The sequence below is a fragment of the Pistacia vera genome, unplaced genomic scaffold, assembly GCF_008641045.1.
Source record: "Pistacia vera cultivar Batoury unplaced genomic scaffold, PisVer_v2 Contig483, whole genome shotgun sequence".
Classification (NCBI taxonomy): Eukaryota; Viridiplantae; Streptophyta; class Magnoliopsida; order Sapindales; family Anacardiaceae; genus Pistacia; species Pistacia vera.
In genome coordinates, this window is record NW_022196316.1 from 830,776 (window position 1) to 951,625 (window position 120,850).

At 35.9% G+C, this 120,850-nt stretch overlaps 20 protein-coding genes and 2 pseudogenes across 29 annotated transcripts; 7 read left to right on the top strand and 15 right to left on the bottom strand.

Moving 5' to 3' along the window:
* The first annotated feature begins 4,445 nt into the window (after nt 1–4,445).
* Nucleotides 4,446–5,376, top strand: LOC116146862 (annotated as a pseudogene).
* Nucleotides 5,377–5,756: 380 nt separating this feature from the next.
* LOC116146733 (fumarate hydratase 1, mitochondrial) lies at nt 5,757–11,313 on the bottom strand. Its single transcript, XM_031432156.1, has 18 exons — nt 11,054–11,313; nt 10,789–10,964; nt 10,528–10,645; nt 10,154–10,303; nt 9,702–9,812; nt 9,428–9,511; nt 8,672–8,770; nt 8,490–8,540; nt 8,341–8,390; nt 7,894–7,975; nt 7,667–7,761; nt 7,528–7,594; nt 7,377–7,427; nt 7,057–7,152; nt 6,543–6,641; nt 6,431–6,460; nt 6,274–6,339; nt 5,757–6,155 (listed from the first exon to the last, which is right to left on the bottom strand). Exons 2-18 carry the CDS (start codon nt 10,944–10,946, stop codon nt 6,069–6,071), a joined length of 1,494 nt encoding a protein of 497 aa, XP_031288016.1. The 5' UTR covers nt 10,947–10,964; nt 11,054–11,313; the 3' UTR covers nt 5,757–6,068.
* Nucleotides 11,314–13,011: 1,698 nt separating this feature from the next.
* Nucleotides 13,012–16,628, top strand: LOC116146732 (probable polygalacturonase). Of its 4 annotated transcripts, none has more exons than XM_031432152.1 (7): nt 13,012–13,029; nt 13,244–13,404; nt 14,301–14,618; nt 14,823–14,943; nt 15,058–15,232; nt 15,373–15,443; nt 15,544–16,282. In XM_031432152.1, exons 2-7 carry the CDS (start codon nt 13,393–13,395, stop codon nt 16,215–16,217), a joined length of 1,371 nt encoding a protein of 456 aa, XP_031288012.1. In that variant the 5' UTR covers nt 13,012–13,029; nt 13,244–13,392; the 3' UTR covers nt 16,218–16,282. The 4 variants fall into 4 exon arrangements, with proteins under 4 accessions (XP_031288012.1, XP_031288011.1, XP_031288013.1 ...); XM_031432151.1 differs by lacking the exon at nt 13,012–13,029 and adding an exon at nt 16,432–16,628 and having other exon boundaries at nt 13,120–13,404; nt 15,544–16,244; XM_031432153.1 differs by lacking the exon at nt 13,012–13,029 and adding an exon at nt 13,530–13,739 and having other exon boundaries at nt 13,120–13,408.
* Nucleotides 16,629–17,194: 566 nt separating this feature from the next.
* On the bottom strand, nt 17,195–20,664 carry LOC116146734 (programmed cell death protein 2). Its single transcript, XM_031432157.1, has 10 exons — nt 20,294–20,664; nt 20,113–20,196; nt 19,833–19,966; nt 19,597–19,694; nt 19,098–19,186; nt 18,892–18,997; nt 18,301–18,455; nt 18,153–18,223; nt 17,753–17,867; nt 17,195–17,486 (listed from the first exon to the last, which is right to left on the bottom strand). The coding sequence occupies exons 1-10, from the start codon at nt 20,537–20,539 to the stop codon at nt 17,319–17,321; spliced, it is 1,266 nt and encodes a 421-aa protein (XP_031288017.1). The 5' UTR covers nt 20,540–20,664; the 3' UTR covers nt 17,195–17,318.
* Nucleotides 20,665–21,651: 987 nt separating this feature from the next.
* LOC116146728 lies at nt 21,652–22,585 on the bottom strand (annotated as a pseudogene).
* Nucleotides 22,586–23,551: 966 nt separating this feature from the next.
* Nucleotides 23,552–26,894, bottom strand: LOC116146727 (kinesin-like protein KIN-14I). Its single transcript, XM_031432149.1, has 11 exons — nt 26,808–26,894; nt 26,569–26,664; nt 26,304–26,477; nt 26,099–26,205; nt 25,816–25,994; nt 25,483–25,644; nt 25,147–25,400; nt 24,882–25,045; nt 24,610–24,789; nt 23,802–24,283; nt 23,552–23,724 (listed from the first exon to the last, which is right to left on the bottom strand). Exons 1-11 carry the CDS (start codon nt 26,851–26,853, stop codon nt 23,595–23,597), a joined length of 1,974 nt encoding a protein of 657 aa, XP_031288009.1. The 5' UTR covers nt 26,854–26,894; the 3' UTR covers nt 23,552–23,594.
* Nucleotides 26,895–26,924: 30 nt separating this feature from the next.
* On the bottom strand, nt 26,925–32,815 carry LOC116146729 (kinesin-like protein KIN-14I). Its single transcript, XM_031432150.1, has 19 exons — nt 32,532–32,815; nt 31,699–31,865; nt 31,468–31,608; nt 31,143–31,379; nt 30,969–31,040; nt 30,767–30,835; nt 30,592–30,663; nt 30,343–30,474; nt 30,149–30,230; nt 29,910–30,005; nt 29,645–29,818; nt 29,440–29,546; nt 29,157–29,335; nt 28,824–28,985; nt 28,488–28,741; nt 28,223–28,386; nt 27,951–28,130; nt 27,143–27,624; nt 26,925–27,065 (listed from the first exon to the last, which is right to left on the bottom strand). The coding sequence occupies exons 2-19, from the start codon at nt 31,768–31,770 to the stop codon at nt 26,936–26,938; spliced, it is 2,805 nt and encodes a 934-aa protein (XP_031288010.1). The 5' UTR covers nt 31,771–31,865; nt 32,532–32,815; the 3' UTR covers nt 26,925–26,935.
* Nucleotides 32,816–38,191: 5,376 nt separating this feature from the next.
* LOC116146754 (nicotinamide adenine dinucleotide transporter 1, chloroplastic) lies at nt 38,192–41,828 on the bottom strand. Of its 2 annotated transcripts, XM_031432189.1 has the most exons (10): nt 41,452–41,828; nt 41,178–41,273; nt 40,878–40,984; nt 40,424–40,472; nt 40,206–40,315; nt 39,546–39,640; nt 39,360–39,448; nt 39,189–39,283; nt 38,694–38,748; nt 38,192–38,611 (listed from the first exon to the last, which is right to left on the bottom strand). In XM_031432189.1, the coding sequence occupies exons 1-10, from the start codon at nt 41,519–41,521 to the stop codon at nt 38,568–38,570; spliced, it is 810 nt and encodes a 269-aa protein (XP_031288049.1). In that variant the 5' UTR covers nt 41,522–41,828; the 3' UTR covers nt 38,192–38,567. The 2 variants fall into 2 exon arrangements, with proteins under 2 accessions (XP_031288049.1, XP_031288048.1); XM_031432188.1 differs by having other exon boundaries at nt 38,192–38,748; nt 41,452–41,827.
* A 3,744-nt stretch (nt 41,829–45,572) lies between these two features.
* On the top strand, nt 45,573–50,263 carry LOC116146722. The gene is made up of 6 exons (XM_031432143.1): nt 45,573–46,177; nt 46,828–47,024; nt 48,322–48,607; nt 48,741–48,826; nt 48,937–49,028; nt 49,118–50,263. Exons 1-6 carry the CDS (start codon nt 45,848–45,850, stop codon nt 49,369–49,371), a joined length of 1,245 nt encoding a protein of 414 aa, XP_031288003.1. The 5' UTR covers nt 45,573–45,847; the 3' UTR covers nt 49,372–50,263.
* Nucleotides 50,264–51,534: 1,271 nt separating this feature from the next.
* LOC116146737 (L10-interacting MYB domain-containing protein) lies at nt 51,535–54,427 on the top strand. The gene is made up of 5 exons (XM_031432161.1): nt 51,535–51,687; nt 52,186–52,525; nt 52,612–52,705; nt 52,787–53,289; nt 53,804–54,427. Exons 2-5 carry the CDS (start codon nt 52,190–52,192, stop codon nt 54,380–54,382), a joined length of 1,512 nt encoding a protein of 503 aa, XP_031288021.1. The 5' UTR covers nt 51,535–51,687; nt 52,186–52,189; the 3' UTR covers nt 54,383–54,427.
* Nucleotides 54,428–54,718: 291 nt separating this feature from the next.
* On the bottom strand, nt 54,719–58,063 carry LOC116146739 (protein DEHYDRATION-INDUCED 19 homolog 4-like). Of its 2 annotated transcripts, none has more exons than XM_031432163.1 (5): nt 57,753–58,063; nt 57,514–57,674; nt 56,477–56,557; nt 55,985–56,244; nt 54,719–55,023 (listed from the first exon to the last, which is right to left on the bottom strand). In XM_031432163.1, exons 1-5 carry the CDS (start codon nt 57,823–57,825, stop codon nt 54,915–54,917), a joined length of 684 nt encoding a protein of 227 aa, XP_031288023.1. In that variant the 5' UTR covers nt 57,826–58,063; the 3' UTR covers nt 54,719–54,914. The 2 variants fall into 2 exon arrangements, with proteins under 2 accessions (XP_031288023.1, XP_031288024.1); XM_031432164.1 differs by having other exon boundaries at nt 57,514–57,659; nt 57,753–58,062.
* Nucleotides 58,064–59,128: 1,065 nt separating this feature from the next.
* Nucleotides 59,129–61,884, top strand: LOC116146756 (syntaxin-42). Of its 2 annotated transcripts, none has more exons than XM_031432191.1 (8): nt 59,129–59,316; nt 59,935–60,211; nt 60,385–60,474; nt 60,711–60,788; nt 61,081–61,158; nt 61,227–61,292; nt 61,375–61,455; nt 61,752–61,884. In XM_031432191.1, the coding sequence occupies exons 1-8, from the start codon at nt 59,129–59,131 to the stop codon at nt 61,857–61,859; spliced, it is 966 nt and encodes a 321-aa protein (XP_031288051.1). In that variant the 3' UTR covers nt 61,860–61,884. The 2 variants fall into 2 exon arrangements, with proteins under 2 accessions (XP_031288051.1, XP_031288052.1); XM_031432192.1 differs by having other exon boundaries at nt 59,938–60,211; nt 61,752–61,859.
* A 1,208-nt stretch (nt 61,885–63,092) lies between these two features.
* Nucleotides 63,093–65,570, top strand: LOC116146863 (two-component response regulator ARR2-like). The gene is made up of 5 exons (XM_031432309.1): nt 63,093–63,279; nt 63,799–63,954; nt 64,046–64,426; nt 64,902–64,987; nt 65,070–65,570. The coding sequence occupies exons 1-5, from the start codon at nt 63,093–63,095 to the stop codon at nt 65,568–65,570; spliced, it is 1,311 nt and encodes a 436-aa protein (XP_031288169.1).
* Nucleotides 65,571–66,157: 587 nt separating this feature from the next.
* Nucleotides 66,158–68,931, bottom strand: LOC116146832 (COBRA-like protein 7). The gene is made up of 2 exons (XM_031432287.1): nt 68,796–68,931; nt 66,158–67,777 (listed from the first exon to the last, which is right to left on the bottom strand). The coding sequence occupies exons 1-2, from the start codon at nt 68,914–68,916 to the stop codon at nt 66,363–66,365; spliced, it is 1,536 nt and encodes a 511-aa protein (XP_031288147.1). The 5' UTR covers nt 68,917–68,931; the 3' UTR covers nt 66,158–66,362.
* Nucleotides 68,932–72,214: 3,283 nt separating this feature from the next.
* On the top strand, nt 72,215–76,746 carry LOC116146822 (cellulose synthase-like protein D5). The gene is made up of 3 exons (XM_031432274.1): nt 72,215–73,369; nt 73,891–74,695; nt 74,782–76,746. Exons 1-3 carry the CDS (start codon nt 72,444–72,446, stop codon nt 76,561–76,563), a joined length of 3,513 nt encoding a protein of 1,170 aa, XP_031288134.1. The 5' UTR covers nt 72,215–72,443; the 3' UTR covers nt 76,564–76,746.
* A 2,282-nt stretch (nt 76,747–79,028) lies between these two features.
* LOC116146823 (probable galacturonosyltransferase-like 7) lies at nt 79,029–82,686 on the bottom strand. 3 transcript variants are annotated; one of them, XM_031432275.1, is made up of 2 exons: nt 81,000–82,686; nt 79,029–79,432 (listed from the first exon to the last, which is right to left on the bottom strand). In XM_031432275.1, exon 1 carries the CDS (start codon nt 82,105–82,107, stop codon nt 81,034–81,036), a length of 1,074 nt encoding a protein of 357 aa, XP_031288135.1. In that variant the 5' UTR covers nt 82,108–82,686; the 3' UTR covers nt 79,029–79,432; nt 81,000–81,033. The 3 variants fall into 3 exon arrangements, with proteins under 3 accessions (XP_031288135.1, XP_031288136.1, XP_031288137.1); XM_031432276.1 differs by having other exon boundaries at nt 79,029–79,437; XM_031432277.1 differs by lacking the exon at nt 79,029–79,432 and adding an exon at nt 79,518–80,356.
* Nucleotides 82,687–90,338: 7,652 nt separating this feature from the next.
* Nucleotides 90,339–91,665, bottom strand: LOC116146795. Its single transcript, XM_031432240.1, has one exon. It carries the CDS (start codon nt 91,617–91,619, stop codon nt 91,182–91,184), a length of 438 nt encoding a protein of 145 aa, XP_031288100.1. The 5' UTR covers nt 91,620–91,665; the 3' UTR covers nt 90,339–91,181.
* An 11,361-nt stretch (nt 91,666–103,026) lies between these two features.
* Nucleotides 103,027–103,380, bottom strand: LOC116146864 (sulfated surface glycoprotein 185-like). The gene has a single exon (XM_031432310.1). The coding sequence runs from the start codon at nt 103,378–103,380 to the stop codon at nt 103,027–103,029; it is 354 nt and encodes a 117-aa protein (XP_031288170.1).
* Nucleotides 103,381–104,555: 1,175 nt separating this feature from the next.
* On the bottom strand, nt 104,556–105,768 carry LOC116146820. 2 transcript variants are annotated; one of them, XM_031432271.1, is made up of 2 exons: nt 105,502–105,768; nt 104,556–105,373 (listed from the first exon to the last, which is right to left on the bottom strand). In XM_031432271.1, exons 1-2 carry the CDS (start codon nt 105,682–105,684, stop codon nt 104,795–104,797), a joined length of 762 nt encoding a protein of 253 aa, XP_031288131.1. In that variant the 5' UTR covers nt 105,685–105,768; the 3' UTR covers nt 104,556–104,794. The 2 variants fall into 2 exon arrangements, with proteins under 2 accessions (XP_031288131.1, XP_031288130.1); XM_031432270.1 differs by having other exon boundaries at nt 104,556–105,376.
* A 1,370-nt stretch (nt 105,769–107,138) lies between these two features.
* Nucleotides 107,139–108,114, bottom strand: LOC116146723 (GATA transcription factor 15-like). Its single transcript, XM_031432145.1, has 3 exons — nt 107,847–108,114; nt 107,621–107,743; nt 107,139–107,516 (listed from the first exon to the last, which is right to left on the bottom strand). Exons 1-3 carry the CDS (start codon nt 107,862–107,864, stop codon nt 107,265–107,267), a joined length of 393 nt encoding a protein of 130 aa, XP_031288005.1. The 5' UTR covers nt 107,865–108,114; the 3' UTR covers nt 107,139–107,264.
* A 1,891-nt stretch (nt 108,115–110,005) lies between these two features.
* On the bottom strand, nt 110,006–112,206 carry LOC116146824. Its single transcript, XM_031432278.1, has 4 exons — nt 112,158–112,206; nt 111,622–112,122; nt 111,155–111,532; nt 110,006–110,514 (listed from the first exon to the last, which is right to left on the bottom strand). Exons 2-4 carry the CDS (start codon nt 112,025–112,027, stop codon nt 110,150–110,152), a joined length of 1,149 nt encoding a protein of 382 aa, XP_031288138.1. The 5' UTR covers nt 112,028–112,122; nt 112,158–112,206; the 3' UTR covers nt 110,006–110,149.
* A 769-nt stretch (nt 112,207–112,975) lies between these two features.
* Nucleotides 112,976–120,323, bottom strand: LOC116146830 (importin subunit alpha-like). Its single transcript, XM_031432285.1, has 12 exons — nt 119,912–120,323; nt 119,340–119,436; nt 119,147–119,238; nt 118,903–119,034; nt 118,608–118,793; nt 118,354–118,517; nt 118,160–118,238; nt 117,445–117,573; nt 117,124–117,186; nt 114,492–114,556; nt 114,023–114,400; nt 112,976–113,549 (listed from the first exon to the last, which is right to left on the bottom strand). Exons 1-11 carry the CDS (start codon nt 120,125–120,127, stop codon nt 114,025–114,027), a joined length of 1,599 nt encoding a protein of 532 aa, XP_031288145.1. The 5' UTR covers nt 120,128–120,323; the 3' UTR covers nt 112,976–113,549; nt 114,023–114,024.
* Between the last annotated feature and the right edge of the window lie 527 nt (nt 120,324–120,850).

The following is a 120,850-nucleotide window of genomic DNA, read 5'->3' on the forward strand; positions in this document are numbered from 1 at the left end:
GAGTAAGTTACGCGATTTGGAGCAGGGATTGGACACGTGGGATCACCACAGCTTCTGGCTGGTCTGGCGCGCACCTACTATTCTGACAGAAGTAGGTTGCCCCTTCCCTCACGTGACTCGGTAGTGGGTGTACCCATGCTCTGACTTTTGCACACTGACTGGACCTTACATCAGCCCTATATTTTTGGGGCATAACACACACACACACACACACACACACACACACACACATATATATATATATATATATATAAGGATGAATGAAAGAAGTAGACTTTTGATTTTACTCTACAATATTTTATAAGCTATCCACATCTCCTTGAGAGCTTCTCACCGTCGGCAAGCATTCCACGAGGGGGCAGAGCCCGAGCAAGAACTTGACTACTTCGGGCACACAACACCTTTATTTAGGATTGTCTTTTTGTTAATAGTCCTCCTGTTGTGCTTCGTATGAATACTACATTTCTTTACTAAAGACAATTTGGGTGTCAACAATAAAGCCAAACTAAAGGATAGGGCTTCAGCAACCTAGCTCAAACCCTACCATCCCATGTGCATTCTAATTAGTGGAAACTAAAATCTTCACACGCCATTTCCTAAGTGTATGTCAGCTTTTTTAATTATATATACATAGTACAATGGAACTGAACTCATTGGAGTAGAAGTTATTATTGTTGAGTATTTAGTGGGATATACAAACAACGACGGGCCAGAATTTTGTTTAATGATGGTAAGAAAAATACTAAAACTTTAAAAGATTGTAAATTAAAAACACAAGAATTTTACCATATTTATTAAAAATGGGCATTGATTAGACTATTATTTTTAAAACTTTAATAGACACATTAGACATATGTATATCCATTTAATTATTATATAGTATTTATATCCATTTAATCATATGATAAAGATATATTTACATGGTAGACTTACTTAACTGGATGTATTTAAATTCAACATATGTATTTATTCTATATATCTGATAACTTTTGTAATCGTTGTATTATACTGAAATGCACATATGAATACAAAATATTACTTCCTCTTTAAATTTTGAGGAATATACAACCTTGCTTCTTATTTATTTACTGGTATCAGTGCTATCTGACCAAAATAAAAGGAAAAAAAAAAATCTCAGACAAGTTATCTACTTTCACCAATTCTAGTATCTGTTCTCCGCCTATTTTGGTTCCTACCACTTCAATCACAACATTTCAGTCAAGCTACAACACCATGGCAATTTTAATCTTTTGAAATCCTTAGTTGAACCAATCATCAAAGGTCACAACCTGCAGAAATATATTTCAGGAAAAACACCTCCACCACAAAGTGTCTCAAGGAAAAGAGTGCTCAAACGATATCAACCTTTAATAATAATAATTAAACTACCAAATAAATACTTATTACCGTTTCATTTCACACTATCCAGCAGTTTTTTTTATCTCTTCAATCCTTGTAATTATTTTTTAACATATGTCTTTTCGTTTTCTATTCATTCAATTTGTATTGCCATTAAAACCGACTCTTGATATTTTTTAAGAAAATTTGTATTCGTAATGCATTCACAAAGTACTGAATTTTTATTGATGCTTTTTGCTTCTACTATGTATTTCGCAATGCTAGACAAAAAATCAGATCTGAAGAACTTTGAAAGTGGTACCAGACATTTTACTCATTTTGTTATATTTTTTTATGTACATAAACTCTATAATTATTTGGTTTTCATAAACTAACAATTTTTTTTTCATTTTTTCAATAGTTGAATCAGCAATACTTAAGAGACAGTGCAAATTGAGACAGATTATAGAAAATGTTGGCACCAACTAGAGAATATAAATACCGAAAGACAGAAAGCGAAACATATCATTGATAGGTTGGTGGATATCATGCATTCAACAATCATTATTATTTCTAATCTCATGACATTGGAGTTACCGATTACTGCAAAAGAAATGGAACTGGCAAATCATCAGGATAAGAAATGAAGAATGCCAATGTACACATTTCTTTTATAATTAATATATAATAAATAAATTAACAATATATTGAATTCCAAAGTACAAGAGCAACAGTTTTTGTTTCTCATTAACTTACAATATTCATATTTTCCAACATCATCTTAAGTTTTTTATTCTTTTTTGTTAACAACCCATATTCCGAACAATAATATTTTACAAATATGTCATACAATAATTTTAGCAACACGTTAAATATATCCAACTCCTTTTGTGAGATAGTTGAATTTTTTGGTTTGCAACCATGCTTTTTCCTCGGTTTTGATTGACAAGGTATATCTGCTACCTTTTCAGCAAATTTTGAAACATTTGAACTCAAAAACATATCCTTTCATTTCTCCACAGATTCAGAATATGATTCAACATGTTTCTCATGCTAAAATAAAATCAAATATTTGTAAGTTATTTATCAAAAAATATAAAAAAAAAAATTATTAGAATAAAATACTTCTATAATATAAACAAACACATATATGTTATGCAAAAGAACATATATTTAAAACACCTTCCAAACAACACTAATTAAAAAACATGAATCCTGAATAAAAACAATTCAATAAATCAGACAAATTTAAAAGCCATAACAAACATACCACTTCAAGTTCACCAAGCAAATTGTCTAGCTTTAAAGCAAGTTTAGGGTTCTCCTGAGTTAAAATTTCAATCTGTTTAACAAAACAACACCAACAAAAAATAAAATAAAATAAAATCAATACAATAATTAAAATCAATATAAAAAAGAATACTTTTACAACTATGCTAATAATACCTTTTTCTGCGAACTAAAATATAAACTTCTGTATTTGAATTGACAGGTACAAGAATTATCATGAGAAGTAAACTTGCTTTGTTTACTTTCTATTAGTTCAATCAAGTTATCAATTTTCTATTCCAGAGTTTTGTTTTTTCTATTGGATTGAGAGCTCTCCGTAATCACATATCCTGGTCGTTGATCTTCTTCTTCACTTTCACTATAAACAACAGAATCAATCAAGCGCTGAATATCTTCATTTTGCTTTTCAAGATCTGTTTCTTGAAAACAAACAGAGCATCTATCATTAACATTAACAGAGCGCTTTCCTTTCTTCAACGCTGGATTTGAGGTTGACATGCTATCAACAATACCAGGACAAAAACAAAAGCCAAATATATATCACAATCAAATTTGAAAAAAAAAAACACTTACAAAAAAATAAATAAAGAAATAAAGAAAATTAAAAAAAAAAAAACATACCTTTGCCCTCACTTCATAGAAAAAAACATAAAATAAAATCAATCTTGCAAAACTATAAAAGCCCAAACACATACTTAATCATCAATCTCATTATCCAATGCATATCAAACAGAGCTTCACAATATAATATAAACAACAGTGTAATAACTCAAACAATAAAAAAAAAAACAATTAAAGCTTCACTTTCTTCAACCCTTTATTTCAGTTTTCCATGCTACAATCAAATTTCAAAAATCAATCTTGCAAAACTATAAAAGCCCAAACACATACTTAATTCTCACTGTCATCATCCGACGTATATCAAACAAAGCTACACAATATAATATAAACTACAGATAAACAAATCAAACAATAAAAAATCAAAAACAAAGGCTTGCAAACAAAAAAAGAAAAAGGGACGAAATAAATATTACTTACATTCTTACAAAATATTATTTAGATACTGCAGAAACTTTAAACAAACCAAAAGCAATAGTCGAAGAAACTGGAAACCGCGAGGTAGAGACGATGACCGTGTACTGAAAAAATACCCTAATTAAATAGTAAACAAATTTGAAATAAAATCCAGCCAAACAATTCGTACAGCAGTAACCAATTTGAAATAAAACCCGGCCAAAAAATTGATAGAGCATTAACTATCCGGTCCAAAAAAATAACAAGTTAAAATTAATGCAAAAGTGTCCAACTCAAGAAACACTATAATTAATATCAACATTTTGAATTAAATATATTTGACAATATATATCCACTTTAGCAAATTGGATTAAATAATATATGTAAATGTGTAATAATGAAAAAAATTACTATTATTAATTCTTTTATCCAGTATATCAAAATATACATGCAATAAAATATTGCTTTTTCACATAAAATTTATATGCAATTAAAATAAAATAGTATTCATTAATGGAATATTAAATTCTCAAAAAATACCTGCAATAAAATATTGTTTTTTTCACATAAAATCAATATGCAATTAATGTTAAATATTATTCATTAATGGAACATTAAATAATTTCAAAATGAAATTCATAACTAAATAAACAAGATCCAAAAGATAAATAATATGTCCAAATCCAATTTCAAAAGCAACCCGGCTTAAACTAGTACAGTGTATATAAACGAGGGATGGCAAAAAATTAGCATAATTTGTCAAAACCGTCATCCATGATATATGCATTTATATATCTTCGGAAATGGTAAGATCTTTGTCAATAGCTTGTATTGTATTCTCACGTCGGCAAGTCAATAAAAACAGGGAAAATATGGCGTGCAATGCAAGGACTCGCGAATGAAATGTCATCTCACAGTTGCTGATGGAAAGAAGGATGGAGACTCTTGTCTTAATTAAACAAATCATCCTCAATAATGATATTTAGTTCAATACTATTGATTAGGATAGAACCTCCATAAACAATTTCTTCTCTTCAATCAGTAGTTCCCCTTCTCCCCTCCAAGGACCAACAGTTTGAACATGGTGGAAAACGATCTCTTCATACAAGGAGAAGGCTGGGAACCCAGTTCCCGCCACTGTTAGGCTTGTGAAACAACTTGGTGACATATATACTCTTTAGGAAAGAACCTCAAGCGTATACAAATAGCTAACTATGTCAAAAACAAGATAGCCAGCAAGTCATTACCATTAGATTCGAGTGGTGTATACTTGGTTCTGACTGCGAAAGATGTGAGTGCATGTAGAGCGATTTTGCATGGGGGCGTGTGGTTTTCATGATAGCATCATAGTGCCTGCAAAGGGTATAATAGTTTATGCACATGTAGCAGACCCCTCGGTGCAGTGTCCTGGTCTTTGTGCATGGGCTTATGTTGGCAGGCCCTTGTGGCACCTAATGGTGTTGGGGCCGATGGGATGATTATAACATCGCCACTATTCTTGCAGGAGCTGCTACTAATCCTTTCAAGACAGGTTAATTTCAAGGAGATGCATTGGCACCTCGGGAGGCTGTTACAGCATGTCCAGGGATATTTGGTGGTGGAGCTTATCCAGGGTATCCCGGAAACCTGAAAGTGGATAAAATGAGTAAAGCACGTTTTAACGCTTATGGTCAAACAATTGGCAGCAAATTTATATGGGATCCAGTCAGCTTCAACTGTAAAGTTATTGCTTGAATTTTAAAATCCGCGGTACAACGCTGTAGTGTACCCCGAAACCGAAAGTTTACATATACATAAGCAGCTTCTCCTCATTAAAAATTGCAAAACTTAATAACCGCGTGCTGTATTAGTATCATTTTTCTTCTCGACAAAATATATAAATAGTGCATTGATGCAACACATTAAAGTCAAGAAAGTAATAAAAAAAGATCTTGTATTTGAGTGATTGTCGTTGGCTAAAGCTATCTCACTTGGGTAATCTTAATTTAATTCAAGCAGAATCTGGTATACAAAATTACAAACTAACAATACATTAGCATAAAAATAGGATATACAAAATGCCATTAATAATGTCATCAATTGCTCGACAGAACTTGTAAATTGCTTTCATCATATTATAATCAAAATTAGTCGGATTAATTCTCTTGTATGTAACTTTCTTTAGTACACCTCAACGGCTCAACACAAAGTGAGGGTGGCTTTCCCCTTATTTGCCAACTATTTCCTACATTGTCACGAAGTAAATATCAAAAATAGACACGAGGCTATTGGAAAGCCAAAGGAACATTGTTTTTAATTAATAAAAATGAAATCATCGTTGGATTTCTAACAATTGACTCGATTAGAAGGGAGGCAAATGGTGCAAAAATAGAACATCTTCAAAACCGATGTTAAAGCCAGAACCAAAATTCTCACGAGCTTGTCAGTCAGTCAGATGGGCCAATCATTTTCTCGGGCACCACAAGATTATCAAATTCTTCACACGTGAGTACTCCAAGTTTCAAGGCAGCATCCTGCAAAATTTGATTTGTTTTATTTCGATAGTTTAAAATAAGGATTGGTGCACATTACAGGAGTCTACAAAAATAAAAATGAAAACGCTCAAAGACACAAAAACAAGATGATTATCACCTTCAGTGTAGTTCCCTCCTTGTGGGCCTTCTTGGCAACTGCAGCAGCATTGTCATAACCAATTTTCTGGAGAGAATTAACAAAAATAAGTAACTTATAATTCAAAGTAAAGGAAACCGGAGAGAATGAAGATATGAAAACAGGTTTAACAACTTACAGGATTCAAGGATGTGACGAGCATCAATGACTGCATAAGAAAATTTGATCAGGGATCTATAATATGGCATAACAAAGTTTATAGATGCTGAATGTGGATTTAACTGACTGACCTCATGAAGTAATTTTGCTATCCTTTCCCTATTAGCTTGAATTCCTCTTACACAGTTCTTCTCAAAGGAAGCAGATGCGTCGCCCAGCAATCTCACTGACTGTTAGGAACAAACCAAAAATGTTAGTTCGGTGAAGAAGTACATGCCTTCTAAAATATGGAAGACCCACACAACATCATAATATCAGATGTTCTTGTACATTCCAATTGGCACCCTCCTACCATAAGATTTTAACATTACATTGCACACATCTGAGGATGCCAGTTGAGAAGGAAGTCACAACATATCATAACTTCCCACAATTTTCAAACAGAATATTTAAGTGGATTTGTCACTAAAATTTGATTTAGTTCAAATTCCTGAATTTCTATGAAATTTTGTCAACAAACAAGTTAGATTTTTTTTTTTTTATCAGTTTATGTAATTTTCTTCAAATTCTACAAATCTTATAAACAAATTTTCTCCATTTCATTTTTTGAAAGAATATTAGCAATACAACAACAAAAGAACATACATGTAGGAGACCACTAGCAATCATTGGCTTGAATACATTTAGCTCAAAGTGGCCATTCGATCCACCCACTGTGATGCCCACATGGTTCCCCATAACCTGCAAGATGAGAAAAAGATATTGACTGATAGTAAATAAAGGTTCAAAAAGGATACCTATTGTATCATATCAATTAAAGACTATTCCATACATAATCTCATGACTAGATAGTAGAGTAAGAAATTTAAATATTGATACTCAAGTATGTAAGTAACTGCCAGAAACTATACATTACAGTTGATCATATCATTTAAATGAATCAAAATCAGATGCAGACAGTTTACCTGAGCGCAGACCATTGTGAGTGCTTCACATTGAGTCGGATTGACTTTTCCCTGAAACAAAAGTTTAGTCCAATCAAATTTTGATAGACTAAGCTACTGCACATGAAAAAAATTTGGTCACAAAAAAGTTGTATGGAGAATGAGGATTTACAGGCATGATACTGCTGCCTGGCTCATTTTCAAGAAGAATGAGTTCACCAAGGCCGCAACGGGGACCACTGAAACCAGTTAGAAAACCATTAAAATCAAGCAAATAAACCGACAAAAAAATTTCCAAATGCTACACAAACCTTCCTAATAAGCGTATGTCATTGGCGATTTTCATTAGAGAAGTAGCAATTGTGTTGAGGGCTCCACTGGTTTCAACAAAAGCATCGTGTGCAGCCTAGACGTTTTGACATATTTAAGAATGTGAAACTGCTTTGGTAGATATACTATATATGGCAAGAAATAAGCTAACAATTCAACCCGAAAAGAAAGAGAAGAAAAAGCATAGTTAAAGGAATTACAAACTTACCAAAGCTTCAAACTTGTTTTCTGCTGTGACAAAAGGCAAGTCTGTTTCCTCAGCTACTGCAGCAGCAATCTTTACATCAAACCTATAACAATATTTAAAAGATTGAGCAATGCTGAAGTAAGCAATAAGCAAACAACAGCAACACAAGAAGTTGACAAGGGCAACAGTCAGTTGAGGTCATGAACTTTTCATGTAGACCAGACTACATTGCATCTACCTGAAGCAGGCCTCTATCTGACCATGCTCCCTGACTCTACTCAGAAATCAGCACTACAATTGTTCATGCAGCAATTAATTGATGCTTATTAAGTTTTCCAGGAGGCATGTGACATCAATCTTATCCAGACAATACCATCAAACTTATAACAATAAATTTGTTCACAGATATAAATGAAGGAACATATCTTGTCTAATCATATCACAAACATTCAAAGAAGCAATCCATACCCTTTCTTTGTGTTCAATCCAGTTCCTACAGCAGTGCCACCCTGTGCAAGCTGCTCATATGAAATCTCAACTCTGTCAGAACTTGAAAGTAGAAGGGGTGGCAGGAGTTCAAGAGAGAGGATGCTTTTATTAAAAGATATTTTGCCTACCTGATACATGCGAGGCAGAGTGCACATGACTCGGTCAATGCCATACTTCACCTGAATACAAGTCAGAAACAAATCATAGTTTAGCTCCTGCAATAATGTCAAGCTTGTCCTATACTCATTTCAATCAAGATAAATGAACCTCATTAGTAAATCAAAACAAGTGCAGCGGGAAGAATGAATACTTGTGTAGTATAGCCACTAAATTCTTGCCCAAGAGTCAAAGGTGTTGCATCTTGAGTGTGAGTGCGCCCAATTTTGACAATATCCTTAAATTCAACGGACTGATAAATTACCAAAAAAAAAAAAAAAATTAATTAATAATTAGCAACAGCAGTACTACTATATATGTAAAGGCATGGACATGTGATCCAAACACCAAATACAATGTAGAAGTTATGACATGAAACATTAAAGCATGACATATGAACAAACAAGCAAAACACAACACACAGAGCTGCCACGTGGACAAACTGAAGAATCACAAGGCTTCTCAAAGCAAACACTTGATGATAGAGGCAATGGGAATCAAAAGTGAGTTGCTGTAAATAAATCAAAGAAATGCGTGCCAAAGAAGGCTCAGACCTGCATAAACCAAAGTTGTTATTGAACAACTAACTTAAGATATTACAAAAGTAAAAGTAGATCAGCAAGCATATAACAGAACCAAGACAGAATCCATCCTTCACATAGCACCCAGACGGTTTAAGACCTCCTAAACTTGCCAAGCTCGATAAGCATATTACATCTAAATGCAACAAGGACATGCAGGTCGCATGCAATACATGTATCTCAAAAAGCTTGATTTACATGTGCAACATAGCATAAAGGGGCTTCAAATAAGACAGTTAATATACATACATGACATATTGCAACAGCAAAAATGGAATTAAGCCATCATGCAACTGTTTGCTCTTAAAAGATGGAAGAAAAAACCAAACCTTTGAATGCAGTGAATTATGCAAGGTACTCAAATTTGGAATTAGTCTTGAATTTATTTCCATTGCCGCTGCAATATGCATTACCTGAGAAAAAAAAGCTTCCAAAAAACTAATTAAAAGAACCATAAGCAACCAGTTTTTTCAACAAAGAAAATGGGCATAACAAGAGAACAATTCAAGCAAATGGCTAGCTAGGAATTACAGCAGTTGCCAAGTCAAATAGAAGAAATGAATGAATGCAATGTAAATTGCTGGAAGTTGAAATGTAACTTACAGTTGGGAATGTGTCATTAGAAGACTGAGATCTGTTAACATGGTCATTTGGGTGCACAAACTTTTCACCACGCTTATGCCCAAGGATTTCAGCTGCTCTATTAGCAATAACCTGGAAGAAAATTCAGACTTTTATCACAATCAAACAGTAGAAGTCATACACTTTATCTCTCAATATTTCAGTAAGCAATAGAAAGCATAATCATTAAAAAAAAATAGTGAAGTATATACGGTCACCACCATTAGTTGGCACACAAGCTTTCAAGAGGACAAGTTCAATTAGGACTGCAATTTTATTGATATATAACACCTCACAAGTTGCTTCAAACATTTGAATCATGAAAGAGTGAGTCAACATTTATGAAATACAGAAACAGATGCTACAGTACACAAACGAAAGCAAGACTCCAAAACCAAATAAAGAACATGTGAGCCCACAAAACAGGAACTGACCTCATTGGCATTCATGTTACTTTGAGTGCCACTACCAGTTTGCCATACGACAAGTGGAAAATGATCAGTTAACTTCCCCTCAGCTACTTCTTGTGCGGCTTGCATGATTGCTTTTCCTATCGCCGGCTCAAGACCATACTCCATATTTACCTGCAACATAATACATAATGTACTTATTACCGAGGCCAAGAATAACAACTCAACAAATTCTCTTACAGAAATAAACATAAAAGATAATTATAATACATCAAAATTAAACTGTCCACCATCTAACCCAAGTTTCAAGTCTGTTACATCACCCGTAAATATTAAATAAACCCAAATCTTTTTTATTAAAACCAAATATATATGTATAAGTAACTAAAATATCCTACCTTGGCAGCACATTTCTTGAGGATGCCAAAGGCACGAACAATAGGTTCGGGCATTCGCTCACGCGGGCCGCCAATATCAAAATTCTGCAATGACCTTTGAGTTTGTGCCCCCCAAAGCCTGAAACATAAAACACGAAACAATAAATATATTTTTATTGCAAAATACAAAAAGCTTTGCTTTCCAGAACTGAAAAGTATGCCAAATAAGTTATAAAGAAAAGACATAAAGGATAATAATAGCTTTAGAACAAAAAGACGAACTTATCGGAGGGAACTAAGATAGGGCCAAAAGTGTCCCTTTCTTCCCTAAACGCGGTCGAATAAGATCTCCAACAACTGCCATAACGCAACGCCCCTACCAATTGCGAAGTCGTTAATCCGCCACCAGAGACTCGCCGCGATATAATATAAAGTGCCATATCTTGCTCTACTTAGTACTGCCCAAACCAGAATACCACAATTCAGAACCGTAACGCACAACACGTAATAAAGTACACAATGACGCAGACAAAGAGAGAGATCAAACCGAAGAAGTGAGTGAGGTGAAATGAATTGCAGGAGATGGTGTAAATCCAGTAACCGAGGAGGTTGGTTAAGAAAATATGGATGCAGGGGATAGGATAGGATGTGCGCGCGAGGGTCAGAAAAGAAAAGTTAGGTCATCGATTTGGAATATTGAATTGAATAATATTTTGAGGGTTGGCTGATGGCTAGTGGTCTGCACATGACGCCATAATAGTGGGATGATTTTGGCTTTTTTATCTGGGTATTTAACAAAATCGGCCTCTGCCTGGCTGCGCTATGCTCAATGGTAAGTAGAGAGTCTAGAGAGTAGTCGTCATTCTTGTTACTTACTTTCAATACCCTCGTATTCAATTTTGTAATAAATAAAAAATAATATATTTTTATTCAATAGTTAATTTTGTAAGATCATTTCAACCGACATGTCGTTTAATCACTGTTTATCATATCCTTCGTGGGACTCCACCTCTTTGTCAGCGTTGAGGGCCATTACGAAGAACTTTGGGTAGCCCAACAAGTTACAACTAAGATATTGATTCGTACCCACCTCAAAGTACATGAATCAATATCTTAATCGGAACATGTTGGGCTATCCACGGTTCATGATAATGGGCCTCTAGTTTACAAAGTGATGGAAGCCAACAAATTTCATTTTTTCCAAGTCTGATCCACATGCAAAGCTATGATTGTTAAACAAATTTTGATGGGATTGGTTTATGGTTACGTCAGATTATTGATCGAGCTAATATCTTTCTTCTCATGATAAGTTTATTTCATATATACAACTCAATTTTAATTTATAGGTTTGTTGTTTTTAACATTGTCTTAAATACTTAAAATAGGTGTGTTAAGACCACTAAAAAAATGAAAAAAAAAATAATTTTTAAATATTTTATTTACAACAAATATATTAGTATTTGGTTACTCTTCCGAGCATTTACTAAATTTTGACATGCTATAAGTTCAATATTTATATGAACTAATATGACGTGTCTTAAATATTTATATAATTTAACTTTGTAAGCAAGTGTAGATATCAAACATAATAAGAAACTAAAATTATGAAAAATAAGTAAGAAAATAGCCGATTCAGTCTAAGGCTTTCTTTAAGGAGTAATGCTAACTCTAAGTCCTTCATAGCTGCCAGTAGCATGTGACAATCAGCGTACTAGTGTAATACATGTTCATCTCAACCGGATCCAGCCAACATGGTCCACCCTCAAATTTTTTTTTTTTAAATACTAATATATATAATTTTTAGATTTTGATCCACTCTAACAAAAATATTAATATATAATTAGTTTTAATTTTAACTCACCCTAAAAAAAAAATTATAATCCGCTATGAATTCTCAACCGTTCACATATTGCCAATATACACGTTACACATAAAGTTTGGCCATTTGTGTGCCCAGTCGTTTTAAATGGATTTGTCAGTCCACACATGGAGCAGCACTCGTTTCCGTTAACTGCTAAAATATTATTATGTATGACAGCTGGCCTTTGCTTCCTCATGTGCGGTGCGGCGGGGGCTGGTTCTTGTTATTATCATCTTATAATGAAGGTTTTTTCGTCATTAACCGATGTCATCAGAGCAACTGCTGATCAATATGGAAAGACTGTACACTAGAAAAGGGTAGAATTGTCAATCTAGCATAGCCCCGTACTGATACAGAATAGATCCATTAAAGAATGACTCGTAAAGAAGAGGTGAGTGGGTCCAACAAAGAGGCCAAGAAAGAGAAGAGTTATGATCTGGCAAAGTAAGTGACGCCAGCCTGGCAATATTTTAGCATAATTCATCATGGGTCCCAAGACCCCACATGCACCCCAACTTGCTACTCCTGCGGTCCGGCCACACATGATCTCTTCACCTTCCATGCTTTAAATTCTTTGTTTTTGCACACATTAATTCTTCATTACAAACTCAAAGCTATTTCATATTGCCCTTTTTGAGCTAATCATATGTCGGCACGACAAGGTTCAGATTTGATATTTGTAATTATTTTTAAATGGTTATTTAAGGCTCTGCTTAATGTAATAATAACATAATACATCACCACTTTCCAACTTGAAGTGGTGCGGTGTGGTACTGTGATTTTATATATATGGCATAAGCAAAGAATTAGCTTTTCTTTTTTTTTTTGGCTGTTGTTTTCACTTGCCATCTCGTTTGTTTTCTTGTGTTATGTTAGCTTGTTGGCACTATACACACAAAGCTTCTTTCACCTTGGTCTTCTTGACTTCTTCTCTCATTCTTCTTCAGTTCATACTACTGTTCATTTCCTAAACTAAGTTTCGTATCTGATCCTTTCGCTGCCGTTGGAGGAAGTTGTAGAGACTCATGAAGACGCTAGTAAGTACGTTGGTTTATTTTTTAACGTTTGATTCATTAGTTTTCATAAATGAAACGGGTTTTCAATTTTCCCGATTAATTCTCCAAATTTTTGAGGTGAGTTTTTTTTTTTTTTAAAATAAAAGGAACCAGTAGAGTGGAGATTTCGTGTAAGCAGTGATCTTGTTGAAGTCATGTTTGATATCCAAGGAATCTGAAGCGCTTTGGATACTCTGCTTCTAAGTTGAGTTTTGAAGTGGAGTCTCCAGTTCTGTTGGTTAGCTGCCAGTTTTTGTTGTTGGTATCGGATTTATGGTCCAGTCGCTAACATTTGTTTCGTCAAATTCAGATTTATGGTATCAGTTTTTGTTCATTTGTTGTTGTTGTTTATCCACTTGTTTCCATTAAAGCATGTTATGTAATATCCCGCTTCTTCTAACACTATGAAAATATGCAATGTCATTGAAATTCAAGAAGTTTGGTTTGATCTCTTATAGTTTCTTCCGTCTTTTTTTTCTTAGCATTTCTTTCGGCATCGCTTGCGCTTCATTGAGCCTGTATAACACTCCTTTCACTTTTTTATTTCTCATTCACTTTGTTGGAATTCCCTCAAGTTTTAGCTTAATAGCACACATTTTGGGTTGTGTCCATTAGAATAACATGGTTATGGTGCCGAATAAAATTTTCTTTAACAGAGCAATCGTTTTTCCCTTTGTTTTCAATTTTCAAATCAAAAGACTCTTTTGAGTTAATTCATTCCGGTTATCTCTGCACTGGCTTTTCAACAGAGTACTGCAACTGAATTCAATGCTTTTATTCTTTCTTGTTCACACGATCTTTTTCTTTTTGTATTCTTGAATGTAGGTTTTGCAATTTGTAATGCACTTTTTTTTTTTTTTTGACCTTTTTCTTTTCAGGTGGTTTTGCTTTTGCTTCTAGCATTCAATGGGGCTGCGGAACAGAATGTGAAAGAAAGTGATGGACATTGTAAATATGCTAGGTCTTTGGAACCCAGACCACACAGTGTATCTATTTTAGAATTTGGTGCAGTGGGTGATGGCAAAACACTAAACACTGTTGCTTTCCAAAATGCAATCTTTTATCTCAAGTCTTTTGCCGATAAGGGTGGTGCTCAGCTGTATGTTCCATCGGGCAAGTGGCTTACTGGCAGCTTTAACCTTACTAGCTGCCTTACACTCTTCCTCGAAAGAGGTGCTGTTATTCTTGGATCCGAGGTGCGTACTTTCATTGTAACATTTTGTACTAAAGTTGGAAATATCCGGAAAAGAATTTAAGCTTAAAATATAATGTGGTCATAATAGAGACAATATGACGCATTCCATTTGCGGTGATTCTTGTTTTGTAACGAAGTTCCTTTTTGGACACATAAGGGACTTGAATTTTTGGACTTTCATGCTTAGCTTTTATAGCTTTAACAGGATTACTCGCACTGGGAAGTAGTTGAACCTCTCCCATCATATGGTCGAGGAATTGATCTGCCAGGTGGAAGATACCGTAGCTTGATCAATGGAAACAATTTAATTGACGTGGTGATAACAGGCATGGATATTTCAACTTTCGAGTTTCCTGATAATTTTGTCTTCTTTGTAGGCTTTTAATTAAAGTTCTGACATTGACATTTACATATATCCTACTTACAATCAACTGCACCAGGTGATAATGGAACTATTGATGGGCAGGGCTCTGTCTGGTGGGAGCTGTTCAATTCCGGTGAATTAAAACACAGCCGGCCGCATCTTGTGGAATTTATAGGTTCTAAGGATGTCACTGTTTCAAACTTAACTTTCTTGAACTCCCCTGCCTGGAACATTCATCCCGTATATTGCAGGTACTATTATCTTGTAAGTTCTCTTCGAGTTGGCTCATTTGTTCCACTTCAATTATTTCCAAATTATATCTAGTCTAATCTATGCAAGGTAGGGTTTGATTTCACGAATTGAAAATATACCTTGTGTGTACCTTATACAGTAATGTGCAAGTTCAAAACATAACAGCTTATGCCCCACCAGACTCCCCTTACACTTGTGGTGTAGTTCCAGGTTTGGTCAAAATGTCAATATCTTTTGAGTGAATTCACTGGTTATATAGTCTGTACCATGTCTATCACTTAAAAATTAGCAATTAAAAACCATTTTTCAGATTCGTCTGAGTATGTTTGCATTGAGAAGAGCAACATTAGCATGAGTTATGATGCAATAGCTCTGAAAAGTGGTTGGGATGAGTATGGAATTTCCTATGGCAAAGCTACCACAAAAGTCCACATCAGGGAAGTTCAGCTTCAGTCTTCTTCAGGTTCTTCCTTAGCATTTGGCAGTCAGATGTCCGGTGGCATCTCTGACATACTCGCGGAGAACATTCACTCACGTAACTCAGTTGTTGGCATCAATCTCAAGACAACTAGAGGCAGAGGTGGTTACATGAAAGACATTACTGTCTCCAATGTCGAAATGGAGAGTGTCCATATGGCACTTCGTTTTACAAGTGACTTCGGCTTGCATCCAGATGACAAATTTGATCCAAAAGCACTGCCAGTTGTTACTAGGATCACATTTAAGAATATGGTTGGCGCGAATATAGATGTTGCTGGGAATTTTTCGGGTATAGATGAATCTCATCTCACATCAATCTGTCTCTCAAATATTACTCTTTCTATCACTTCCAAATCTTCTGCCTCCTGGTATTGTTCCAATGTGATAGTTTCCTCAGAGGCAGTGTCTCCTGAACCATGTTCCAATCTTCATACTTCTTTTTCAAATTCATCCTCCGATTGCTTCGTTCAATTATACCCATTTACTCATGGTACATCTTTATGAGATCGCAATTATTTCATTCCTTTGTACATGGGAGAGTTAAAAGTTTTTCTTTAGTTACTCCAATTCACAATTTTTGTTTGTTTAAATAATTATATTTCTAGTCTTTCATCTTCAATTTCTTATTTCATTTTAATCATTCTCAATCTCCCCAAGCAATTCTTCCAAAGCGGTGCCACATCTATGATCATATGCTCGTGTANTCATTCCTTTGTACATGGGAGAGTTAAAAGTTTTTCTTTAGTTACTCCAATTCACAATTTTTGTTTGTTTAAATAATTATATATCTAGTCTTTCATCTTCAATTTCTTATTTCATTTTAATCATTCTCAATCTCCCCAAGCAATTCTTCCAAAGCGGTGCCACATCTATGATCATATGCTCGTGTACAGCTTCAATTGCTTGTTCAGTACAGCTCAGAATCATAATGCTTTCATTTTTTGGTCAATAAAAGTTCTGGTCTTATTATTTCACAATGTAAACTTGTGCAATAGATTGCTACCTGAGTTGGTCTACAATGTTTTGGCTTAGTCTTGTTAAAATAAAGAGATGCCTTTCCAAACACATAATAACTTTAAAACTTATGAGCCCTGCGGCACTAAAGAAAAAGGATGTAAAAAGAACAATCATCAGTCCCCTTTTTGTTTAATTCACAGAAATAGATTTTGACTCATTGTAATATCAGCTTTTTCTTTCGTTATGTTCCGTTTTAACTTGGTTATAACACTATTGATCATACTGAATCAGTCCCTTTCTGTTTGAGATTATTACCATAAGCCTCCTGTGTTTAATTTTATTTGAATACATGTTAAACAAAATTAAATGATCCTTCGGAGTCCATGACGATACCTTCCAGTTTGGGTCAACGAAAAAAGGAATTTTGGTTCTGACTTGCATTGCATACTGATGGCTATGCAAATATATACGTGTCAGGAGACAGGGTATATATGTCAGAAAGAAAGATAACTCCATAGGAAATATTTGCCTAACCTTGAACAAATAAAAATTGTTGGTGAAGGTCTGCCATGTCTGAAAGTGACAGACAAGCTACGTACAAAATTTTTCTCGATGCCTTAAACCAAGGACAGAGCAAACGATAAGCTATCAAGGTACATTAATTGACTGTGAAGAGTGTTGAACCCAAACAAATTCCTCAACGTAATTTATACTTGTCTCACACGAGCCTTCACATGTGTACACAACTACAGTTGTCCAATCAAGAGAATCCACATCATTCTTTACATCGAAGTAATAAAGTAGCTGCGGCAAGATCTGAGACCACCAAACAAACATTAATATTTACCTATCACTTTTACAAATTTGAAATTTGAATTCCATAAAGGAATGGAACATAACATGAAAATGATAAGCCCAAAAATAGAAATGATAAAGGAATACTATATACTCTTTAAGTAACTGTCATATCAAAAAACCTTTATTTCCTCTCTGTTTTGTTTTGTTTTGTTTTTTCTTTCACATTGCAAGGATCTATGAGCTTTAATTCGAACAAAAGAAGGCTAGAGTACACAATAGCACACCTGGAATTCAAAACACCGAGGACCACCACAGTAACTGCAATTCGGAATATCTCCCTTTGATGGCCGGCCACTTGACATGGGCCATAGGGCTTGAGCACTGGCATTCCTACAATACCTGTTATTTTGAGGGGGAAAATGAAAAACAAAGAAAGAAAAAATTAAATAAGGTGAAGGATGTGTAAGCTTCAGAATCATCAGCAAGCGGGTATACGCTTATACACTCAAATCTAGAACATCCAAGACTGATGGCATATACGCAAATCAACCAATAGTATTGAAATAAATTATGCAGGAAAAAAGTAATCACAATTCTTAGATTTAACTTGGCCAACAACGACAAAAGGTTATATATTATTTATCTATAAACATGCCATTTTGAAAATCATAAGTATCTCATTACCTTAAAACTTGTTCAGGGGCTTTGGCTATACGCTCTTGGAAAGAGGCCCAACTCTTTCGGTCACCATCTCCCTAATCAACATCCAAGATTGTATGAGATTTATGCAAGAACTCATAATTTCTGATTATGATATAAATGCAGTCAATACCTCAAAATCGTTCATCAATGACTTCATTGTATCATCCATTCCTGCCTTAGATATCAATGAACCAGCATGTCCATCATCTTCAGACATTTCCATGTCATATTCACTTTCATCCTCATTTACAATCTCATACTCTGGCCATAGACTGTTGCTCGCAACTGTTTGCAAATCAAAATCATAATCAGAAATTATATCTAGTAAAACCATTAAGATAGATAAACTTCTTAGGGCTAAAGCAGATGTCAACTTCAGATTGCCTGGGCTGTTCATATAAAGGGCATGCAAATATAAAATCTAGAGTAAGAGATTTCATGCCACTAATTAGCAAGACTGAGCCTGACTCGTATATGAACTCATTCTAACCACCACTAAGCTCAGGCCGGTAAGAATAGTACCATCTATAATTGAGCACATTCTAGAAAAGCAAAGTTTCAGGTATGACATGAGACCTCATGATTATCTGATATATAAACAGTTAATCATCTAAGGTACTTATATTTAGGTTATCTTATCAACAACCAGGTGTATCATGTATCTCTTGGTAGTATAAATATAACTAGGTATATAAGTATTCCATCCAAATAATTTACTAGCCTATTTGTCTCTCTGCTGAAGTGGTTCCACCATTTGCAAAATTGGAGTGAGAAGAAAGGTTCAGCTGCTGACATTCAATTTTATGACCTGATCGCCAGTGCATGACCTTCAAGATCGAGAAAAAAAAGAGGGGGAAGGGTGTAATCATTATCGGCATGGATAAAGAATGTCCATAAAGGGAACAAAATCATTCTAAAACTAATTACCTGGTGCTTCTGTGAGCAATAATTAACTCTTCTGCAACTACTACAGACTTTATCTCCTTTCCAGGTACCACACCAATTACAGAGTGCAACTAAACAAACAAATGAAAACAATTAGCAAATGCAATGAAAAATAAATATGTATGTTCTAAAAAATATGTACTCAAACAAGTTTCTAGGCCATAGTAGTGTTCTGACACATACAAGTACCAAAATGCTGATTTAGATCTCTCAATAGTGTATAATTGTTGAGAGGTCAAAACTTGATATGGAGGCAAAAGAGAATATTGTTTAAAGATGTGGACACCAGCTCCAAACGGTGAATTATTGTTCACAAATTTTTGGATTTAAACTCCATAAGTTCCATGTATCAAAGATGACCAAATGTGATCTAGATGGTATATTATACAGAAGCATATCCAAGCCATAAGTATAGTTGACTGAAAAAAAACTCCAAGAAACAAAATAAAATTAATAACGATAAATTTAGACTAGAAGCTACCTCCAGGTGCGGTAGGTTTGTCAGTACTGTTGTATTTTGGAGGCTCACTTGAGTAAAAAGGATTAATGCGAGGCAATTGGCAACGGAAGACTTTCACACTTTACAAACCATAACAAAATCATAGAATAGAAGATAAGAAAACAGAATAAGAAAATGAAATTCAACTCACAGTCATTTTCTCATAATATACCCAAATAAAAGAATAAAAACAAAAGAGTTAAATTTTGAAGCAATACCTTCGAAATGGCTTCTCTGGTGGACGTTTCCATTGTTCATGTTGATCTCTAAGAAGACATGACATTGATGGACACATGAACAAAAATAACGTACGGTGAAATGTAAAATCCTTCTCCATAATTGGTGCATAAACCTAGGTATTCAAGAGAAACAAAAAGAATTTGCTGATATTCATGTAATTTGTTACATTGATTAGCATCTAAGAAATTTATCAAAAAATGAAATTAAACCTGAAGCACAAACTGTAACGGTTCTCCACATATGTCACAGAGACAGGACCTTCCTGACAAACTGTAACGGTTCTCCACATATGTCACAGAGACAGGACCTTCCTGATGGCAAATTAACGGGATCCAACCACGCCTAAAAGAAACGAAAAAAAAAAAACCACATATTTCAGAACAGAACCTCAATATAAAATAACTCAATTTGAATAATTCAAAAAATATATAGGTATTACAGGTGCTCCTCCAGCTTTGCTAGGAAATAAGTGGCGAAGAAGAGACCAGTGATTTTTCGGCTTCTCTACGAAACCTAATGTGACTGGCTCTTGTTCTTCGTCTTCTTCATCATCGTCTTCATCAACATCATCGTATTCATCGGCAACAATATCTTGTTCTTGTTCATCGTCATCGTTATCGTCAAGAGAGGTGATTTGGAGTCCCTTCAATTTCTCTAAAGAATCTCCCTTGGCGCCACTTTCCATTTTCTTAGGCTTGTTAAGTTAGTTTACGAGTTCAAAGTTTTACAATTTTTGTAAAATTGATGGACAATTGAACTATACCTATATAAGTGAGCTCTTCTTCTCATGACAGCGGGACAAACGGTTAGGGTTTTGCAAAACCATAAGAAGCGAAATTAGAAAGACAGGGGTTAATGATGGGCTTGACGTGAATTGGGCCTGTGGCTGGGCTTGAAATGGTGCTTTTCAAAAAAGAGCGGTAAAAGTAATAACATTGGGAAACCGTTAAAATTTCAAGTTGGTTGGTTACCACTGCTGCGCACGATGCATGCGAGTGATGTGACTACCGCAAAGGCGCAAATATATATCATCTAAGTAGATCAAATTTAAGACTTTTAAAATAATATATTCAAAAATTTTAATTAACCGTTGGATCATCCAATGGTGATTAACATATAAAATTTCGACATCATTTATTTATATATATAAAATAAAATAAATATGTTAATATAATTAAATACTATATTTTAAAGTTCCTAAAGATTTATGTTAATAAATCTCTTTTTAATTTAGTATCGTGAGTTAACCTAATAAATTTTGTTTCATCCACATGAACTCAACTAGCTTGTAAATGTGAGATACCAATCTTGAAGTTGCAGGCGCAAGCATCAAGCAATTAAACCACGAGGTTTTGATATAAATGAGCACTGTATATATTCTAGAGACTACCAAAACATTGGAGTGACAATCTGAGAGCTTATAGAAACCACTAATTAAGGTAATGGGGGACCATATATAACCAGATGAAATTGTTTTCCACTCAACATTAATTTCATAAAGACAGATTTGAGGATTCCAGACAGAGGGGGCAGTTGGCAAAGTTACGAGTTAAAGAGTATGGGTTTTTCACGTGGTTTGTCTTAAAGAGACAAACATTTGAAGCAAGTTAAAGAAATTTTATTACCCATTCCATCTTTTCAATCTATATACATTATGCAACTAGTGTTACTAATATGACTGGTTTGATTGTTATTGTGACTGTAAAATTATTTGAAAGGGAATCTGCAGATGGACTACTTAAATTTATTTTCAGTTCACTTAGCATTGGCAATAATTTAAAAGTAATATTGCCACAGCCTTTCTAACAGAAATCAAATTAATGATACAAGGAATTAAGATTTAAGCTTCAAAATTCAGCTGACACGAATTTTCTTCCTAGCAGCTTGAGAACTATTTCAGTCATTCTGAAATTTGATTCTTTCCTTCTCCCCCATCATGTCCATTAATAATCCTTGAAGATCTCTCAAACTACATCCCTTTTAATAAAACAAAATCCTAAAATGTCAGATTCCAAATATCTGCAGCAAGGACCATGTCACATATTATGTAGAATAAATCGCAACATGATTAGCGATATCATTACTGTTTGCTTATGTTAATTAAATATATACCTATGGGTTCACACTTTTCATCATCAAAGCCATTTCTTGTATGAAATCACGAAAACCCTGTTTCCCATGATTCCACAGCATCCAATAACCATCACAATAAGGAACTTAATTAATTGAAAAATGAATTATGCAATAAATGAAACTCACTTCATCCTCATCATCAGCGAGGAGACTCAATAATCCAGCATCGTACACTCTTCTCTTTCCTTTATCTGATAAAACTGAAATGATACACCAACACACTTAGCCGTCAGCTGCAATCTCTCAAACTCAAATCTAAACAAATTTATCAGTTGTTTTTTCTTATAAATATAGCTGCATAAGCCTCTTGTATTCGCTGAAATCTCCGTTTCGCTTCTGCAGCAACCAATGGGTCTTTCATCCATCTATCCGGATGCCATTTCTTAAAATCCACGTAAATATATATAAAAATAAAATAATTAATAGCTCAAAGCACATCATGAATTATATGTGTATACATTAAATTAACGAAGAAGAAATATAATAATCAATGTCTTACCAGAGCAAGCTTCCGGTAAGCGTCACGGATCTCAGAAGCAGAAGCTTGTTTACGTAAGCCTAACACGGAGTAATAACAAGTTTTGGTGTTAGACATTTGTATAGAGCCAATGATAGAAAGCGTGCAACAGAAGAAAGAATTAATGTAGGAGGAGTTTTTGACTTGAAAATTTTATCGACTACTTTAGTTGGTTTGTGGGCTTAACAGAATGCCTTTCTCATTATAAAATTATATAAACATAAATTTCTGACTTCGTTTTGTATCTGAAAAATAAAAGCAGGTGTGATAGAAGGTTCCAGAGGTTTCCGTTTTAACATTAATTTGCATTGTAGTCCACAAATTGCGAGAACATTTGCTTGTTGGGAACATCAGCTTCAGAAAATGTGGTGGTCCGTGGCAGTAATTGGTTTGTAGCCTACATTAATCGACTCTTGATGGGTACTTAATTATGTATTCTGTTGAGGAAAGGGAAGGTTAATCTTTTATTTATTCAATCGGATTAAATAGGATCACGGCATGATCTTGTCCCTCTCCCAATGCTTCATTACACCGTAATGCCCAGGCAAAAAAAGGTGACTTGTTTCCTCCTTTGTCGAAATTTTTATAGATAATTTTCTCAATTTCAGGTTATTTAGCCATAGGTTTCCCAATCACATTATCAAATAATGTTAATGAAACAATTCTAACAATTGGAGAAGAGTAATAACCCGTAAAATGCTTGAACAAAGATAAAGAAAGTAAAAAATTGAAAAATAGAGAGATAAAAAGCTGAAACCAAAGTCCAAAGTTCGGGGAAATCCAAATCATTACAATAAGCCCCATTTTGGTGTTTCATTCAGTTAAAAATAGTGGAATATAAACAAAAACTGTCACCAAAATCAAGCGCAGTCAGGATACATTACAATTGCTTAAGTCTCGCCACTACACATAACATATCAAGAGCAACTGGATTTATTGCTGCATTTTTACTATAATATTATAGAACAAAAAAAAATGAACAAAATAACGAACCTTTCGCTTTCTCTCTCTCTCTAAAGAATTGAAGAAAATCAAAGATTAAAAAAAAAAAAAAAAAAAAATCACCCTGTGAACATGGCTAACAACACTGCTATTTTCTATTTCCAGTTTTCCGTTTTCCATCAGCAGAAGCAGGCTGCCTCCCACCTCGGTGTAAAGGAACACCAACCCCGTTTGCTAGTTTTCTTGAAGGTGAAGCGCCTAGCATAGGATTTAGGTTCCTGCAAGAAAGTGATCAAAGTTAGGTTTTAACCTGTGAGTTCGCCAAATATAACAACTGCACTGGTACTATAATTACCTTATTTCTAGGTTCTTTGCTGATTTTAAATTTTGCTTTTTGGTCTTTGACTCCATGCCATTGGTTATGCTTGTAAATTTGGACTGATTAAATTGCCAAAGCAAATCAGGTTCAGATGAATCACTGGTAGCAGCATCAATATCATCTAGATCATCTGAAGTAGCAACACTGAACTGGTTGCTTCCCATGAAGAGTTGTTCCGGATAAATTTTGGAAGAATCTTGGAGATATTTCTGGTAAAAGACATCAGGCGAATGCCCATTATCTGCTTCCCAACATCCAAGAGAGTTTTCAACTCTATTTACAATATCTTGTTTGTTAACCATGACTTTATCTACCCATTCACCTGAGCCTATTTCTTTCTCATCCTCCCCATAATTTTGAGCCGGACTAACAACCGGAGGCCATGGTGGCGAATTCGCCAATAGCTCATCAAGATCAAAGCTTTGCCTCTTTTGCCTTAACACAGAGTTGGTTTGAACCTACAAAATCGGATTAAGAGATCAAAAACAAAATAATGTGAACAATATTACTGAAATAAATTAAATTGCATACGATTGTAAAACTAATCTTTTACAGATCACTGTCTCTTGTAAACACTCGGATGATCAAATGCAGTTAACAGATATTTCCCTAAATAACACTAAGTCAAATGGTAGGAGCTGCCCACAGTAAAAGATTAGTCATGGACATAAAACCATTTACACTCTAATGTTAGAAAAAACTTGAATATTATTTTTCATCATTAATATGCAAGAATAAAGAAACTCAAAATTTTCATCCACTGAGGATAGGAAAATGGAAGTACCTCTACATCACCCATGGCTTGCCGATAGCTGTTTTGGTCACCCAAAATATCTCCAACCCGTTGGTTAGAAATAAAAGGTGATAACTCGCTAGTTTTTGTTCTATATCTTTCAGAGCTGCCAGCCATTGAATGTTCTTGATCTCCTTCTTTCCTTGCTAATGCAGCCTTAAGGCTGGCAATCTGAAAGATAATTAAGATGTTTTAACACAAAGAACTTAAATTATCTTAATAGTATCAAGAAGGAGATAAAAGGTATCTGAGAGAGCAAAAACCTGTTCTTTCAACTCTTTAACATCTGAACTATCTTTGTTCACTCGAGCAGCACCAAGTTCAACAGTGGCAACCCTCTCTGCAAATTTAAGTGTACTTATTGTTTCACCAACGGCATCAGGTTCAGGGCTTATGTGAACAAACATTAGTGTCTTGGCTTGCCCCCCTGAAAATGGAACCCCAAAAGAGGAGTAATTATAATGTCAAGAAAAGAAAAAAGGAACATAGTTCTTTCCACAATGAAAATATCTGTTTCCATTAACTTACCAAGTGAATCTTGGAGCAATTGTGTGAGTTTGCTGTTTCTGTATGGGACATGTGGGTTCTTTTGCGCAAGAGAAGAGATAACATCTCCTAACGCTGACAGAGATTTGTTAATGTGCTGTGCCTCTTTCAGTCTATCTCCAGTGACCTCGGATTTGTTTACCCTCTCACTTCCTGCCAGATCAACCAGATGCATGCATCCACGATATAACATTCCAGAAGTCAAGTCTCTTCCGTGAACATGCACAGTCAAGCAACTGCAAAAAGATAACATAAAAATGAGTCTAGAGCAAAAGATAATGCTAAATTAATCATGCAAAGAGAGAAATAAAATATTACCTATGAGAACGACTACTACGATCATTCAGGGCTGTTGCACCGACTGCACGGTTCTTTTGTCCAAGGTTCATTAGATCAATAACATCAACTGTTGATGAAACAGGAATAAGGCTTGCATCCGGAACATTAAGACCAGTTTGAGAACTGTTGCGAATTTCTAATGTGGCAATAGATTAAGGACAAAACCTAGGGTATGAAAAAAATTTGCAGAGAACCTATGTAGAATCAAGAAACCACACACATTTTGTCTAAGCTGTAAATTGCTACAAAAACTGTAACTTATGAGAAGATTTTCAAAACGACATGGGAAGCAAAATCAAATATAAAGGATATCTTTTGTTACATCCATCAGTAACAAGCAGGTCCCTGACTTGCTCATTATAAATCTCCAACATCTGAACAGCAATGTTATAGCGGAACATATCCTTTCTCTGGTCTGCTAGAAGAAACAAATCACCTAATGCTCTGTAATTAACACCTTGACTTTTCTCAGTGAGCTCCCTGGGACCACTCTAAAAATGCAAACAGGAAGTAAAAAAAAATTTCAGAATTTTATCAAACACCATTAGAGGTATGTTATCATATTTTTATTAAACATGTCTCAAGTAAATCTTACCATAGTAAAAGTTTTTCCAGATCCCGTTTGGCCATATGCAAATATACAGACATTGTATCCGTCAAGAACTGATCGGATCAGTGGCTGCATATCAGAGAACACCTCCGCTGGAATACAATATTACAGCAATCTGTAAGTAATGTTCAGAATATAGCCAATCTGGGAAGGAAAATATTGAAGGAGAAAGAACCCTATATGTACTAACCCTGTGTTGCAGATGGCCCGAAAACTTTGTTAAAGCTGAAGGACTTGTGTCCTTTACCATACTTAGATGGGGTGTTAATTGTGATATTCCCCTCTTCTATATGATCAACCGAGCTCAAGTAATTTGACTGTCCAGATAAGAATGGTCTCACTCGACAGTAGACACGGATACTTCCTAGGAAAACAATATAAAACCAATTAATCCATTAAAGTTGTTAAATACAATACGAACACAAACACAAAGCTTTATGCAACCTGTTTCTTACCCTTGAGGTCCTGCACCTGATTGTATAGCTTGCGATTTTCCTCCAGAACTCTGTGATAACCAGACGCAGCATGAGCTAGACCATGAACGTGCATACCTATAAACAAAGACAAAGATTTGATAACCATGAGACAATTAGTCCTTTTGTCTTTAATTAACTGCACAGCTCACTCTCTCCACAAACACCAATACTCTTAAATAGGAAAAAGAAATTAATAAATTATATATATGAACCCCTACCTAGATTGTTGAACTCCTCATGAAATTTCATTCGCATAAACTGCATACCAGCTTTTGTAGTATGAATGGTATGCTTTAGTTCCTGAAAAAAAGAATTGTCCCTCAGTGCATCGTGGCTAACAACACTGCTATTTTCTATTTCCAGTTTTCCGTTTTCCATCAGCAGAAGCAGGCTGCCTCCCACCTCGGTGTAAAGGAACACCAACCCCGTTTGCTAGTTTTCTTGAAGGTGAAGCGCCTAGCATAGGATTTAGGTTCCTGCAAGAAAGTGATCAAAGTTAGGTTTTAACCTGTGAGTTCGCCAAATATAACAACTGCACTGGTACTATAATTACCTTATTTCTAGGTTCTTTGCTGATTTTAAATTTTGCTTTTTGGTCTTTGACTCCATGCCATTGGTTATGCTTGTAAATTTGGACTGATTAAATTGCCAAAGCAAATCAGGTTCAGATGAATCACTGGTAGCAGCATCAATATCATCTAGATCATCTGAAGTAGCAACACTGAACTGGTTGCTTCCCATGAAGAGTTGTTCCGGATAAATTTTGGAAGAATCTTGGAGATATTTCTGGTAAAAGACATCAGGCGAATGCCCATTATCTGCTTCCCAACATCCAAGAGAGTTTTCAACTCTATTTACAATATCTTGTTTGTTAACCATGACTTTATCTACCCATTCACCTGAGCCTATTTCTTTCTCATCCTCCCCATAATTTTGAGCCGGACTAACAACCGGAGGCCATGGTGGCGAATTCGCCAATAGCTCATCAAGATCAAAGCTTTGCCTCTTTTGCCTTAACACAGAGTTGGTTTGAACCTACAAAATCGGATTAAGAGATCAAAAACAAAATAATGTGAACAATATTACTGAAATAAATTAAATTGCATACGATTGTAAAACTAATCTTTTACAGATCACTGTCTCTTGTAAACACTCGGATGATCAAATGCAGTTAACAGATATTTCCCTAAATAACACTAAGTCAAATGGTAGGAGCTGCCCACAGTAAAAGATTAGTCATGGACATAAAACCATTTACACTCTAATGTTAGAAAAAACTTGAATATTATTTTTCATCATTAATATGCAAGAATAAAGAAACTCAAAATTTTCATCCACTGAGGATAGGAAAATGGAAGTACCTCTACATCACCCATGGCTTGCCGATAGCTGTTTTGGTCACCCAAAATATCTCCAACCCGTTGGTTAGAAATAAAAGGTGATAACTCGCTAGTTTTTGTTCTATATCTTTCAGAGCTGCCAGCCATTGAATGTTCTTGATCTCCTTCTTTCCTTGCTAATGCAGCCTTAAGGCTGGCAATCTGAAAGATAATTAAGATGTTTTAACACAAAGAACTTAAATTATCTTAATAGTATCAAGAAGGAGATAAAAGGTATCTGAGAGAGCAAAAACCTGTTCTTTCAACTCTTTAACATCTGAACTATCTTTGTTCACTCGAGCAGCACCAAGTTCAACAGTGGCAACCCTCTCTGCAAATTTAAGTGTACTTATTGTTTCACCAACGGCATCAGGTTCAGGGCTTATGTGAACAAACATTAGTGTCTTGGCTTGCCCCCCTGAAAATGGAACCCCAAAAGAGGAGTAATTATAATGTCAAGAAAAGAAAAAAGGAACATAGTTCTTTCCACAATGAAAATATCTGTTTCCATTAACTTACCAAGTGAATCTTGGAGCAATTGTGTGAGTTTGCTGTTTCTGTATGGGACATGTGGGTTCTTTTGCGCAAGAGAAGAGATAACATCTCCTAACGCTGACAGAGATTTGTTAATGTGCTGTGCCTCTTTCAGTCTATCTCCAGTGACCTCGGATTTGTTTACCCTCTCACTTCCTGCCAGATCAACCAGATGCATGCATCCACGATATAACATTCCAGAAGTCAAGTCTCTTCCGTGAACATGCACAGTCAAGCAACTGCAAAAAGATAACATAAAAATGAGTCTAGAGCAAAAGATAATGCTAAATTAATCATGCAAAGAGAGAAATAAAATATTACCTATGAGAACGACTACTACGATCATTCAGGGCTGTTGCACCGACTGCACGGTTCTTTTGTCCAAGGTTCATTAGATCAATAACATCAACTGTTGATGAAACAGGAATAAGGCTTGCATCCGGAACATTAAGACCAGTTTGAGAACTGTTGCGAATTTCTAATGTGGCAATAGATTAAGGACAAAACCTAGGGTATGAAAAAAATTTGCAGAGAACCTATGTAGAATCAAGAAACCACACACATTTTGTCTAAGCTGTAAATTGCTACAAAAACTGTAACTTATGAGAAGATTTTCAAAACGACATGGGAAGCAAAATCAAATATAAAGGATATCTTTTGTTACATCCATCAGTAACAAGCAGGTCCCTGACTTGCTCATTATAAATCTCCAACATCTGAACAGCAATGTTATAGCGGAACATATCCTTTCTCTGGTCTGCTAGAAGAAACAAATCACCTAATGCTCTGTAATTAACACCTTGACTTTTCTCAGTGAGCTCCCTGGGACCACTCTAAAAATGCAAACAGGAAGTAAAAAAAAATTTCAGAATTTTATCAAACACCATTAGAGGTATGTTATCATATTTTTATTAAACATGTCTCAAGTAAATCTTACCATAGTAAAAGTTTTTCCAGATCCCGTTTGGCCATATGCAAATATACAGACATTGTATCCGTCAAGAACTGATCGGATCAGTGGCTGCATATCAGAGAACACCTCCGCTGGAATACAATATTACAGCAATCTGTAAGTAATGTTCAGAATATAGCCAATCTGGGAAGGAAAATATTGAAGGAGAAAGAACCCTATATGTACTAACCCTGTGTTGCAGATGGCCCGAAAACTTTGTTAAAGCTGAAGGACTTGTGTCCTTTACCATACTTAGATGGGGTGTTAATTGTGATATTCCCCTCTTCTATATGATCAACCGAGCTCAAGTAATTTGACTGTCCAGATAAGAATGGTCTCACTCGACAGTAGACACGGATACTTCCTAGGAAAACAATATAAAACCAATTAATCCATTAAAGTTGTTAAATACAATACGAACACAAACACAAAGCTTTATGCAACCTGTTTCTTACCCTTGAGGTCCTGCACCTGATTGTATAGCTTGCGATTTTCCTCCAGAACTCTGTGATAACCAGACGCAGCATGAGCTAGACCATGAACGTGCATACCTATAAACAAAGACAAAGATTTGATAACCATGAGACAATTAGTCCTTTTGTCTTTAATTAACTGCACAGCTCACTCTCTCCACAAACACCAATACTCTTAAATAGGAAAAAGAAATTAATAAATTATATATATGAACCCCTACCTAGATTGTTGAACTCCTCATGAAATTTCATTCGCATAAACTGCATACCAGCTTTTGTAGTATGAATGGTATGCTTTAGTTCCTGAAAAAAAGAAAAAAAAAAAAAAAAAGATAATCATAAATTCTCTAATTGATTAAGGAAACATATCAAGGAAAATAGAAGGAGATAGAGATCCATCTAAACTTGATTCTACCTGAATGTCTCTTTGTTGCTGATCAAAGATCATTTGCTGTTTTAGAGACCGACTTTTTAGTTCCTCTTCAGGAATGTAATTTTTATGAAAGCATTCCTCCTTCTTTGTCACTTTGTAGTTTTTGCCTTCTGGCTGAATCATCATAGAAACAGACAAAAACGCATTAGAAGTTTGAGTTACATGTTTATTGATGATAGTAACCTATAGGACCTGTCGACCTGATCACAAGGTAAAAGATCAACAAATCACCTTTTTATCGACAACAGCAGATTTCAGCAGAAACTCGCCATGAGCAGCAGCTATATCTTTTGGAGCTGTTTTCTGCTTCCAATTAAAAAAAAAAAAAAATGATAATTAGTAATACGAATCTATATGACTATATTCTAGAATGAATTCATTGATAAAAAATAAAAAACTTATATACTTGTTCATATTGGCTTGCAATGCGATGCTCAAACTCCTCCACTAGCTTGCTTAGCACCGATTCTACCAACTATTCAAGCAGAAGATGACATGAATAAGTAGCAGATACAACAGCAATAAAGTATAAGCAATTATAGTAGCAGAGCGGTAAATGATGTGGTTCAATGGAACAAACACTTAACAAACACATTATAAAACCTTACTGTTGGAACTTCTTCAGGCTTCTTATCTAAAAGAACCGCACGAACAAGCATACTCAATGAACCAGAACTTGACTGCAAAGAATTGTATGAAAAAAGTTATAATAAGTTATTCCTCCCCCACCCTATTATAGACTGAACTACTAATATAAATTTAACACAACTAAGCTTACCAACCATTTTATTAGAGTCAAGGTCAGAAGAGTGAGGATTTAAAGCCTTTTCATTCATTGATGAGGTTCTCGACAAGGAATTCATGAATGGCTCTGAATTTTTTCTGACAAAAGTTTTCCCCAGTGTAGTAGATTTTACATTTCCACCAAATTTCCATATTCCATGACCACCGGTCTGTTTCCACTCGCAGTAGGATTTAAGTGCTAGCACAGAATTCACAACCCTTCCAGACGTTCCAACCTGAAAATTTGGTGAAGGATGAGAAACAAAAGACCCTTTCTAGATTACAATAGCATTTTCTGTTCTTTCCTTCAACTATAAGACATACTTGTTCAAGATCAGAAGCCTCAAAAGTAGGAAGCCCCAACTCTTGCACCGCCACAAGGAAATTTCTCACATTTTCAAAGTACTGAAATGCTGACAACGCAGCTCCATCAGGAATGGGAACAGCCTCGGGACTTACGACTACCTAAACACAAATATAAAAATTAAATGTTCAAGTAAAAATATAGATTAATTATTAAACAAAAGAGAGATGGGGAGAGAGATTAAGTTTCACCTTAGGCACAGCTCCAGGTTGAATTTTGTTTAGGGCATTGCAAAGGATAATCCCACTTCTCAATCCAAGCATGAACTCTTCCTCTGAAGGCTCAGCTGGCAAATCTTTAGCCGCGACAACTCCTACCGTTTTTCTTAGCCACCCAGCGGCTTCATACCTTCTTGACGCTGTGAAAGAAAGATCCTTTCTATAATAAGTAGAAAAACTATGAATTTATCAAAGTCTTCAAATTTGAAATCCATCGACATGTATCCTTGTAGACGATTGTAAAACAGAGAAGGATAACTCAAAGATGTATTACTACATAGATATAGCAGAATTGAAGATGGGTTCCCACATTGTTTCAGCGCGCCCCTTAGAGAACGCAATGAAGAAAATAATTTTATTAAAGTAAAGACAAATGAAGTTCTGATGATTATTTAAAAAAAAAAAAATGAAATCCGAAATAGAAATTAGCCCCTGCTTGGTTGTGGAGAAACATGAGGCAAAAAAAAATGCGAATAAAGTTTTTATTTATTTGATAACGAAAGCCACCGCAGCTCAGCCGCATAATAAAAATCAACTCAATAAGTAGTATGATTTAATACCTCAAGACCCAATTTTTTTTTTCTTTCTGGTAATAAAAAAAAAAAAAAACTGAGAATTGAAAAAAAAAAATGTTGAATCAACTACTTTCTTGGACATTTAAAGCAATTGTGTTAGCATTAGAACTACCAATTGAAAAAACATCAGAAACCGCACAGAAGATAAAATTTCACACACAAATTCAAAACGAAAGTTAAAATTACAATAATGAGACAAAACGAAGAAAAAAAGAAATCAAAAGAGAGTACCGGCTTCCTCACCTTTCTAGACTCCAAATCAAGATCCCTCAATCTATGCCGTGTTGTTGCAGTACATCCTCCACTACTGAGGCGAGGAAAACGATAAGGTTCCTTCTCCCGCCATTTCGCAACGGTTTCAATTCTTCCACTCAAAATTCGACCATGAAATCGAAAGGAACAGGCAGATCGGAGAAGAGAGAGAGAAAGTGTAAGAGGAGAGGAGGAGTTGATATCTTAGTGGCGTTTGTTGCGATTGATAGTAATTCACTTACTCATAATCACATCTTCATGACCTTTTGCTTTTTCTCAATACAAAGTAGAAAGCTATCTCTGCTTTATACTCTCCCTCTCTAATATCTGTAATCCGAACCTCTCTCCGAACCTACTGCCTTCAAAACTCCCCTCTCAAGACTCTCAACAACAATAAAATTTAATTTTTTACCCAGGTCCAACCGCCTTCACCCACGTGGTAAAAAAGTTTCTCAAATGTCACTTAATTTTTCAATTATTATATATATATAACTTCACTTAATAATAAATCCATTGAGTATTGCCGCTCCCAATTAATTTGTTATGTGGATACGTAAGTCAGGTCATTCTGGCTTTTAAAAACTATAGTATGCGTTTGGTTTATATTTTATCCCTATTCTGGATCCTATTTTTCAAATCGCGTTTGGTACAATATTCTCAAATATTACCCTATTTTTTTAATTACATTTTAACCCCATAAGGTTATTAATTTCACTAAATACCCCCTGAAAAAAGTTTAAATTAACAAAAACACCCCCATCAACCCAACTTGTCAGATTCCGGCAACCACCGTCGGTGATAGCCGAATCTGTACAACGCCAAACTTCCGACCAGAATGGCCGGAAGTTCACCGCTGTGGCCTTTTCCGGCCAGATCCACCACGATACTGGCCGGAAAAGGCCAGATCTGGCCGCCAGCGACGGCCAAAGAAATGGCCGTCGTTGACGGTCAACGACGGCCAAATCTTGGCCGTCGTCGACCGAAAACGACGGCCACATCTTTGCCGTCGCTGACGCCAAAGATGGCCGTCGTTTGGCCTTTCCGGCCGTCGACGGCCAAAACAAACCATAGATCTGGCCTTTTCCGGCCAGATCTACCAGGATCTAGCCGGAAAAGGCCATAACGATGTGTTACGGCACAGATCCGACAAGTCTGTGCCGTAACGAATTTTCCGGTCAGATTCCGGCGGTGGTGGCCGGAATCTGACACTGCAGTGGGGGTGTTTTTGTCATTTTACATGTTAGGGTCTTTAGTTAAATTAGTAAACCTAAGGGCTTTTTTATAAATTTTTAAAATTTACCTCGTAATACTCCCATATCCAATAACCCATACTACCCCTAAAATCCTATCCAAAATACTAAACCAAACGCCCCATAAATATCCCTCCACTGAGTGTTCAAATTAAAAAAAAAAAAAAAAAAATGTCAAAGCATTTGTTGGTTCTATTTGTCCATTTCCTCCATGCTTGATTTTGCATAAATTCAAATATTTGGTTTGTAGGTCCTCTTAATGTCACAATTTTAAAAAATATGTCTGTTTTTAACACTGATTCAGGTAATAGAATTGAAAAATACTACATCCACAATCTATTTTCGCAACTTTCTCTTACATCCCAATGATAGCTTGTAATTGTACTAACCAACTTATTTGTCAAATCGAAATTGTGAGAGAAAGTTTGTGAAAAGAGTTGTGACATACATTACTCGAATAGAATTTGACATTCATTACAAGTAAACTAAGTTTGCTTTTGATTGATACTAGAATCATGACTCACCACCCACTAGATTCTCTATTCTTAGATTCACCAATGTATTTATGGGAAGTAGTTAACGTTAATGGTTTAAGATTTGGAAAAAAAAAAAAGTAAAACATTATCTTGATATGGGTCAAAATTGAAGAGTTGTAGCAATTGGTAATGGTTAAGTTTTAAAGCCAATAATTGAATAGCAATTTTTAACATTATTTTGTTGCAATATGCACTTTCAAGAAGTGGAAATGTTTGGTGAAAACGGTTACCAACCTTGCTATCTTGGCCCATAATCATTCATTTATTTAACCATATCTCATAAACAGATCATGACCTTACAATCTAAGTATATATCTTTTTCTGTTTTTACCAACTACGTATCTGATTTTACATCTCCTCTCTATTTAAATATTCATCCTACATTTTGATTTATATGATATATTTTGGTATTTCAAATTTCTTAATAAACATGGTTTACAATTGTAAAAGTGCCATATTTACTTAATCATGAGTCCAAAACTCTAGGCTGTAAGTCAATGAAGATTCCAGAGTCAGAGAAACCCCAACCAATGATATGACCTTCAAATTGGAGGAGGGAGGCCACATGTTACCATTCAGATACTGCCTGTAGCTTCAACGTTCGAAAAATTCAAATCTACGCTTTGGTGCCAAACCTAATAGGTTCGGCAACCATCAGCCCCACGTAGCGCGGCTTTTTGGGACCCACTCAGGGGCTTCGGCAGGCTTTTAAGTTTTAATATACATATTATTCTTTCCTCTAAGTTTTTGTTACGTTACAGCTTTTTCAGATAGTTTTAAAACAAGCCACTTAACAGTAGCCACGTAGCTTGTGGAACGCCAGTTGTCTTGTAAGTGTTGATCTCTGAAGTCACCGTTCATATGATAAATAAAAGGGAAATTAAAGAAGAATCTATTTTGGATAATAATGTGGACGTTGCTTATTTTAAGGAAGTCGTGGATGTTATCATGTCATTAATTAAAATACCAAATAAATTACATAGGATTAATGACGTGGATTTGTAATCAACAATTTAAGTAATTCAATAATGATTTCCCAAATAAAGGGAGAAATTAATTAACTTAAGAAATAAATAATTGCCAAGTTAAAATCAAAAGGTAGTTAATTAATGAACTATAATTGCCCAAAATGGAGTGTGATAATGGTTGGAAATATTAGATTAATGGTTGCTTCTTCATCAATCATCACCTTCACATGTTAAGTGAACCCACAGCTAATGCTAATGCTAATGCTAATGGCCGGGTCTTAAAATGATTATATTGATGAAGTAAAATGTAAGTGCACATCACTTTCTGGAGCAGGAATGGGAATGTGCAGTGCAGATGAAGGTGGCAAGCCACATCAATCACAGGCGTCATCTTATCCGCACAATTTGTTGTTGCGCTGTAAATTCTTACTTTTAACCCCTTTTGGTTGGGTGTTAGCCTGTTAGGTAAGGAAATATTTGCCCAAAAGATTATGTAAAATGTAATTTATGAGTGTTCTACGATACAACAAGGTGGTTTGTAAACAAAGTAAAAACAATTTCAGTGCCATTCTATTCAGGTATTATTAACAAACACATCTCCCAAGAATTTGATTATAAATTTTGACAAAATAACTTAAGAAAAAGATACTTTTGATAAATTACACTGTACCCCATACGTAATTCATTTGTTTTTAGCACCATAACAACAGTTGTTTAGTGGTGGTGTCTCTTCAATCAACTGTGGCCCAAAACCAACCAAAAGGATTGAAAGATTGCCATTTACTAGACACAGTATAAAGGGGTTAACTTTAGGGTTCCAGGTTGAAGATGACAAAACCCACCTAGTAAAAGAATCAATACTTCCCCCATGTTATAGGCAAAAGTTAAAGCACCCATAATCATTATAATGATTAATGTTAGCTGGCTGGAATGTAAAAAGTTTAATGAAGGAAAATTTATTTGCTTGGATCAATCCAATCTGGAAAGCAAACTCCACAGCAAATCTAACTTAAGGTAGGTGTATAAAAAAGTCTAAGCCTTAATTTTAAAGAATACACAGTTTGTTCAGGAACCAACAACGCCAGTAGGTAGTTAATTTTTAGGTTTTTTTTTTTTGAGGAGTATGAGTATCCAAAGAAGTGCTGGTTGCTACTTGTTTAGTTTTTATCTTAATTAAAGTAGTGTGTGTCCATAGAAAAAATAAGAGCACAAAGATCATCATAGGTGGTTCGTCCTTTATAATTTAGAAGTGGGGCTTACCGACTGCTAGCATTCCCAAAAATCATGAAAACCTTGCACTCCTATTTCTTTTAATGCCTCTCTGCCTGTAATCTATTAAGTGGAACCGACCAAACTATGATGGAAGTTGAAAGGGCAGCCTTTTGCTCCTCACTCTCCCCTGTAATTATTCTCAGCTTCATTTTGTTTCTGATATTTCAGCATCACCCACTAAAATATCTACTAACAAAACCCAGTTGATGAGAGAAGGCTTCGAGTATTAACTCACACTAAACGGGCCTCTTTAACATGTCTAAATCTTACAATGAGAAGATGAGTGAAGTTCAAAGGAACAACTTTCTTAGCTCATGAGTTGTCAAATACTCGAATTATGGGGATTTCCCCTTTATTAGTACTCTTATTACTGGCAATGGGATGTAAAGAGACAGACGATTATTCTAATTAAAGTCCATATGTTTTAGCCCCGAAGCTTTTGAGTGGGGTATGTCATTAAAGGGCACATAATTCAATTCTATTATGGGATAAGAGTTCCCATAGCAACATGAATAATATAGCAAAACTTGTTGGAGAAAATCCTCTAAATTGTCCATATTATCAAGCAAAAAAAATTGCATGATAGGACAAGTTGTTTGGTAATTCAACGTCTTTCGAATTGGACAACTTAACATGCTAAAGCCAAAGGTGGTGGAGAAAAAAGTAAGAGAATTTCTCTCTCTACCACAAATCACTGATACTTGTCCATGTCTAAGTTTTTATTCCTCCCACAACGAACATTTGAACATGGCTGATGTGTATACACATCTTTATCATGAATGACTGAGCTAACCCGAGCTTAGATTCATACAGCTAAAGCTATCCATCAACAACTTCTTTGTTTTTCAAACAATAAGCCCTCTCCTCCTCCCCAAAGAATGAATGGTCTTCCCGGTTAGCACGAACATAATCCAAAACCCTTTTGGACTTAAACTTCCATCCTGAACTAAAGAAAATATACAAATATCATCTACTAAAAGCCTTCCTGATGCAAAAGAAAACATACAAATATATAATCGTCCACTCACATTTCAAGAAAATGGACGGGCTGCGATTGGATTTATCATTTTACCTTTTTAGCTTAAATCTTTTAGTGGAGAGAAAGCTCAGAATCATGCATGAAGCCTTGATCTAACGCATCTTTTCGCTTGATCTAATGCCTACCTGGTTTCCCCAACCCCAAGGTCACCCATCGTTAAGGGACTTGGGCACTCCTCCATTAGGTCTCAGATTGATAGCGTCGATTAACTTTATTCATCATTTAAGCATTTAAGGTCAGTATTTTCTCATGTTTTGCAAATTGCTACAGGCATCATCAACAATATTCCTTGTAACTGACTGTAGAAAGTATTTTCTTAACTTTTATTAGCAAGCTGTGACTTGAGCCACCGTTAATATAATTTGCTTTTGCACAAAGTTCCCCTGTGGGTGACGACTGGCGAAATATAATTGCACTGAAGAGGGAAGGTGAAACCGTGAACGCCCACACGGCCGAACATAATACACAAAGCGTCCCAAGTTTTCGAGCCAGCCCAATTTTGGTAGTACCCAATAAACCTAAAACTAACATGAAAGTACAGGTACAGCCACTTTCCTAATTTTAACACCGAACGCAAAGAAAACAAGGAGAACCGCAATCAAGATTTATTCAACAATCCTTAGAAAAAAATGTTGTAATCTTAAACGTCTAAATTGTACCTTATCGTCATTATCACTGTTGGTATACATAATTGTCACGCTACCTCGGATGAAGGAGTAGTGACTAGAATATCTGAGAATGTTGTTAAAACCTACCAGGCACAGTTATTATACGCCAATAATATAGAAACTATAGTCATCACCAAACAATTTACAGCTGGTCAGATTAACCTTCTCATGTCAGAGGATGCATAATACCAAATGCTATATCTTCTTAGCGTATGGTTTATCTTCATAATGTGTGAGGCTGCTGTGAATCAGGAGGATAAAGAGATACAAGAAATCGGTGAATCATCTCAAAGCTGGTAAATGTAATAACAGCAGCTGGCGTTGTCCTGATAAGATTGGTTGCACACCCACGATAAAAACCTGGGACACCTTCTTGATGAAACACTTTCTTAATACAATCAACCATACCTGAGTATCGCTTCTCAGAGTGGTGGCCTTGTTCTTGAAGCCTTGAGCGTACCACCTATACCATTTCAAAATTAAACATTTTATCATTGTCTTATTCAAACTGCTGTGAAACTAAATCATTAACATGAAATGGTGAAGAACCAATCACCCAAAATTGCAATGATTTATCTAGCCTAGGCTATACAGAGTGTCTTAACGTAAGATTCCCATTGCAACAACAACTAAGGAGACAGTTTGTGAATAATTAATAAAAAGTCCCAAGATGATATGAAGGTTTAAAAGAAACATCGTTTTAGGAATATATGGAAAATGTAAGCCTCTTTTTATCTTAGACAAGTTAAAAGGTCTGAAATGAGGCTCAAGGAGATGGAGTGTAATGGCCATTGGACAAACTACTTTTGGATTGGGGGGTTTCAAGTCAAAATTTTCTAAAATAACAACAATATGAGAAAGTATGAGAAATTCCCAAATTATGAAAAAGAAAGGTCAGCATACCTCATGTGGATAAGTCAATGTGGATGCAAATATTTTAGAGACAGATGAAGCAACCGCAACATCACGTGCGCCCAGTTTATCCATTGTAGTGTTATCTGATACGAACGGATTCAATAAAACACAAAATCTTCTTTGATAATTTTACAACCAAAATCCAGCAAGAAAAATTACCTTTGCTGGCCAAATACATTTTGATTTTCTCATATGTTGGAAACTGAATGGCAACATGACTTATACCAGCCAAGGCAGGCACAAGACCACTGTTCATCACACAGAATACAACAGACATCAGTAAACTTAATTCTGAGAAATAAGATTATGATCGTGGTTTAATATTAACGAATGGTGATACAGAACCTGTACAACCCACGAATACCCTCCTCAAGAGCTATTCTTCTTAAAGCAGACAGTGTACTCTGATATGGTACCACACCTGCTCTCATTCCTTGGGTCTGCAGGAAAAAGAGACAAATGTGATTGCTCAAAGCTTCAATTCTTCTAGAAGCTAATACCATATATAGATAATGAAATCCAATAAACTAAAGTAAAAACAATGCTAGCTTGTATCATCATCATCATCATTGCTAAGATAAGATGTTCAAGGATTCATGCATGTCATGACTTTAACATATACCATTTGTGACACCAAGTTACAGATAGCAATTGAAAAGATGTTTCATCTAAACTTCCATTTCTTCCAATAATTCTTCCTCCCATACCGTTTTCCACAAAACAAGGTTGTTAGTTATGACCAGCATAAGCCTTTCTTTTGGGAGTGTAACGGTGTTTATCTTGTACAAATGCATATAGTTTTAATGTCAAGAAACCAAGCCATTTATGATGGCACACAATTTTCTTAAAAGAGAGAGAACTAAAGGCAACTTAACGAGAGCAACAAACCATAAGTCAATTGCAAGAGAATTGGACTTCCATTACGCTACTACCATTGCGTCTCTATCAGTTTTCATATAATGTTCTTACATAGACTAAATAAAGATAGGAAACTGATCTATGCACCTGAAGTCTTGTCTTCACAACCCAAAGAGGATTTGTAGTAATGGTCGTTGCAGCTCCAGCACCAGAAGCAGCAATCATGTTAGCACCTATAGAAAGATGATGATTCTCATCTACACATGCAACCACAAGAAGCTATTGTTACAAATGTTCAGAGCAGAAACCAAATAACAGAGACATTGATCAAGCTCCATGATGAAGGCAATAAGTCAAGCACTAACCATCAGTGTTAAGAAAGCTTTTGAGCTGCTCATAAATTGTAAAATAAACCTGCAAAGGTTATGACCAATCAAGTGTTAACAAAACTAAAAAGTTCTGTACTCTCCCAAAAAGACAAAAGATATGAGCGTTAAAGAAATAATTTAATACCTATGTAAAGTAAGGATTCAGAACTAAACAAGTGACACACCAGCTTCTTTGTATTCTAGACTAAAGGACAACAGTCATGAAAAGCCTCATAACTCAAACCAGAATGTCTCCAAGATGATGTATCATTATTATTATTAATTTCAAGAAGGAACCATAGAACAATATAACGCATAGATAGAATTAAAACAAAGAGTTGTAATAGGAAATTGAAATAGATGCACCAAATTTATTATTGACATACCCATTAAATCATTAACAAGTAATAAACACAGGTTAGAATCTAGATGATGGAAAGCCATTACTCACCGCCCAGTTAGGAAGTAATGCCAGCACCGTGGGAGAGAGCCCACGGTACATACCACGTAATCCCTCCTTGTGAAATATTTGTTCCAAACTACCAACTATAAGACTACCTGATCAAACCAGAAACTTTCAAATTATAGCACAAACAACCATAAAAAACAAATAAAATCCTTGAGCAACAACAAGCACTATGCAACTGCCAAGATATAGTTAGAATTTGGCATAAACCGACAAAATAAAACACCAAAAGTAAATTTTTGCCATTTACAAAGCAAAAGGCAATACGTATACGCATTGACATACCTTTAATATTTTCGTTACGGAGCTTTGGAAGCCCATGAACCTGAAACCTAGTTTTTATAACATCTAATGGACAGACAAACGTAGCAGCAATAACTCCTGCACAAGATTTTCCAAACAATTTTAAAAGTAACCATAATTATTAATCAGATCATTAAGCAAATCCAAAAACAGGTAAAATATTATTAGATACTTAAGCATAGAAAAAACAAAGCGCAGATAAAAAAAAAAATAATTGTCGATATATATAAAAAAAAATTAAAAAAAATCTACATACCGGCAGCGGCACCGGAGGCAGCATTACAGAGAACGCCCCTTGAATTAGAGGCATGAGAATCCGCGGACATTTGAAGAAAGCGAAGAAATGCAAAGAATCAGAGAGGAGGCGGGGAGTTGAGCCAAAAAATTGAAGGAGTCCTCTCTGGAGAGGGAGATCGCGGTGAACCAGAGTGGCATGGCCAGCTGGTAAAGCTGTGTGTGTGTATGTAAGTGAGTAGAATGGTGGAGTTAGGGCTGGGTTTAGTTTTAAAGAGACGTGATTGAGTCAAAGCAGAATGTCGATGAGATTGAGGCGAGGCAAAGGGGTCGATTATAAGTCGCCATGAAATTTGGGAGAAGGATATTCACTTTTCTTTTCTTTTTTATAAAGATGAGGCTTTCGTTTCATCACCCCTGTACTCTACCGATCGGTCGATTCGCCACAAATGGGCCCCAAAAATCATATATTATTAATAATATACTTGTTATAATCAATTTCCATTTTCTGGGCTCCGTTTCTGTTACTGTTAGTTTTGGTTTCGATTTTTAAAATTTTACACGTAATTAATTGATACATTTAACAATTAATTACATTAATTAAGGAGAGAGTTTTCTTCTTTTTATATTTAAAAAAAGAAAAAAGCTTCGATGTGCCGTTAGCGTAAGCTAGTAAACGTTAAGCATTGCGTCCACGACGGCGGCCCATAAGGACTATGTCATAGAAACATAGACTGATTGGTTGGATTTTGCAGGCACGTGATGAGTATTAATGTTATTATAATTTAATTAGCAGCAAAGCTTATCATAATTTGTCACTGATTTGAAAAAGTAATCATCTAAATGACACAATTGATGACGCTGTCCAATGTCCATATCTTTGAATTGGAGATACAGTCAATTGGTTTATGGAAACAAAGTTTTAACCAATAATAGACTAGAAAGCCAATAATTAATATATTTTTATACTTTCTAACAACTCTGCCTATTCCACACTTGCTAAATTTGCTACTACTCCATCTTCTTTCAGTTGGTGCAAACATAGCTCAATATTTTATTTGATAAATGATATAATAATCTCACTTTACTTAAGTAATATGATAATTAACTTGTGATAAAAAAAATTACAGTATTAACAAAGGTTTTAGTGTTACTGGCAAAAATTGTTAACCATCTCATGAATCTCTAATTTTGTCAAGACAATGTGAAATTGAGACTTTGATTTACTAAAAGATTACCTTAAAAGACTAAAATGGCATCAAACATTCAAACCTCAAAAAAACAAAACTGATTTTAGCAGAAAGTTTGATGGGTATCAAGTATCAAATGGGTGTAGTTGTGATCTTACCTTACCTCCTCCAAAAGTTTGAAACAGAAAGGGACAAATGTAGGCCCAAAACTTAATACAACCAACGCCAAATAACCCTGAGGTGGTTGCGACTCTTTACCTGTTTTAAAGCTCTGGCATACTGAAACTTATAGCTATTTCTGAAGAGGCTCTTCAACAACTTCAATGTCCCATGCACAAACACTTGTTCTCAATTTCAACCACATGATTGTCCTATGGGTCAATGGCTCTCTATATCACCAAGCTGAAAGCCTGAAACCGCTTTTCTTCTTGACATGTAAGCCAATCCGAACCATCGAACTTGGGTTTCCAAATTCCAACTCATATAATGAAGCAGAAAATGACTACTGACCAGTGACTACCTCACTAGTTATAGTCTTATAAAGGTGGTTCGGGTACTGCGTCGTAACTCGTACGTAGTGAGCTGAAAACTCTGTTCAATTCAATCTATCATAAGTCCATCAAGCAATTGGGTTGCGAATACAACTGAGGATGATGGATGACGTAATAGCTGTAAATTTGGTTTATTATGCTGTTAGAGCATCTCTAATAGTGCTCTTTATTTTTAAAAGCATCCTTCATATAAATAAAAAACATCTTCATTAATTTTAAAATATAAAAACACAATTTTTATTCAAATCCAATATTCTTTAAATTTAATGAAGATGTTTTTTATTTTTAATAAAGAGACTTAATGGGAGAGATAATTAATAAATAAAATGCATAGAAACTTGGCTTCGTTTGGTTCACAATTGGGTGTTTTTGGTAAAAGTTTTTGAAAAAAGTTAAAAAAAAGTTGAATCGGGCAAGTATTACGATGTAGGATTTATAAATTAATAAAATACCCTCTATGTTTGTTTATTTACAAAACACCCCCTATAATAAAACATTAAAAGTTAACAAAAACACCCCCAATCCAATCTCAAATACGGACAGCCCGCCACCATTGCCGGAGGGTGGCCGGGTTCACCGTATTGGGGCATGACCGGCTGGATCTTGCCTGTAGTGCACCGATATGGCCTTTGCCGGCCAGATCTGGCCGTATTTGCTCGTCAACAACAACCAACAAACGGTCGTCGTTGATGGTCAACGACGACCGTTTGTTGGCCGTCGTTATCGACTGTTACGGCCAAAGACGGCCAGATCTTTGGCCTTAGATCTGGCCTTTTCCAGCCAGATCCACCGTGGATCTGACCGGAAAAGGCTAGATCGGCGCACTACCAGCTGGTAGTGCACCATCCTAATAGATTTCGGCCATTTTTCGACAGTGGTGGCCGGAATCTGGTAAATGTGGATTACTGGGGTGTTTTTGTAATTTTTTAAAAAATATTTAAGGGTATTTAATTAAATTATCAAATTTAAGGGGTTTAAAAAAAGTTGAATAATATTGAGAGTAGTATTCCCAAAAATCAGAGTTTTTGGGTATTTTACTGTTTAACTTTTTTTGGAATACTAAAAGTAGTATTCTGAAAATTGAAACAAACGAAGCCCTTGTAATTTATTAATTAAAATTAGGATAGAGAATGAAATTTAACTCTCTAAATGTGAAGAGTCATACTCACTCTCTAATTTATATTTTAAAGATAAAGAGTATGTTGGACTCTTGTTTTTATGGATAAACTCTTTATAATAAAGAGTTTGGATCATATAAAGAGTTATTTGGATATACTCTTATATTATTAAGTTTAAACCAGTCTATCTCTATTAGCTGGAGAAACAAAAATGATATGCCATTTTTTTGGAAACACTTTGATTGATAAAAATGACTATATAAAGTAACCTAGTGATTGAAATAATGGACCCCTTCATAAATCAATGGGTCTATAATTTACATGGCATACCAAACCTACTGTCCTTTATTTTATTTATTCCCTTTTTAATATTTTTCATGTCTTATGAAAAATCAGATATAAATAGAAAAAATATTATTGCAATTGTGAATAACTATTTAGAAGTCTGTCACTGTCATTCTCTTCTGCCAGAGATATTGCTTAATTCAGCGCCACTAATCTGTCTCTTCTTCTTGGACTGGCCCTTTGACGTTTACCGTCCTCGTCATATGTAGTTCATCTACGTAGACTATCCAACGACAGATAATTTGAAAGACAGTTATGACCCTAATAAATCAATTGCTCAATATACATTATTAATCTATTTATAAAAAAGCACATGGGTATTCTGGTCAAAAGATAAACACCATGGATAGTGGATTTAGCTGGTTGTCCTAGTTAGCGAGACAACCCGCCTGCTGGCACTGAGAAACACGCTATTTCTCATTTGACCAACTACTCTGCTTTTACCAAACTATTCTCCTCTTCTCATGCCATCTTCCAATTTACAAACCTTTTCGTAAATTCCACACCAAAATATACATTAAACAAAAATAAGTTATTTAATTTAAATAATTTAAAAACATGATTTGATTTCCTACCATTTACTTTATGTTTTATTAAATTAAACTCAATTATAAATAAATACAAACAAAATTAAAATTAAAACGCGTGTTTTAATTAAAAGTAAACTCTCAAGGAAACTTTTCTTCCAAAATTTTTAAAAATAAAACCTTGTGGTTTTTGGTTTAAAATTTGTATAACATTCTGTCAAGGACATAAATGTACAACAAGCTAACTACAAATAACTAAAATTGTTTTGAATTAGGTGGAGGTCAACAGAGTGTAAGGCCACATGCGTCAATTCAAGTCATGAGGCCAATATGGCCATTTTAGTGTCTACAGTGGTTGTTCAAAGACAAAGCCCAGGAGATGAATTGGTCACAAAATTTTGTCAAAACAAAACCCAGAAAAGTAAAAGCCGATTTCATTGTCATATTCATCACCTCTCTCCTCTCATTCCAAAAACTGTTATCTAAATTTACAAATCACAAATAAAATCCCAAAACACACACTCATGCCTTTCCACTCTAATTGCTCAAATTCAATTACCTCTTAAAACCCCTCCAAAACCCCTAAATACCAACTCTATCCCCAATTTCCTTTTTCTTATTTTACATTTCTCCGTTTCTACCAAACTCTCATTTCTTGATCCTTAGAATTTCTACTAAATTACCAATATGTCCAATTCAGGCGGCTTTGCTGTGACTCGTACTCACTCGGGAGACCGATTCTACAACCCGCCGGCGATGAGACGGCATCAGCAGTTGCTCTTGCAGCAGCAGCAGTTGCAGCTGCAGAGGCAGTCACAGAGGCCGTTACAGAAGGAGACTCGAGTTGACTCGGTCGAGGCAGAGACTCGGACTGAATCGGACGAGTCCACATTGTCCAGGCCTAACTCGGTCTGCTCACCGTCGGCGGGTTCTTCACCAAGAAATGCCGACATGACTAATTTGGATCGGCTCATGGAATCCGTCACTCCTTATGTTACGGTTCAGTACTTCTCCGAGGTCGGTGCAAAACTTTTCCCCTGTTTTTCTTGAGAAACTGTAAAATAGAAGAAAGTTGGAGTCTTGTTAATTTGATTTTAATCTCATTCTTTTATCATACATATTCTAAAGCATTTAATTTTGAGTGATATTGTTTATGTGGTTGTTGCTTTGAAAATGAAATTTGAGCTCTATTAAATGTTTCTTGGATGGGTTTAGTGGGGGTTTTTTGGTTTTATCAGTTTAAGGAATAAATTTACAATAAAAATTGTTAGCATCTTTTTTCACTCATATATTTTCTCTTTAACCAAACAGATGATAGTGGATATTTCATACTAATGTTTGGATCACGAATATCAATGAACGTGATGGATTGTAAACTATCTTTGTGTATTTCTTTCACTTCTTAATTAATGAACTCCCCTCATTAATTTATCACAGTGAATTATATGGAATGGAGTAAAACTTCAATCACTGGGTAAAACGGTTAAATTGAACTTAATGTTCAACTTAGTTTTTTTCTTTTTATTTTTGTTCCTTAAGTCTGTGTAATGGAGAATTAAGGATTCATTTATATTTAGAATTTCCATATGTTGTTTATTTTTTGAGCGTTCCAATAAAACTATAATATTTTTTTTTAAATTATTGATCGGTGGCTTTTGGGTCCACAGGGGAGAACGAGGGGATGGAGAAATCGTGAAGCTGATATTCAACCAGTCTTCAGTCTTGGGGATCTGTGGGAATCATTCAATGAATGGAGTGTGTATGGAGTAGAAGTGCCACTATTGTTGAATGGAAGCGACTCTGTTAAACAGTATTATGTTCCATCCTTATCAGGCATTCAATTGTATACAGACCCACGGCTGAGGTGAGCCTATTGTGTTATATCTCCTTATTTGAGTTGCCCTCTTGTAAAATTTGTATCTCTTTATAGTCATTGCTGCACTCTTGCAATGAGTTATTTGTTTAATAAATCTTTTTCCGACTGCTGCTCTTTGAATGCTTCCCTTAAGTTTTGTGTCTACTTTTATGTTGATCATCTTTTGTTGAGACATTCTTTCAGATCCCCAAACTGTTTTGTATGCTATGCATTCTTCTATAGCTAAATGGTAATTTGACTTTAGATGATATATGTTCACCATTATATTTATGTGGTGTTTAACCCTATGTGGATACATGATCCTCTTCCAATCATTTAACCAGCTACTGATTACTAATGTAGTTAATGGCCATGCTTGAACTTTGCAATTTTGTTATCTCTTTTGGAACCTTCCTTCAAGTATTTAACCATTTTTTTCCTTTATTCAGTGAAGAAAGTCAGAAACATCAGTTCATTTAGCCCTTCCTGAATTTGGCACATGTTCATGCAAGCAATTATTTAATAGTATTTTTCCCTGTTTAAATAGCAGAGCAGCTTTTCTTCCTGAGGTTTTGTTGAATTGAGTTGCTGAAACTCATTCTTGTAATGATGAACAACTAATTCCAGTAGTTGTTTTGAATTTTGTACTTTGCTTTGTTTACTTATGCACTGAAATTGTTATTTAATACTAGGTACTATTTTTGCTGCCTAATTTGAACTCGTTACTTTTTAAGTTAGCATACTCTTGTCAGCTATATACCTAGAACATGGTTAGTTTGCATGGATATCTTTGGAGGAGTAACTGATCTTTGTTAATGATGCTTTCTTCAAGTTTTCTAGGGATGAAATTGTTCATGCTGCAATTTATTGATGTTTACTATGAAATATTACTATCTGTCTCAAAACTGTTGATATATTACGATTCAAAAAGGTTGGTAAAATGAGACATTTATTATAGAGAGCTCAGCATGGTGCTCATTGGCCTCGCTAGAATAGGAGGTTGAGTTTAAGCACCTACTCTATTGTGTCCAACTTGTGCCATGTGCAGAAAACGAATGTTCTAATCAATCCCTATATTCTACTTCTTTTTCAAAGTGGGGACTTATTTACTTTTCAGTTGTCTTCTGATCTTTTAATTGACCTTCATTAAATATTGAGTCTATATGGAAACATTTTTTGTTTTAATTTTGGCCTATGAGGACTTATTATTCATTTCCTGTACTTATATGTTCCATGGATATTATCTGCATAAAGATGTAGATGACTAATGCCTTTTTTTTTTTTAAATTATTCTAATATTCCATAGAAGGCCTGGTGAAGATAGTGATGCTGAGTCTTCTAGGGAGACGAGTAGTGCTGGAAGTAGCGACTGTGAAGCAGAAAGGCGTGCCAAAGGGATTGTTGATGGAACCTGGGGCCAACACAATCTCGTGAACTTGAATTTCCAGAGATTGAACAGACTTACATTGAGAGATAAGCCTCCTATGAATTCGTCTAGTGATGAAACTGAGGTTTGCAACTCACCTGGGTCACTTGTATTTGAATATTTGGAACAAGAACAACCACACCATCGACAACCTTTATATGATAAGGCAAGTCTGTGTATATAAAGATTATTATATTTGCTTTGTCTTCATGAATATTACTTGTCCGGAGTCCATATCTTACTTTATATGAGAAGGCAAGTCCATGTTGAGTTTGCTTGACCCCTAACTGTATGCCCAGGTTTCAAGTCTTGCATCTCAGAATCCAGAGATCAGGATGTACAGGAGCTGTGATCTATTGCCTACAAGTTGGATTTCTGTGGCATGGTAAGATACCAATTGATGTTCAGCTGCTTATTCTCTCTTTCTTAATTTATTTTTTATATTTTATATTTACTATGCTATGCATATATGATAAGTTGAAACTCGGGGTCCAGGTATCCAATTTACAGAATACCTGTGGGCCCAACCTTACAAAGTCTGGATGCATCTTTTTTAACCTTTCATTCTTTATCGACACAAGCTAGAAGTATGTATCACTCATTCTCACTTCTTAATTGTTAAACACAATGTGCCTTTTTCTAAGTCATGATTACTTTTATTTTGTGAACGATTCAGGGAAAAATCAGCCACAGTTTAATGCTTATGGTGACAGGAAGGTCTATGGTGTAGATGCTTCACCGAAGATTCCCTTACCTGCTTTCGGTCTTGCTTCCTATAAATTGAGAGGTTCAATTTTGACTCCCAATGGACACAATGAATGGCAGCAAGCAAACTCTCTGTTGCAAGCTGCTGACAACTGGCTCAGGCGTTTGCATGTTAATCTTCCTGATTTCCAGTTCTTTGCTTCACATAATTCACAGTGGAGATGATAGGGGCATTAACTTCCCATGGAAATGCTATTCCAAATAGCCATGATGTTGAACGTGCCAGTTTTATGGAATGATATATGTTCAAAGATGAGATGCCATTTACTTAGAAACCCTCCTAACAGCTTCATTTTCAGCCTTCTCATCCTTAAAGTCATGTATGTGTTTTTTCGTAAAAGCAGCAGTGTTCACAAGTAAAAAACCGCATGTGGTTTTCGTCTGGTGCAGTGTGTATAAGTTCTGTAAAATTGCCAGTGCATGGAGGGATGGTAAGCTCAAGGTCAGCTGTTTTCTCAATTTCAGGCAGGGGTAAACTGTGGTCACCATATGAGAGCACAGATAATCTCTCACGCATCAGAATTGAATTTTTATGACGCAAATATATTGGTGAATCACTGGCCGTGTCTTCTTGTCTGTGTCTATGTGATTCTTTCATGTTCTTTTTGATGATGACGAAAATTTGAAACATATGTAATTGTATTTGCACATATAAACCTATATCTGCGGCTGCAATTTTTTAAATAGGCAATACATACAATCCCATTCCGATAATCGGGGGTTTCTAATTTTTGTTTTGGTGGGCATCGTACAGTTGCTGCTTATGTTTGGAACGTCAACTGAGATGTCAAAACTCGACTCTGCAGACAATGTAGCCTTAGTCAGGGGCTGAAATGACCTGGACTGGAGAACCTAGCCTTTTACAAAAGTTATTTTTGTCAAAAGATGTGCTCAAGTAGTACAAGGAGAAGCCCTAAGCGGTGCTGCGGTGGTTTTCAATCGGAATTAAAGGTTGGATTTTAAGATAACGGACGCTGTTCTTAATTCATCGAATTAAAATAAACAGGTTAACTATAAAGTTTATGGCATAGCAAAAATAATAGGGGATATGGTTTAGAATTTAATAATGGTTTTTGTTGATGCTTAATTTTGACATCAGCAATTTTACACGTGTAAAGTGCTAAGAAATCACATGTGAGTAGATTAGAGTGAGTGGGTGAGATATTGTGATAACAGTAGCATACAAATACGTAAAGTAAAGTAAAGTTGATAAAAAGATTTTTATAGTGGTTAAGATGCTTAAAGAGAATCTTACATCTATTGTGATTGTTTATATAAGTATTTCTTTCTGATCGCTACATAAGTTTACAAGAGGTCGCGAGCTGTGATATGTGGTTGTAAGTATTTGTGATCCACGAGAATATTATGTCAGTCTCTTTTTAGTAGTGTGTTTTTTATATTTTCTTTGTAAAAATTTGTATGTGCCTAACTTCTCTTTGGTGAGAGGGAGCTGTCTATTTATACTTGTTTTGCTCAATGTAATGATTACATTTTGCAAGTGGTCTGATGTCCTGAAGGTCCTTCTTGCCTTCTCATTCGTTGAGAACTCCTAAATATATTCTTAAATTAAATAGGCCTTGAACAAGTGTGCGAACCAAATTCACTCGAGCACAAACTTTTGAGATGGTTTGGGTTTTGACAACTATATTCCTTTTGCCTTTGAATATGTGTCAATTTTTGGACGATAGAATGGTTTGTTGAATTCTCATTGGTGGAGATAACATCAGCACATGTCAGTCCTTATTTTTTTGCATAATAGTGTTTTAAATTTTGGATAGGATATAAGCCCTTGGATTCCTTATAAGAAATAGGAATAATGCTGTTCATTATAAATCACTTATTAAGATAATTCTCAAAATATCATAAAACATAATTCTTTTCTAGATATTTTTAATATTAATATCAAATTATCGATATTTAAAATTGAATAACATATTCACTTATCAACACACACAATTTATATAATATTTTAATCGAAACATAGATTTCATGACACAAATTTACAATCAATGACTCAATATAACTAAGGATTTGAATGATGAGTTAGAATTAATTAATTTTTTAATATTAATTAAGAAATTTTTAAGACATTGGATTATTATAAATCAAGGGTTATAAAACTGTGTTAATAATTTATGTCGTAATCTTGAGTTATAATAACCTAAACTTATCAGGATTTAGTAATGCAAGAGGCTTATTAAAACCTGACGCAGATTTATAAGGAGGAGATTTTTTTTTTTTTTTTTAAGTAAAAAGGCGGTTTTAGACATATTACTCCGAAGACGGACAGCTCTATCCATATCCGGGTAACTCTTATCAAGGGGATAACTCTTATCAAAGGTTTAGCCTTGTCACGCTCGGGGATAGGGTTGTACTTTACTCCTGCGACGAAGTAGTTACAACCCTATTCGGCAAAACCTTATTCCCGAATTGGCAGAAACTCAAACCTGCCTGTCCTAGATCTTGCCAACCAATTCCAAGGTACTTTTCAGCTTTAATAATTAATTGTTCTCCATGTTCTCTCTGTATAATATCTATCAATTATCAATATCGACTTTTTTCTATCTATCGCCGTGGAATTGATAAATTATTTTGTTCTCTGTTTGAACAATCAATATAATTGTCCGAGAATTCGTTTTATCGCGTTATTAAATGAATTTCGACTTGAATGCTATATGAAAACAGATTAATTTTAATATGTTACGCGCTGCATGAGTGTATAAGATAAGTATGCAACCTGCTTCAATTGCAATGCCAGATTAGTAAAGATTATTACTTCATTACTGCTCCGTAAAACATCAATTAGAACTTTGAAGAATCTCACTTTTTTAGAGTAACAGTTTTCTATTACCTTGTGGATTGGTAAATGTAATGGGAAAGATCAGTTGGTTAATGACTGATTCTTATTGTTTTTGTTTTTCTGAATGTCAGGAAACTTGTAATTAATAGCTTTTTTTTTTTTTTTTTTTGAAATTGTAGACGGATGAGTGTCCGTGCCCAAAATGGTGGTGACCGAATGAGGACAGTTTGGACTCCTGAAATGGATCAATATTTCATCGACCTGATGTTGGAGCAGCTCAGCAAAGGAAACAGGTTTGATGATCCTTTGTTTAGTAAACGAGCATGGAAACAGATGACATCATTGTTTAGTGCTAAATTCAAATTTCAGTACCGTAAAGATGTTCTGAAAAATCGCTACAAAACCCTTAGAAGTCTTTACAAGGCTATAAAGAGTCTCCTTGAACAGAAGGGTTTTAGCTGGGATGAAATGAGACAAATGGTGACAGCCGATAATAATGTTTGGGAGGAGTATATTAAGGTAGAATGCTTAGTGTTTGAATAACTTAAAGAGTTACTGTTTTAGATATATTATTTTCTTAAGAGTATTAACAGTTTCACTTGTAGGTACACCCAGATGCACGCACATACAGAATAAAGACAGTCCCTTATTATAATGATCTGTGTTTGATATACGGCAATAAAACTATTGAACAGAAAGGTAACAATCTAGCGTTAATCTCGTCTTTGGCAAATATGTATGTATAATTGTTTAATTGGAAGGCTTTAATGGGATAAGCAGGTGATAACTTGCCAGATTCATCATCACATTTGAGTGAGAAGGAAATAGTTATGGTTACTCCACTAAGTAGTGCTGTTGAAGATGTGAATGCTATTGATGAAATTATGCTAAATGAAGATAACAAGATCTCTATGCCAAAAGGAGTTGTGGATGATACACCACAGGCCAAGCCAAATGTAACAGGAACCACAGTGGGAAGTCGTTCTAGGACTTATTGGCAACCACCGATGGACCGTTACTTCATTGATCTTATGCTAGACCAAGTGCAAAAAGGGAACCGGATTGATGGTGTTTTTCGCAAGGAAGCATGGATTGAGATGATTGCATCATTCAATGCTAAGTTTGGTTTCAGCTACGACATGGAAATTCTAAAGAATCGCTATAAAACACTGAGAAGGCAGTATAATGTTATAAAGAATCTTCTAGACCTGAATGGGTTTGTCTGGGATGATGCTCGTCAAATGGTCACTGCTGATGATTATGTGTGGCAAGACTATGTCAAGGTATGTATTCATATATAAATAATTTGTTTGAAACTTATGTGACGCCAAAATCATTCTTTCTTGCATTCTGTCAGATCTAGAAATCTATAATCAATTTGGTGATGCTTATTTTATTTAAGATGAATCTGGTAGAATTGAAATTTTCTGTATATGCAACATTTTCAATGAGTTTTTTTTGGTTTCTCTTCAAAATATATCGATCTTTAATAGATCTATATATATATAGTTCTATCTTTTGTTTTTGAAGACTTGACACAGGCATAATTCTCTTCTTTTACTAAACATGGAAGTTGACTTTGCTCTTGTTGCTTTGAAAAAGTGCACCCAGTATTTATTTGTTTATTCTTAAAGTGGATTTGTGGAACTATGTTTTGTATGAATTTGAACCCGCAAATGCAGCAGTTGGCAAGTGAAAGGATTTTAGTACCGTCTACGTAGTTTTGATGTGGCACTGTCTTTTGGTATCATTTCATTGCTTAGTGTCTCTGAAAGCTTTTTATATGATTAAATGCAGACACATACAGATGCGCGACAATTTATGACCCGACCTGTTCCCTACTTTAAAGATCTCTGTGTGATATGTGGTGACTCAAGTCTTGATGAAAGTGATTGCTTCTCCATTCAAGAGATAGAGATGCAAAAAGAAGTTCACGAGGTGAAGTTTCTTGGAGGACCAAATGACTCCCAATCTCCCGTGGCATCAAATTCTTGTGAAGATGAAGTTGGTTATTTTCTAGAGTCAGCCCATGCCGGTTCAAAATCTGTTGTATCTAGTAGTAAGAAGAAACGCCAATTTGAGAACTGGTCAAACTCTGCATGTATTAAAAAATTAAGATGCAAACATGAGGGCATGTGTGATACTCCACATGAGATAGTTTCTTTATCGGATAGTAAGAATGGTGATGAGAATTCAAACATCGTACCCATAGAGAATGTTATTGCAGCCGTCCAGGCATTACCAGACATGGATGAAGACCTTGTATTAGATGCCTGTGATTTCCTTGAGGATGAAGTGAAAGCCAAAACATTTATGGCCCTGGATGTTAAATTCCGAAAGAAATGGTTGCTAAGGAAGCTTCGTCCTCAGTTATAGGTTTGTCTAGTTTTTAATTTTTTTTTTTTTTTTTGTGTAGATTTACAATATACTGGACAGGTTTAGTTCCTTAACATGTAAATTTCAATTGAATGAGCAATTGCAAGTATTGTGCATGGTCTTTGTTGGCTACTGATGGGAAGATGCTCAAGACTACTGGGACGTTATACAGCAGCAACTGAAATCTGAACATCATATCCTTCTCAGTGGCCGAGTAAACTGTAGATGGAATTAATTGCAGGCTAACAGTTAAATTCTACAAAATACATTATCTTTGAATCTAGTTTTAGTCAAGGGTTCATTCGGTTGCAGAAAATATGACATTAAAGAAAACAATAGTGGAATAATGATCTTTGCATTCTTCTTAAAGCTTTAAATGATAGGGTATATAAGAAAGTGATTCTTGTCCCAATTTGACTACATTAATTTGTTCATCATTGCATCAAATTCCTACATCTAACCTAGCTTTCTCTATCGCGGTATCAAAACATTGGTCTGTGAACTTGTCCTCAGATCAGACAATGTGTCTCATTCACAAGTCATCATTGAAGATGGTGGATAACATCAGTCCCTGTACAAATTCGCACCTCTTTGCCTTCTCCGCATGGTCCTTGTCTGATAAGGAAGATTGAATGACATTTCTGCAACCATCAAAAGACAATCAAATTCAATTACAAGAAGGGGTCTATGGCTCCTTGGTCTTAAAGACAAAGCAACTTTGCAAACAGCAAGGCAATGTGAGAGTCCTGGGTTCTACAAAGGGCTCTCGGTTGTGAGGGAGTCTATTTTGTACTTGAGGGAAAGGATCATGGAAAAAAGTATGCTAAAAGATTTCTATATAAAATGATATTAGCCATCCCAGCTTAAATGTGACCCTATACTAATAGCAGTAATAATATAACTAACATGTCAAATGAATGCACAGCTCATCCATATGCACTTAAATTCTGCCTCTAAACCATGTAGTAAGCATAGAGTAATACATGAGTCGCATTCTTCACCAGTTTGCCAGTTTACACTTCTCCCTTCATACTTGCCAATCACATTTTATAATTCAGATATTAAATAACTGTATATATCAAAGAGGTGGATAACATCAATTCATATTTGAACACAACTACTTAGAACCCTTTCAAGTTCTATTGTTTTAACTGATTCCTAGTCCACCCCTGATATCATCACTAGTGCATAAAATCAACACATTTTAACCACAATTCTTCAGTAGCACCTTTTAAAGCAGCACTTAGCTTAAGGAGCACATATTTTGGTTATTTCCGGTCTTCACATTTAACATCCAAAACCATCATAATGGCCAAGTTTATTTCATTGAACTGTTAATTGATTACAAATATAATATCCTGCTTTCATCACTTGTATGCCAACCACATAACTTGTCCACATGTATTCTACTCCCCTTAAATCTATTTCCAATTTTGATGATCCCATTCCCTTTTGTCAAATATTCTCCTTTCATACTCTGTATAATATCTTACAGATATTTTTGAGCACTTGATCTTTGTTTAATGAATTCTTCAAGTAAATAAATAAAAACACATCAAAAAGAAGAAAGGAAACTTTATAGCATGTAATTAGACAACTTACGTCTCTAATGTTTTCTCGAATGAGATTTTCTCTTCTGCATTTTCTCCAGTTGATGAATCAACCTGTACACTTTCAGACATATCAACAGCAGGCGTGTTGTAAACAAATGATAGCAATGGATCAAGAGTCATTCTGGAGGAGGAAACTGAGGATGGTGACCTAGCAAGAAGAGATTGAAAATGCCCATTTTGCAATTCCTTCCTTAAAGTCAATAAAGTTGAATGAGACTCGCCTTTGTTAAGTTTCAACTTGTGCCAACTGTAATCTTAGTCAAGGAATCCAGAGCATGGTTTTAACTTATAATCAGAGCCATATTATAAGACAAGAGACATTGTTACTGAGAAACGTATGATGAATTGGGAGGCAGTAAGAAAACTTTTAGTACAATTAACTAAAATCAGTTAAAGAAAGAAAAGAAATTCTAAAAGTAAAAAGAGCAGCAAGAAAGGTACAAATTTTACATATCTAATAAGGGAAAAGAAGAAAGGATATCTTATTAGAAATGTTTCCATGATGTGTAGCAATATGTCCAACAATATTCATCCCCACTCTCAGAAAGCAAACAGGACATACCTGCAAACAAAACAAAAATTTAGGTCACAAAATCAAAGAAGAGTTTATAAGTAAAAATATGAACAGATTGTAACCTGGGTACAACTAGGTGTACAATGGGCTAACAATGAACGCCAGATTGCCATAAAATACCTAAGGATGATTTCATCCAGAACCTAAAATCATCATCCATGATGGGTAGGTAGAAGAGACAATAAGCCATTTTGTTTAAGAGAGATGAGGTGAAAAAGAAAAAATTTAATGTTGAACACAGTGGGTGGTGAAACAAGGACTGAAGGAGAAACAAAGGTTGTTCGTTTATTGTTTAGATAACTCACAAGAGCTAAGAAAAACTTTGAAAGAGAGAAGGAAGAAAAATGAAGAAGTAATTTTTATCCAAGAACAAACAAGTTCAAATGGGAACAAGCCAACAACCAAGATAAAATATTCTCAAGAACCCTAGATTTAAATCTCAGATGCATTTGTCAATCTAAAACCTATGCTAGTCACCCTGTCCCTCCAAATATGCCACAAAGCAACTAAGCAAACACAATCTATGCTGTGCAGCTTCCAGCACTAACGCTCTTTAAACACCCAAAAAGAATGCTTGTCTAAAGTGGTTCTATGGTTAAATAAGAATCGGAAGAACTAAAACGGAAAAGAAGAATTAAGTTGTTGTATTTAATATAATGGAGATTTAAGGCTTTGTCTAGTTTAATAAAGTAATAAGTAGCTGGTCCTCAGAGGTTATCATATATCTCTAACATTATTCATCATGAACAAAACAAAACCCATCCAAGAGCAACTAAAACCATAAACTCAGTACTAAATATTAGTATTAAAGAAGCCATTAGAGTTTAGGAAATAGTAATTATCATACTCAGTGAAAAAATTCCAGTAGCTCTAGCAACCAACATAGACGACTAAAATATAAGTTGAGAAAAAAAAAAAAATTAAAAGGATAACTCATTAAATACCCCAGAATCTACTTCTGATGGATGGTCCTCATCAATATGGCAGCACAATCCAAGCAAATCAAAATCCTCCGAACAAAATGAGCAAGGATACTCCCCCTTCATTTCCTCATCATCTTCTTCTATCTCATCCAAATCAATGCAAAAATCTGCTTCAATAACACCTAAACATTCAGCACAAATAAATCACAAAAAGAAAATAAAAATTATAATAGAATAGAAATGAAGATTTTGAGACAAACCAAATTGAGACTTGATAGTAGACTGATAGTTCTTTGAAGAAGTAGATAAACCAAAGTATCTATCAAAATCCATTGAAGCTTGCGTTAATTAAATTCCCAATTCAGATGCCTAAACCCCCCAACTTTCTTTTTTGATACTAAAGCTACTGGTATCTCAAAATCTGTCTTTATAAGCACATAAATAACGTGAAGTTGCACAGAGAGAGAAGCGAAGGAACCGAGCCCGAGTGATATTCCAAGAGGAAACGTGAAACCTTTTTGTGGGTTACATGTGGATATGAATCCTTCCTGGACAAGGTTTCTCCACCCAAAATGACAATCAACTCCCGCCTTTTAACGTAAACCACTGTCAACTACCAAAGAGAGACCCACCACTTTTATTTATTTATTAATAACCCGAGCTTACTTAAACTAATATAGAGCCTTAAGTTTCATTCAGATACGCGTGTTGTTGTCTTTTAGCTTTTCTGTTTACTCGGTTTTTTATTTTATTTTCTGGAAAGTACTGGCGGCTAGCATTTCATTTCCATAGTCCACTACTGAAATGCAACTTCAACTTCATTAAAGTTATAACTTAACAAAAGCTAATTTCTGAATAAATTATCATATACGCAATCAAAGGTTCTCAGGACGGTTAGATGATTGTTCACCCACCAAAATTCAAACCATAAGACAAAAAGTAAACAGAAGCCCTACTTTCTGGGCTCAGTATATTAGATTTGGGCCNTAAACTACTGTCAACTACCAAAGAGCGACCCACCACTTTTATTTATTTATTAATAACCCGAGCTTACTTAAACTAATATAGAGCCTTAAGTTTCATTCAGATACGCGTGTTGTTGTCTTTTAGCTTTTCTGTTTACTCGGCTTTTTATTTTATTTTCTGGAAAGTACTGGCGGCTAGCATTTCATTTCCATAGTCCACTATTGAAATGCAACTTCAACTTCATTAAAGTTTTAACTTAACAAAAGCTAATTTCTGAATAAATTATCATATACGCAATCAAAGATCTCAGGAAGGTTAGATGATTGTGCACCCACCGAAATTCAAACCATAAGACAAAAAGTAAACAGAAGCCCTACTTTCTGGGCTCAGTATATTAGATTTGGGCCTTTGTTTCTCATAAGTCAGAGCCATAGAAACCCAGTTAGACCCATAAAAAAAAGGCGCAAATTAGCGTTTGGTTTCAAAGTAAGCTTGTGATTCATTCCTAAGATTCCTTCAATTTCAACTTCTTCCAAAACCCTTATATTTTAATTTCAACTATAAAAAAACAATTTCTTCATTCTGCAATTTTACACCAAATTCAAATTCAAATTACGATCGGAGAATTCTTGACCTTGGATTTCGTTTTCGTTTTCGTTTCCGTTTTCCAATGGCAACGAGAAACCGGACGGCACTGTACAAAAAGAAAAGAGATGCATTAAAGAGCGTGCGTGCTCCACTCTCTTCATCGGCGTCCGGTTCGACCGGTCCCGTTATTGAAATGGTGAGTGGTTCGTTTCTTCGCTCCAATCGCTCTTCTTATACTCCTCTCAGCACTGAAGATCCTAGCCCTTCTAGGTATGTTTTTAATTTCTTTTAATTGTTGTTACAATTATTTAAAAGCAAATTTCGTTTGTTTGGATGTTCGAAATACGAAGGAAAGAAAGAGAAAACTAAAGGAAGTTTTGAGTTCTATCTAATTGGTAACTAACTGTAAGCTAAGTCCAAAAATTCTCTTATGTTTGGGAATTTATATTTTATATATGTCTGAATACTAGGCATGCGTGTGTGAGCTTTTTTCTTCTACAGTTTAGGTTGTCCTTAAACGGCATTGTAGTTGCTTGTTTATTATTGTTTAATCTAAGGACTTGTCAAACACCTAATCAACTTCAGATTGTTCGAGAACACTGTTAGATTATGAAAATCAACTCCAAACAGAGCCTTACTGCTACTTTTGAAAAATTAAGCGAAATTTTTGATAGAGTGGGTGGGGTCTAGAGTGATTGGAAAGAGCCTTACAGGATGCTGCGGATATCCATCATTCCATGACACAAGTGAAGTGAATGTACATTTGTTAGCTATTCAGGCATCAGATTTTGATATGACATTTTGTTTTTGAAGCCATATGTATTTTTCAAGTGTGCATATTAAAATTTGTGAGATTCTCCTATGTGAAAAATTGTATCCTTGGTGTAGTAGGGATGCATTTACAGTAGGTCTACCACCAGCATGGGTGGATGACTCTGAAGAAATAGCGGTGAATATACAACGTGCTCGGCTTAAGATGGCAGAATTAACCAAGGCTCATGCCAAGGCTTTAATGCCATCCTTTGGAGATGGCAAAGAAGATCAATGTACAATCGAAGTTCTTACACATGAGATTACAGATCTATTAAGGAGGTCAGAGAAGAGATTACAGAAACTTCCTGTGACTGGCTCTTCAGAGGACTCAAATATTAGAAAAAATGTACAGGTATAATTCTGATAATTGCTATATTCACTGTTTGGAGTAAAGTTATGTATTGGCTAAGATCAAAATGTTCTTAGTATTTATTATCTTGAAATTCTTATTACATATAAATATACATGTTTTTATAATGTTCAACATTATTCTATTTTACTCTATTTATTTATTTTTGTGGGCAGCGTTCTCTTGCAACAGATCTTCAGAACCTTTCAATGGACCTCCGGAGAAAACAATCAACATATTTGAAACGCTTGCAGCAGCAAAAAGAGGTCAGAATAGTTAATCTGGCTGCTGGAAACATTAAGCATACGTGGCCATCCTGATCTTCCTCCTATAACCATGCAAAGCCTTTTCATTTTTTCCCATGATTATATATATTTGATTAGTACATATTAAATTATTCACCCACTTAATGGTCTGCAGCTATTTGCTCTAAGTTTATTTTTGTCATTATGATTATAGTATATATAATTATTTATCTATAAAGATTTGTTTTGTTTTCCAGGGACATGATGGTGTTGACTTGGAGATGAACTTTAATGAGAAAAAATCTAGATTGGAAGATGATGGATTTAGTGATGTGGTATGCTGGTTTCCTCTTTAGTGTTACCTTTGATATGATCTATTTGGATGCATGAAATTAGATATTTAGTATCTATCCTGATGTGAATTATGAGTGGTCATGCTCTAGGAATAAACCTCAGAAGATTTCAAGACTGGATCTGAACCTATGACTTAAGTGAAGCAGATTTTGTGATATCAATTTAGATTGGAACAAAAATAAATGCTAGACTCAGGAACATCATTTATGGACTTGACATTGATTTTAAGATGCTTTTGAGCCTTTTTGATAATATAATGCTTGATCAATCCAGGGTTTTGATGAGCATCAGATGATGAAGTTAAAAAGGAGTGAGCGATTCAGTGAGGAAAGAGAGAGAGAGATCAAACAGGTATCTGGAGGCACCATTTAATATCAACTTCCCAGTTCCTGTTTAATTGATACAAAATTTCTCTGTAGGTTGTGGAATCTGTAAATGAGCTTGCTCAATTCATGAAAGACCTATCAGTTATTGTGATAGACCAGGTTTGTGTTACATCTTTGTATAATGTCATTCAGGAAGATTCAGCAAAGCCAGGCCACTAATGTAGTTTAAGTCTTATACCAGGGTACAATTGTTGATAGGATAGATCACAACATTCAGAATGTTGCTACCTCGGTTGAGGAGGGCTATAAACAGCTGCAGAAGGTTCGCTCTCCCCAACGCTCTCTTTTAGTCAGATACTCCCACAACCATATGCTTGTACTCCCTGACAGATTTACTCATTTCATGCACACACCCATTCTTTCACTCATTTTAGAATAGGTTTTGGTAGGTCAATTGGCAGCTAACCCTGTCAATTGATCTCACGGTTTTATGGTTTTGGCAAAAGCTTGTATCTTTTTATGGTTTTGGAGAAAGTTTTGACTTCTGTATAATTGGTTGCTATGGTCAACATTATGTTTATGGGGAACACTTTTCTGATTGGTGTCTTGCTGTTGCAGGCAGAGAGAACACAAAAGAAGGGAGGAATGGTCATGTGTGCAACAGTGCTTGTTATCATGTGCCTCATCATGCTAGTCCTCTTGATCCTCAAAGAGTTATTCTTGTAAATCATGATCGTATTACTGTTTGTTACTGAGAGTTACTGCCGCATGTTTCGTCTTGAAGATGCAATGATCTGCTAATCTACTGGGATAAATTTTGAATATAGCCTGAGATATCTGTGATCCTCATTGATTGAGGTTGGAGCATATTTTCTCAATTCACCATTACCCATCACTAAGAAAGTTTGAACAAGAGGAACGAGCTCATCTTTTATAGGCTTCTCATCTCCTCTTGTAGATATATCTGTTTATAACATAATTCTTTCCTGCAAATATGATTTTAGTGAAAATTAAAAGTAAGAATGCAATTCAGTTTTGGTATTGAAGAAGTGTATGAGCTCCAGCTTTATTGATGCTATGGCCGATGTTGTAAAGCCAGGAGGATGCTAATATATGGGCAACTTCTGTCCGTTTAGATGAGGGATTATGGTGAATGATGCTCTCAGAATGGATTGTATTAACATTCTTTCCTAATGTTTGAATCCAGTAATTTATATATATGCTGTGGTTCAATTGAACAGAGACGTTATTGATGTGTACATATTATATTGCTTATTGAGAACATTATTATATATGTAAAGAAAAGCAATAGCGCTGGATGTTTGAATCAAGCGTTTTGTTTTGTATCCTTTGTTACCTGATTAATTTTAATTGAACTCGCTGACCCGAAATTAAAATATAATTTGTAATTTTTTAAGAAAAGAGAAGAAGAGGCAGTAATGATTAAGACAGGTTAAATGAACAGTCATAAATAATGAAAGATGATAAGTATTGAACCAGCACTCAATTATGGAAGAAAGCGCTTTGGATGGAAAGTAAGTAGTAAGCGGTGCTTCCGTGAAATTCAAATCGCATTCAAGCGTACCTCATCTTCTCTTATTTAAATTTATGAATGGCTCTGGCTCATTCAAAAATTAAATATCCAAATGAGATTTTAAATTGTGTTAACAGAAATAGGAAATAAAACCGAAGTCCTAGTTTATTGGGATGTAGAATTCCACGTAATTTTAGGGTGGGGGCGGCCCCAGATTATCATGGCTTATGGTTAACAACCAGTGCCACGAGGAAGGGTTATAAAGAAAGAAAGAAGAAAATAATAAAAGAGGATAAAAGGGAAAGGAAATAAATATCTTGGTGGATTTCCTTACCATGTTAGTAAAAAAATCAATAAATGTATATTAATATTTTGGACTTTGACTTCTCTCCTTTTCTTTTTCACTCTTGTTTGGTTTTTGAGTTATGGATACTGCTGCTGCTAATGAAAATCCAATATTGAGTTGTTTAGGAAGCTCCAGCAATTATGATGAATTAATGGCTGGCTACAGCAATTATGATGAATTTATGGCAGCCGTCAGGGTTCTTGTTGTTGAAGATGATCCGACTTGTCTTTTAATAATCAAAACTATGCTCCAGAAACTATACCAAGGTTTGTTAAATTGTTTACTTCAATTTCCATATTTTATCTTCTTTAATGCGTATTCGTGACAGCATAAACCCATCAAAACTCCATAATGCTAATTGATTAAGAGAGAGAGAGAGACACACACACACACACATATATATATATATATACCTTTCCCTGAATTCTTTTATGAATATGATATTTATTGATTAATTTTTAATATTTTACACTGCTCTTAATTTGTTGGGGTCTATTAAATTTATTTTCTTTGTTTCACTTTAATAGCATCGAAATTATACAGCAATGATAAGTTGATTTTAGGCAGTCTTTTGATTACAGTTTCTAGGATAGAAAACTGAAGCTGCTATTAGATTGATAAAAGCCATAGTAATCAACTGCAAGGCATTTATTCTTATTCGGGCTTGAGAAAGAAGAAATATCAATGTTCTAGAGATACTGAATTTCTGGTTGTAATGTTCTTCTTTTTATTAATTTGGTGCAATAGTTAAATATTACAGCATTGTGTGATTGTGTTAACTTCAGTTACCGCTTGTCGTCGAGCAAAGGATGCTTTATCTATGCTTCGAGAGGATAAAAACAGGTTTGATATTATCATAAGTAATTTGCGTATGCCAGAGATTGACGGCTTTAAGCTCCTTGAGATCCTTCAGTTGGAGTCTGTGGATTTGCCTGTTGTTAGTAAGTGTATTAATTAATTAATTCTTTCACCTTTTACTAAATCATTACTCGCTTAGTTATATAATTAATTATGTGATGGTACTATATGTAGTGATATCGGCAGAAGATGGAAAAGAAGTTGTTCTCAAGGGTATCATTCAGGGTGTTTGTGATTATTTGGTGAAACCTGTTTCCATGGAGAAAATAAAAGTCCTATGGCAACATGTTATTCGCAAGAAATATACTGGGTTTAAAGAACTAAACCAACCAAGAAATGTAACAGGTGGTGCCCTGGAGATAAATCAATCTAAAAATGCAGATAATGAACCCCGACGAATTGAAGGAAATAATCAAACATTGAAAAGAAGATTAAATGATGATCAAGAAGATGAGGCCCTTGATGAGGTGACCAGTGGAAAGAAGCCACGGGTAACTTGGACACAGGAGCTGCATCAGAAGTTTGTCACAGCTGTTAATCAACTGGGCCGTGATAGTATGAATTTTTTTTTTTTTTCTCTATGAATTACCTTACTCAAACTTGTTTAATATATTTCATGGTGCATGAGGTGAAAAAAACTTAATTAGCTTTCTAATATACAGATTGATAAGGTAATAATAAAAGTCTTAGCACTCCCGTTTAAGGTAATCAAGACCAATTAGTATTCATAACTGATGGGAAATCAGCTCATACGAGATTTTGAAAGTGATTGTTCATTGGTTTACTTGGATTCGAGGTTCTAGAAAATGATTAATATGCAGAATAGCTTCTGTTGGTACCAAGGTGGGTGTTAAAGGTGTTAAAGACCACGAACAAATGGATTCTGTTTGGATAAATCTGTTCTGTTTCTTTCTGTATTGTAAAAGTTGCTCCCTCATTTTTTTTGTATGCATGTTCTTCTTTTAACTTAACCTAATCCTTGCAAAATGATGTGTATTACCCATTTTCTAATGACTCAATATTAATGCAGGGGCTGTTCCAAAGAAAATTTTGGAACGCATGAAAGAAATGAATGTTTTTGGTCTCACCAGAGAAAATGTAGCCAGCCACCTTCAGGTAATTGTTACATAATCTTAATATTAGTATTTCTGTGTGGATCGAAAATATTGAAGAATGCCTTTACCTTACCTTGTTACAGAAATATCGTTTGCATCTTCAAAGGCTAACTGAGTCTCCACATGAGATTGGACAATCCCGAGTCTATATGGATCCCGAAAAGTCAATTTTTGGTCATTCTTCTCAAGCAGCTACCTTTTCGGGTAAAGTTTCAGTGCCAAGCCTGGCCATCCCAGAAGCCACCGGATTTAACTCTAGAGGAGTTGGCATGCCTTACGTTGATCAAAGGAACAATTTTGACTCCAGGAGTCCTGAATCAAGTTTCTATTCCGTAACTGATTTGCCTATTCATGATTATCCTTTTAGGAGTACTGCTGTAGCAATGGCTCCCTTTACAAATTCATTTTCCCCAGCCGAGGAATATGAATATACGTATCTGGGAGACGCTGCTCAGCATTCTAGAAACTCCTCAATGGTTGAGTTCAAGGGTGAAAGTATGTCCCAGTTTATGCCTGATCAGCCTCTACTTCCTATTGAGTACTTTGATGATCAAGAATCTACCTTGCGCGGACCATTTTTGTAGGTCAGTTTCTCCTACATTCAGAAAATCTATAAAAAAAAAATTTCTTTTGAATCTGGATCAGGATATTTCATAATAAGTGATTATTAATTAGTTCAAATTTCTTTTGTTTTCTTTCAGCAAGGCATGTGCTAGCTGAAATTTGACTCCAACTATGATGGCTGTTCTTTTTCTAAAGCTTTCTCTGTTAGAGACATCCTATTCATTCTTTTCTTGTTAATCCTGAAAGAACTTCTTAAAATTAAATCTTTATTGTGATTTGCATCTACTATTGGAATTTAGAAGCCCTAAAAACTAATGGACCTGCCATTTTTGCTGAATTTAAAATTTTATATTTTGGATTATTTTGACTCTAGATAGGGGTACACTTACAGGCTCTTTATTCTTCCACTTCTACTGAATTTTCTTTCTCCTCTTTTTTTTTTTTTTCCTTGGTATTATTAATTCTTTTAGGCTCCTTGTGAATTTTAGGTTTAATAACAAATTGTATATTGACGCATTCAACACAAATACAACTCTAATTGTTAAAAAAGAAAGCACTGTTTGCGCACTATTTTCATTCACATATGTAAACAAACTGTTAAGTAAATTGCGTTGACTGGATGCTAAAGTTACATTTGGATAACAACATAAACCTTCCCATCAATATCTCAAAACATAGGAACAACACAAACTGACAAACCTCATGGAGCTTCTGAAATAGTCACACCAATAACTAAATTGAAAAACCTGTAGTATGGCCCTAAAATGAATTGAAGAATTTGGAGCAACTATGAAGACTACTGAAGAAGGTAGTCAGTGCATTAAAAAGAGAGCTAGAAGAATTATTAAGCCAAAAAGGCTAGTAGCCACATTCATCTTACAGCCACTGCTTGGAAGCATTGTGGGAAGTGCACATTCCTCGCCATTAAAGATTACTTTTGTTGGAAATCCATCTCCTGTTGCCACATCAATATTAGGGGTTGTCTTTTTTGTAAATGAAATTAGTGACTGCTGCTTTCCAGGAACCCGGGGATCTTTTCTTGGGTTGTCCCCATCCTTTTCTGCCACAAGATAATTCGAACCTGGAAAACCCTGCAAGAATATTGTATTATTGGAACCAGGCAGCACACTTCCATTGATAGAATAAACTCCTTCAAAACCTGGCGCTGCCTTGTCTAACTGAACCGCAGCGAACCAGTCCGGAAAATCAGTTTCGCCCCAGTTAAAAAGAGTGATCCTTGCAGTCCAGCCACCTCTGTAATCTGATAATAAATGCCAGTTGATGCTAACTCCACAGTTATCCCCACAGGGCAATTGATTAGGAACACTAAAACCTTTCATTGCATACCAATCTAAAGTTTCAACTGTACGATTCTCAAAGGGAACAAGAAGAGCATCAGGCCGTACAAGGAGAGCTGGCTCAGTAACACTGCATGTTTGACTAGGACTGTTGTTGCAGCCACAGGCGCATGTGCTACAAGGGATGGCAGAATCATTGAAGAAGGCTGAAAATGATACACAACACCTTGGACTTGTCAGTCTTCCCAGTGTTCCCTGCTTGGCCTGTGTAATGTTGCAAACCACTTTCCAACTAGCAATTGCTGTTGATTCTGTAGGTAACCCACTTGAATCTGGGAATCTACTTGGGAGCACTTGAACGGGAGACCCACATTGATATTCCGGATTTAGTGTGCCATTAATCTTCCAGTTCTGGGGAGGGATAAGCTCAGTTCTGTTGATGTCTGGTGGCATTTTGTAGACTTCCATTTGGAAAATTGAGGTAGACTTGCTAGGATCCACGTTACGAGGCAGAATTGTCCCATTTCGACAACAGAAGGGAATTCTCCCAAGATTTGTGTCATTTGCTCTTGTTGGAGGTAGGTCAATAATTGTAGGCCTTCTTTCACAATTCAATGCTGCTGAAAAATCCAGATCCCGATAGTACCGACCTTGCGGTCCATAGATGCATTCTGATGTGTCAACAGCATGAGGGTATGCTCCTTTCATGGCATGGATAAATTCTTCCCTCATCCACTCCCAGCTTAATTTCCAGTTATCAAGGCGCCCGAGAGGGTTATGGTTGGAGATTGACACTTGTGCCCAGTAATTTGTGTCATACGCCCTGATCACATCGTACATTAAGATAAGATCCCCATCTTGGTCTTCCACTGTGATATTTGTTCTAGAACTTGGGTCTCTAATGCAGCATAGTTGCATCTGATTGTTCCCTGCAAAACCACAGTTTGTTGACCATACTATCAGGAAATTATTATTTCTCTTCCGTTTATCATTATTTATGTTACTCTGAAAATTGTTCTTCCTGCCATTATAAATTAGAAGTAGCAAAAGACCTAATAAGTAATTCTTCATGAAGAGTAGTCATGTTTCTAGTACCAAAACCAGCGAAATTCCCCCTTCTTTCCAATTGTCTACATCTCACGCTATAACTAAGAAACTAATACTACTTTATGAGTTGAATTAAATATGTAGTAGACTTTTCCCTTGAACTCAAAACCCAAAAGAGTAGCTTATGTCATCGTTTTATTATAGTAAGTTTATGCCTTGGTGTCCAATGGAATATATTTCTAAAAGGTAATTCTTCATGAAGGGTCATGTTTAGACAGCCAAAACTAGCAAAATCCGCTGTTCTCTCCAATTGGCTAATAAGTCCTCATTACTTGTTAGCCTATATCTTTACTCTGTCAGCCACTACCTGCCGTAGTTCCTTTACAATTCGTATAAAGAGACATATCTGTTGGAATGCGAAAACATTTTGGTAATTGATGAAGAAAAGGTCAACAAGAAGAATTTTTTTTTTTAAGTTTTAGACAAATTTCTAATTTAGGAATTTGTAATTGAGAATAAGTGTTTCCTTTTCTAAAAAGAATTGGTTTAAGATTCTATTTAAGTTAAAATATATGAATGATTTAAATTAGAGGAGTTCTATTAGGAATATGAATATGAATCTTTGTAGAATAAGAATGTCTTATTTTACCTATAAATAGAAGAGTTAGAACTAATTCAATATTATGAGATAAGTAAGTAAAGAAAGAGAGAATGTGAGGATACAAGAGGTTCTGATGTAAGGGGTAAATACCAATGGATATTAAATACTATAGAAACAATATGTTCGAGGAAGAATCAGAGGATCCAACAATGGCCCATAAGAGCTTCTGGAAACAGCATTTAGAAATAACTTTGCGAAAACAATCAAAGAACAGATTAGCATAATTAAAACTACTTTACCTTCAAATGTAGGAAGGGGACATGTATAACCATCATTGGCAAGAGAGATATTATTGGGCATGGGAACATTCGGAGCTCCAACACCAAACTGAGTACCCACCAATCGGATCTGAACCTCCATCTGGCTTACATCCCACGCTGTTTCAACAGCAGACTTAAGGTCACTCTTTGGGAAGCCGGCAAAAACGGTGCCGTTGCCAACAGAAGCAGGAAGAGAAGACCCATCACCTAAAACAGCATTACTTGCAGAAACCAAAACCTCTTCATGTTGAAACCCAACAAAAACTCTCCATGATTTGAGTTCATCGAGGCCGTTGTTGAGAATGGTGAGAGTGGACTCGAACCTGTAAGGCTGGTTAGGTGAGTTAATTGGTGGGATGGGATAGCCTGTGGTGTGAGTGTAGGATAAGAATATACCATTGCAGGTTAATGATGATGTTGGAGCTTGTACCTGTTGAGAGTGAATACTTTTGAGAGAGAGTGAGATTGCGATGAAGAAAATGATGTTCAGATTAAGAGACATGGTCTCATGAAAAGAGTAGTTTGGAAAGGAGATTATGTGCGTAAAATGAAGAATGTGAAGACGAAAGCTTTGTATTAGCGTATAAATGAAATGGAACTGGGTTGAGTTTGTTTTGACGTGCCGGCTCTGTTTGTTGTGTTTGTTCATGCATGGGAAGAAGTCTAAAGAGAACTGGTCCTAATTAACTTTAGTGGTATTTAGTTTGGAATCATTTAAGAGGGTTTATGTTTTTTAGTTCGGAGTGTATGTAAAGAGTAAAGAATTCAACACCGGAATCAACAGTTGGTAATTTTTGCAGCATCGTTGAGCTTCTGTGGTGGCCAAAGACACGTGGGTTAATGAAATTTTAAATACAGTATACTCTTTCATCAATTATATGTCCTCGAGTGAAGACGAGATGATCTCAAAATGTGAACCATTTCTCGACATATGTTTTAGAAAGATAAAAGAACCTCATACTTCACCAACCTCAACTCTTGATCTCTTTCTCCTGTTTCGGCATCTGCCCTTGTTTGTATTTTTTTTTTATGTTGCCAATAGTGTTATGCATAAGAAATTGTATGGCCTGCAAGGCGCGCAGCTTGCATGATTATCGTTTAACATAGCAACAACAGGAGCCAGTAAGGCAGATGATTTAAGTGACAAAGCATGTCTATTTTCATGGAGCAAGGTCAAAAGCTGGCCACTGAAGGTGACCCCAATTTTGAATATTTATTTAAGTCCAAATGACTTGCGCATACCCAAGGTTTGCTGAAACGACAAAATGATACTTAAAAGGTTTAAAAATGGCAAACAGGTATCTTCCATCATGTGCTGTTAGTGATTTCTATTTGTTAATAGTGAAAAGACTAAAATGCCCTTAAAAGTTTGATATTTTATTTTTTATAAATTTAAAAATTTCTAAAAAACCCTCTAGGTTTGCTAATTTAACTAAACACCCCCATATATAAAAAGTTTGTTAAATAACAAAAACACCCCCAGAAATTGCGTTACGACACAGACCCGTCGGATCTGTGTTGTAACGCGTTGATCTGGCCTTTTCCGGCTAGATCCGTGACGGATCTGTGTCGTAACGCGTCGATCTGGCCTTTTCCAGCCAGATCCATGGCTCATCTGGCCGGAAAAGGCCAGATCTACGACTAGATCTGGCCTTCGACGCCGCAGATGGAGTTTTGCAGCCACAACGGCCAGATCTAACCGTAGAACTGGCCTTTTTTGGCCAAATCTAGCCGTAGAACTGACCTTTTTCGGCCAGATCAGCCACGGATCTGGCCGTCGAGGCCGCAAAACTCCATCTGGCTGAAAAAGGCTAGATCGACACAGATCCAATGGGTCTGTGTCGTAACGCAATTTTCCAACCAGTTTCCGGCGGTGGTGACTGGAATCTGACACTGCGGGTGGTGGGGGTGTTTTTGTCATTTAACAAACTTTTTATATATGAGGGTGTTTAGTTAAATTAGCAAACCTAAGGGGTTTTTTAGATATTTTTAAATTTATGAAAAACTAAAATATCAAATTTTCAAAGGCATTTTAGTCTTTTCACTGTTAACAAATAGAAATCACTAACAACACATGATGGAAGGTATCTGTTTATCGTTTTTAAACTTTTTAGATACCAATTTGTTATTACGACAAACCTTAGGTATGTGCAAGTCGTTCGGCCTCTATTTAACCACTCAGTTTATTCAACGGTTCATTGCCTAGTGCTGACTGTTATAAATACTCCACTAATTTATCTTTCCTTCGTTTAAATTGGTAATTTAAGCTGAGTACACAGGCTGTTCTATATATATTTTCCATCCCATGTGTCTCCCTTTTTTGTTTTGAAATTGAAACTAGATCTTATCAATAATTAACGAATCTTGATTCTTCTTTCAATTGGAAAAGTTTATTTTGATTAAAGCATTATCATTATCTAATATTACCTCTGTTCATAGTTTTTAAAAATTAAAATAATATATTATTATTTACATCGAACTTAGAAACATACATGGGCATTATATTTAAACTACTTTATCATTTGTATTAGAAAATAATTAAAAAAAAAATCAATAACCTATGTTTTAATAATTACGAATTAGAAATTAAACAGTATCTTGAGATCTTCTTCTGACATTCTATTATTAGTTTAATGGAAATACAAATAGATCACAGAATATATGTAATGAAATTAAGTGATACTGGCACACAAAGTACTTGGTGTGCTTTGGGTGATGTTAACTTTGCAAAGGATTGTACATCCTTGTTTTTGTGGTCTTCTTTTGTGCTTCCCAATCCTTTGGCTATGTCCGAAGGATGTGGTTTTCCCCTCTTTGAATGTATTCTTTATTCTTTATATAATTATCCGTTATCAAAAAATTAAGTGATTGTCTAATAAACATTGGGATATATATCCTTCTTAATTATCTAATATATAACTTTTTATTTGAAAAGACAAAATTAATTGAAAAGTAAGAGTAGGTTGATAACAAAAGAGTAGATCGAAATGCACGTAAATTAACTTGGATACCCGATTAAAAAAAAAAAAAAAAAAAGTAGGTTGATAAACAAAAGTATATTCCTCAAAAAGTCTCAGAATATTATTTTGCATGAGAGGCAAAAATTATGAAAAGTATTGCTTGCAGCAATAGCACAACTGTTTCTACCGTTTAGATTATTCGACCGTTAAAAGTTCAAAAAAGCCCTTTGGGATTTGACTTCTTACCAACTGGGGACCACTACATACGTCAGAACCCAAACTGACCGTTTTATTTAAAAAATAGCCGTCAGATGCCATTCTATCTACAGTCTAGATTTGTCGACCGTTGCATAAACCCTCTAACCGAACCCCACACGAAAACTCCTTTTTTGAACTTAAAATTCAAAATCAATATCCTCAGATAGCATCCATTTTCATTTGTCTCTTCTTCCCAGAAGCCCTTATCTGCTTATAGCTTGTTTCACTTCAACAAAATTTTCAACTTACTTTTGGGTCTTGAGGGGATTTTCGTTTTCAATTTTCCTTCGTTTTCTTGATCAGGGTTTATTTGATTAGGGGCTCTCTTTCTTCCTTGGAAAGAGAGGTTTCTGTTTCTTGATCTCTCAGAGATTTGTTGAAGAGAGTAAAAAGAAAAAAGTATAACAAAATGGTAAGAAGAGCTTCTTCTCCATCTTCATCACCAGTAACTGTAACTGTTTCATCATCAGGAGGAGGTATTAGAAGCATGGGCTTAACAAGTCCAGTACCACGTGCTTCAATATCAAACAATCCTAATTCTCCTCTCAGTAGTAGAGGAAATCGTGCTTCCAGCGGTGGGAATAGGGCTTCAAGTGGAGGAAGATATGTTTCAATGTCGAGAGACGATGCCACGGAAGAGATGAGTTCAGAATTTGTGACATACACAGTTCATATACCTCCCACCCCTGATCACCAGCCTATGTCTGCCTCACAAATAAGCCTCAATGATACAAAGAATGAGCCCAAACCTGAGAGAAGTTTCATTTCAGGTACTATTTTTACTGGAGGGTTCAATTCAGTGACTAGGGGACATGTTATTGACTGTTCTTTAGAAAAAACCGAACCTGGTAAATTAGGGTTGATTTGTGGAATGAAAGGTTGTGATGAGAAAGCAATGCAAAATAAATGTGAATGTGGGTTCAAGATTTGTAGCGATTGTTATTTGGATTGTATTGGAAGTGGAGGAGGGCATTGTCCTGGGTGCAAAGAACCATACAAGGATGTCTCTGATGGAGATACTGAGGATGAGGTCATGTCTGAGGCAGAGGACCAAGCTTTGCCATTGCCTTCAGTGGCGGATTTCAAGTTGGACAAGAGGCTTTCACTTGTGAAATCATTTAAGGCGCAAAATCATCCACCTGATTTTGATCACACTCGCTGGTTGTTTGAGACAAAGGGGACATATGGTTATGGGAATGCTGTTTGGCCGAAAGATGGGTTTGGTGTTGGATCTGGAGCTAATGGATTTGAGCATCCCCCAGATTTTGGGGAGAGAAACAGGAGACCGTTGACAAGGAAGACGGGGGTTTCTGCTGCAGTTATTAGTCCATACAGGTAAATTCTTTTAATTTTGTTTAGAGAAGTTTTATGTAATTATTTTACATCTGTATGTCTGGATACCTATTTGAACATTATATTTGATTGGTGTTCTTTGTATACTGCACATCTGGTAATTCAAATAGGCTTCTTGACCTTTAGAACTCTTTGTAGATTGTTAGTGATCTTTGGTCTACGAGGTCTTGGAGGGATGCTTGTCGCTCTATTGTTCAATTTTTATCAAACTAGTTTTGTACAAGTTTATAATCCTCAATAGTTCTATTAGGAAGATTCATGCATATGGCTACTAGAATATGAACTAAATGTTGCTTTCTCAATAACACTTGTTTGCTGACGTAAATACTTCACTTTTTACTACTTGAAGATGAAAATTCCATGTTGCATTCGGATAAATTGAAGCGAGTATGACAAATTAAGAATTGGAGATTACTTATATATTATGATGACTGTGTCTCAAAAAGTATATTTTTTCCTTTTTTGCGATTTTAACTTTGGAATGTGTTTATGTTGCAATGCAGACTTATTATTATGATTCGTTTAGTTGCTCTCGGTTTCTTTCTTACATGGAGAGTTCGACACCCCAATCGTGATGCAATGTGGTTATGGGGGATGTCAATAACTTGTGAGCTCTGGTTTGCCTTTTCATGGCTTCTTGATCAACTCCCTAAGCTTTGCCCTGTCAACAGAATTACTGACCTTTCTGTTCTCAAAGACCGTTTTGAATCCCCCAACCTTCGTAACCCCAAAGGACGATCTGACCTTCCTGGTATTGATGTATTTGTCTCCACAGCTGACCCAGAAAAAGAACCACCTCTTGTCACAGCAAACACCATTCTGTCAATCCTTGCTGTTGATTATCCAGTAGAAAAACTTGCTTGCTATCTATCTGATGATGGTGGCGCTCTTTTGACATTTGAAGCTCTTGCAGAGACCGCTAGCTTTTCAAGAATTTGGGTTCCTTTTTGTCGAAAGCATAAAATAGAACCGAGGAATCCTGAGGCATATTTTGGGCAGAAGCGTGATTTTCTTAAGAATAAAGTAAGGCTGGATTTTGTTAGAGAAAGGAGAAGAGTGAAGAGAGAATATGATGAGTTCAAGGTAAGGATCAACTCATTACCAGAATCCATAAGGAGGAGATCTGATGCTTATAATGCCCACGAAGAGCTTCGAGCAAAGAAGAAACAGGTAGAGATGGGGGGAAATTCTTCAGAGTCTGTTAGGGTTCCAAAGGCTACGTGGATGTCAGATGGTTCTCATTGGCCCGGAACTTGGACTTCTGCAGAAACAGACCACTCAAGAGGGGATCATGCTGGTATAATTCAGGTAATTTCTTGTCTGAAATACTTGATTTGGAGTTGAGTCTGTTTCTGAAAGCCTTATAACTTTCAAATTTAACTTTCCTATTGCAGGCAATGCTAGCTCCACCGAATGCAGAACCAGTTTTGGGGGCAGAAGCAGATGGCGAGAACTTGATTGACACAACAGAAGTTGATATTAGGCTGCCAATGTTGGTTTATGTATCTCGTGAGAAGAGGCCAGGTTATGATCACAATAAGAAAGCTGGAGCCATGAATGCTTTAGTAAGAACCAGCGCTATCATGTCAAATGGTCCATTTATTCTCAATCTTGATTGTGATCACTACATTTATAATTCTCTCGCTTTGAGAGAAGGAATGTGCTTTATGCTGGATAGAGGTGGGGATAGGATCTGCTATGTTCAGTTCCCACAAAGGTTTGAGGGGATAGATCCGAATGACCGGTATGCAAATCACAATACAGTGTTCTTTGATGTGACCATGAGGGCTCTAGATGGTTTACAAGGACCAATGTATGTAGGCACAGGCTGCATTTTCAGGAGAACTGCTCTCTATGGGTTTAGTCCTCCTAGAACCACAGAACACCGTGGATGGTTTGGCAGAAGGAAGATTAAGTTGTTTTTGAGAAAACCCAAGGTCGAAAAGAAGGTAGAGGATGAGATAGCTTTGCCCATTAATGGGGAACACAATGATGATGATGAGGATGCAGATATTGAATCATTGCTTCTTCCCAGAAGGTTTGGGAACTCTACTTCTCTGGCTGCATCTATCCCAGTGGCAGAATATCAGGGAAGGCTGCTTCAAGATTTGCAAAGCAAGGGTAACCAAGGCAGGCCAGCTGGTTCTCTTGCTGTGCCTCGTGAACCTTTGGATGCTGCTACGGTTGCAGAAGCAATAAGTGTTATCTCTTGCTTCTATGAGGACAAAACTGAGTGGGGAAAAAGGGTTGGGTGGATATATGGTTCTGTAACAGAAGATGTAGTGACAGGTTATCGCATGCACAATAGAGGATGGAGATCTGTGTACTGTGTAACCAAAAGGGATGCATTTCGGGGAACAGCTCCGATAAATCTTACCGACAGGCTCCATCAAGTCCTTCGATGGGCAACCGGATCTGTTGAGATCTTTTTCTCGAGGAACAATGCACTTTTTGCCAGTCCCAGAATGAAATTCTTGCAGAGAGTAGCATACTTCAACGTGGGAATGTACCCTTTCACGTCTATGTTTCTCCTAGTCTATTGCATCCTTCCTGCAGTGTCTCTATTCTCCGGACAGTTCATAGTACAATCCCTAAGTGTAACCTTTCTTATCTTCTTGTTGGCCATCACAATCACCTTATGCATGCTTGCTCTCCTAGAAATCAGATGGTCTGGAATTACTCTTCATGATTGGTGGCGAAACGAACAGTTTTGGTTGATCGGTGGGACAAGTGCCCATCCTGCAGCTGTTTTGCAAGGACTGTTGAAGGTCGTTGCAGGAGTTGACATCTCGTTCACATTGACGTCTAAATCTGCCGCACCTGAAGATGGAGATGATGAGTTTGCGGAGCTTTATGAGGTTAGGTGGAGCTTCTTAATGGTTCCTCCGATAACAATCATGATGGTAAACTCGATTGCAATTGCAGTGGGTATAGCAAGAACCATGTACAGCCCATTTCCACAGTGGAGTAAGCTTGTTGGAGGAGTGTTCTTTAGCTTCTGGGTTTTATGCCATCTCTACCCATTTGCCAAGGGATTACTGGGGAGGAGAGGTAAGGTTCCAACCATTGTCTTTGTGTGGTCTGGACTGCTCTCTATCATTATATCTTTGCTTTGGGTGTACATAAACCCTCCATCCGGAAGGCAAGAAGATTACATGAAGTTCCAGTTCCCTTGAAGCTGCTGCAGCAGAATTAAGTGAAGTTTCTCAACTTGACTTTGTAGGATAGTCCACTGGTTTGTATTCTATTATTTGTAATGTAATGAATTTGAGTTTAGCTTCTTCAATGCTTTTTATTGTTGGTTTACTTTTAGTAGTTCCTATGGAAAATTGGAAATGGAAATGGATAATTTCTATCAGAACCATTGTTGGTTTACTTTTTAGTAGTTCCTATCAGAACCATCAGCTTTCTAGCATTAACGAACTTCAGTAAACCAGAATATGTTTGTTACACACTATTTTATCGTAATAAACCTCATACTCTTTCTCAAGCATTCAATTGTCCAGAAAATAAGCAAACAAAGGAAATCCAAGCTTAACAATTGTCATGTCCTCTTTGTTCGGTGCATTTTGTGGTTATGCTGTCGGTGGTTCCTATGAGTTTACAAGGACACCCCACAGAATCTAATTCTCGATCTTTTGTTATGTCTTTGTAAATTTAAAGATTCCTATTTTATTTGCACATGCATGTGTCACTAGTCATTGATATTCCACATAGTTAATATGTATTAGTAGTTCCTATAAGGTTTAACAATCAAGTTCTTTAGAACTTGGCCATTCCTGTTACGAAATTTATGGAAAGAAAATGTTTGGCAAGGCGCCATAGACCCTCATGGTCAGAGTTAGAATCGGTTAAGCAGATTTCTTGAGCTGGGGGAGTGATATGTGGATCTGTTTCACATAGCCTTCCTACCCAGCTGTAGCCCACAAACTCTAAAACCTCCATAATTTCATTCCTGTTACGAAATTTATGGAAAGAACATGTTTGGCAAGGCGCCATAGACCCTCATGGTCAGAGTTAGAATCGGTTAAGCAGATTTCTTGAGCTGGGGGAGTGATGTGGATCTGTTTCATATGTCCTTCCTACCCAGCTGTAGCCCACAAACTCTAAAACCTCCATAATTTCATTTGTTAGCTACCAATATGAATTTCTAAAAATGTTTCCATCATTTCCCAGCTCCTCACAGGTTGCCTGGTATTGCTTGTCCATTGTTTTGATGCTTACAACTTTCAGCTGTCAAACTGGAGTCATAATTATAATACTGATCAATTCATAGTGACCTGAATTTAAGAGGATTTTCGTTGGATCAACTGAGTTGGCGCCAGTGGCAACTTTGTGATCATCAAATTTTGAGGGCCCTTACTCCCTACCTTGCCCATTTATCTTCAACATTTTTCTAATATAGATGCATCAATCTGCATCTCTAACACAAAATTCTTAGAAAAACTTAGGCGAATGACAACCAAATACCACAAAAACAGTCGTATGAGTAAAATAAAAGAACAACCTAACTTTATGATGCCATCACCAGCTCGAAAAGACTCTAAAGGCAGTATTACAATTACTCTTCTCAATTCTCACTTTCAGCTACTACCTCAACGAAACATGGATAGTGAGGGGAGCCTAATCCACCAGTATATAAACCTAATTCCAGTTTCTCTTAATACTGCATATGTTGGGCACTGAAAGGTAGGGCAACCTTTACTCAATAGTCATACCTTACAAAGGGTTTAAATAATGGTCAACATTCCCCAGATATATCAATGTTATCCAAGAGGGAGAGTTCAAAAATCTACAACGAAATTGCTGGGATTGATGAGTTGTTCTTCTGTAATTCGAAGCAAAAATGTTTATTTGGACCCAAAAAAGAGATTACCATTCATTTGTGATGGCACCATATCTTATTTGGGTTCACTAGATGGCTTTTAACATGATTTCCTTGGACAAAAAAGAATAAACCAGTTGAAAGAGGTAGGTAACTGGCCTTTCATAAAATTCGGGAGGCCAAGGCAGTTCGTAAATGTGTACAACATCTAGAGAAAGAATATTTGGTGGACCATAGACAGTTGATGGTCCCCTATCAGATCAACCCAAGAGGCAAGCCCTGTTTCTAGCTGTAAAGTATCTTCAGGTCCAAACTTCTCTTTCCACTACGTATGCGCTTGCCCCTTTCCTCCATTTGTTCCTTTCCTCACATGCCACAACAAAGTCTGGCTGATGTTTATAGACCAAAATAAATATACCTCAAGCTTCTGTCATCTTCAGACTCGCTACTATTAACTACAACTCCATTTGGTTCATTAAGGCGGACACAAGCTATGAAGCTCATACCAGAAATTGTCTTCATACTTGTTATATCATATATGTGCACATGCGATAGAAAGGGACAAACATTCATGGGAAAGAAGGAACCAGAAAAACAACCCAGTCTTCAAATAGACCCATTTTTGCAAATTGTAGTAGAAAAATTGTTCAGGATGCATTCTACTGGGAATTTAGCCGTGTCCATCAAGGCCAGTAATTACGTTTAAGCTCAAGGACAAAATTTCTGTGGTTCTAATTATTTAACAGTTATGAGTAACCCAAATGGACCCAAAATTTATTGGACTGCGATGTCTTACGGGTATACATACTACTCCTGTAACTCTCAACACGGTAATGGCTCTTTATACTTTTTTGGCATTTTATGGAATCATCATGTGCCATTATTAATTTAGCTTAAATTAAATTTAAATGGGAAAAAAAAAAAAAAATATCTCCACATAACATATCAACCTGCTGCAATTCCTTCCACATGAATAACCTACTTTCTCCCTCCACCCAAAAGAAACAAAGAACAAAAAGAATAACCCACTTCTATCCACCTTCAACGCATGAAATGAAATTGTTATCTTCACAAAATAACTTGGGTTCTGCCTCTCCATGTATAATCAACAAAAACCACACTTGTTGAGGTTAGGTTTTAGGCAACGCAATGCAACTGGATCAGTCGGATGGGTCAATCGCCATCTCTATTGCCCGTCTCTCTCCCTCTTCTAGAACCATCTAACCTTCCCAAATGATTAAAACAAAATATTACATTAGCATTTAGCAAATGATTAAAATAACTGAAAAAGAAAAAGCTGCCAAAGTCAGATTGATCTCTTATGATTTCACAGATTAAATTAGGTAGACCCAACGTGTGTTAATGTGTCCTAATCGAGTTTTTAACATAAAATAAATATAGAGAAAATCCAACAAATCTTTATACAAATACAACTCTGTAAGATCATCTCAATCATAGCAAGTATAAAACAATCACAACATGAAACCCGTTGATTCCACAAGACTCAAGCAACTGGCCACGTGTGAATCCAGGGCAAAAAGAATCGTTCCCATCCCCCTACTTTGGACACTTCTCACGCAACAATGAGATTAAGGGGGTGATTGGTACTATTTCCCTATAATTGGTGTGATATAGCTGTACATATAACTACATTGTCTATAAAACCAAAATAATTAATGAAAACAACAAATATTAATAAATCTAATGAAAAAAAGGGATTGCCTCCTAAATGCGCAAGAGACAGAGTGGGAGGTAGTTCACAATTCTTCAGCCGCTGCCACCGAAGTAAACCCTTAGTGGTCTTGGATCCTATCATAACTTAGGAGCTTTTTTGGATTCTTCCCATGCCTAGTTTTAGTTTATCTCTTCAGCCGGCACCACACCCCAATTTTAGAAACAAAATACTCTTGTAGTCGGTTCCTTTCGGCCACCGTTGAAATAAGGACAAACCAACAAACAGTTCAATACATATGCTCCTCCCACCTTTTGCTCCTTAAACTTCAAATACTAGATTGTTTATTCACTTTTTCTTACTAATTTTCTGGTAGAAATGGGATTAAAAACGCAAAGGCAAAATCTACAAGGCTACATCTTTTAAGTCCCTACCAACGCTGCAGCACATTACCAAATGGCCTACCACCATTCTGCAGAAAAAGGAGGACAATGAATGTCATTGCCTTCTCTACACTAAGTCGGTCAAGGGCATTTCGGGGAACAAAAAAAATATAAAAAGAAGATAATACCTAGAAAGATAGAAAATTGAAAAATTCTCAAGAAACAAACAGCTAGACCGACAACAGACTTGAGCCTCATAATTTATATTTGCCAGTTGCCTATTTGCCAATCGCAATTTACAAGGATGGATTAAAAAAGCATTCCACTTTAATGCCAGTACACCCACGTGTACAGCCGCCACCATGGGAGGATTAGCTTAGCTTTTTAGTTTTTATCTCAGGTTTTGCTAGGGTACTCACTTTGGCCCTAACTCCGACTGTAATTTAACCACAATCCTAATCTGTATTTTATCTGAAAAAAACACACTCCATAGACTCTATATACACAGATAAACATACAGATATACAAATTGAATATCTTTTTTCTTTTATTTTCAAGAGGCAGAAATAATAGAATACAATACAAATCACTGAGAAATAAGCTTTATAACAAGAGTCATAAAAGAAAAAAAAAAATGGAGTATACTCAAAGTAAAGAGAAAAAAGACACAAACTAACGAAGATAAAAATAAGAAAATGGAAAAATAAAAAATAGTCCTTGTATGAAATTTACCGGCATGTGCCACCAAGAAAAAGAGGATGATGATTCAATATGAGTGGCCGTACAAATCGTATGGTGCCCATAGTGTATCAAGAGGGCAATGTCGCTTAGAGTCAAGCCTAATCCATGGCTTTCCGCTACCGGACCAATGTAGTAAGCTAACCGGACCAGGATGTAGGTCACGACAGCTGCCACGCACATTATCCCCACCCAAACCGTGCTGGTTCCACCTGTGTTCAATCGGCGCCACGTGTCCAGCAAAAACCAAGAGGAACGGCGGCAGTGAGCCGAGCTCATAGATCCTGTCACTCTTCTGGATCTCCATCCACCTCTCAATCCGTTTGGTGTATCCAGCCAATCTCCACTTAACCAGATCTATAACCATCACTCCCGTATTAAAGTAACAAGGTCTTCTTCCATAAAAAGTAGAAGAAAATCTTCTCTCACTCCAAAACGTTGCCGTGAAATATTTGGTTAAGTTTGCGTGGCAGTATTCTGGCGCACCTATTGTTCTCGAACCCAAGCTTGTTTTCCAGAGTTTCGCAATATCGTCAACAACCACTAAATCAGAGTCTAAATAAATCACTCTACCAACACATGGCTCTAACAGATCAGCCAAATAATTTCTGGCATAATTTAACGGCTGTTCAAGTGCTTGTCTAACAGAAGTCGAGATCATGTTTCGTACTATATCTGGATCGAAATAATAAACCTTGAACTTCAATTGCGGGAAAGTGGATCTCACTAGTTTTTCCAGATTGATCTCTGAGACCAAGAAGTGAAAGAAAATACTCTCTGGACACATCGAATGTTGCAAAATGGAATGAACCGCTGCGATTGAGCCACGGAGGTAGTCAACATCGAGAGTAATCGCGACATGGACCAGCGAGGGATCGCAAACACCAGTTCTACCGGAGATTTTGTAGGCAGTGGAGCCACATTCATCAGCATTGCGAAATATCGAAGCTTTTCGGAATGAAAAAGGATTTAGTGAATCAACGGAGGACAGATGGGAGGATTTAATGGCTTCTGCAGGAGGAGACGATTGGAAAGAAAGTGATAGAACGATCAACAAGGTTGCGGCTGAGAAATATCCAGAGAATCTCAAAATCGAAAGCATTTTTCCACGGTAAAATCCTCCACTCTTCTTTTTCTTCGATTTGAAATCGAATCGATCTGCTATAATGGAGGATAATCGAAGAAACGCTTGAGTTCCTTTAAGGTGTGCCAGTGTTACGAACAAAACTAATAAAAGATAAAAGAAAGATAATCAAAAGGTCACGAATCGATCTTTTACTGGGTATCAAAGTATAATTGCCGTGGGAAGGAAGCGACCTTGGAAGAGAGAGAAAGTAGAAGAATCCATATTACCGAACCAGGCCGCAAAATTAGGGCCCGGCGCTACCGTCCCCCGCCGTTTAGGCTTCTACTATATGACTCCCCCCTCTACTTGCAGTCTCTATCTGTCTCTCCTCTCTGTGTTAAATTCTTGTTCATGGGGGAAGGTGATAGTAGCAGAACAAAAACACAAGTGGGTACTGGAGAGAGACTGCCCCTTTCTTTTCCTCAAATTTTTTCTTTTTTCTTTTTCCTCCTAACTTTGCGTTTTCCACTATAGAAATCCACGGCGAAACAAAAAATTAAATTTATTTTTAAGAGATAAATTAACAAGCGGGATAATTTGATTAGGAAATAAAATATGGTTAGTTTACTAGCTTTTAGTCTGTGGTAATATACAACAAGATTTANTGGGGGAAGGTGATAGTAGCAGAACAAAAACACAAGTGGGTACTGGAGAGAGACTGCCCCTTTCTTTTCCTCAAATTTTTTCTTTTTTCTTTTTCCTCCTAACTTTGCGTTTTCCACTATAGAAATCCACGGCGAAACAAAAAATTAAATTTATTTTTAAGAGATAAATTAACAAGCGGGATAATTTGATTAGGAAATAAAATATGGTTAGTTTACTAGCTTTTAGTATGTGGTAATATACAACAAGATTTATACATATGACAAGAGCCTTGTGGAAGGAAAGGACCAGCTGTCCTTGTCTTCTTTAACAATGACGATTGCGTCCCCCTCCAAGCACGTACGTTGTGTACACTTGGATTCTTGTACACATCACCCCTTCTCTTAGCACGTATTTAACTATTTAAAATAACTGGGTCAAACTCATATCTTTGCTTGATCCAGAACCAGAATCTGAGCCCACTCGGATTATTGCCTTGTTTAACTTCGAAAAGGGACTACTGGATCACCTATCATTTTTACTTAACAATCGAAGGGTTTTTGGGTTTGCCCACTCTATTATTAAAAGAAGTTATCATCAGTAGACTTCTTGTGAATTAGTTTTGCTTTTAAGGCAAAAGATCAATTCCTGCAAACTTAAATAAAACATTTAATGCTTACTAATACAAGGTTAATCACTACTATAACCTGTATAATATTAATTAATATATCAGTATTATAAAGAGGAAATTAGTAATTTTTCTCGACAAGAGAAAGAGATCAAGATCCCTTACAATTAATATATAAGATTAATTAATATATTAGTATTATTATTATTATAAGGTTATGTATCCTCGTTTATTCCATACAAATAGTAGTAACTCTCGGTTCTTACTTTTTGGTTTTTACCATACAATTATTTTATTTACAGTCAAGTTGCTCCCAAATCCCAATTCCATCATTAGATATATCAATTTTGGATATATATTTATTCCCAACTGTCTCTGTCCTGCAGCTCCTGCTGTACTTAGCAAGGAAATAAATTTCCTGAATTCTAAATTGGGTTAATGTCAAGTCTCAACACACATACTCTGTAATTTATTTATATCAATGTCATGTTGCCCTCCCAAACCATCTAGAAGTTACCCTCGAGGATAATTACCATGACTGAAATCACATTCTTTTAAAATCATTTAAATAAGTAGTATCTAGATAATATTAGAAAACAAATCGAATATATTGTAAAATTCGCTCAATATTAAACTCAACGGTTGTCCTCTTTTTAAAAACACAAAAAGAATAATTAATATGATATCAAGCTAGAAACCCATGTGATATTAATCTTGGATGTTTGAACGGTGACCAGTATTATTGGCACAGCGCTATATGTTCTCGTAACTTCATACATGATTTGTTCTTTAAAACTATAAATCTAGAATAATATACTACAACCAAAGTGATCGGTGCATACTGTTTAGTGTTGGATATTGTCATATTGACAATACCTCCATGCAGGTAATTAGTATTACTGTAATTTAATTTTATTTGCAGACGTGTTTATTAATTGACAATATTGTCCTGGGATACCGGGTCCCGCAGAATCTATGGGCTCTCTTACACTGACCATTCTTTGTCATTTAGCACACATTAAACATGCAAAATAAATTTGCTCGAAATTCGATAAGGTAATAAAGGCGTACATGAATCAGGAAACCCAGTCCGCAGTAAATAACATCAGAAAACATCAGACCGCTCAGGCTTTGCAGTTTAGTGTGAAACTAAGCATAGTGAAGAACAGCTATCCGGTCAAACCAATATCTTGATGCCACGTTCATCAATATGTCTCCTTTTGTTTATGCAATGGAGGTATACGGTGGATCTGCAACACAGCTGTGCATTGCATGATCATACTTTGTGAAGCGTGTTCCTCGGTGAGAGCACACTCAACAGTCCGTACACCAGCCTGGCTTCCACTATCTATTTTTGTGGATCAAGTTTTTTAAACTGATCCAATTATACATTACCCATAAGCCCGTTTGGTTTTATGGGTCAGTCAAGCCCGTTTGATTTTCATATTCAATTATTGGCAGAGGGGCCTATTGAGTGTATTGTACGTAATAAAACCGCTTACTGTTAACCCAGCCCGTCACTATCACTACTAGTAGAATAATACTAGTATTATCGTCTTTTAATTATATTATTAAGCTATTCCTTCACACCAATTATCAAATAAATTAAATGACATTCATTTGAATATATAAAGTATTTATTATATATAAAGCATGATGTAGCATACATACATGTGTCCCCTCTATAATTAATATTTATTATCAATTATATTATATAAACATCAAAAGTGGGTCAAACCACCACTAGGTGATCGAGTAGTCAACTAAGACTCTTGAATATATTATTTAGAAATAGTAAAGGTTAAAAGAAATTATTCAAAAATTAATAATAAAAATAATATTATTTTAATATTTAAAAAGAATTTTATAGAAATGGAGGTATTTTAGCTAAATTTGAAATATTGGAGGTTAAAAGAAATTATTTAGAAATTAATAATAAAAAAATATTATATTAATATTTTAAAAGAGGACAATTTAGTAATTTAAATAACATACTCACCAATTTATTCCTTCTAACCAAACATATTAATACAATATACTTACCAACTAACCAAATATATTCTTTAAAAGATTCTAATAATCTTCAAAGTAATATAAGATTTCAGTAATCTAACATTTCTTGAATCAAACACACTCTAAGAGTTAAATTGGCGGCATCAAATTCAATCCAGTTTTGAGGACTTGCTATCTTCGGTTAATAGAATGATTGCTTCATTGGGGGTATGTATTTATATTTCTGGAATACAATTTTTGTTTTCAATTAGTACTGTTGGTTCTTTAATAGCAAGCAATGCATTATTTTTTGGTAATATATCGTGTATAAATAGAATGAAAATGTGGCACGTTACATCACCCAACAAATCTTGCTATAAGATTACATTTCTCTCACAATCACAAGTCACAGGCTCCCAGCTGTCCGTGTGATTTTGTAACGTGGAAGCTTGAAAGCGGCAGTGGCAGAAATTAAGCATCACGGCTCATTCTATGGTCGGCAAGCCTATTTATTTGATAATTGATCATCAACCAATCGTGTATATTGTCCAATTTAATTATTGAGGGAACCAATCTGTTATAACAGAGAGTATCCCCACCCAAAAAAAAATAAAATATAAAATGAGTTTGGTCAACTGGTAAGGAACTCAAGCGAAGGGAAGGGATGGTAACATATCATGATCAACTAATAAGTGGTGGCGTCAGATTATAGAGACGTTAATGGGGCTAGCCGTTAGCAGTCATTTTAGAATGAGCCTCTTTTCCAAATCCCAACCTACTACTACAATTTTTTTTCCGCTTTTTTAGCCGTTGGATGGTCAGTGGTCATGTTCATATAAGTTAAAACTAATTGGATAAAATTGAAGGATTACTTAATAACTTGTGTAAGTTTACTTTAGACGCAATTTAATGATGGGCTAATAATCATATATTAACTAACTGGTGCATTTTCAGAGCGAAAATTGAATGATGATTTCAATTAACTTATTAATAATGTGGATCACGTGTATCATTTTAATTTGTGGTATTGCTAGATTAGATTTTTGACGTGTCACTTTCTTTTTGAGGCGCTACATGGCACATAAACAAAGCATCCTTGTGTAAACCATTTGGCTTGTAGTGAAAATGAGTGAATGAAGAATAATTTGGTTTCCATTCCAACATCATGGCCAATAAATTAATTGGATAAGATATTGTTTGATTGATTCTATTAGTCTACCTTTTAAAATACATAATTAAATAACTTACTGAAAGAGCAAAGTGCTATTGATAGATTGACCGTATATTTATATGTATTATATATATTTGCGAGACATGTATGCACGCAAAGCATGCACTTTTTTAGTTTTTATTTTTTTTATTTTTATTACTGTATTATGGAATAAAATAAGAAAAAGGAGGACCGACGATGTACAAAGTGATTTTTGAAAGCGTCAAGTCAAGTACTTAAAGATTAAGGAAGGTTCAAAAGACAAGCATTCGATTCTATTGGATGAAACAATGACAGTACTTACGTTCAAGTTCAGAAACCAATTCAACCACGGTTTTATACATGTCCCTGCCATCCACATGAAAAAGACTTCTACGTTTTCCACCTATATTAATTACTCACGCGTCATTTAAGCAAAGAACCTCTTTTTTAAAATTTATTTTTTATTTTTTTAATTGAGTTCTTCTATTTATTGTTTTATATTGCATCTCTTAATTTGCTGCTTTATTTAAAATATATTTTGATAATGTTACCTCAACCAACATGTTAGCAAACATATATATATATATATATAAACCAATAGCCGTCTTTCTAACAATTTATATCTGTAACTATAGGATTTCAACTTTGAAGAGTAAAATTTCGTATTTGGCTGATATAAATTTATATCAATTAGCCTCCATTTATCCCATTATTTTTCTGTTTTTCATATTTTCTCATTTTCATGCTATATTCTCAAACAATTAATCCTAATTCTAATAAAAACTTGGGTGTAAAGTTACGAAAAAAACTCAGTTATATTATAGGTCCTAAACTTATATACTCCCTAGTACTGAAGGTCAGGAAAATGATAGGGCTCTTTTTTGCATTCTTTCTTTTTCAAAAAAAAAAAAACACACTATTGATTCGTATTTTCCTATTGGGTTTAGGCTCAGACAGAAGCGGGAAAATCCTATTAACCAATAGTATGACAGTTTGTTGGGCTTAAGCCCGCTCAAAATTCAATACAACTTCAGAGTTCTAATGTATTAAGCTCTGACCACTACAAGCTCCAACCAGCTTTAAATTTACTTTCTTTTGGCTATTAAGTGTTATTTGATTTTTACACAATTAATTTAAAGAGATTTGATGGGAAGATCTCCAAAGTAATGCAAAAGGAACTTTACTTGTAGCAATATTTGAGTAAATTATTGGTTATATGCTTAAAAATCGTATTTATCATGGATCTCCTACCACTGGGTGTTAACCTATAAATTATAGGTCCTGATAGAATAAACTAAACCCAACTATGTTAAAAATACCGCAGCATGGACTTGAGACTCCCAAACAACCTCGTGTGGGTCAACAAAAGGAGCCCGCCCAGCCCAGCCAGCCCAACTCAGCCATAGGAACTTTGGGTAGAATATCATAAAATCTAATCAATGCATTTATTTGGATATCCTTAAAGGAATGTGTACCAAAATTAAACATTTAATTAATGTTTAGGTCAGTACAAACAAACAGGTCAGAACTTGTAACGAGTTAGTTTCACCTACAGCCTAAAACAAAATAGATAATGGCAGGTAATTTGACTTGAGAAAAAAAAAAAAAAAAAAGGAAAGAAAATAGACACCACTACACTACTTGCACTGCAATTTTAAGACAAAAGTTAATACACATAAAGTTATTGGTTGATAGGTTGGGTATAGCAATGCACAGGGTCCCCAATTCTTTTTTCGTGAAGATCTCATCAAGTCAGTCTGTCAACGGGTTAGCTCATCATCAATCTGCATTAAACACTTAAACTAGAAATTTATTAGAAAATCTTTCATGGAATTCGCTAAAAGCCCTACCAGGATTACATCAGTAATGGTAAAAATATTAAAATAGGTGCGTGCATTGTTTAAAAATAATTAGCACAGTAATATGACTTGGGCTCTAAAAGTTGATTAGGTGTGGTAATAAGTAATAACAGGATGGGGCGTGGGTGGGCGTGGTTCGGTGGAATTGGCTGAAGTCTAAGATGCTGGGCCATGTCTAATAAATATTCCTCGTGAATCAGAAGTAACTAGATGCTGCGGAAGACCAAAAAGAAAACAAATTAATGCATACTATATCTATATTATTAAGAGTAAACGACATATTCCCACCGAGCGAAATCTCAAGACCTGAAAAAACGCAATATTTATCTATTTGAATAAATTCATAAGAAGCAAAAATTTGCGTAAATGTGTTACGTAGACCTTGAATAAAACTTTTTTTAATTTTTTTTTAATTTTTAAAGATTATAATATAAATTTTTATAATTTTGATCAGACCTAACCTAAGCTAAAGTCAACCAAAATTTAAATTAAGTCAACATTACGTTGACTTTTAATATGAATTAATAAAAAAAAAATTTATTGGTATAAACATAGATAGTAACTCAAATTTCTTTATTTATTTTGAGTAGCAGGATGGTAACGTTTCAAATATAGAAAAGTGGTGAGTGAAGGGTGAAGAATAACGTCTTTTGAAATATATTTAAGATTTTAATTTAGGGAAACAAATTCATTCTTATACACAAAATACAAAATAAACTCACAAGATCCATGTCTTTTCCCCTCAAATTAGAATAAAAAACCTTAAAAAAAATAAAAAATGATTTAACCCTAAAATAAACTAAATTGAAATGAGTAATACACATACCTAAAACTGATAAAATAGAAAACTGAGCTAATTGTGACATCTAGAGTAATGAAAGCTTCAACAATTTCAGTCTTAAAAGTTTTAAGATTGAATAGCATGAGGAAGAAAATGAGAGAGTAAATAATTTTGGGGATAAAATCATAAAAAACAGGTGGAGCCGGAAGAAGAGTGGAGAGAGTTTTAAACTTTTAACATGATGAGGGTTGGAATATATATATTAATAATAAGTTTTTTGTGGGTCTAGATATATGTATAATAATTCTCGTTTTTTTAAATTCGAGGATATCCTGGGTATATATGTTAATATCAATTTTTGTGTGTCTATATATTAATAATTTTTCTTTAAAACTTAAGGGTAAGCCTGGCCTACCCTCAAAGGGGCTGAATCCGCCCCTAATTATACCTATAATTATATTTATTCTTAATTTTCATCATTTAACTAATATAATTTGATTGTTGGTGGTGGTGAGAAACAATAAGTGAGGGCGACAAGTAAAAGTATAAGTTTTATAGAGAAAATTGTGGGGAGTTTAACAATGGTCTTGAAAGTGATTTTGGACTTTAAAATCAGCTAAAAAAACAAAAAATCGCTGACTTAGATATTGTTAACGTGAGTTACTTTTTTTTAATATGAACCAATCTTCTATCAAAGAAAATATTGATGTATTTTAACATGCTAACATGCATTATGATACAACGAAATATTAGAATTCTACTAAAATAAAGGATAAGGTACCTTAATAGTAAAACTACAGAATAAATACAATTAGGTGTATCCATTTAAGATTTCGCTAAATAGGGTGAAGATGTGTCGTTTTCTCTATTATGAACGATAAAGAAGCAACATGGAAATCATAATTGCCTTGAAAATTTTGAAGCATAGAAGGGCAAAACGACGTGAAGGAATATAAGTCATCTCAATCAGTCGAGATGCCTTTTTTTTTTTTTTTTTTTTAGGAAAATAACAGAAAGCTATAATGCTTTGCTGTCCTGTCAAACTATATATTTATTGAATAAGATTCGTATCTTTAAACTCATAAACAAGTAAAGTTTTGCCCAGCGGTGAAGGGAAACGGCGATAGTAAATTTCCATAAGATCATAATTTTCAAAACGCTGCAAGGTAGTGGAACTTATTTTAAATATACATAATTTATTTTAAACGTAAGGTTGACCATCTGCCCAAGAATTTAATATGCAATTAGGCAAACATAACACATGGTATGTTACACACGAAAAGATTTCCCATGATCTTTTAAACATAGCTACAGGAAGAGCAAGAGCAACGCCATGGATTACAAAATTAAAGCACCACATGAAAAGATCTCTCATCTCAAAATGGCTCGTATCCCACAACGATCCGATCCGACCAAGCAAGGTCTGGCAAGCTCACATTTTTCCACTCTAATGTAAATTAACAAGAATGGTCAAAGTTTGCATTGACTATACGAACCCACCAAGTTCAACATTATCATGGCTTGATCAATTACCTTCTTTTGCTCACGCCCAAATCATAATCTTAATCAACCCAGTACGGGGCTCACTTGATTTGAGTCTCCTTTAATCTCATGCTCTACCACCTATATAACATTATAGCAACAATTAAAGATGTTTAACTCTCTGTGTTCACAAGGAAGAAGTAGTTTTTATTCTTTTGCTTCTTGTGCCAGAAAGTTAGGTGCCTTAAAGACTTATTGCCAACAACTGAACATTTACTCATTACAATTTACCAGCTGAACAACATTAAAAGCTATTCTAAAAAGCTAAAACAAAAATTAAAGAGAAAAAAAAAAAAAAAAAAGTAAGGCTTTTCTTGTCTTCATCCTTGTTTCTTTCAGGATAGCCTTGAAGAATTGGCATGATCTGTACTGGAATATGCATCTTCCATGAATTCAAGTGAGCAGCAAATTCTGTAATCGAAACCCTCATACCTGATTAATAACATGTTTTGCCGTGTTTCTAATTAGCTAGAGCTAACTTCGACAAACGATCTCTGAACCAAGTTTAGCTGCATCTCGTGGCACCAACTGACCCTGCGCCAACACTAAAGACTTGTAGATCTCAACGATCATTTTCTCATCATATTCCTTAAGTGGACCCTTTCCAAACCTATAAACCCCTTGGCCGGCTATGGCTCCACCATAACTGGTACAAACCCGTGAATGAGCTAAACTCATCATCATCTTCACGTAAGAGTCACGTAGCCATAAAAAGAACTTCTTTGGAGAAGCCACTTTGAGTATTTTAAGCTTAGGTTTGATCTTGATCCGCCAGGAGCGTCTTCTCCTGGTTGAACCCAGCTCCGATCGGCTTGTCCGTCTCCGACCTGTCCCATTATTTATCCTTTGGTAACCTCTCCTCTGCCAGTAGTTTTTCAAACCCTTGTACACTGTCGTCGAAACACCTTCCATTTTTTGGTTTATTTCTCTGGCTTTATTGTTTTCGGTATTCTTGCTTTAAAAGAAATTTAGATGGGGAAAAAGATACAAGTTGGTAAGAGTTGAGAGATAGAAGAAGGGTTGAGAAATTTGATGGATACATAAATATACATTAGTTGATATTATTATATTCAACATATAATGAAGATGGGTGGTGATTCATAATGAAGAATGCCAATTAATGTTTACCTGGATTTCTCACGGGAGTCCCTATCAGTATTCAATGACCGGGTGGACCTTTAAATAGAAATTGCAACTCACACGCTTAAAACTATATACAGACCTATCTGGCTTTCCACGTTAATGTTGCCTTATACCTTTTAAGTATCAGGATTATAGCATGATTTTGAATATAATACGTTATAAATCTTGTAATTATTCATACAGCGTTAAAAAATGGATCTGAAAGTCATGGATTTTGAGTGGTGCTATTATAATGGCGCGGCTAGTGGGTGAGGGAGTGGAGGTTGGGCATATATACATATTTATGAATAATTTAAGAAGGAATAGAAGAGAGGTAAGTAATTAAGCAGAGTGATAGTAGCCGGAAACCCAAACCCAAAGCCTCATGCATGGAGCTAGATGGTGTGTCTGATACGGTGGTCCAGAAATTAGGTGTTAGGTTTGGACGTCTGTGGTTACTGCCATTGCATTCTGTTTTGACTTTTGAGCTTGACTCTTGTTTCTCAAAGCAAACTTATGCTTTTAACATTTTCCTTCTTGAGTGCATGGAAAATTGACAACATATTAATACCATTTCCTTTATCTCCAACCACCTTTTGAGTTTAACCAATTATCCAACTGTCCCGGTAGATAAGAGCATATCTAATGAATTTGTTTATTTTAAAGAAAAATATTTCATATAAATAAAGAGAAACTTTATTAATTTATAAATGTAAAGAATAAAATTTTTACTCAAATTCAATGTGTTCTTTAAATTTAATAAAGATATTCTTTATTTTCAAGAAAAAGACTTAATAGAAGAGAGAATTAATAAATAAAATATATAGAAACTTATAGTTTATTAATTAAAATTATGATAGAGAGTGAAATTTAATTCTCTAGATGTAGAGAGTCAAATTCACTCTTTAATTTATATTTAAATAATAAAGAGTCGGTTAGACTCTTGTTTTTATGAATAGATTCTTGTTTTTATGAATAGACTCTTGATAATAAAATGTTTGAGTCATATAAAGAGTCATTTAAAGATGCTCTAAGACATCATTATTTTCTTAACAAACTGCAACACTGTTTTTAGATTAAAAATTCAATTTAAAAATAATTTTATGTTAATTTTAAAATATTTATAGAAATTACTTGTTTTTTCTTCTAAATCATAGTCTCAAGACATCTTTGTCAAATGAGTTGTTTTTAGAACTCAAAAAAAAAAAAAAAAAGGACTTCGTTTTTCGTTTACATTTTATAATTAGTATTTATTTATATAATTATCATGTTTTTTGTCCCATTGTGAATATTGAAAATAATTTATTTTGAAGTTTAAATTAATCTCCATGATTATGTCTTGCTATGTGTGATTTAATCATGTCTTGTTGGGTGTGAATTTTCCACCAAGCTCGGAGTGCTGTGAGGTTATATAGCCTAATTCAAAACCAGCTCGACTCTGCCAATTGTCCGACCTAGCATAAGCTCATCGAGTTATAGCTCGACCTAGCACAATCTAGTTGTGACCAATCCTTGCAGTTGTTCAACCAATTCACAGATAACTTTAGATCCCGGATATCCCAGGAAGGATCAGATCAACAATAATCTTTGCGCAATCACAACACCCAATCGCGAGAATATCGGAGTTGCATTTTAAACTTAATTGTAATCCCTTTATGTTCGTCATTTCCTTTGTACAAACTCTATATATAAACCCCTTTCAAAGATGAGAAAAGGGTTAACAAATTATTCTAGGATTGTTATTGTAAGCTCTCACAGCAAATACAATAATAATGGATGTAAGCTTAAGAGTTCAACTCGCCAAACCACTTTAAAAATCTCTTTATCATTTACTTTACTATACTGATTATTTATCCACTGCTAGTTATTTGTAATCACGCACACATTAGTTCCGATCCTAACTAAGTCGATCGGATCACCAAAGTTGGTGTAATTCTTGCCTCAACATTTTGGCACTAGAAGGAGGGCCTCCACAAAATTCCGGTAAGAAATCCCAGTGACCCGATCATTCTAGGCCCACAATGGTGCATAGAAGATCGAAAACCACCATTGGAAACCACGATAATGTGAGACCACCCACTAGGAGGTGCAACAGGACGCTGCTGGGCGTTAACCACCAATGTCGTCGACTCAACAAACTGCAAATAACTAGGGAGTAGGGACATCAAACCTTGAGAACAGCTAATTGGTTGAAATGATCAGAATAATGGTTGCATAGGCGGTGTAACAGATCATGGCTGAGCTGAGAAATCAGCAACTAACCACACAAAACCTTGACCAATGCTTCACTAATATCACCCTGACAGGTCGAAATTCTGCCGGCGACCAGTCTGGCTCATTAGCATTGAGGGGTGACTAGCACCCTTGACGTCACAGAGCACACTCCGCTCACAAACGCAAGTCCCGCGGGCAAACTAACCTTGGGAGACGACCAGAGAAACAACCAATGGGGGAAAGTGAAGGCGATGGTTGCCCACGTGAAGCTCGACTTGCTCGGCAGTATCCCAAGCGTCAACGTGCTGGTTTTAACCCACGTCCAAAATAAGTTTGATCCTCGTAAGCTCGCAAGATGAGTCATGTGCACCAATCTGGCAATGACCGACGTTTCAGTTATAACCAACGTCACAAGCAACGCACCGAGGAGCATGATAGCACATACCAACCTAGTCATCATGACTCAACTTCGTGCATCAATGCGCATAACCAAGGGGGCTCTTAAGCAACAGATTTAAGAACTCACTTGCTCGAGGTAAGGCTGAACAGAGCCAACTAGGGGAATCACAATGAAGCCATGATCAGGTGCAGAAAATGTTCGATGATCTAAGAGCCTACCAAAATAATGCAGCGAAAGAAATGACGGGCTCTCCCTTCACAGAGGAAGTTCGCCAGGCCCCCACTTCCCTAAGGATTCAGAGCGCCAAAAAGCAAGTTCGACGGGAAAGGAGATTCCAAAGACCACCTCGATCTGATGGAGCTGCACTAGGTCTGTGACTTAGCAATGACCTGATGGAGCTGCACTAGGTCTGTGACTTAGCAAAGTGTCATTGCTTAGCAGTCACATACGTAGGGGATGCCAAAATGTGGTACAAAAAACTCAAGGTGAACTCCATCAGTTCTTGACAACAATTATCCTTGCTTTAATTGTAGCAATTCCAAGTGAGGAGACAGTTCGCAATGTCTCTCAGCTACTTAAGTAACATTCGTCAGGAGAGAGACAAAACGCTGACCTCATATTTAACAAGGTTTCAGAATGAGCAAGCAAAGGTCGCAGATGCACCTAAAGAGTCAATCCAAACTTTGCTAATTGTAGGCATCAACCCATAAACAGAGCTTTGGAAAAAGCTCTAAAGTGAAGATCATGTGAATCTAACAAAGTTTTACTAGATGGCTGCAAAGCATTAGCGAGTAGAAAGCTCGCTAGCAGCCTTAGCCAGAAGCTCGCAACGAAGAGCCCTGGATAGGTGATAAGATCGCCCATTAAACAAGCAGAAGGGCCAAGACTATAATGACAGGGATCGGAATAGGTCCCAAAAGAGATAAAGAACATATAGCCGCAAGGACAGGCTGCCTTTCCCACGATATGCAGAATACACCCCCCTCACGCAAGATATAACCCATATATATGAAGTCTCCCGTAAGGCGAAGAGACTGCCCGCTCTAGATAGAATGAAGGGGGCTCTGGGCAAAAGAGATCGACAAAAATACTGCCAATACCACAGGACATCGGGTATAATACCAAAGAGTGTCGGGCCTTAAAAAATGCTATCGAAGACCTGATACGAAGGGGCCACTTAAAGGAATTTGTTAAGGAGACATCGGCTCGTGAAAACGCCGGTGAGCAAAATAATTAGGTCTAGCAAGCCTCGACCAATGCCAACAACGAAGTCCTGGTGGGCATGATCTATAGGGGTCCCGACATAGTAGGGAGCTCAAGGCATGCTCGCAAGTAATATGCTCGAGAGACTAAAACAGACTCAGTCCCCTAAGTAATGAGTTGTGAACATCAGTTGTCGAAACGACCCAAACAAGAGAGCAAGGTTGTAGGATTCACAGTCAAAGAATGTGAAAAATCCCCTCACCATAATCATTATGCAATTGTAATCGCAACCAGAATTGACAATGCTAGGGTACTGAGGGTGATGGTCGATAACGAAAGTGTAGTGAATATCATTTTCTTGGGAGCTTTCCGAGAAATAAGGTTCATGGAGAGAAACTTGAAGGAGTGCCTATCACTGCTCTATGGGTTCACTAGGGATATCTTGGTCCCCAAGGGAATGATAAAGCTGCCCGTGACTCTAGGGGTAGAACCCAAAATCAGGACGGTGTGGCTACTTGACGAAGACATGACTATAACTCGCCTCTAGGTTCCTGAAATAGAAGCAAACATGTGTTAGAGTTTGAAAAACTCGGTGACCTATCCACACTTTGCTTTCAGTTCAAGCACCCGAAATAGCTCATGTTGGACAACAGACGCACACGACCTACCAAGAATTCTGGCGCCCGCTATGATAAACCTTCTTTAAACCCAGGACCACCAAAGACACACTTAAAAACCCTAATAAAGCCCTAAAAGACTCAATGCGATCACAACAATGGCCACACTTAGTCGCGAAAATCAAGAAAACAACTAAAGGAAGGGAAAATAAACCTTATCACAATAAGAGAATATGATGAACTCGTCGGAAAAAGCACCATGAAGATGAAGAAGTAGCGACAACATGAGCAAGAACATCTGAGAGTTTTTGCAAGGTGAGTAAGCTTCACGAAAGGGCGGGGTTCGATCATAGCCGTCAATTTACAGTGAATCTCGACCCTCCATTCGTAGAGTGATTCAACCCTTGGACATGGCCACGTGTTAATCATCCGTGAGGGGCGATTAACTATCAGACTACCATAATAATAACCGTCGCTACACGTCGCCTTAACTCCCCGCGTGGACAACTATAGTCACCCATGCGCGATGAAAAGTAATTGCCAAAGGCTGCCACATTTAATGCGACATGACCGTGTAGAATTTACACAATTATCCTTTCTTTTCAAATTCTGAGTTTGTCAAGAATGTCGCATAAGAAAAAATGTCCTAGTGTGGAGTACGTTGACTGGGCATGAGTGCGACTCTCAAAGCTCGATCGAATCTGCATCCAATGCCTTACTGATGAATGTCGAGCTTGATATCAAATCAAGCAATAGTCTTTGAAGCTCGAAACGAGCATCGAATACTAGGGGGCAGATGTTGTATGTGATTTTTCCACCAAGCTCGGAGTGCTGCGAGGTTATAGCCAGATCTAGAACCAGCTCAACTCTACCAATTGTCCGACCTATTATAAGCTTGTCGAGTTATAGCTTGACTTAGCATAAGCTAGTCGCGACCAATCCTTGCAGTTGTTCAACCAATTCACAGATAACTTCAGGTCCCGGATATATCGGGAAGGATCAGATCGACAACAATCTTTGCGCAATCATAGCGCCCAATCGTGAGAATATCGGAGTTGCAATTCAAACTTAATTGTAATCCCTTTATATTCGCTCTTTCCTTTGTGCAAACTCTGCATATAAACCCCCTTCAACGATGAGAAAAGGGTTAGCAAATTATTCTAGGATTGTCATTGTAAGCTTTCACAGCAAATACAATAACAGTAGACGTATGCTCAAGAGTTTAACTCGCCGAACCTTTTTAAAAATCTCTTTGCCATTTACTTTACTGTACTTATTATTTATCCACTGCTGATTATCCATAATCATATGCACATCAGTTCTAATTACGACTAGGTCGATCAGATCACCCAAGTTGGTGTAGTTCTTGCAGCAACAGGTAAAAGCCATTTAAGAGAAAAAAAAAAAAAACTAATAAAAAATATTTTCTTAGTCTAATATACCAGTATTGAATTTGAGGTTTAAAAAATGTTACAATTACTTAATTTATTGTGATTTATTTATTTTATTTGGAATTGGAAAAAATCCAAAAACAAAACTCAATCAACTAAATCTTTGGTTTAAAAAAAAAAAAAAAAAAAAAAAAAAAAAAAAAAAAAAAAGATAAAATAGTAGAGTAGGTTGAAGGTGTGTAATGTATGCATAAGTATAATCACATGGATTAGGAAAAAATGATGCACTAAAAAGTATTTAAAAAAAAGAAAAAAGAAAAAAAACAATTTGGTGGTGCGAAAATGATTCCATTGTTACATGGGTGTGGTGGCTTTAAAGTAATTTGAGATGGTGGTTTATGTTATGCATTGTGGTGTGTGGGGTTAGGCTTTTATCAACAAGTGTAACACATTCACCAATCACCACTCATTCTTATCCAAACCTGGTCCAGATGTGTATGTTCGGGTAGGGCCATAAGTGTATTTTCAACCCTACAAGTACGAAGTCATATGCATGTATATACGTATATGTATAACAACCAAGTTGTCATTCATATATTTACACGGTCACTCTTGATTGCGATTTTACTTAATAATAATTCACGGTACATGATTTATTATTAATTATTTGCAAATATGGTATACGTTTAAACAAAAATTGTAAGTCTGAAACCCTCGTTTGGTAGCTGTCAATTACATTGAAAAAATAGGGCAATTTACCTTTTAAGAAAAGCAAAAATAAAATGAATCAATCAAATAAAAAGAAGTAGATTTAAATGGTTTTAAGTGACATATAAATTGTTCTACACGTTTAAAATGTAAATAGATTGTAGGATTGAGAGTTGATCAACAAAAAAAAAAAAAAAAGGTTAATAATATTGCACAAAAATAGGCGAGGCACATGGGGATGGGGATGGGGATGGGGATGGGGACGGGGTAGAGCCTTGGCAGTTAAAGAGTGATAAAACTGTTTGTGGTTATAGATATGCAAAACTGTTTCAATGTTATTAAAGAGTGCGTCAGGGGTGATGCAGATATTACGTGCATATAATAATAAATACAAATGTTTCTCTCCTCCGGATAAGACTACCCTATCTACAGCTTCTTTAAAAATTAATTAATAACAATACACAAAAATAATTTATCCACATTTTGGACTTATATGTGAATAAAAAATGCTTGGACACTGGGATTTTTGTACTGAAATGTTGTACCAGCCTACGTGTCTCTCGATTCCAAAAATGCTACGGACACCAGGATGTTTGCACCAAAATGTTACTGGCCTACGTGTCCCTTGATTCCAAAAATGCTACGGACATCGGGATTTTTGCACAAAAATGTTGTACCGGCCTACTTGTCCCTCGATTCACACCAGCAAACCAGACATGTTTCACATTAATTTTATTTTTTTTCTAGTGAACAGTTGTTCATCAAATATGGATGGCCGTTCACTTACATGGACTCCCGTCCATTTACTATGGACGTGCGTTCCTATTTAAAGGACGCTCGTCCATGAATAAAAAATTCTTATAATAATTGGGGATAATCATTCATAGGTGGACGCCCGTCCATTAACAATTCTTTTTTGAAAATTAAAAAACATTTAGGGACGGTCGTTCATCCATTATGGACGGCCGTCCCTTCATTTTGGACGGGAGTTTGTAAGGAATGGACGCCCGTCCATTGTTTTGGTTTTAAAGAATAAAAGAAAAACGTTGGACTGTGGATGGTTGTCCTTTAAGTGTGGACGGGCGTCCGTTTTGGGTAGTGCACAGTCACCCTGCTTAGCCATAAATGGCTGAATCTTACTCTTCTTCGAACCCTCCAGAAACAAAAGTCCCGTGCTATCGCAGCCGTAGCAACCTCTATTGCTACTGAACTGTCTGTGTTGATAGCCTCTATTCCTTACCAACCTCATTTGAAACAACATCAAGCTTTTTCTGGTCTTCCCCCTGAACGTTGACAGCACCTTGAACGCCAGTCAAGTTGGAAATGCTGGCTCTCTGAACCAAAGAAGCTATCTGGACGGTCGTCCGCATGAGATGGACCGCCGTCCATCGTATTGTATCGACAGCTTTTGCTTAAACAATTGCAGCAACAACAGCTCCAACAGCGAAACATATTCTTACTCCCATGGATGGTTATGGTGGTTCCCCAGCTGCTGCTCATACTCCTTTGGCTGGTGCCAAATCAGGTGACTTTGAAGTTGAAGCTTGCCCAGTGGGCAGTTAGATGTAACCATGCTGGCATTACTATGATAGCCTTAGAGCTTGAAGGTCTTTGTCCCTAGGAACGTCGTGTTACGTGTTCCGGAGAGGCTCATGGTTTTCCTCGTAACGTCATTCATTAACGGCTAAGGCCTCGTAACATGAATGAACCGCTAAGGGCGGCTGGTTATGGAGGGGCAGTGCTTTCCAGTTGACTGATACTGATAAAGAAAAGCGACATAACTCAAGGTCGGCAATAGGCTACTCGTCGGCAATCTGCTACTCATAGTTGTTAAGTTACAATTCAAAGTTAGGATAGAAAGGTAAACATATGAAAGGAACGAGAGCAAGAGACAAATAGGCCAACTCATGTAGACCCTGACCATGCAACGAGCAACTACTCTGACTGATAGACCAGAGAAGATCGTGGAGGAAACAAAAGCATGAGGAGCATGAGACAAATGGGACAGAGGAGGAATCGAAAGAAACTTTTTTTTTTTGTTCTCAGCGCCGGTCGAGCGGAGCGAGAAGCTGAACTAACTAGTAGTGATCACATTTCGAAGAGCGAGTAGAAAGAAAAAAAAAAAGAGCTCTAAGGTTTGTAGTAGGTGGCCCAAGTAAGGCGAGCATAGGGAGTGCGACTGATCTGAGCCAGCGTAAGTCACAGCTATTGGTGGCGAATCGCAGGTCTTCTCAAATGAAAGTACTAGAGCGAGCCAGAAGCTAAACGAAACGACGAGTGTTGAACCTACCTCTTTCGTCTGCTGTGACTTTGGTCTTCACCGCAGAATGGCAGGTCTTCTTAACTTGATTATTGAACTCTCCTATTTTTTCTGAGCTTTTACAATCAAGATTTCCTTCTCTTTACCAGTTCCCTATCTTAGTCTTTCTTAGGTCCTTTTGTAGTTACTACAGAAGAGGATAAGTAGCTATAAACAGAGCATGGGAAGAAGTTGAAGTAGAGAGCCGTCCAACAATCTTGTTGCAGAAGGAGGTTAAATTATCAAAAGCGAAGAAGAAGCAAGCTGAACTGGAAATAAGAGCTTTGAGTATGTGCTTTTTGGACAGCCGCCCATATAATTTGGACGACCGTCCATATTAACTGGACGCCAGTCCATAGAATTTGGACGGGCGTCCATTGTTTTTTATTTTATTTTTTTATATTTACATTATGGACAGTCCTCCATTCCTTACGGACGCCCGTCCAAAATGAAGAGACAGTCTTCTATAATGGATGAACGGCCGTCCCTAAATGTTTTTTAATTTTTAAAAAAGAATTGTTAATGAACATGCATCCATTAAAATATGAACGCCCGTCCTATATTTAGGGACAGCCGTCCATAACCTATGAACGACCGTCCCTAATTTTTATAAGAATTTTTTATTCATGGACGGACGTCCTTTAAATAGGAATGTCCATCTGTAGTAAATGAACCCTCGTCCATATAATATGGACGGGAGTCCATGTAAGTGAACGACCGTCCATATTTGATGAACGACCGTTCACTAGAAAAAAATAAAAATAACGTGAAACGTGTCTGGTTTGCTGGTGTGAATCGAGGGATACGTAGGCTAGTACAACATTTTGGTGCAAAAATCCTGGTGTCCGTAGCATTTTTGATATATGAATATGATCACTACTATGCAACCAAATGAAAAGGATACATAATGTTACTTTTTTCTTCATTCCCATGACATGAGCATATGTAAATTTGTTTGTCAAAGCTGCATGCGGCGCAATACATTCACAAGAACTTGAATCGATTCAATCTGCCCTCGGTTTTTAATTTTGTATTATTAATGTGGAAAATTAAGAAGCGTGGAAATAACGCATGATTATTAAACGTGGGATTGATGTTCACAATCACATTGCCTGGTTTGTCTCCTTCAAACGTAGAAAATAAATGTTGATGCGCGCCATTCCCATTGCCATGTGCCACAAAAGAATCCTACTTGTTATTTTATTTATACGCTATTCCTCATTATTTAAATTACAGTTTCTATTTATTAAAATTCACATTAGCTACATTTTTAAGCACAAATTGTATTATTAATGCATCATCTGTAATTCACTTAACTTTCTCGTTATGTATCACATTTAATATAAGCATAATATATATATATATATATATATATTTTTTTTTTTTTTTAATCGAGGTATTCAAGTTAGTTTACGTGCACATCAACTAATCTTCGAAACTCATTAAACACTCTCATATTTCAAAATAAATTATAAATGTGATAAGTGATCTTAAGATGGTTCTAACCCAAAAAATCAATTAAACGAGTAAACATTTTTTACTATTAGACCAATCCTTAGAGTTTGAAAATAAATATTATTCTTAACACAGATTAGCATCTCCATGTGATGTTCCACTTCCACACCGCATCAAATTATAAATATTGTTTTATTCACACTTTCCTCAAAGTAAACATAAGACTAATCTCGTATTTGATCTGCTCACAAAATTCTTAATTTTTAATTAAATTGCTTATATTTATGCAAGTAGTAGTATTTCGATAGAAAAAATAAAAAATAAAAAATAAAGGGCATTAACTCAGCCGGGAAGAACTCAATAAAAATTTTACTCAGTCATATGAAGCATCATTGAAGACTGCTAATAATTAATTATTTCTCCATTAAGTTCAGAAAAAATACATTGAAATTAATTTGGTCAGCTAATTCATTTATGGTTCGATATAGATTCATAGCTGGCAGCCTCACCGACAGAACTGTACATACAAACATTGCGAAGATAGCACGTAAATATTACAGCTGTGATTCCATATACCTCATTCTCATTTCTATTAAATAAAGAACTCTCAAAAATTATATATATATATGTAAGAGAGAGACTATTATCAAGAAAATATTACAAATTTTATTAAATCATAAACATGAGATCATGTTATAATCTACAACGACGACACATTTCTTTAATAATAAAAGAAAGTCTTATTTCTTCTCCCACAGTCCCCCTATGCTATTGAAAAGCTGAAGCTGTGGCTACTGACTAGTCACCCTAACTAGACATACTAAATTCTTGGACAATCCTAGAGATGCAACTGAGAAATACAACAGAAAAAAATCATAACCGTCATGACAATCTGCAATGCATTTAGGTTTTAGAAGAAGCACAGCATAGTAAAGAAAAGGAAAATGGAAGGAACAACTAATTTTAGTCTTAATGTGACAGAATTGGAAGTAGCAGAAGATGGTGGTGCTGGTGGGTTATAGTAGTACGGAAAATACGGAACTACTGGGTTCGGTGGGGAAAATTGTCCGCCAATCGGTGGTGGATTATATGCGCCTCCAATAATTCCAGTATCGGGCGTCGTAGGCGGCAGCTTCGGCGGTGGTGGACATTGAGGGCCGCTTGGTGGCGGTGGAGAAGGTGGTGGAGGTGGCGGCGGGCAAACTATTACAGGTGGTGGTGGAGAGGGAAGGGGTTGGCAAGGGTTTTCACATGAATAACACATTGTGCATGGTGTTTGATCTTTAGAAGTTGTTATTGATGTGGAAAATGAGAGGTTGGAAAGGGATACCAGGATGAAGGTGAAAAGGATAAGTAGTTTTGCCATGGAGTTAATTGGGATATGGCAAAGAAAAGTTTGGAAAAACAGTGGGAACACAAAAGAAGATGAATTGAATTTGATGATGATGATGATATTGCTTGGCTTTGACAGAAAGCAGGATAGGAGTACATGTGTGTATTGGAGACTGCACTAATATTCCTTCAATGTTATCCTTTAAGATACCATTCTCAAAATAATATAAAAATAAAATCTATAAAACAAGAGGTAGTCTTTTTTCTATGCGGATTTTGCTACATCAATTATCCCCCTAAAGATATTGCAATGGCCATCTCTTTCCAGTAAAATACCAACAAAATGGAAAAGCAACAACGTTTTTCACAAGTATAGAAAGCTAAAAGGTTTGAGTCTTGCTATACCGCTCACTCTCATTCTCCAAGCTATGCCTTGGAGACTGGAGCGTATTGTTATCAATTTATCAACTCTTAAAACTACTGTTAAGTTCGGCTGAGGCCAGAAAGTTCAACTTTTGCTGGAATGAAGTTACAAGCGACTCACAACTAAAGGTTAATTAAGGTTGGTTGTTAACACTTTAGCGCCTATATCTTTTCCGTCAATTGGAGAATTGACGGTTCAACAAAAATTGGCATAAAATCAATGATAATTAACAAGACAAGTTTATGATGTGCGCAAAAGATAGATATTCCAAAATAAACGCAACAAATTCAGCTCGCATTTAAGATATTACGTACTACAACATTTGTGTTTTCCTGGAATTTGATACACACAACCACCATGGACCGCTTTCATGGGTGGCTGTGCTGATAAGTGATAAACATATTGCAAAATAAAAGGTTTCGAGGTGATGTGAAGCAGAAACAAAAACAATAAATACTTTGGACATTTTCTTTGACGATTGACGAAATCATTCGAATGATTTAACTCAAATTTTGAACTAGCTTTTCAATGTTGAAGAAGTAATTAACCAGGAGACTCTTGCAAAATGCCGAGGCATTTCAGTTGCCAGTCGATTTATTAAATTTGCGAACGTACAGTTTGAATCCGTGTCCTAAACACATTTTTGAATGGGAATTAAAACCACTTGGTCCTAAACACATGAATTACATTTTGGGGCAAATTCTAATAACACTCATGATTCTAGTTATGACCATGAATTTTTGAGTCACATTTATCAGGACATATCTCAAACCAAATAACTTCCTCAGATATTGTCTATTGAACATCTCTCAAATACATAAACACATCCGAATTAGTTATTACATTATTCTATGAACACTTGGATCTTCGAAAATAAAATCAATTAATTGCAAAGTTTGATGTAAATCCACCACATCAAAAGTCAAAACCATTCACCACGAAGCTCTCTCAAAACCCTCGAGTGTGGAAACACGTCGGGATCACCACGCATGGCATTCTGTTTCCATATCTCAGTAGCTCTCCTGAGGGATTCCTCCGCAGTGTCAAGCTGCTCTGGTTTCCACCCAATCACATCTCTTCCAGCCCCATAATCTGCTCTTGCATCCGCGGTTCCATCAGTGGCTCGAGTTATCGGTTTTCTTGTGTCCGCTATTTTAATTTCCGATAATGGTGATGCCTTGTGGTTACTAAAATACTCTTTTTCATCAAGTGTTTTCTCCCTCTCATCTCTTTGTTCCTTTTCTTGGTCTTCTTTTAACGGTGTGCCATCTACACCGATGCAGATCACGTCTTCCAGTGCTACATTAGTACTGTTGCGGCGCTTTTGTTGAACTTGGGGGTTTAAGGGTTGTTTTAGCCCGGTACTTTCAAGCCTCGGAGAAGAGATATGTGGTGGTTTAGGTGTCACCAGTGGCTCGGTTTCTATAACGTCACTACTGGGTTTGTGTTCTGATGCTAGTTTGTGCCTAGCCGGTTCAGCCGCTGTCACGTTATCTGCACCCTGCTACACAAATAGGACTGTTAGTTTTTCTTTTTTTTTTTAAAAAAAAAAATTATTTGATCACAAATATGTGAATATGAACTATGAGATTGAGAAGTAGTAATTAAGAGAGTTCAAGAGAGTCTTACTTGAGGTTCTCCAGTGTGAACGTCAGGGCCAGCTTCAAGTTCTCCCGAGTGAATGGCGGGGTCAGCAGTTCGACCACTCGAGGCAGCAGCCACGAGGAATTTTCGTTGAAGAACTTGATTGTTTGCCGCCGAGAAAACCCAGCACGATCTTTTTGCAGTAGCTGCTAATCTTGATTGCATCATTTTCTACTTTCTTAAAACTTCAGCTCTGGTTTATGCTCAACTTCGAGTAGGTTTTTTTGTTTCTTTGATGCTGGTGGTCTACAAGAAAGGAACAAAATAAAGCGATGCAGAAAAATGGACGCCTTTCTAGAGAAGCCACGTGTTAAGAGTATAACGTGGCAATTGCTTAAAGTGCCTCGCTGTGCTTTGGGTGTCATTCAAAGACCTCCAGATGCACTGGAAGTTGCTTACTGCTTCTACGAGCGGCTAGAAGGCTCCCGAAAGTTGAGCAGGATCAACTAGAATTCTCTAATCGGAGTCAAACAGTCAACTGAGACTTTGACTTCGTGGATTTTTTATTCTAGAGATTTCTGATTACTATGTCACAAAGTGAATAGATTTGGACCTACATTACGAATTTAATTTTGTTATGTCACAGCCTAATAAATGTGCTGTCAATCCCATATATTCACATCAATTATATCTTATTTTAAAAAGATAAATAGATGAAAATCTTTTATGTGTCAAATCAACTTATAAAACACACATTATATTAAATGTTTAGGTATATAAATTGACACTTCTCTTCTCCAAAGAGAGAAACTAGACATATAAGAGCTAACCATAGATAAGAGCTCAATTCTTTCTCTCTGTAAATACTGTATTTCTTCATCTTTGTATGTCTTACAGGTAAAATAATAGAAATAGTCAGAGATCAATAAAATAACAGTGAATGTAAGAGTCGCTTGTTGAGCATCCAAACCACTATAAAAACCTCTCTTGTCAGCCTATTATTTATGTTTTCTGCAACATATATAATCTCAGTTCCATATTCAAATCTCATGGATCCATCATATATGATTCTTAAGTCCGCTTAACCCTTTTCACGTGTAAATTATTGGCGTCCAAAATTAAGTGCCAACAAACTTTAACCCACTTCCTAAGTGATCTTACACACAAGGAGTTGGATCCAAAAATAAGTATTTTCGTGATCTTGAACAAATAAAGAGACCATTGTTTTAATGGACTTTTGGAGTAGTAATTGATGACGTAAAAGAAGTACCGGAAATTAAGTTCAAATGTAGTCTTGGTCAATTTCAGTAACTTAAAAGTGCAACCTATACAATAATCCAATGTATGTTTATCCAAATATCTGCATTTTGAGGGAATGAGCACATATAAGGAATTAATTGTATGTTGAAGAATTTATCAGTTCTTATGATGTTTGTGATCAATAATATCATTCTTTTTTCATGAGATTCATCTGCTCACATCATACAATTGGCTTCGTCTGAGTTACTATATCTTCAAGTTCAACAGAACGAAATGCATTCATAATGCGATTCGGATTGAAAACAAAAAGGCGACCAATCAAGTTAACTAAAAGATGAATTCAATACAAAATTACAATAACATGGAACCTAAAGAAAATCCCTTCTTATGTTCATTTTCTGCAAAAGTTAGTCCTTGATGCTTTTCTTATACACCACATCCATTTCTCCATCCAGATCGGTGGAGATTGGACTGCATGACAATAAAGTCAAAGGTGAATAGTGAAGAAGAGGGTGGCTGTTATGTTTGTTAGGGCTTTCACTCTGTTTTTAAGGACCATGCATAGACATATAGCCGCAAGATAGAGCCATCAAAAGCATGGCAGCTTCTTCTTCCTCTCTCAATGATCTCTTAAACGACATTGCTCCTCCAACACCCATCAGTCCCATTTTCACCGAAACTCCAAGCTTCCTACACTCTTTACTATTCTTTCTCTTACATTTTTCTGCTCTTCTTTTGTCCAAACCCAAGATTGCGTTCCTTGTCTTTCTGTACCTGATCCCACATGCATTGCATAGTGACTGCAAACAAAATGCCAAGAAAGAGAGAATAAGGAAAAACTAAAATAACCAAATATATCACTGTGCAATACAATGAAGGGAGCGAGGATGTTTAATCACTTTACCCTGGGGCCAGCTGGACCGCCTCGCCATAGAGGTGTTGTAGTTGTGTGACAATCTACACAGCTTTTCTTGATCTCGTTGGATACACTTGGTGGTGAGCTATTCAAGTCCTCTGGTTCTGATCCCTGTTTATTAAACGAAAAGGTGGTTGATTATGAGTTCATTTAGCAAAAAAATATGGCCCAAATAACAAGAGCGGAACACTGTTGAGAGCAAGAGGTCACTCACTTTTGTCTTCACATCCATTTTAGCTATCAATTATCTGAAGAAGAGAAAAGGAAACCTCAGGATATCTCAGGTGTGTGCCTTTGATCAGGCGTTTTATAGAGAGTTCAAAACATCTTTTGGGAGATTATGGTTGATCCGACTAAGACATAAGAGGAAGAACTTCGAGATAAGACAGCCACAAAGACGATATAAATAAGAATTCAATCACGAGGGGGAATCTATTCTCAAAATTTTGGAGAGTGAGCCACCAGATGAATACTAGTACCTGAAGAAGAGTGATGTAGTACAAAGCAAAACACAAATTTTGCAATCATAGACACAGCATTGAGATTGATCAGTGGAAGAGAGAAGTGATCTAGTAAAGATGCTACGAAAGAGACGTTGAGTTATATTCAATGGCAGAGGAGAAACAGAGCAACTAGGGTAACAGGAAGAGAGGGTTTTATTATATGCCACTACAAATGATATTTTTATAGTGTCAGTCACTCGGGGCAGCAGGACATCGTTAATACATTAAATTAGATGGAAAATGTATGTCATCATCCCCGGTTAGCGGTTTCTTTGCTAGAGCTGACTGGTTATCACTTTATCTCTCTCTCTCTCTCTCTCTCTCACACACACACACACACACACATAATTCAAGAGAGATTGGTCTGACGATCAAAAAGTTTGTTCTCTTTCTTGAGTTTTTGTGTTTAAACCTTAGGATCACCTATCATAATAACATTATAACTTATCTGGTCTTTAAGCTTATAAGTTGGGTCAATATCTGGTTTAACACTAAAATCACCTATTATAATAACATTATAACTTATTTGATCCTTTAAGTTTGTAAGTTAATTTAGACATCTTAGTTAAAAAATTAAAAAAAAAAGTCCATTGACCTGTTAAGTGATAGTCAAATAGTTGGCGCTGAGATTTTGCTGCTGTTTATTTAATTTCTCATGCCATCAATACAATCGGGGAACAAAACCAAAGGGACGGTTCACTCTTATCATATATATTTAAAATTCTTTAATTTTCCTTTCTCTTGTTTTGCTTGTAGTAAGGAATGTGTGTTTGACCACCAGAAGACCAATTACAGAGGAACTGGTGGATATGGATCTCGTGGTTGTCGCCTGATGGATGCCAGAGGCAGAATCAAGGAGGTTATTCGTGTCGCTTACCGTGTAATTAAAATATCAAAATTAATGTAAATATTAGAATTTAGAAAGATAACGATGCAATAAAAGACAAAACCCGGCCCATATATTCTGGTTCATATGCACGGACAGCCAACCATTTTTTTTGTGATGGTTTTGTTCCCAGTAGATAACAAATAAAATGGAGCCCTTTTACTTTACAGTCAACTTCATACCTGTAATGTAGTCCAAAAACCCTACATGATTAGCACACTAATATTATGTGATCAAGAGAAGGTAACTATATAATATAATATTATTTCTGCCGCGTGTCACCAACTAGTGGTTCCCATAATTTCATCAGTTTATTTCATTTCCATTTCCCTATTAATTAAAACAAAATATGTGGACCATCCATGACTTTTAATAGTATCTGAGGCTCAGAGCAGTTTCAGTGTCCAGCCCATTCAAAATGGAAGATGCTCCCAGTCTGAGAGAAAGCTGAAAGTGTCTTGAGAACGTAAAATCATCTCTACAATTATATTAGTTGCTTACAGTTACACAAAAAATGGTAAAGGTCGTGGAGTTTTTACAATGCAAAAACAGTCTACTACTGTTTCTGTAGGCTAAGTACTAGCGTTAGCTTTAGCAGTTATAAAGTATCGTTTTAATTTACAAGATTAATATTTTTTCTTTCTGGGGTGGAGAAATTGATAATTTTATAACAGCTTCAAACTTAGATGTCAACTTCACTGGGGGAAGGATTTAAAACTTTAATTTACAGTTAGATTTCGCTTTCAGTAAGACCGTTAAAAAATTGCCTTATTGGTTAGAAGAAAAATATTAGCATACACGATTAATAATATGATTTATAAAATACTTCCGTAGTAGATTTTTTCCAGAAGAAATTATCACATGCTATATTACAAGCCTTGTGATTTCTTCTGTGATGTAATCAAAGTGAAACGCGGCAGAAGTAGGTGGAGATACGCCTTTAACCTTGTAAAAAGCATCTCTACTCTTATTCTGGACACCAAGTCAATAAATTAGCCTACTTCATTTTACAGAGTCTTCCAAAGTTGGAGATACATAATACTTATCACTCGCCTAGTCATTAGTCATTAGTAGTTCGGCATTATTATACAAAGCAAATATGCTTCCTCCCTTCTACAACAATCTCTATCACAACTTCAGTTTATTATTCCTCCCTCCGAGTGTGGAGCATATATCAGCAAGGAAACGGAAAACAGAGGCAATGAAGCACATAAGCCATGACAATATAAGAATTGTCCAGTCTTGGAGATTATTTTTTGGAAAGTGGCCCCTGTCTGAGATTAGTAATGCCCTGTACACAGCTTCAGTTACAGCATAGGCTGAAACAGGATCACATTCTTCAGCGGGAAATCCATACTCTGTGAGGCATACAATGTCATACACCCCACTCGTCTCAGATATACCAAGACATTCACATATTTTCAGCCTAGCATCGATCCTCTCTTCGGTTGATAACATATCACCGTGGGTTAATATCAAGATAGGATTCTCATCTGTATCCACAGTGGACAGACCAACACACATTTGTTAGATTTTCTGTTACTACTTTAGCACAAACTTTAACTAGCACGACAAAAATTGTTTGTTTTTCATCTGTGGAATACTTTAATGAGAGTGGGATTTATGTATAAGAAGAACAAGTCCCGTCAAACAAAAATGCTGTGATATAATTAGAAACAAAAGTGTTGTTAAAAACATAAATGTAGTTTACCCATAATGAGAGTAAGTTTTGTAGAAGCACTATTTCATTTTTTTATTGCCATAACATTATATGAGGCCATGCATGGTCAGTCCATAATTCATTAATGATGAAGGTCATGCAAGCCGCAAGCTTCATTATCGAGAAAATGACACGAAGTTAGGAATCTGTGATGTAAATGGTAAAATGTATGGTTTTAAAGCCTAAAAGTTCTACCCAGCAAGCTTTACCAAATAAGCACAAAAGAACCATGACTGACTTGTCCTGCTTATTGAGGAAAGCTATGATACTATGCTTGCTTTGTGATGCAACGTCGACAATAATTACGTACAAATGAATGTGACTATCATAAATAATTGCATGGTAAAATTACTAATAAGAGTAATAATAAATAATAAAAGATGATAATAAAGAATAAAAGAAGGAAAACTTACTGCATTTTCGCAACTCGGGTGTGCAGAAGAGCTGTCTGGTGGCCTCTAATGGCTTAGAATCACTTGCTTTTAAAGCTTTGTAGATCTCTGCCATGTGAACAACTACCATTGCACAATTCACCCTCCTCTGTACGAACTTAGAAGATGATCTCACATAATCAGCATCAACGTCATTTCTCGTCGATGAATAGTCGACTGATCTCAAGCACAACTGATTATGGTGAACCCCTTCCCCCATTAAAAAAGACAATTCCTCTAGTCCTTCACTCAATCTATCATAATCATACCCCCTCGAATCATACACGCAGAACCCACTTCGCATTGACCTCAACACATTGTGCTCTTCCATGTACATGGTTGTCGAATCGCAAGAACTTACTAGGAAAACCAGTACAGTAGGTTACCGTTTAGAATACTTGAAAAAAAAAAAAAAGTAGTTGGCGCAAGGGTAGCATTTTTGTGCTTACCTGATGATGTTTGAGCGAAGAGTAAGAGTCCAGAGCGACTAAGAACACTGTACATAAGGTTGATAAGAGAGCTTTTCCCTGAACCAGAAAAACCCACTAAGAGAATAGTGATCACCGGTGGAATGTCCATCTCCTCCTTTTTAATCCCTCCAGCGGGTACCCAGAAGTCACCAGAACTATAGTTAAGAAGCTTGTGTCGAAGCTCATTGAGTCCTTCAGATGCAATTAAGGCCAATCTCTCCATCTCCCTAAGCAGTCTGAGTCTAGGTGTGAGACGAGAAACGTCGGGGAGGTCAAGCTTGAGCTTAACACATTCATCAAACTTCGCAGCTGATCTCCACCAGTGGGACACCATTCTCGATGAGTAGTACTCATCTTCATCGCAAGAAGATAGTCGGCTTTTCATTTTCTTGGATTTTATTGTAAGCTTAGCATAGACAGTGGCAAATAGTAGTACTCCTTGGAGCTCTGTGTAAACGATTTGATTGGTTTTCAATGGGAGAGTGTTGCAATGAGTGATAAGGAGAAAAATGGGAATAAAACAAGTCGGAAATGTCTTTTCCAGAAGTTAATCACGGGTTTTGTACAGTAGCCTAAGGCTACTTCCTGGTTCTTTCTTGCGCATGGACACTTGTTGCATTGTATTATTCGTATTTCTCTACCAGNCATTCATCAAACTTCGCAGCTGATCTCCACCAGTGGGACACCATTCTCGATGAGTAGTACTCATCTTCATCGCAAGAAGATAGTTGGCTTTTCATTTTCTTTGATTTTATTGTAAGCTTAGCATAGACAGTGGCAAATAGTAGTACTCCTTGGAGCTCTGTGTAAACGATTTGATTGGTTTTCAATGGGAGAGTGTTGCAATGAGTGATAAGGAGAAAAATGGGAATAAAACAAGTCGGAAATGTCTTTTCCAGAAGTTAATCACGGGTTTTGTACAGTAGCATAAGGCTACTTCCTGGTTCTTTCTTGCGCATGGACACTTGTTGCATTGTATTATTCGTATTTCTCTACCAGTATATGGTACGGACAGCCTGGAATTTTACAGAAATACCCGTGACTTATAAAGACAATCCACTTAACAAAATGGAGGAGCGCATCGCACCGTCATTATGCAAATAGACATTCAGCGCAAAAACTTTAATAGCCGTTGCAACACGAATACACGTTCCCCTTTACCACTTCACCAAAGTAACCACATTGCACGGACTGTGACAGGAAATGGTTTTGCAAATGCCACAATTATTTGAACTTCCATTTCAAATCATGCAATTGCAAAAGATGTATACAAATTTAAAATTTTAAACATGAAAAAAAAGATACAACTGCTAAATCGTGTCCTTGCAAGTGGTTTACAGAGGTTGACCAAACATTATATTTCATTAACCTTCGAATGTTTTGACATATTACAAAACTGAAAAAATTCCCCTCCGAACCGAAAAGGATATACCATATGCCTTTCAATCAAAATACAAAATCATGCGATCCACAATAATCTGAATTAAAAAAGAAAAAAAAAGACCTTTAAGAGAAGAAACAAATATATATTTTTACTTTGTTGCTCTAATGAGAAGTTTAGATCGGTAGCTGGATGCCCCATCCTTGCGTTAAAAAACGAGGACACTTAAAAAAGAATAACCACCAAAAAGAAAAAAGGTAAAAAAGATGGAGAGACTCTATACTGTGTAATTTCCAGGGTCCGCATGTAGGGAAACCACATTTCTAAACCAGTCCAGATCATGCACCACTCTTTTATTCAACCATCATACCAAACAAACATTTCCCCAGCCTATCTTGAACTACAGCTGAATGTGGACCAAAAACTAGACCCAAGAACGGCAAGCAGAAACTCTCCCACACGAGCTTGACAACATTGATCACCAGACCTGGACTCTGACCTTCATTCTTATAACCAACTGAATGTCCTGCAAATTGCAAATAGTGTCATGATGAATGATCTAAAATCAGCCACAATATTTTTTCTTTTTTTAAAGAAACATCATTAAGATATTTAAAGTCTTAACTTAAAAATTAAAAAAAATAAAAAAATAAAAAAAAAGAAGATGAAACAAGGCCCAAAGCTCAGCAGGAATGTATCCCAGGGTCTAAATGGCCAGTCCGAACACAACTCCATCCCAATTATGAACATCTGAAGCTCACAGTCTAATAAGCTCAGTCTCAAACTCGAATTACAAAAAATCAATCCATTATCAAGAAGTGATTAGGTAAGCAGCCTATGTCTTCACAAACCAGTCTTGACAAGGGTAAATAAATATCGCATTTTAACCCACAGTCAACTTCATTCATGCCAAGAAAATGACAAGTAAAAAACGATTTCCCAATCAACTTCACTTGATATAAAAATCTTAAAATAAAAGATTACAGGTTGAGTCCAAACCTTCAACTAAAGTTGAATCCACCAGAAGGAACAGAAACTTCGTTGCCTCCAAAACGGAATCCAGCTTGGGAAGCATCGCCAGGAGGCAATGGCTCATCTTCATCCTCCTCCACCCAATAAGTCTCCAGAATCTTCACTGCTTTCTCATATATCTCATTGTTGTCATGACTTTGAAGGTTTTCAATCTTTTCTAAACCCTCAGCCTCATCAATAAATTGGGCATACACATTTACATCTCCTGTGTTACCCGCACTTTTCTCAGCTTCCCCAACCTTCAAAATGTTCTCAAGCCCTTCCAAGCAAACTGTGACAATTCTTGGGTCAGGACAGTTCAGGAGATCACACAATGGCTTAATACACCCTTGGTTCACCAAGAACCTATCAGATATAGATAAAATGCTATCTGTTATGTACGAAAATAATAAATGGGTAAAAATTTCATCATGAGATAAAAGAATATAATATATACTTTATCTGCTCCTTAGTACCACCAGAAGTAGCATTTGAAATAGCCCATGCAGCTTCTTTCTTGATCTCAAACTCAGCATTTTGAAGCAGTTGAACAAGGGGTGCAATGATACTGGCATCAATCACAGCCTACATATATTTTTAAAATATAAGCAGCAAAATCAATTTCCATAAATTGACAAAGCCAAAAATTACAAAATTTAAAAAAAAAAGGGGAAAAAATAAAAAAAGCTGAAAACTCCATACAATTACCCCACGGCACCCTTTGAAACATTGCAGCTAATGAAAATAGTGACATGTGATATATTATAAAACAATATGAGATGAAGTACCTAAGTAAGTAAGCAACCAGAAATTCTGAAAAAAAATACAGATGATTCACCAACCTGTATCTGATTTACATTTCCAGCAGTGATGTTTGAGATGGTCCAACAAGCTTCCTTCTTGATGCTCTTCTTGTAATTTTGTGTCAACAGGTTCAAAAGGCAAGGCAGAGCCTGGTGGTTTATTATACACTGTAAGAAGAAATAAATGGAAGGATCAGACACAGACTCATGAGGCAAAATATGTCAACCAAAAGATAAATAAAAAACTCACAAAAACCACAATGCAAATCATATAAAGCGTATTTCCTTAAAATTAAATTAAAAGGAAAAGTAGAAGAATGATTAGACAAGGAAGAATAGGACATACACCTTTTCACTTCTAAATGGGTCACTATCTAGTATTCAAGTTCTAACTCTTCAGATACTAGAACAGTATAATGCAAAACAGAATTGTAAGGTGGACACCTAAGAGCTACTCCTAATTATGTCTCTCTAATTCATTTCTACCCGTGGGTATATAACCAACTCATAAAATTGACAAATATAAAGATTTCCATATGCAAAAAGCATAAGGCCATATATTAGAATTTGATTTCAATACAAATACAGCCTCGTCACTAACAAATGTCTGTTCTTTTTAGGAAAAATAGAACCTAATATATTAATAAATGTACTTTGCCAATAGAATTCAAAATCGTGGATGCCAAGAAAAAAAATAGTATAAAATCAGTAAGTACTACAGAATCATATCATTAACAAATTTAAGCAAAAATACCTGAGTCTGCATATCATCCCCAGTAACAATATTTCCAACCGTACGAAGGGCAGGAATGAGCACTGATGGAGATGGATGACTAGAAATATACACAGGTTTAAAGAATTCAGATTTCACAAGTGAGATATTGAAATAAAGTAGAAACAAAAAGTAAATAATGATTCAACATACAGAAAAGAAAATGAAATACTCACAGTAAAAGTTCGACTAGCCTGGGGCAGACACGGGCCTCAATAACAGCTTGGATTTTGTCATTGGTGCCATCTGATAGGTATGATAAAGCCCAGCAAGCATCTGTGAGGACTTCATCATCATTTGAATGTATAAGGCGCTCAAGAGCTGGAAGTGCAGGCTTTGTCTGATCATGGAAAATAAAAGGAACCAGACATTAGTAACCAATGTCAGAAAAAATGAGATAAAAAGCACATAATAACCAACAATATCCAACCTGCTCAAACAAAGGCTGCGGCTTGCCCCTGCAGAAGTTTGACAATGTCCATGTTGCATTTCGCAGCATTGAAAGCTTAGCATGTTCATTGAACTGTGCCAGCAATGGCAGCAAAGCCCCATGGCTGAGGACAAGATCACGGCATTTAGGTGAGTCACCAGCTACATTTCCCAATGCCCAAACAGCCTAAATATCCAGAAAATGGCTTTAAATACTGTACTTGTATTGCATGCTGAAAGAAGAAAAAATGAAATAAAAAAGCAAAAACAAAAACATGACCATATACAACATATACCTGCTCTCGAACATCATCTGTTGGAGAACTTAAAAGTTTAACAAATATTGGCACAGCCCCATGATCAATCACGACCCTAGTATTTTCTGATGTCCCCGAAGCAATATTTGTAAGAGCCCAAGCAGCCTCAAACTGAACATCACCCAAAACAGTAAGAAGCTGATTAGAAGAACAGAAATCAAATAATTGAAAAATAAATGAATTGAATGCCTCAAATGAATAAGATGGGGAGCTAATTAAAACCTGGAGCTGTGGGAAGTCGTCCCTTGAAAGAAAATCTATAAAACGAGGAACAACACCAGATTGTATAACTTCATTGATTGGAGGACTGCGTTCTGTAGTCAGATTCAATAAAAAAAAAATTAGATTGCTAATTACACCTTTGTGAAAAATAATACAATAATAAGAACAATTAGTTATAAAATGAAAGATGAACCTATTGAGAGTAGTTTCCTGAAATGAGTGGTAGCCTCAAGCTGTGCATTCCTATCATCTGACCAAACGCCTGCAACCATCGCTGGGAGACTTTCTAACTGCAATTGGATTGATGAATACGTTCTTAATTCAATTGATTTAAAGAGAGAGAGAGAGAGAGAGAGAGAGAGAGAGAGAATCAAGAATGTTTCATCTACTGAAAGTCAATGGTCTATCCAACCCATTACATGGCAAGTACAATACCAAAGTGTATAAGGGAACCACTTCCCATCATTTCGAATAAAGTTTTGAACGTATTGATTACAAAATGTATCAAAACCTCCAAACAATAGCCCATGCAGCTTCCTTCTTGATCTCAAACTCAGCATTTTGAAGCAGTTGAACAAGGGGTGCAATGATACTGGCATCAATCACAGCCTACATATATTTTTAAAATATAAGCAGCAAAATCAATTTCCATAAATTGACAAAGCCAAAAATTACAAAATTTAAAAAAAAATAGGGGAAAAAATAAAAAAAGCTGAAAACTCCATACAATTACCCCACGGCACCCTTTGAAACATTGCAGCTAATGAAAATAGTGACATGTGATATATTATAAAACAATATGAGATGAAGTACCTAAGTAAGCAAGCAACCAGAAATTCTGAAAAAAAATACAGATGATTCACCAACCTGTATCTGATTTACATTTCCAGCAGTGATGTTTGAGATGGTCCAACAAGCTTCCTTCTTGATGCTCTTCTTGTAATTTTGTGTCAACAGGTTCAAAAGGCAAGGCAGAGCCTGGTGGTTTATTATACACTGTAAGAAGAAATAAATGGAAGGATCAGACACAGACTCATGAGGCAAAATATGTCAACCAAAAGATAAATAAAAAACTCACAAAAACCACAATGCAAATCATATAAAGCGTATTTCCTTAAAATTAAATTAAAAGGAAAAGTAGAAGAATGATTAGACAAGGAAGAATAGGACATACACCTTTTCACTTCTAAATGGGTCACTATCTAGTATTCAAGTTCTAACTCTTCAGATACTAGAACAGTATAATGCAAAACAGAATTGTAAGGTGGACACCTAAGAGCTACTCCTAATTATGTCTCTCTAATTCATTTCTACCCGTGGGTATATAACCAACTCATAAAATTGACAAATATAAAGATTTCCATATGCAAAAAGCATAAGGCCATATATTAGAATTTGATTTCAATACAAATACAGCCTCGTCACTAACAAATGTCTGTTCTTTTTAGGAAAAATAGAACCTAATATATTAATAAATGTACTTTGCCAATAGAATTCAAAATCGTGGATGCCAAGAAAAAAAATAGTATAAAATCAGTAAGTACTACAGAATCATATCATTAACAAATTTAAGCAAAAATACCTGAGTCTGCATATCATCCCCAGTAACAATATTTCCAACCGTACGAAGGGCAGGAATGAGCACTGATGGAGATGGATGACTAGAAATATACACAGGTTTAAAGAATTCAGATTTCACAAGTGAGATATTGAAATAAAGTAGAAACAAAAAGTAAATAATGATTCAACATACAGAAAAGAAAATGAAATACTCACAGTAAAAGTTCGACTAGCCTGGGGCAGACACGGGCCTCAATAACAGCTTGGATTTTGTCATTGGTGCCATCTGATAGGTATGATAAAGCCCAGCAAGCATCTGTGAGGACTTCATCATCATTTGAATGTATAAGGCGCTCAAGAGCTGGAAGTGCAGGCTTTGTCTGATCATGGAAAATAAAAGGAACCAGACATTAGTAACCAATGTCAGAAAAAATGAGATAAAAAGCACATAATAACCAACAATATCCAACCTGCTCAAACAAAGGCTGCGGCTTGCCCCTGCAGAAGTTTGACAATGTCCATGTTGCATTTCGCAGCATTGAAAGCTTAGCATGTTCATTGAACTGTGCCAGCAATGGCAGCAAAGCCCCATGGCTGAGGACAAGATCACGGCATTTAGGTGAGTCACCAGCTACATTTCCCAATGCCCAAACAGCCTAAATATCCAGAAAATGGCTTTAAATACTGTACTTGTATTGCATGCTGAAAGAAGAAAAAATGAAATAAAAAAGCAAAAACAAAAACATGACCATATACAACATATACCTGCTCTCGAACATCATCTGTTGGAGAACTTAAAAGTTTAACAAATATTGGCACAGCCCCATGATCAATCACGACCCTAGTATTTTCTGATGTCCCCGAAGCAATATTTGTAAGAGCCCAAGCAGCCTCAAACTGAACATCACCCAAAACAGTAAGAAGCTGATTAGAAGAACAGAAATCAAATAATTGAAAAAAAAAATGAATTGAATGCCTCAAATGAATAAGATGGGGAGCTAATTAAAACCTGGAGCTGTGGGAAGTCGTCCCTTGAAAGAAAATCTATAAAACGAGGAACAACACCAGATTGTATAACTTCATTGATTGGAGGACTGCGTTCTGTAGTCAGATTCAATAAAAAAAAAATTAGATTGCTAATTACACCTTTGTGAAAAATAATACAATAATAAGAACAATTAGTTATAAAATGAAAGATGAACCTATTGAGAGTAGTTTCCTGAAATGAGTGGTAGCCTCAAGCTGTGCATTCCTATCATCTGACCAAACGCCTGCAACCATCGCTGGGAGACTTTCTAACTGCAATTGGATTGATGAATACGTTCTTAATTCAATTGATTTAAAGAGAGAGAGAGAGAGAGAGAGAGAGAGAGAGAGAATCAAGAATGTTTCATCTACTGAAAGTCAATGGTCTATCCAACCCATTACATGGCAAGTACAATACCAAAGTGTATAAGGGAACCACTTCCCATCATTTCGAATAAAGTTTTGAACGTATTGATTACAAAATGTATCAAAACCTCCAAACACTACACTAAGAAATTCATAAAATTCTTCAAAGAAAGAACCGCTTCACTAATTAAAAAAACGAAATACAATAATTCAAAATCTATAAAAGAAAATCAAAACTAAATTAAACATATACGATCACCAAAATGTAACCCTAGCGGTTTACAGTTAACTCAAGCATAATCATTTACTACAGAACAAGAACAAGAACAAGAAAATTAAATCAGTAACAGTAGAATCGAAGACGCGTGTATATGATGAAAACCTTCTTATTATCAGGAGCGGAAGAAGTGAGAGAAGAGGAGAGTTGTTGTTGAGCCTGAAGTCCTTCGCGTCGCTTCTTGAGTAAACTCTCTTCTCGCTTGTTCTTTCGGATCTCTACCATGTTGTCTTCTCTCCTTCTGCGTCCTTCTTCGGCATCCACAGCTACCTTGTACCTGCTTCTGCGAACCTCAGTTCTAGCGTTGGGTCTCAGAGACATGGTCGCTTCTGTTTTAGATTAAATCGAATCTCGAATAAACAGAAACCCTCACTATTAAAACAGGTGCCGTTGATCGGCTGAGAACGACGCTGTTTTTAGAGAGCGTGAGAGGAGTGAGACAGGAAGATGAAGGCGGATTTTGGATTTTTTCGAATGAATTGAGGATGATGATTTGATCCGACGGAGAGGAAAGGTGGAGGTGGATGTTCTTATAAAGTGATCCAACTAACTGCACATGTCAAACCACCCTTGGATGGGGTGTTATTTACGATATTGCCACTAGTTTAGTAGTTTTTGAATTTGAAGTTGGGGAACCCTAACGTTGCCTCTGCCGTGATGACTTAAAATAATGAGAAACAACGGAAAGTTGAGTAAAATAATAATAAAACTGGCCAATGACAAAAATGGGTTTGACGATTTAAATGGAGGTTTTTTTTTTTTGTTTTTTGAAAATTAATTTGCTTAATTAATGATATCTACAGATTAAAAATTATACGAGGATAGGATAATAGATTATATCACACCAAAAATAACATAATAACATCATTAAAAAGGTTGCAATTCTAAAGGAATTACAGATTTTTTATGCATAATTTCTAGATATTTTATGCTTACAATTTGTTACCAAAACATAAGGAATAATTTGAAATGTAGTTTCCGGGAAATACTGTTGTATATTTTCAAAGCAAATTCAAATGTTTAAAAAATTATAGAATGGGTGAT

Bases quoted from the DNA above. Each gene is read 5' to 3' on its own strand.
- LOC116146754 (XM_031432188.1), bottom strand. From the start codon at position 41,521: ATGTCCGCGGATTCTCATGCCTCTAATTCAAGGGGCGTTCTCTGTAAT. The intron at 40,316-40,423 runs GTTAGTGCTTGA...TTGCATGTGTAG, and splicing joins AAGCTTTCTTAACACTGATG to ATGAGAATCATCATCTTTCT. The intron at 39,449-39,545 runs GTTCTGTATCAC...TGTGATGAACAG, and splicing joins GGTATTCGTGGGTTGTACAG to TGGTCTTGTGCCTGCCTTGG.
- LOC116146739 (XM_031432163.1), bottom strand. From the start codon at position 57,825: ATGGATTTTGATAGATACTTTGGTTTATCTACTTCTTCAAAGAACTAT. The intron at 57,675-57,752 runs GTTTGTCTCAAA...CTGAATGTTTAG, and splicing joins TACTATCAAGTCTCAATTTG to GTGTTATTGAAGCAGATTTT. The intron at 55,024-55,984 runs GTAAGTTGTCTA...TGATGGTTGCAG, and splicing joins TTCGAGAAAACATTAGAGAC to AAATGTCATTCAATCTTCCT.
- LOC116146734 (XM_031432157.1), bottom strand. From the start codon at position 20,539: ATGGAAAGTGGCGCCAAGGGAGATTCTTTAGAGAAATTGAAGGGACTC. The intron at 19,967-20,112 runs GTCCTGTCTCTG...TTGAATACCTAG, and splicing joins CGTTACAGTTTGTCAGGAAG to GTTTATGCACCAATTATGGA. The intron at 18,456-18,891 runs GCTAGTAAATTA...ATTTGCAAACAG, and splicing joins TTCAGCAGAGAGACAAATAG to TTGCGAGCAACAGTCTATGG.
- LOC116146723 (XM_031432145.1), bottom strand. The intron at 107,517-107,620 runs GTAAAGTGATTA...TTTTGTTTGCAG, and splicing joins GCGGTCCAGCTGGCCCCAGG to TCACTATGCAATGCATGTGG.
- LOC116146722 (XM_031432143.1), top strand. From the start codon at position 45,848: ATGTCCAATTCAGGCGGCTTTGCTGTGACTCGTACTCACTCGGGAGAC. The intron at 46,178-46,827 runs GTCGGTGCAAAA...TTGGGTCCACAG, and splicing joins CGGTTCAGTACTTCTCCGAG to GGGAGAACGAGGGGATGGAG. The intron at 48,608-48,740 runs GCAAGTCTGTGT...CTGTATGCCCAG, and splicing joins GACAACCTTTATATGATAAG to GTTTCAAGTCTTGCATCTCA.
- LOC116146822 (XM_031432274.1), top strand. From the start codon at position 72,444: ATGGTAAGAAGAGCTTCTTCTCCATCTTCATCACCAGTAACTGTAACT. The intron at 73,370-73,890 runs GTAAATTCTTTT...GTTGCAATGCAG, and splicing joins GCAGTTATTAGTCCATACAG to ACTTATTATTATGATTCGTT. The intron at 74,696-74,781 runs GTAATTTCTTGT...TTCCTATTGCAG, and splicing joins ATCATGCTGGTATAATTCAG to GCAATGCTAGCTCCACCGAA.
- LOC116146732 (XM_031432152.1), top strand. The intron at 14,619-14,822 runs GTGCGTACTTTC...TAGCTTTAACAG, and splicing joins CTGTTATTCTTGGATCCGAG to GATTACTCGCACTGGGAAGT. The intron at 15,444-15,543 runs GTTTGGTCAAAA...ACCATTTTTCAG, and splicing joins CACTTGTGGTGTAGTTCCAG to ATTCGTCTGAGTATGTTTGC.
- LOC116146824 (XM_031432278.1), bottom strand. From the start codon at position 112,027: ATGAAAAGCCGACTATCTTCTTGCGATGAAGATGAGTACTACTCATCG. The intron at 111,533-111,621 runs GTAAGCACAAAA...TGGTTTTCCTAG, and splicing joins CTTCGCTCAAACATCATCAG to TAAGTTCTTGCGATTCGACA. The intron at 110,515-111,154 runs GTAAGTTTTCCT...CTGTGGATACAG, and splicing joins ACCCGAGTTGCGAAAATGCA to ATGAGAATCCTATCTTGATA.
- LOC116146864 (XM_031432310.1), bottom strand. From the start codon at position 103,380: ATGTGTTATTCATGTGAAAACCCTTGCCAACCCCTTCCCTCTCCACCA.
- LOC116146756 (XM_031432191.1), top strand. From the start codon at position 59,129: ATGGCAACGAGAAACCGGACGGCACTGTACAAAAAGAAAAGAGATGCA. The intron at 60,475-60,710 runs GTCAGAATAGTT...TTTGTTTTCCAG, and splicing joins GCTTGCAGCAGCAAAAAGAG to GGACATGATGGTGTTGACTT. The intron at 61,293-61,374 runs GTTTGTGTTACA...GTCTTATACCAG, and splicing joins CAGTTATTGTGATAGACCAG to GGTACAATTGTTGATAGGAT.
- LOC116146727 (XM_031432149.1), bottom strand. From the start codon at position 26,853: ATGCAGTTTATGCGAATGAAATTTCATGAGGAGTTCAACAATCTAG. The intron at 25,046-25,146 runs GTAAGTTAATGG...TTCCATTTTCAG, and splicing joins ATTGCTCCAAGATTCACTTG to GGGGGCAAGCCAAGACACTA. The intron at 24,790-24,881 runs GTTTTTGCTCTC...ATTATCTTTCAG, and splicing joins TTAAAGAGTTGAAAGAACAG to ATTGCCAGCCTTAAGGCTGC.
- LOC116146729 (XM_031432150.1), bottom strand. From the start codon at position 31,770: ATGCTTGGATTGAGAAGTGGGATTATCCTTTGCAATGCCCTAAACAAA. The intron at 30,006-30,148 runs GTAGGGGTTCAT...CTTTGTTTATAG, and splicing joins TGAGGAGTTCAACAATCTAG to GTATGCACGTTCATGGTCTA. The intron at 29,336-29,439 runs GTAAGATTTACT...TTGCATTTTTAG, and splicing joins CTGGAAAAACTTTTACTATG to AGTGGTCCCAGGGAGCTCAC.
- LOC116146830 (XM_031432285.1), bottom strand. From the start codon at position 120,127: ATGTCTCTGAGACCCAACGCTAGAACTGAGGTTCGCAGAAGCAGGTAC. The intron at 117,574-118,159 runs GTATTTTTGCTT...TTCTTCTTACAG, and splicing joins GGGATGATATGCAGACTCAG to TGTATAATAAACCACCAGGC. The intron at 117,187-117,444 runs GTTGGTGAATCA...AAATATATGTAG, and splicing joins GAAATGTAAATCAGATACAG to GCTGTGATTGATGCCAGTAT.
- LOC116146737 (XM_031432161.1), top strand. From the start codon at position 52,190: ATGAGTGTCCGTGCCCAAAATGGTGGTGACCGAATGAGGACAGTTTGG. The intron at 52,526-52,611 runs GTAGAATGCTTA...TTTCACTTGTAG, and splicing joins TTTGGGAGGAGTATATTAAG to GTACACCCAGATGCACGCAC. The intron at 52,706-52,786 runs GTAACAATCTAG...TGGGATAAGCAG, and splicing joins TAAAACTATTGAACAGAAAG to GTGATAACTTGCCAGATTCA.
- LOC116146795 (XM_031432240.1), bottom strand. From the start codon at position 91,619: ATGGAAGGTGTTTCGACGACAGTGTACAAGGGTTTGAAAAACTACTGG.
- LOC116146863 (XM_031432309.1), top strand. From the start codon at position 63,093: ATGGATACTGCTGCTGCTAATGAAAATCCAATATTGAGTTGTTTAGGA. The intron at 63,955-64,045 runs GTAAGTGTATTA...TACTATATGTAG, and splicing joins TGTGGATTTGCCTGTTGTTA to TGATATCGGCAGAAGATGGA. The intron at 64,988-65,069 runs GTAATTGTTACA...ACCTTGTTACAG, and splicing joins ATGTAGCCAGCCACCTTCAG to AAATATCGTTTGCATCTTCA.
- LOC116146823 (XM_031432275.1), bottom strand. From the start codon at position 82,107: ATGCTTTCGATTTTGAGATTCTCTGGATATTTCTCAGCCGCAACCTTG.
- LOC116146733 (XM_031432156.1), bottom strand. From the start codon at position 10,946: ATGGCACTTTATATTATATCGCGGCGAGTCTCTGGTGGCGGATTAACG. The intron at 10,646-10,788 runs GTTCGTCTTTTT...TTTATGTTTCAG, and splicing joins ATCTTAGTTCCCTCCGATAA to GCTTTGGGGGGCACAAACTC. The intron at 10,304-10,527 runs GTAGGATATTTT...ATTATGTTGCAG, and splicing joins TCAAGAAATGTGCTGCCAAG to GTAAATATGGAGTATGGTCT.
- LOC116146820 (XM_031432270.1), bottom strand. From the start codon at position 105,684: ATGATGCAATCAAGATTAGCAGCTACTGCAAAAAGATCGTGCTGGGTT. The intron at 105,377-105,501 runs GTAAGACTCTCT...CTATTTGTGTAG, and splicing joins TTCACACTGGAGAACCTCAA to CAGGGTGCAGATAACGTGAC.
- LOC116146832 (XM_031432287.1), bottom strand. From the start codon at position 68,916: ATGGAGGTTCAGATCCGATTGGTGGGTACTCAGTTTGGTGTTGGAGCT. The intron at 67,778-68,795 runs GTAAAGTAGTTT...GTGGTTTTGCAG, and splicing joins TCCCCTTCCTACATTTGAAG to GGAACAATCAGATGCAACTA.